This window comes from Scomber scombrus, chromosome 18 (genome assembly GCF_963691925.1).
Source record: "Scomber scombrus chromosome 18, fScoSco1.1, whole genome shotgun sequence".
Classification (NCBI taxonomy): domain Eukaryota; kingdom Metazoa; phylum Chordata; class Actinopteri; order Scombriformes; family Scombridae; genus Scomber; species Scomber scombrus.
This window is the reverse complement of record NC_084987.1, coordinates 2095822-2228651: the sequence shown is the minus strand read 5'-3', so window position 1 is coordinate 2228651 and position 132830 is coordinate 2095822. Positions and strand designations below refer to the sequence as shown.

Sequence of the window (132830 nt, the reverse complement as noted above, 5' to 3'; positions counted from 1 at the left end):
GCCAGAAGAGCCAAGCTGAGAGGAGAGAGAAGAGAGGGAAGAGAGAGAGAGAGAGAAGAGAGAGAGAGAGATGAGAGGAGAGGAGAGAGAGAGGAGAGAGAGAGAGAAGAGAGGAAGAGAGAGAGAAAAAAGAGAGAGAGAAGAGAGAGAGAAGAGAGAGAGAGGAGAGAGAGAGAAGAGAGAGAAGAGAGAGAGAAAAAAGAGAGAGAGAAGAGAGAGAGAAGAGAGGAGAGAGAGAGAAGAGAGAAAGAGAAGAGAGAGAGAAGAGAGAGAGAGGAGAGAGAGAGAAGAGAGAGAAGAGAGAGAAGAGAGAGAGAAAAAGAGAGAGAGAAGAGAGAGAGAGAGGAGAGAGAGAGAGAGGAGAGAGAGAAGAGAAGAGAGGAGAGAGAAGAGAGAGAGAGAGAGAGAAGAGAGAGAGAGAGAGAGAAGAGAGGAGAGAGAGAAGAGAGAGAGAAGAGAGGAGAGAGAGAGAAGAGAGGAGAGAGAGAAGAGAGAGAGAAGAGAGAAGAGAGAGAGAAGAGAGGAGAGAGAGAGAAGAGGAGAGGAGAGAAGAGGAGAGAGAGAGAGAAGAGGAGAGAGAGAGAAGAGAGAGAAGAGAGGAGGGAGAGGGAGACGTTAAAAACACACACTGAGAAACACACACACACACATTCCTGTTTTTACTACCTCGTGGGGACCCCTGACTGGGTTCCAGCCTTTTAAAGGGTCTAGAGACGTAATTTTAACTCCTAAATTCATCACAATTCTGTTTGAACAAAAAATGACTTGAAATATCAATAACTCACATACATTGAAACCTGAATTTTGCCCCCCTCGTTGGGACCCGTAATGCTAACGCCTGTTAGCAAACAATTGACATCACTGTTAGCCACAGTACAATTCATATTCCCTGACCCTAACCATTAAACACTGCATCTAATAATCCAGTTAGCCAGGGGGCTAATCGCTAAGCTAATATGCTAATACAAGGCTAATATGCTAATATACACACTTAGTCAGGAAAAGGTGCCCACAGGGGAAATTCGTACACTGCAGTACCGTGTGTGACCTCTGGGGTTCACACAGGAGAACCAACCCTGTGGGTAAAACTGCACCAGCCAATCAGGAGGCTGTTTGCTATTGATTCCAATGCTCGGTCCCCACGGGTTAATAATAGGTCAGGTTGCGGTCCCCGCCAGGATAGAACAACGCGCGCGACACACACACACACACACACACACACACACACACACACACACACACACAACACACACACACACACACACACACACACACACACACACACACACACACACACACACACACTCATATAGTTCAGTGTGGAGTTTGTTTACATTCTACAGCCTTTAAATCTGTTTATAATACTGATGAATCTATCTATCTATCTATCTATAGATAGATAGATAGATAGATAGATAGATAGATGGATAGATAGATAGATAGATAGATAGATGGATAGATAGATAGATAGATAGATAGATAGATAGGGCTCAATGTGTTTTAGTTTAAATTTAAAAGGTTAAAATGTGAAAATAAAAGTATGAATAACTTTTTGTGGACCAGAATCAAATTTCTGCTTTTCATGTTCTTCATGTTCCTCACCTGTTCTCCGCGGCTTGTTTCTTACAGTACTGAATGTATATAATAAAACATAACTCTGTGTGCTGAGGACGTGCGGAGCGTCTCACCTGCAGGTTCCTGGATGTGATGCATCAGGTAAAGCAGACAGAAGAACAGCTCGTTCCCCGCACACATGACGAACAGAACCGGCTGCAGGAGACAAAACACGTCAACACAGAACCTTTAAAGTGACATCATGATATTAGCATCAGGTCACGATGACGTCACACGAAGTTAAGACCCTAAAAAAACCAAACAGAGAAAACTTTCATCTGTTAAAACCTTAAAACCTTAAAATGAGCTTCAGGCTTTTCTGGCTCTAGTTTAAGAAGCTGAACACTTTAACCCTCCTGTTGTCCTCGAGTCAAGGAAGGAATGAAGGAAAGGAGGGAGGAAGGAAGAAGGAAGAAGGAAGGAAAGGAGGGAGGAAGGAATGATGGAAGGGAGGGAGGAAGGAAGGGAGGGAAGGAAGAAGGAATGATGGAAGGGAGGAAGGAGGGAAGGAAAGGAGGGGAGGAAGGAAGAAGGAAGGAAAGGAGGGAGGAAGGAAGGGAGGAAGGAAGAAGGGAAGGGAGGGAGGAAGGAAGGAAAGGAGGGAGGAGGGAAGGGAGGAAGGAGGGAGGAAGGAAGAAGGAAGGAAAGGAGGGAGGAAGGAAGGGAGGAAGGAAGAAGGGAAGGGAGGGAGGAAGGAAGGAAAGGAGGGAGGAAGAAAGGAATGATGGAAGGGAGGAAAGAGGGAAGGAAAGGAGGGAGGAAGGAAGAAAGAAGGAAAGGAGGGAGGAAGGAAGGGAGAAGGAAGGATGGAAGGGAGGAAGAAGGAAGGAAAGGAGGGAGGAAGGAAGATAGGAAGAAGGAAGGAAAGGAGGGAGGAAGGAAGGGATGAAGGAAGAAGGGAAGGAGGAAGTGAAGGAAGGAAGGGAGGGAGGGAGGAAGGAAGAAGGAAGGATGGAAGGGAGGAAGGAAGGACGAAAGGAAAGAAGGACAGGAAAGAAGGACAGGAAAGAAGGAAGATAGGGGGGGAAGGAAAGAAAGAGAAGGAGGGAGGAAGGAAGGACAGAAGGAAGGATAGAAGGAAGGGAAGAAACACCTGACCTTTGAGGTGTAGTAGAGTCGGAGGATCGGGTTTCCGGAGAGGTCGATGGTCTTGTGACTGGCCGATCCTTTAATGGTGGAGCTGAGAGAAAGAAAAGAAAAGAAAAGAAAAGAAAAGAAAAGAAATGAAGCAGCAGATAAACATCATTCATCAGTTAGTCAGTAAATCAGGATGCTGCATTTTTAACTTTTTATCATTCAGAGTTCAGCGGCTTCACTCCTTTAACCTCCGTGTCGTCCTCCCGGGTCAAATTGACCCCGTCTGTTTTGACTGTTCCTCCCTTCCTTCCTTCTTTCCTACCTTCCGTCTGTCCTTCCTTCCTACCTCCATCTCTCTTTCTTTCCTTCCTCTCTCTTTCCTCCCTTCCTTCTTTCCTTCCTCCCTCCTTCTTTCCTTCCTCTTTCCCCCCCTTCCTTCTTTCCTCTGTCCTCCTTTCCTTCCTTCCTCCCTCCCTCCCTCCTACCTTCCTTCCTTCTTTTCCTTCCTCCATCTCCTTTCTTCCTTCCGTCTTTCCTTCCTTCCTTCTCTCTCTTTCTTTCCTCATCCCTATCTTCTCCCCTTCCTTCTTTCCTTCCTTCCTCTTTTCCTTTCTTCCTTCCTTCCTTCCTTCCTCCCTCCTACCATCCTTCTTTCCTCAGTCTTTCCTCCCTTTCCTTACCTTCCTTCCTTGCCTCCTTCCTCCCTCCTTTTCTTTCTTCTTCCTCCCTTCCGTCTGTCCTTTCCTTCCTACCTCCTTCTCTCGTTCTTTCCTTCCTCTCTCTTCCTCCCTTCCTTCTTTCCTTCCTCTTTCCCTCCTTCCTTCTTTCCCCCCTTCCTTCTTTCCTTCCTTCCTCCCTCCCTCCTACCTTCCTTCTTTCCTTCCTCCATCTCCCTTTCTTCCTTCCTTCCTTTCTTCCTTCCTTCTCTCTTTCTTTCCTCATCCCTATCTTCTCCCCTTCCTTCTTTCCTTCCTTCTCTTTTCCTTTCTTCTTTCCTCCCTTTCCTTACCTTCCTTCCTTGCCTCCTTCCTCCCTCCTTTTCTTTCTTCTTCCTCCCTTCCGTCTGTCCTTCCTTCCTACCTCCTTCTCTCTTTCTTTCCTTCCTCTCTCTTTCCTCCCTTCCTTCTTTCCTTCCTCCCTTCCTTCCTCTTTCCCCCTTCCTTCTTTCCTCTGTCCTTCTTTCCTTCCTTCCTCCCTCCCTCCTACCTTCCTTCTTTCCTTCCTCCATCTCCCTTTCTTCCTTCCTTCTTTCCTTCCTTCCTTCCTTCTCTCTTTCTTTCCTCATCCCTATCTTCTCCCCTTCCTTCTTTCCTTCCTTCCTCTTTTCCTTTCTTCCTTCCTTCTTTCCTTCCTTCCTTCCTCCCTCCCTCCTACCATCCTTCTTTCCTCAGTCTTTCCTCCCTTTCCTTACCTTCCTTCCTTGCCTCCTTCCTCCCTCCTTTTCTTTCTTCTTCCTCCCTTCCGTCTGTCCTTCCTTCCTACCTCCTTCTCTCTTTCTTTCCTTCCTCTCTCTTTCCTCCGTTCCTTCTTTCCTTCCTCCCTTCCTTCCTCTTTCCCCCCTTCCTTCTTTCCTCTGTCCTTCTTTCCTTCCTTCCTCCCTCCCTCCTACCTTCCTTCTTTCCTTCCTCCATCTCCCTTTCTTCCTTCCTTCTTTCCTTCCTTCCTTCCTTCTCTCTTTCATTTCTCATCCCTATCTTCTCCCCTTCCTTCTTTCCTTCCTCTTTTCCTTTCTCCCTCCTTCCTTCCTTCCTTCCTTCCTCCCTCCCTCCCTCCCTCCCTCCCTCCCTCCCTCCCTCCCTCCCTCCTACCTTCCTTCTTTCCTCAGTCTTTCCTCCCTTTCCTTTCCTTCCTTCCTTCCTTTCCTCCATCCTTTTCTTCCTTCTTCCTCCCTTCCCTCCTCCTTTCCATCCTTTCCTTCCTTCTTCCTCCCTTCCTTCCTTGACTAGAGGACAACAGGAGGGTTAATACAGATGTTGACTCACCTGTGCAGGTGCAGCCAGTGGCTGGCGATGTCCACACACATGCTGATCTGGAACAGGAAGGTGTATGAAGGGTAGAGCAGCGACAGGTTGACCAGCAGACACATGGTGGCGCAGCGGTCCGTCAGCATGTCCATCATCGCTCCGAATTTAGTGGCTTCAAGAGAAAAGGAGAGTCAGAGTCCGTCTTTATCAGCAGGAAGTAACGCTGAACTGAAGGTTATTGTTCTATCTCTGATCATCATGTTAATATGTTGTATAATAAAATATATCAAAGTGTTGTCAACAGGTCGACTGTAACCTGGTTAATTAACACAGAGAAACTCTTTAACCTTCCTGTCGGCCTCCAGGGTCAAATTGACCCCGTCTGTTTGACTGTTCCTTCTTTCCTCCCTTCCTTCCTTCAGTTTGTCCTTCCTTCCATCGTCTTTCCTCCCTCCTTCTCTCTTTCTTTCCTTCCTCTGTCTTTCTTCCTTCCTTCTGTCCTTCCTTCCTTCCTTATTTCCTTTCCTTCCTCCTTTCCTTATTTCCTTTCCTTCCTCCATTCCTCCTTCTTTCCTTCCCTCCTTCCTTCCCTTCCTCCCTCCCTCTTTCTCTTTCTTTCCTCCCCATCCCTTCCTTCCTCCATCCTTCCTTCCTCCCTTCCTTCTTTCCTTTCCTCCCTCCCTCCCTCCTTTCCTTCATCCCTCCCTCCCTCCCTCCTTCCTCCTTTCCTTCTTCCTTCCTTCATCCTTCCTTCCTCCCTCCCTTCCTCCCTCCTTTCCTCCCTGCCTCCCTCCCTCCCTCCCTCCCTCCTTTCCTCCCTCCTTTCCTCCCTTCCTCCCTCCCTTCCTCCCTCCCTTCCTCCCTCCTTTCCTCCCTGCCTCCCTGCCTCCCTCCCTCCCTCCCTCCCTCCTTTCCTCCCTCCTTTCCTCCCTCCTTTCCTCCCTTCCTCCCTCCCTCGAGGACAACAGGAGGGTTATCTTTAGTTCAGACGTACACTGGTTGAGCGCTCGGGCAGCGTGACCGTCGAAGGCGTCGAGCAGAGCGCTGAGCAGGTAGCAGAAGACGGCCGGCCACGGACAGCAAGGCATCAGGTAGAAGGAGAGCAGCGCTAACACCACCCGGGCGTAACCTGTAAAACACGGAGAAGCTCTGTCACACCAGCTGCTGTCAATAAAGTTTATTCTCATTATCAATTCATCTTGTTTAAAGAGTTCAGTCTAGACGCAGCTCTGCTCACTATATATATATATATATATATATATATATATATATATATATACTATATCTCAGAGGGAAATATTGTACTTTACTAGAGTACAGTTTGAGGTACTTGTACTTTACTGTAGTACAGTTTGAGGTACTTGTACTTTACTGTAGTACAGTTTGAGGTACTTGTAATTTACTGTAGTATTTCCATGTGATGCTACTTTCTACATCTCAGAGGGAAATATTGTACTTTCTACTCCACTACATTTATTTAACAGCTTTAGTTACTTTTCAGATGCAGATTTGACACAATGGATAATATAACAAGCTTTATAAATACAACACATTGTTAAAGATGAAACCAGACAGCAGTGTGTAGTCGGCTCACATTTCAGATGTCTATGAGTTGTTAACAGCTCCACCAAATACTGATTTTTCCCTCTAAACTTCTCACATGCTTTCATTTCAATAAATGTTCAAATGATCCAATATTTCAGCAAAAATCAAAGATTAGAGAAAAAGTCCAAAAACTGAAAACACATTTGCGTATCAGAACTTAGTTTTTTCTTCTTTCCTCTCCCATTAATCATCTCACCACCCCTCACATTTATCTGCTGACCCTTTGGAGGGGCCCCACCCCTAGGTTGGGAACCACTGGACTAAACTAGCTAACTGTATATAAAGTAGTGTAAACTAGCTCCACCTCCAGCAGCTACAACAGTAACATGCTGCTCTAACACTGATGCTTCACTATTAATAATCTAATGATGTCATAATAATAATATATCAGTCAGAGGACCAAACCACTACTTTACTGTAATACTGCATACTACATCACTATAATACTGCAGTACTTTTACTGTAATACTGCATACTACATCACTATAATACTGCAGTACTTTACTGTAATACTGCATACTACATCACTATAATACTGCAGTACTTTTACTGTAATACTGCATACTACATCACTCATAATACTGCAGTACTTTTACTGTAATACTGCATACTACATCACTATAATACTGCAGTACTTTACTGTAATACTGCATACTACATCACTATAATACTGCAGTACTTTTACTGTAATACTGCATACTACATCACTCATAATACTGCAGTACTTTTACTGTAATACTGCATACTACATCACTCATAATACTGCAGTACTTTTACTGTAATACTGCATACTACATCACTCATAATACTGCAGTACTTTTACTGTAATACTGCATACTACATCACTCATAATACTGCAGTACTTTACTGTAATACTGCATACTACATCACTATAATACTGCAGTACTTTTACTGTAATACTGCATACTACATCACTATAATACTGCAGTACTTTTACTGTAATACTGCATACTACATCACTATAATACTGCAGTACTTTTACTGTAATACTGCATACTACATCACTATAATACTGCAGTACTTTTACTGTAATACTGTAAATAAACACTTTGATGATAAAAAGTTGATCAGATTTTAAACTCAAACAGTAGATGACAGATTCATGATGACGTCACATTCGATTTATTGACGGTTTTTTAAGAACACCGTCTGTATGTCATCTCTCGCTCAGCTGGCTTCCGGTCGTTTCAGGCGGTAAAAACTCACCAATTAAATTAGGCACGAAGTAGAAGATGTTTTCCTCCTCCATCTCTGCTGTTTGTCGCGTTTTAACGTCTTTATTTTTACTGTTTTTGTGTTTAGTTCCCGCTCAGAGAGCAGCAGGGTTCAACCAGGAAGCTACAGCCACTAGTGAGGTTCAGCGCAGCGGTCACTTCCTGTCAGCGGCTGGTCGTCAAGCAATTGGTTTTACTTTGAAAACACACGGAGATAACTTCCGGTGGGGGAATTTTTCAGAATAAATGCGTCATATGACTTATTTAGAATTTTCATCGAATAAACAAAATAAAATAAAAATGGTTTAAAAAACAAATCAACACAATAAAATGATTTAAAAATGCCAAATAACAACATATTAACAAAATAAAATTATTATTATATTATATTATTATTAAAATATAGCTTAACATAACAAAACATAACATAACATGGTAGAATATAAAATAATATAAAATATTATAATATAAAATAACATAACAAAACATAACATAATATAATATAATATAATATAATATAATATAATATAATATAAAATATTATAATATAACATAACAAAACATAACATGATATAATATAATATAAAATATTATAACATAACATAATATAATATAATATAATATAAAATATTATAACATAACATAACATAACATAATATAATATAATATAATATAATATAACATAATATGTTGTATGTTTTTTCACACATACAGTGCCTTTTAAATATTTACTACATTACGCGTCATTCTGCTTTTATTCTTGAAACACAGTCCTATTTCCGTTTTTTTGTTTCCTGTATTTTGTCGAGCTTGACCTATAAAATTGAGCCGTGACGTAATGTGACGTAGCCCTCCGCGCCTCCCCTTTAATTCTTCCCCCAGAAACAGATTGAAAAGTTATTTTTAGTATTTTTTTAATTAATTAAAGTCCTCTGAGAAAAGAGAAATATCACAAGTATGTTAAAGTTATGACCCACAGCAGCAGCAGCACGTCTCTGTGGAGGTTTCTTATTTTAAGTGATGTACTTTAAACATAACAGTGTTTTATTATTATTTATTATGTAATAATAACATGAACATATGTTCATTAGTGCAACTTTTGGCTATTTTTATGTTGCTGTCTTAACTGAGAAAGAAACCAAAGATCAATAAAGTAGTAATTAAATATAAATAACAACAAACTACTAATATTTTTAAACATATAAACACAAATATAATATAATATAATATAATAGTCTTTATTGTCATTATACAATGTATAACTAAATGTATGAAGGCATCTCTACAGTACGTTTGGTTAAAAAGGAAAAAATATATAATAATAAAAAGCCTATAAAATAATAAAGAGTAAATAAATAAATAGCAACAATTCAATAGAAAAAACAACTTTACACTTTTATCTGATTTCTTATTATTTGAAATCATTTTTGAATGAATTTCTGTCAAATTACCTAAAAAATTCAGTTTAATATCTGATTAAATTACCAAAAAATTATTAAAATAAATAAAAAGTTATTAAAACAATAAATAAATAAATAAAAGCAAATGATGAAAAAATCTGTGAATGTGACAATGGATGGAAGGATGATAAATGGATATGTGGATGGATGGATGGATGGATGATAGATAGATGGATGGATGGATGATAGATGGATATGTGGATGGATGGATGATAGATGGATGGATGGATGATAGATGGATGATAGATGGATGGATAGATGGATGGATAATTGGATGGATGGATGGAACGAGGGATGGATGGATTTATTTGTACTTTTCATTCTTTTATTGAATCAAAGACACAAAGACGACGACTCCCAATTTTTTTTTTTGTTCGTTTATTTCTCCAAAATTATTTCGTTACTTACGTTTCTGTACATCTTATTTTTCATTTTTAACGACACTTCTTCTTCTCCTCCTCCTCCCGCCACTTTTTGCATTGAACCTGAACATTTAAGCCCCGCCCCCCCCAAACCAAACCATCCACGTCTCCATGGTGACAGACACACATCCATCCTGCTCTACACACAATCATCTTCATCATCTTCATCATCACAGCTGCTCCTCAGTTTATTGACCTGTTTGTAACACTGAAACATTTCCATCTGAACCTTTTGGACCCAAAAAAAAAACAGGAAGTAAGGAATCTCTTCTTCTTGTTCTTTTTATAACCGAGCTGAAACGATTGATCGACCCATTTATTGATCAGCTGATCGACAGAAACATGATCAACAACATTTTACTGCTTCCAGATTCTTTCACAAGTGAATATTTTGTTTTTCTGTGACAGTAAAATTAATTTTAAGTCTCATGTTGCCCTCGAGTCAAGGAAGGAAGGGAGGAAGAAGGAAGGAGGGGAAGGGAAGAAGGAAGGAAGGAAAAAAGGAGGGAGGAAAGGAAAGAAGGAAGGAAAGGAGGGAGGAAAGTAAAGAAGGAAGGGAGGAAGGAAAGAGGGAAGAAAGGACAAAGGAAAGGACAGAAGAAAGAGAGGAGGGGGGAGGAAGGAAGGAAGGAAGGGGGATGTAGGAAGGGAAGAAGGAAGGAAAGGAGGGAGGAAGGAAGGAAAGAAGGAAGGGAGGAAGAAGGAAGGAAAGGAGGGAGGAAGGAAGGAAAGAAGGAAGGGAGGAAAGGAAGGAAGGAAAGAAGGAGGGGGAGGGAAGAAGGAAGGAAGGAAAGAAAGGAGGGAGGAAAGGAAAGAAGGAAGGAAAGGACGGAGGAAAGAAGGAAGGAGGGAGGAAAGTAAAGAAGGAAGGGAGGAAGGAAGGAAGGAAGGGAAGAAAGAGAGGAGGGAGGAAGGACAGACGGAAAGGAAGGAAAGAAGGAACAGTGGAAAAGTTGTCCCTAACAGACAATTAGGATCAATTTTGTTCATTATCAGTAAATTCTCACTAAATATGATGAAAATAAATCAATAATTAAATTGATAATTAATATAAATCATTAGTTGCAGCTGTTGTTGATGTTTGGGCTTTTTTTTGTCTTCTTTAATTAATTGAATTTAATACGATTGTTGATAAAGTTTCTGTCTCCTGATTGGTCGATTCATCGTTTCACTTTTAACAAGAAAAAAAAAAAAAAAGTCTAATAATCAAAAATATGACATGAAAATAAAAATAAAGAAACTTAGCACAGATTGACCCTGATTGAGCGCTCGGGGCCGTAAACAGTTTACAGTACGATCTCGACTACGTGACATCACCGTGGCGTTACCGTGACGACCTGCAGATGTCACGTTTCTCTCTCAAACTCCAGTTTTTTTATGTGTTTTTTTTTGTTTTTTAAAGAAATCTTTACATGTGCAACACAAAAAAAACCTGGAAACTTCTCCCGACGTCATCGACCCTCCAAACAACCACTTCTCTTCTTCTTCTCTTTTCTTCTTCTATTCTTTCTTTTTTTGGCCAAAACGTGGACGAAGACTCTTCATCCTCTTCCTCCTTCTCTGCTCGCTTTTTACACTCAAGACTTAAAATCTTAAACCCAGTGCAGCTTTTTTTCTTTTTTTTTTTTATAATAATAATAATAATTAAAATTGGCAGAAATTAAAACACAATGAATTAAAAAGAAGGGAATGGTCGGCACTGAATGAAAAAACAAAACATAATAAAAAGAAAGTTGGCAATAAGAAATCTCACTGTTCAGATATATATAATCATTGAGGGATGTTTGAGGATAATCAGGAGAAAAAAACTGCAGATTATTCCTCGTAACAGAAAAATATAAAATAAAAACATTTTAAAAAGTCCAGCATGACGTCGTCCTTTACTGTAGTGCTCATCCCTCTCTTCTTCTTCTTCTTCTTCTTCTTCTTTCATCTCTCTATTTCAGCATTTGCACAAACATTTATTTTTTATTTTCTACTCTAAAGTCTTGCGCTCTTTTTTTCTTTTTTTTTTTCTTCTCCCACCTGAAAACATTCTTTCACTATCAGTGCAAATGAGGTAGCCATGACAACCAAACAGCAACAGCATCGGATCACAACGAGGTCGACTCAACGACCAGATGATTGTTAGGTTTTGTGTTTCTACCTATTCGGACTGTGTTAAATCAAATGATGAGGTGTTTAGAAAAAGAGGATTCTGGGAGTTTGATTTAATACTTATGTTTAGGTTCATTTAAAAAGAGGTAATTTTAAAGAGAAAAAGGTGAAATTTTAAAGAATTATGAAGAAAAGTAGAAAGAAAAGTGTTTAATTGGTTTGTTTCTGTGTTACATTTGATTTAATTTGCAAAAGATTATTAATTTATTTATTTTTTTGGGACAGAAAGTTTTTTTTTTTGTGTAAAATTACTTAAAAATTCACTGTTAACTACCTGAAAGGAGTTTTAAACTAAATTATAAAGAAAAGCAGGAATAAAAGGGTTAAATTGGTTTAGTTATTTTTTATATTTGACTCAATTTACAATGTTTTTTTTAACTAATTCGACTTTTTCTGTAGTTTTATGTCAAAATGATTTTTCACTAATAAACTAGAAGAAGCTGCTTTTTTATTCTCACTTTTATCTGATTTATTTTATTATTTTAACTTTTTTTTTGGACTATTTTTGGATTATATGATAAAAAAATTGCAGCTTAAATTATCAAAACAATAAAAAGCTTTAAAATAAAGTAGAACATTTGGTTTTAGTTGGTTATAATATTTGAGACTGACAGAAAATAAGTTGTTTTATGTGTCAAATATGTAGTTTGACACAATTAATTACATTTAAACTCAATTATAACAACCAACTATCTGATTTTGTATTAATATTTGAACCAAAAACTTTCTTAAATGTGACATAAAATAATAATAATAAAATAATAAAATGATGAATAATAAACTAAAGTAGCTGCTGTTCATTCTCAGCATATTTATGATGTAATATTTTCATTATTTTGTTTTTTAACACATAAAAACCAATTAAACACTTTTATCAAATCTTTCTTATTATTCGAACGACTTTCTCTGTAAAATCACCTTTAAAAATTCACCTTTTAAACGACTGTGTGAATTATTTAAAAACAAAAAAGGAGAGAAATAAAAGAAATAAAATGAAAACATGGCACCGAATGTAAGGAAAGAACGTGGGAATGCGACGCTTCACGTTTTAATACTGGCTCAAAAATAATAATGATGATAATTAAAAAGTAATAATAATAAAACTTAAAAAGTACAACGCAGCCCTGCCCAGTAGACTCTTCTCCCCCTGAGACCTTGCAAGGAATGCTGGGAAATGTAGTCCTTTTAATTTGTCCTCCTTAGTAACATTTATATTGTTTTGTTGTAGTTGGTTTTTTTGTAGTTTTTTTTCTTTAATAGCTCTATCACAGTAACATTGCGCGTATTCCCCACCTAGTGGTCAAAATTGGCAATTACATAAAAAAAAAAAAAAAAACCTTAAAAATTTAGCATTACAACATAAATATTACAACTGCAGTAGTAGTAATAATAATGATAGCATCTATTTGTCTATTACAAATTGGCGTATGACTCACGTGACAAAATAAAATCATTATTATTACTCTAACACAGTCTTAAAAGTTAGTGCTTATATTTACACTCGTAAGTACAATGCAAGTCAAAAGTGTTTCAACAGTGAACAATCTTCAACGATAAACCTGCTAAACGCTCACACAGGTATCTTTACATTTATATGCATTTATATAAATAGGTAGTGTGCATGTTTTTAAATCCATACAAATGCCGTCTGTACACAAGGGTTGTTTCCATGCACTGAATTGTACTAATCTTGTAAATGCACACACACGTACATCTTTATCAACAGATGCAGACAAGGGGAAGAAAAAAAATAAAAATAATAAGGTGGGGAAGAAGAGGAGGAGGAAGAGGAGGAGGTAAGCTGTCAGCACACACACACACACACACACACACACACACACACACACACACACACACACACACACACACACACACACACACACACACACACACACACACACACACACACACACACACACACACACACACACACACACACACACACACACACACACACACACACACACACACACACACACACACATATCCTCACTTTTTCAGCAACGTTTGAACGCAGGTTTTGTGTGTTTGTTGTTTTTTTTAGTGCTCAAAAAAATAATTCTCTCTCTCTCTTTCAGGCAGCGTCGCTTTAAAAAAGGAGCAGCCGACAATTCAGACTTTTTTTTTTATTTAGTTGTTGTCGTTTTATTTTTAGTGTTTTAACAGAAATCAGAAGAGTTTATCATCGTCTGTGTGTTCAGTAATAATCAGAAGAAATAACGTCCAAAAATATCTATTCAAGCTTCTTAAATGTGAATGTTTTCTTTCTTTTTTCTTTAGTTGCTTTATGACAGTAAACTGAGTATTATGAAGACAGTCGATGACATCATGTTGGACTTTAATGACCAAACAACTAATCAATTAAAACCTATTAAAACAATCGTTAGTTGTGTCTTTAAAAAAACAGATTCAAGTTTTCATCCTGGATAAACTCTGTTGATCATTTTCAGTTAAATTCTGAATAAATGAGGAAAATAAAACCTGTAATTAAATCAATAATTAATATAAAATCAATAGTTGGAGCTGAGATTAAACTGAGAGACTCAAACAGGAAGATATTGATCAATCTGTTGATTGTTTCTCTAATAAATTGATTATTTCTTCTGAAAAATGTCAGAAATATTAAATCTGATGTTTGGTGTTTTTGCTTCAATGATTAATTAAAAGCAGAAATGTTGATTAGAGTTTTATCTGATTAGTAATCTAACGAGGAAATGCCCCAAAATATATTCTGTTGCTTTACTTTAACCCTCCTGTTGTCCTCGAGTCAAGGGAGGAAGGGAGGAAGAAAGAAGGAAATGAGGGAGGGAGGGAGGGAGTAAGGAGGGAGGAAAGGAAGGGAGGAAGGGAAAGAAGGAAGGAAAGGAAGTAGGGAAGGACAGAGGAAAGAAGGAAGGTAGGGGGGAGAAAAGAAAGAAAGAGAGAAGGAGGGAGGGAGGAAGGAAGGGATGAAGGAAAGAAAGAAAGAGGGAAGGACAGAAAGAAAGAAAGAGGGAAGGACAGAAGGATGGAAGAAAGGGGGATGGAGGAAGGAAAGAAGGAAGGGAGGAAAGAGAGAGGAAGGAGAGAAAGAGAGAAGGAGGGAGTAAGGAGGAAGGAGGAAGGAAGGAAAGGAGGGAGGAAGGAAAGGAACTAGGGAAGGACAGAGGAAAGAAGGAAGGTAGGGGGGAGAAAAGAAAGAAAGAGAGAAGGAGGGAGGGAGGAAAGAAGGAAGGAAGGGTTGAAGGAAAGGAAGGAAGGAAAGAAAGAAAGAAAGAGGGAAGGACAGAAGGATGGAAGAAAGGGGGATGGAGGAAGGAAAGAAGGAAGGGAGGAAAGAGAGAGGAAGGAGAGAAAGAGAGAAGGATGGAGTAAGGAGGAATGAAGAAGGAAGGAAAGGAGGGAGGAAGGAAATGAAGTAGGGAAGGACAGAGGAAAGAAGGAACGAAGGAAAGAAAGAAAGAGAGAAGGACAGAAGGATGGAAGAAAAGGGGGATGGAGGAAGGAAAGAAGGAAGGGAGGAAAGAGAGAGGAAGGAAAGAAAGAGAGGAGGGAGGGAGGACAGACGGAAGGAAGGAAGGAAGGAAGGAAGGAAGGAAGGAAGGAAGGAAGGAAGGAAGGAAGGAAGGAAGGAACATAAAACAGACGGGGTAAATTTGACTGAATGTTTTTAAATGAATTCTGATTTGTTTTGTACTGAACACTCAGAGTTAATAAACTGGTTTCTCTCTTCTGGTTCCAGTTAAACCAGTTAAACCATCCAGCGTGTTTCTCTAGCAGGACTTTAAAGGGCAGTGTGGTAGATTTGTCTCGGGTCAGATGGCAGTGATTTTTGGGTGTTTTTTGTATTTTTTTGTACTTATAATAAACAGAATCACTACAAATAAAAGAAAATGTGTTTTTTTTGTTGTTTTTTTAAAAAGAAATCTTCCCTTGGTCGACTCCTCCCCCCTCCCCCCGCCTCCCCCCCCCCTCCCTCCCCTCCCTCGCTGAATGTATGAAACACATAGAAATCAAAAAACTGGGTTTACAGCTGACTGTTATTTACATTAGTTACAGTGGTTTTTGTTGTTTTTTTTAAAGCACCGCCAGCCAAGTGGAAGCTCCACAACTTTCCTCTCGCTTCAGAAAACCTGCAAAAAGATCCAAACTGGAAACCATTAAAAACGCATAAAACCCTACAGACTGGTTTTATCAGCACTGTGCGACAGATCACCAACTAATGGGATTATTTTGTTGGATTTCACGTAAAATTCAACTTTGTTCATTTTGCGGCTCGTTTTTATTCACATGTGGACGTGAATCAGATTTTAGCCGCTTTTATTCTTTTCTTTTACCCCCCTCCCCCCCCCCCCATCGCTGTGAGGAAGAGGTCGACTCTTCATCACACAGGCTCCTAAAACTGATTCTGTAGTGACTCAAAAAGCACAAAAAAAAAGACAAATAAAAAGGTTTACTCTCTTTCTTTTTTGGAGAAAGGAGATGTTCAAATTTAAATCTCTAAAAATTAAAATAAAAAAGGAGCTTGTTGTTGTTTTGTTTTAAATGATCGATTCGCTCTGCTTCAGATCTGTGAAGCCTCTTAAAAAAAACCTCCTCTTGCTCTCAGATGAGCGTCGACCTGCTGCTGTCGTCATAGCAACAGCAGGTCCGTTCGGAGAGACGGCGGCGAGCTCACGAGTACGACAGGTGAGAGCCGTTAGAAATGTGAGAAGTGACCGACGTGCTGCGGCTGAGGCCCCCGTCGCTCCCGCCGGCCCCCGGGCCCCCCGAGGCCGTCCTACGTAGAGGCTGGGGGCTGTTCCTGAGCGCCATCAGGGTGGGGCCCCTGACGGCGAGGCCCCCGCCTCCGTAGCCTCCTTGAGACGACGAGGAAGAGGAGGCGGAGGAAGGAGGAGAGGAGGAGGAGAGGGAGATGGGGGGAGGCGGAGGAGGGGGAGGAAGGAGAGCCAGGGACTGGGAGGAGGCGTGGGTGGAGAGGTGGTGGTGGTGGTGATGGTGGTGGTGGCCCTGGGAGTGATGGGAGTAGTGGCCCCCTCCTCCCACCCACTCCCGGGCCCGCTCGCGCTCCCTGCCGTCGTGGCGCTCGTGGCTCTCTCGGTAGAGGTGCGGAGTGCTCTGGTGGTGTTGGTAGTGCTGAGGGAGGTAGTGCTGCTGCTGGTGGTGGGAGGAAGAGGAGGAGGAGGAGGAAGAGGAGGGGTGGTGGCCCCGGCCGCTCTTGTGCAGCTCGCTGTCCCTGCCGAGGCCGTGGGAGGAAGTGACGGACTCGGCCCGGCTGAAGCCTCCGCCGCCGTGGTTCTGACTGCGCCAGGACGGAGTCGCCACCGAGTTCTGCACGCTGTGGCTCCAGTGGCTCCCCGAGCGAGGGACGGGCCGCGAGGGCCAGCCGCCGGAGCCCGAGGACGGGCTGGGGGTCGGGTAGCCCTGGTTGAAGGCCTCGGCCGGGATGCCCGTCAGCGCCATGTTGCTGAAGCCCAGACGCATGCTCTCCGAGTCGAAGGCCTCGATCTCGTGAGCCTGACGCTCGAGCAACGTCCGGATCCGCTCCGAGCGCTCGTTCTGCAGAGAGAGCATCTCCTCCTCGATCTGACAGGAAACACACGGTCACATGATCAGACACGCGGTCACATGATCAGACACGCGGTCACATGATCAGACTGTCTGAGTGTCTGTTTTAATGTGAAACTATAGAATATGACATAAAAATAAATAAAATAATAAATGAATATAATATAACAAAAAATAATAAAAATTAATACAAATAAAACAAATAAATATAATATGAAAATAATTAAATTAATAAAATAAAAGTAAAACAGAGAATTATTATATAAAAAATAAAAAACAAATAAAAACAATAAAACAGAAATAAATATACAAAAATAAATGAGATAAAATGTAATAATATATATATAAAATAAGAAATAAATACAATATAACAATAAATACAATAAAAAATAAAATATAAATAAAATAAGAAATAAATATAATATATAAGAATATATTAAACATAAAAATAACTACATTAATAAAAGTCAAAGAGACTTAAAAATTAAAATAAAAATAAAACTGAAATAAATTTAATACCAAAAAAAATTAGATAAAATAAAAAATAATAATAAAAAATAAATAAATAAATAAATATATAAAATAAATAAATAAAAACTAGAACAGTGAGGTGTTGTTACCCGTTGCTCCAGCAGCGCTCGGCGGATGGAGACCCTCTGCTCCAGGTCCTTCACCTCTCTCTCGTGCTGCGTGTCCGTGTGGATCTTGATCTTACTCTGATACGCGTTGAGCAGCTCGAGCTCCTGCTGCAGCTGCATCCTCAGCACCTGGTACTCCGCCTCCTGCGTCTCATCCAGCCGCAGCTGCAAGAACAAGAACACAACCTCCGTATCAGTAGAGCAACAGCTGCTGCAGGAGAGCTGCAGGACGGCGAGTAAACAACTTTAGAGTCTGAGAGAGGGTGGTGTGAAAGGAGCTGATGTGGTGTCGGGTGGTGTGAAAGGAGCTGATGTGGTGTCGGGTGGTGTAAAAGGAGCTGATGTGGTGTCGGGTGGTGTAAAAGGAGCTGATGTGGTGTTGGGTGGTGTAAAAGGAGCTGATGTGGTGTGAAAGGAGCTGATGTGGTGTGAAAGGAGCTGATGTGGTGTGAAAGGAGCTGATGTGGTGTCAGGTGGTGTAAAAGGAGCTGATGTGGTGTCGGGTGGTGTAAAAGGAGCTGATGTGGTGTAAAAGGAGCTGATGTGGTGTGAAAGGAGCTGATGTGGTGTGAAAGGAGCTGATGTGGTGTTGGGTGGTGTAAAAGGAGCTGATGTGGTGTCGGGTGGTGTTAAAGGAGCTGATGTGGTGTCGGGTGGTGTAAAAGGAGCTGATGTGGTGTTGGGTGGTGTAAAAGGAGCTGATGTGGTGTCAGGTGGTGTAAAAGGAGCTGATGTGGTGTCGGGTGGTGTAAAAGGAGCTGATGTGGTGTAAAAGGAGCTGATGTGGTGTGAAAGGAGCTGATGTGGTGTGAAAGGAGCTGATGTGGTGTTGGGTGGTGTAAAAGGAGCTGATGTGGTGTCGGGTGGTGTTAAAGGAGCTGATGTGGTGTCGGGTGGTGTAAAAGGAGCTGATGTGGTGTTGGGTGGTGTAAAAGGAGCTGATGTGGTGTGAAAGGAGCTGATGTGGTGTTGGGTGGTGTAAAAGGAGCTGATGTGGTGTGAAAGGAGCTGATGTGGTTTCAGGTGGTGTGAAAGGAGCTGATGTGGTGTGAAAGGAGCTGATGTGGTTTCAGGTGGTGTGAAAGGAGCTGATGTGGTGTGAAAGGAGCTGATGTGGTGTCGGGTGGGTTCGGGTGGTGTCGGGCGGTGTAGGCGGTGCGCGGGGTTCCTTGCCTTACTCACAGCCTGTGTGGACAGCATGTCGTTGATGGAGTGGTCGTACTGCTCGGCCAGGATGGCCAGCTTACGTGTTTGCTCATCTTTGAGGCGTTTGAGGACGGCCTTGTGGTCGGATTTTGGAGTGCTCTCCAGCAGGTGGTTACGCAGAGCTTTGTACTGACGGGTTTGGATCTTACAGGTTTCCTGGAACTGACGCTTGATCTGCAGCTCTTTGGACTGAACGGAGGGAGACACATTATCAGAAAACAGCATAATTTAGGTGCAGAATAATAACTTTCCAGGACATTTTTATCACTGCGTACCTTCAGGCTCTTGGGCTGCTGCCGGACCTCCATGGTGTGTTTCTGCCGCAGCTCCTGCTCCCGCCGCTTGTTGTACTCCATCTGATTGGTCAGCTCGGTCTGGTGCTGCGTCCGGATCAGGTCGGCCCGGGTTCGCTGCACCGAGCCCAGCTGCCTGAACTCAAGCTCCTGGGTCGACTCGTGGTGCCGCAGCAGCATGGCGCACTCCAGATCCTTCTGGGTCTGCTTCTTGTTCAAGTCCTGGAGGAGGGAGGAGGAGAGAGGAGGAGGAGAGAGGAGGAGGAGCGAGGAGGACAGAGGAGGACAGAGGAGGAGGAGGTGGAAGAGGGAAGAGGAGGACAGAGGAGGAGGAGGTGGAAGAAGGAAGAGGAGGACAGAGGATGAGGGAGGAGGAGGAGGACAGAGGAGGAGGAGGGAGGAGTAGGGAGGAGGGGGACAGAGGAGGAGGAGGACAGAGGAGGAGGAGGGGGGAGGGAGGAGGAGGACAGAGGAGAAGGAGGGAGGAGTAGGGAGGAGAAGGACAGAGGAGGTGGAGGACAGAGGAGGAGGAGGACAGAGGAGGGAGGAGGAGGACAGAGGAGAAGGAGGGAGGAGGACAGAGGAGGAGGAGGGAGGAGGACAGATGAGGAGGATGGAGGAGGACAAAGGAGGAGGACAGAGGAGGAGGAGGAGGAGGAAGGAGAGGAAGGAGGAGGACAGAGGAGGAGGACGGAGGAGGACGAGTTGTTAATTTCCTAAAACAGCTTATCATTTGTCTGGGACTATTTTCAGCAGCGGATGAATCCACAGTTGTTGCTCTGGCGGCAGCAGGACGGTTTGTGTTTTGATTTGTGGATGAAAAATCTAAATGAATCTCATAAATAAAAGCTTCTCCTTCAGTATTTACCTCTCTGAGCAGATCCTGCTCCAGGTTGTGACGAGCCAGCAGCATCTTCCTCTTGTATTGGCGACACTGCAGCTCGTAGTACTGCCGCTGCCTCCGCAGCAGACTGGCCTCCTCCTCCGCCTGCATCTGCTGCAAACACTCCTTCTGACGGATCAGCCACTCCTGCTTCTCACGCTTCGGGGTCGACTGGTTCTCGTTCAGCTCCTACACACACACACACACACACACACACACACACACACACACACACACACACACACACACACACACACACACACACACACACACACACACACACACACACACACACACACACAGACACACACACACACACACAAAAGATAGTTAAGAGTTAAAGAAGAATTAAAACATTAGAAACTCTTTGTGTTAAAGTCTGTAGTCGTTGTTTTTATCACTGCGGAGGTTAAACTATATTCTGCTTCATTGATTGAATATTAAACAACATGAAATCTGAAGGCCGTCATTTTGCAGTGGGGTGATCAGTATCAGTGGTTCTGTTGTGTGTCCTAACCCTCCTGGAGCTGACCCAGGATCAGTATCAGTGGTTCTGTTGTGTGTCCTAACCCTTCTGGAGCTGACCCAGGATCAGTATCAGTGGTTCTGTTGTGTGTCCTAACCCTCCTGGAGCTGACCCAGGATCAGTATCAGTGGTTTCTGGTTGTGTGTGGGTTTGTGTTCGTGCCTCTTTCAGCTGATCCATGCGCTGGCGATACTGGCGTTTCTGTGACTCCAGTAAACTGGTCAGCTCTTTCTTCTGCTGGCCCAGTATGTGCTGCTGGAACTTCTTCTCTTCTGCCAGAGCCGCCTTCGTCTGCAGGAGAGGACACAAAGAGGTTCATTATTATCATTATTATTATAATTATTATTATAATTATTATTAGCTTTTACGCCGATCTGATTGGCCGATCAGTGCCGTCATTGTTGTGTTGAAACTTTTTGCAGATGCTCCCGTTGCATAGATTGCAGATGGCTTGTGTTTTATCTGTCTCATTTACTCCGAAGCAGTTCTACACCACCGACATGTTTGTTTGAATCCGACAGCTGTCATGATGTGACGGACATAACGTTTTTTGGTTGTCTGTCCGGGGGCGGGGGCAGGGGGATGTGATCGGTCTAATCAGCGGCAACACAGAGTTATAGTGACGCTTTGCTCTCACACACGCGCTGCATTTAGACACACACACACACAGACACAGACACAGACACAGACAGACACAGACAGACAGACACACACAGACAGACAGACAGACACACAGACACATAGACACACACACCACACAGACACAGACAGACACACACAGACAGACACATAGACACACACACACACACAGACACACACAGACACACACAGACACACACAGACAGACACACACAGACAGACACAGACACTGAGCGCTCTTGCTCGTTCACCCCAGATTCCAGGAGATTACGTCTCATTTGCGGTTGTCATGGAGATGCTATCAATCTGCGGGAGACTCCCCGAACTTCCAAGAGAGTTGGGATGTCTGCACAGTGTAAGTTGACCGGCTAATGTGTATGTTATTATTACTCATTGTTGAACGTAACGGCTGTGAAACTATCAGAAAATAACGTGTAATTGATCTGATTCACCGGCTTCTTACTGTCAGCGCTCCCCTCCCTCTTCATCCTCTCTACCTCACTCCACCACAGTTAACACAACATCGTCTTATAGCCGCTCTCTGACGGAGCAACTCTGTCCTCCATTCAGTGTTTTGAACTTTTATAAATAACAGGAAGGTGGAATAAAGTAGTAGTATTCCCGCATTGAACAGACTGTCTGAGAGCAGAGGAGAGGCTCACCGTCACACACACACAGTGAGTGAGCTGCTCCGCTCCTCCCTATCAGCACGTGGGTTAGGGTTAGCTGGTTTAACAGTAAATTAACAAGTTATTTAAATACACATATTGCTCCCTCACGTGATCGGATCGGTGATCGGTTTATTTAAACTCACTAATCGGTGATCGGTCCCAAAAAGCCTGATCGTGTAAAGCCTAATTATTATTAATAAACTGTCTCAAAGTATTATAACAGTAGTAGTAATATTAGTAATAGCAGTAGCAGTAAAAGTAATATTAGTAGTATTATGGCCTCGTACCTCTTTCTCCAGGATGGCCTGGTGCTTCTTGCCCAGCTTGTCGGCCTCGGTGGGAGAAGCTGTTCCTCTGGTTCTCCAGCTCCTTGTCCAGTTTCAGCTGGTGCTCGTCCATCTCCGCCTTCAGCTTGTTCTCCAGCCCCATCAGCTGCTTCTGGTGCTGCCGCCTCATGCGCTTGTATCCCGACATCTGCTCCCGCAGCGCCGAGCCCTGCTCGTGCTCCTGGATCTGACGGGTCACCTGCAGGAGGACACGCGCATGTTTCAGGGTGTAAGAACACACTGAATGACTTAACCTCTTTAACCCTCCTGTTGTCCTCGAGTCAAGGAAGGAAGGGAGGGAGGGAGGAAGGAAAGGAGGGAAGGAGGAAAGAAGAAGGAAGGAAAGGAGGGAAGGAGGAAGGAAGGAAGGAGGAAGGAAACAAGGAAGGAAGGAAACAAGGAAGGAAGGAAAGGAGGAAGGAAGGAGGGAGGAAGGAGGAGGAAAGAAGGAAGAAGGGAAGGAAAGAAGGAAGGAAGGAGGGAGGGAGGAAGGAAAGGAGGGAAGAGGAAAGAAGAAGGAAGGAAAGGAGGGAAGGAAGGAAGGAGGAAGGAAACAAGGAAGGAAGGAAACAAGGAAGGAAGGAAACAAAGAAGAAGGGAAGGAAAGGAGGAAGGAAGGAGGGAGGGAAGGAGGGAGGAAAGGAGGAAGGAAGGAAAGGAGGGAGGGAGGAAGGAAGAAAGGAAGGAAGGAGGAAGGAAGGAGGGAGGAAGGAAAGGAGGGAAGGAGGAAGGAAGAAGGAAGGGAGGAAGGAAGGAGGAAGGAAAGGAAGGAGGAAGGAAAGGAGGGAGGAAGGAGGGAAGGAAGGAAAGGAAGGAAAGGACGGAGGAAGGAAGGGAGAAAAGGAAAGGAAGGAAGGAATGAGGGAGGGAGAGAGGAAAGAAGGAAGGGAGGAAAGAAGGAACAGTCAAAACAGACGGGGTCAATTTGACCCGGGAGGACGACACAAAGGTTAAAGAAAAAATAAAACCATTGCTGAAACATAATAATGTAAAAGCAGGATTTAACTGTTGTTGTGGGTTAAATGGAGCTCATTTATAGAAGACTGTAACTAATGATTAGTTTCATTATAGATCCAACTGCTTATTATTTTTAACTTTAATTAATACGCTGTTTGGTTGGTTTATGTACAAATATTAGACAATAATGATAAATAACATAAACTGAACAAATACGCTCAAATCAAATTTAACACCTTAACTCCGACAATTCCAGACATTTTAAGACAATTTTAGACCTTGAATATCAAAAACTAAATTTAAAGACATTTTCAGGTGTGAGTGATGAACGAACGCACCAGAGAGGCGGTCCGGATGGTGGCGAAGTGGTCCCGGTTCCGGTAGTAGGCTCGACGGCGGCCGGCAGACGGAGCCTGAGGCTGATCCATCTCCGGCTGGTAAGGATCATCGTAGATGTTGTCCTGACCCTGAAGAGGAGGATGAGGAAGAGGAGGAGGAAGAGGAGGAGAGACTTTAAATCATAGAAAAACAAAGTGAGCTCCACTGACTCCTCAGAACAGTTTGAACTGCGTCAGATCGAAACGTTCAAACCCTTTTGTTCTTTTTTAGTCGCTCTGTAACATTTCATCAGGAAATAAACATAAAACAGACTTTTATTAAACTGAAAGTTACAGCGAAGTTTACTGAGAGCCAAGAAAGAAAGAAAGAAAGAAAGAAAGAAAGGAAGAAAGAAAGAAAGAAAGAAAGGAAGGAATAAACCATATTGGCCTCAGATTTAGGTCTGGTTTAACTATGTGTGTGTGTGTGTCTGTCTCTGTGTGAGTGTGTGTGTGTGTACCGTGGGTCCGTGGATGATGGAGCTCTGTGTGTGTGTGTGTGTGTGTGTGTGTGTGTGTGTGTGTGTCTCTCTCTGTGTGTGTGTGTGTGTGTGTGTGTGTGTGTGTGTACCGTGGGTCTGTGTATGATGGAGCTGTGTGTGTGTGTGTGTGTGTGTGTGTGTGTGTGTGTGTGTGTGTACCAGAGCTGGGGACTCGGACTCGCGACTCGGACTCGAGTTGCACTTAAGTCTCACTAAACTGTGACTTCAGACTCGACTTGGACTCGACCTCAAAAGACTTCAGACTTGACTTCGACTCGAGGCTCGAGACTCGCGAACAACCTTTATTTCGTGTTATTATTATTATTCTCATTATTTATCTGTCATTCATCTTTTTGTATGATCTCTGGCTTTGAGCTAGATGTAAACACCAACGTCATGCCACGCGCATGCGCCATGTGTGAAGCGCGCATCTTCAGTATCAGACATTGACAATGGCGAGTGCGACAAGTTCAGCAGGAGTGCCTCAGATCATTACGTTTGGATACAATGCCTTCACACTCCCGTTTTTCCCTGGTTCTCCCATATTTCGAAACCATCTCCCGCCGCCCTCCCGTCATTTCTCCCGTAATTGACAAGCCCCAAATTTGTTTGTTAATAATAATAAGAAGCGCACAATAGCAAAAGTTTTATTTTGAAAGCTCAGACAGGAAACCACCGCAACTCTTATCATGCTTAGTGCCACTACTAATTATTAACACAACGTTGCGTTAACTATGGTCATTTTATTTATTTATATTTATATATCCCCACACATTCCCTGCTGTGTGTTGTGTTAAGCAGCAGATAAAAGGCAGCTTGGAGAAAAAAATAATGAACATGTGTTTGTACCACAGTGTTAAACTGCAGTGCAGTGTTTCTGTGATGTTCATGTTTTGTTCATTTTGTTGTATTTTACAACATTGTTAAAATAATTATTTTTTTGTTGAAGAAAATACAGTTATGGAATTGAAATAATTCTTAGTGTATGTTTCTTCACATCACATTGCAGTAGATTCTCTATAGTGAACCTACAATTGATACATTTTCATACTGTCCTATATCAAGGTCTAGGTCAAGGTAATAGCTGAAGGTAAATTTGGTAACAGTTTCAGGAAAGGACATCTCAACATACAAACAGATACTTACATACAAACTTCAGTGACAGCACACCACAAAAACAGACATGGGCAGGTGCTCGCAAGGCTAACTGATCAGGATGAAGGATTGTACAGCTCTAAGGTCAGAATTTGATTTTGATTTAGTGTTGGAGAGAGACTTGAGACTTGACTCGGACTCTTGACCAGAGACTTGAGACTTGACTTGGACTTGACCCTCAAAGACTTGAGACTTGACTTGGACTTGTAAAAAATGACTTGTGAACAGCTCTGGTGTGTACCGTGGGTCTGTGTATGATGGAGCTGTGTATGATGGAGCTGTGTGTGTGTGTGTGTGTGTGTGTGTGTGTGTGTGTGTGTGTGTGTGTACCGTGGGTCTGTGTATGATGGAGCTGTGTGTGTGTGTGTGTGTGTACCGTGGGTCTGTGTATGATGGAGCTGTTGGACGTCACCGTGTGCTCTCCCTCCTGCATCATGGCCATCTCACTGCTGCTGTCGTCGGAGGCGTCGGCCAGACTGTTCACTGAGCTGCTCTGAGAGCTCGCTGAGATCGACATACTGGGAACAGACTGGGAGCTCTCCATGCTGTTCACTGTGCCCGTCCTCAGCAGGTACTGTTCCACCTCCTGAGACACACACACACACACACAGAGAGACACACAAACAAACACACACACAGAGAGAGAGAGAGAGACACACACACACAGAGAGAGAGACAGACACAAACACACACACACACACAGAGAGAGAGACACACACACACACACACAGAGAGACACACAAACAAACACACACACAGAGAGAGAGAGAGACACACACACAGACACAGAGAGAGACACACACACACACACAAACAAACACACACACAGAGAGAGAGAGAGACACACACACACAGACACAGAGAGAGACACACACACACACACAGAGACACACAAACAAACACACACACACAGAGAGAGAGAGACAGACACAAACACACAGAGACACACACACCGACACACACAGAGTTATTATAATTTTTTACATATATTTTTGCTTTCTTAGAACAATACTGGGTATTTTTGTAACCATGAGTTTTTTTTGCCTGTGGACAGTCACACACACACACACACACACAGAGACGCAAACACACACACACACACACACACACACACACACACACACACACCGCCTCCTCCTCCTCACCTCCTCGTCCTCTCCTCCCTCAGACACAGGCCCGTTCTGCTGCGTCTCCTGGAAGAGGATCTTCTTCATCTTGCGGTACTGCAGGTTGTCCAGCTCTCTCACTGCATCCTTGGTCCGTGCGATCAGATCCATGACGACCGTCAGCGGGCGCTCACGGCACAGGAAGCGATGCTGGGGGGGGGGGGCGGGGTCAGAGGGAGGACGGGTGAGTGTGACCATGAGACGAGTTAATGATGATTTAATGTGTGTGTGTGTGTGTGTGTCTCTGTGTGTGTGTGTGTGTGTGTGTCTCTGTGTGTGTGTGTGTGTTTGTGTCTCTGTGTGTGTGTGTGTCTGTCTGTGTGTGTGTGTGTGTGTCTCTGTGTGTGTGTGTGTGTGTGTGTGTGTTTGTGTCTCTGTGTGTGTGTTTGTGTCTCTGTGTGTGTGTGTGTTTGTGTGTGTGTCTCTGTGTGTGTGTGTGTCTCTCTGTGTGTGTGTGTGTGTGTCTGTGTGTGTGTGTGTGTCTCTGTGTGTGTGTCTCTGTGTGTGTGTGTGTGTCTGTGTCTGTCTGTGTGTTTGTGTGTGTGTGTGTCTCTGTGTGTGTGTGTGTGTGTGTGTCTGTGTGTGTGTGTATGTGTTTGCGTCTGTCTCTGTGTGTGTGTGTGTGTGTGTGTGTCTGTCTCTGTGTGTGTGTGTGTGTGTGTGTCTCTGTGTGTGTGTGTGTTTGCGTCTCTGTGTGTGTGTGTCTGTCTCTGTGTGTGTGTGTGTTTGTGTGTGTGTCTCTGTGTGTGTGTTTTTGTGTGTGTGTGTGTGTGTGTGTGTGTTTGTGTGTGTGTTTGTGTGTGTGTTTTTGTATGTGTGTGTGTGTGTATTTGTGTGTGTGTTTTCTCACATTCAGCAGCACGTCCGAGGTAGGCCGGTCCTGGGGAATCTTCTGTAGGCAAGAGTCAACAAAGTTGCGGAAGGAATCAGACCTGAAGAGAAATAAAAGGTTTATATTATGTTAGTGTTGGGAAGATGATGAATTCATAAATCAGTTAAACTAGATTTAAAAGCAGCATCAGGTTTGTTAAAATGTACATTTAGTATTTTTGTTGGTTTTATATCATTAGAAATGACATTTGCACCATTTTTTTACCAAAAGTAAGACTGAATGCTCCTGAAAATGTCAAATGGTGTAACCACAAAAGAATGATACATATTACATATTTTATCCAACGTGAGAGAAAGAAAGAGAGGAGGAAGATGAGACAGAAAGAGGAGAAAGAAAGAGGAGGAAGAGGAGAAAGAAAAAGAGGAGAAAGAAAGAGGAGGAAGAGGAGAAAGAAAGAGAAGAGGAAGAGGAGACAGAAAGAGAGGAGGAAGAGGAGAAAGAAAGAGAGGAGGAAGAGGAGAAAGAAAGAGAAGAGGAAGATGAGACAGAAAGAGAGGAGGAAGAGGACAAAGAAAGAGAAGAGGAAGAGGAGAAAGAAAGAGGAGGAAGAGGAGAAAGAAAAAGAGGAGAAAGAAAGAGGAGGAAGAGGAGACAGAAAGAGAAGAGGAAGAGGAGAAAGAAAGAGAAGAGGAAGAGGAGACAGAAAGAGAGGAGGAAGAGGAGAAAGAAAGAGAGGAGGAAGAGGAGAAAGAAAGAAAGAGAGGAGGAAGAGGAGAAAGAAAGAGAGGAGGAAGAGGAGAAAGAAAGAGAAGAGGAAGAGGAGAAAGAAAGAGAAGAGGAAGAGGAGAAAGAAAGAGAAGAAGAAGAGGAAAAAGAAAGAGAAGAGGAAGAGGAGAAAGAAAGAGAAGAGGATTAGGAGAAACAAAGAGAAGAGGAAGAGGAGAAAGAAAGAGAAGAGGAAGAGGAGAAAGAAAGAGAAGAGGAAGAGGAGAAAGAAAGAGAAGAGGAAGAGGAGGAAGAGGAGAAAGAAAGAGAAGAGGAAAAGGAGAAAGAAAGAGAAGAGGAAGAGGAGGAAGAGGAGAAAGAAAGAGAAGAGGAAAAGGAGAAAGAAAGAGAAGAGGAAGAGGAGGAAGATGAGAAATAAAGAGAAGAAGAAGAGGAAAAAGAAAGAGAAGAGGAAGAGGAGAAAGAAAGAGAAGAGGAAGAGGAGGAAGAGGAGAAAGAAAGAGAAGAGGAAAAGGAGAAAGAAAGAGAAGAGGAAAAAGAAAAAGAGGAAGGGGAGAAAGAAAGAGGAGAGGAGACAGAAAGAGGAGGAAGAAAAAGAGGAGAAAGAAAGATTAACGGAGAAAGAAAGAAAGAAGTAAAGCAGTCAGGTCCTGATCTCCATGGTTACCAGGTTAAATGTAATATTTAGAACAATTGTATTCCATTACCTTTATTTAATATAAAGTTATAATGTAAGATCATGCCAAACTAGTTGATATGGTGTTTTATTGACTATTTACTGTTTTTAAGCAAGTTGAATTATTTGGTACAAAGTTTTTATGGTTACACCACTTAGACATTTTTGCCATAATCCTCTAATATATTCTCTCTACATGGATTAAAAGCAGAGGAAGGAAGAGGAGAGGGAGGGAGGAAGGAAGGAAGGAAGGAAGGAAGGAAGGAAGGAAGGAAGGAAGGAAGGAAGGAAGAAAGGAAAAAGGAAGGAAGGAAAGAAGGAAAGAAAGAAGGAAGGGAGGGAGGGAGATAGGAAGGAAGGAAGGAAGGAAGGAAGGAAGGGAGGGAGGAAGGGATTACAAATGAAAGGAAGGAAGGAAGGAAGGAAGGGAGGGAGATAGGGAGGAAGGAAGGAAGGAAGGAAGAAAGGAAAAAGGAAGGAAGGAAAGAAGGAAAGAAAGAAGGAAGGGAGGGAGATAGGAAGGAAGGAAGGAAGGAAGGAAGGATGGGAGGAAGGGATTACAAATGAAAGGAAGGGAGGGAGATAGGGAGGGAGGAAGGAAGGAAGAAAGGAAAAGGGAAGGAAGGAAGGAAAGAAGGAAGGAAGGAAGTAAGGGGTTACAAATGAAAGGAAGGAAGGAAGGAAGGAAGGAAGGAAGGAAGGAAGGAAGGAAGGGATTACAAATGAAAGGAAGGGAGGGAGATAGGGAGGGAGGGAGGAAGGAAGGAAGGAAGAAAGGAAAAGGGAAGGAAGGAAGGAAAGAAGGAAGGGGAGAAAGAAGGAAGGAAGGAAGGGATTACAAATGAAAGGAAGTAAGGAAGGGAGGGATTCAAAATGGAAGGAAGGAAGGAAGGAAGGAAGGAAGGAAGGAAGGAAGGAAGGAAGGGATTACAAATGAAAGGAAGGAAGGAAGGAAGAAAGGAATGAAAATAGGAAGGAAGGAAGGAAGGAAGAAAAGTTTTTATGGTTACACCACTTAGACATTTTTGCCATAATCCTCTAATATATTCTCTCTAAATGGATTAAAAGCAGAAATTTGATGCTGGGTCCACAAAAGAAGAATGTGTGCAAGTTATTCATACGTTTATTTTCTACATTTTAACTCTTTTAAATTGAAACTAAAGCACATGGAGATAAGAGATGAACATATGTAGAATATCTAGATGTTCTCACCAGTGGTTGGACTGAAGGATGGGGCTTTCATTCTGCGCAATGTGGTATAAGGCACTCATAGCATTCATATTGAAGAGTGGAGGCTTCCTCTCCGCTGTGGGAAGAAAAGATGAAGACATAAACATAACATAAAGACTTGTATTATGTTCCTCCTTCATTCAGTGAGTCAGACTGCAGCTCTCACCCAGCTCTATGGAGGTGATGCCCAGCGACCAGACGTCCACTTTGCCGTCATACTGGCCTTCGTCCATAGCCAGGATCACCTCCGGAGCCATCCTAGGAAAAAAAAAAAGAGAAGAAAATCACAATCACAGTCGTACATAGTTATAAAGATATGAGATTTAGGTCACGTCACCAGTGATGCCACTGACCACTTTTTTCAGTAACGAGTATTTTTGTCTTTTTCTTTAGTAAAAAAAATATAGTTTTGTTTTCTTCTTGCGTCTCGGGGAGTGACATCACGTATGCGACAAGTCACGTTTTCAGCATGAGGACAACTCACGTGTAAAACCACGCAGCGATACAAACAACAATGGAGGGAGGACAGAGATGCTTGTTTTCTAGCTGGAAATACAGTCTCTATTTTAAGTTTGTGTCAGCTGAAGATGACAATATTAAGGTTTGTTGTACATTCTGTGTGCTGGCGACAACGTATTATCTAGCTTCAAAAACACTACGTCAAATTTGAAGAAACATTTGCAGTCGCAGCACAGCACAGTCAAGCGTAGTCAGAGCGAGTCCCACCAGGTTGGTGTTAAGCAGAGAGCTGCGAGCAAAGCCACGGCCTCGACTTCTGCAGGAGGTCCAAACAGCAAAAGCTGGACCTCGGTGCAAAACCAGTAAGTGGGGGAAGAGTTGAAGCGGTATGTTGTAGAGGAAATGCTGCTTTAACCCTCCTGTTGTCCTCGAGTCAAGGAAGGAAAGGAGGATGGAAGGGAGGGAGGAAGGAAAGGACGAAGGAAGGGAGGAAGAAGGAAGGAGGAAAAAAGGAAGGGAGGAAGGAAAGGAAGGAAGGACGGACGGACGGAGGAAAGAAGGAAGGAAGGAAGGAAGGTAGGAGGGAGGGAAGAAAGAAGGGAGGAAAGGAGGAAGGGAGGAAGGAGAGGGGAAGGAATGAAGGGAGGAAGGAAAGGAGGGAGGAAGGAAGGAGGGAACGAAGGTAAGAAGGAAAGGAGGAAGGGAAGGAAAGGAAGGGAGGATGGAAGGGAGGAAGGAGGAAAGAAGGAAGGGGAGAAAGAAGGAAGGAAAAGAGGAAGGAAGGAGGAAGGAAAGGAGGGAGGAAGGAAAGGAGGAAGGGAAGGAAAGGAAGGTAGGAGGGAGGGAGGAAAGAAGGAAGGATGGAAGGGAGGAAGAAAGGAAAGGAGGAAGGAAGGGAGGAAGAAGGAAGGAGGAAAGAAGGAAGGGGAGGAGGGAGGAAGGAAGGAGGGAACGAAAGAAAGAAGGAAAGGAGGAAGGGAAGGAAAGGAAGGAAAGGAGGAAGGGAAGGAAGGAAGGTAGGAGGGGGGGAGGGAGGAAAGAAGGAAGGAGGGACGAAGGGGGGGGGGTTGTTAGCAGCTGCTGAATGTAACTAATAAAGTAACTTGTAATCTAACTTAGTTACTTCTTAAAGGAGTAATCAGATTACTTTTTCAAGGTAATTGTGGCAACACTGCACGTCACACAGCTCCAGTGAGAATATCTTGTTATCTGGATGGTTTTAAGAGTTTGGTTTTATTTTTACTGGTTTGATCACTCACCAGTACGGAGTCCCCACAAAGGAGTTGGCCGGAGCCACGATGGAGGCCGAGCCAAAGTCCCCCAGTTTGACCTGACCGGGCTCCGTCAGCAGGATGTTTCCTGCTTTCACATCCCTGCAGAAAACACACGAGCACAGAGATCCATTACAAACACACACAAATACACACAAATACACATAAATACACACAAATACACACAAATAAAGAGGAAGGAAGGGGAGGGAGGAAGAAGAAGAAGGAAGGAATAGAGGAAGGAAGGGAGGAAGAAGGAAGGAAATAAGGAAGGAAGGGAGGAATGAAAGGGAGGAAGGAAGGACGGAGGTAAGAAGGAAGGAAGGAAAGAAGGGAGGAAAGGAAAGATGGAAGGGAGGTCAAATTGATCCCATCTGTCTTGACTGTTCCTTCTTTCCTCCCTCCCTCCTTACTTCCTTCTTTCCTCTGTCCTTTCTCCCTTCCTTCTTTCCTTTCCTTCCTGTCCTCCCTCCCTTCTTTCCTCCTTTCCTTCCTCCCTCTTTCCTTCCTTCCTCCCTCCCTCCCTCTTTCCTTCCTTTTTCCTTCCTCCCTTCCCTCCTTCTTCCCTCCCTCCCTCCCTCCCTCCTTTCCTTCTTCCTCCCTCCCTCCCTTCCTTTCCTCGAAAACAACAGGAGGGTTAATGACTTCTAAACGTTAAAATGAAACAAACATTTGATATATAACATAATAAAAGCTATTATAATATAGATATTAGAGATATTAGAGACGTTGGATGAGAGGAGCTCAAGTGAAACATACGGTTGATTTGAAGAGTTTTTACCTGTGAATCATGTTGTGGGAGTGAAGATATGCTAATCCCTGCAGTGCTCCGTGGGTTATAGCAGCTATTTCGATTTCCTGGAGCGGCTTTTTGTGAACTGCAAAAAAAAAAAAAAAAAACATTAAAGAAGATTCACACAAAAAATATAAAGAACAAAAAGACAAAACACACAAGAAACTGAAGATTAAAAGTATTAATGGGAGGTAACGAACCTTCGAGGAGGTCCGAGGCCGAGCCGAGGCAGTACTCCATCACCAGCTGCAAATGTAAACAAAGACTCTTAATGTCACATTTAATACTATTTATATACTTTTTATTCCTTTAATGGTTTCATTACTGTCGTCCTCCCGGTCAAAGTGACCTCATCTCTTTTAAATGTTCCTTCTTTCTTTCCTTCCTTCCTCCCTCCCTTCCTCCTCTCCATACTTCCTTCCTACCCCTCCTTCCTTCCTCCCTCCTTACTCCTTTCCTCCCTTCTTTCTTTCCTCCCTTCCTTTCTTCCAACCTCCTTTCCTTCCTTCCTCCCTCCTTTCATTTCCTTCCTTCGAACCTCCTTTCCTTCGTCCCTCCCTCCTTACTTCAATTTTTCTTTCCTCCCTCCCTCCTTCCTTCCTTCTTTTCTTTCCTCCCTCCCTCCCTCCTTACTTCCTTTCCTTCCTCCCCACCTCCTGTCCTTCCTTGACCTGAGGACAACAGGAGGGTTAATCAAAGATTGACTGAAAATGATTAATGATCAATTATTACTATTTATTATTATTATTATTATTATTATTATATGTGTGAATTTATTGACATTTATATCACATTTCTGTCAGGATGGGACGTTTTAAGCTTTAAAGGAAACTGAACTCAGTGATTTTTACAAACCCTGAAGAGAGAGAAAAGAAAGCAGAGAAGCATCTATTGTTCTATTTCATCTAATCTGTGTTTTTATCGTGTTTAAGACGTTATGTAACAAACAGGACACTCACCCAAGCCGTGTGCTCCTTCAGGTAACATCCTCGATACTCGATGGTGTTCGGGTGGCGAAGTTTCTGCAGGAACTTCACCTCTTTGATGATGTCCTGCCATTTCTGCTCAAAAAAGAGAAGAAAATCACAAGTTATAGACGATTTGTGTGCATCTGCTGACCAGCAGAGGGCGAATTGACCCCGTCTGTTTTGACTGTTCTTCCTTCCGCCATCCTTCCTTCCTCCCTCCCTCCCTTCTTTCCTCCTTCCTCCCTCCCTCCCTTCTTTCCTTCCTCCATCCCTCTTTCCTTCCTCCTTACTTCTTTCCTCCCTCTTTCTTTCCTTCCCTCCTCCCTCCCTCCCTCTTACCATCCTTCCTTCCTCCCTCCCCTCCTCCTTCTGTCTTTCTCTCCTTCCTTCCTCTTTTCCTTTCTCCTCCAACTCCTACCTTCTTTCCTCCATCCTTCCTTCCTTCCTCCTCCCTTCTTTCCTCCTTCCTCCCTCCCTTCTTTCCTTCCTCCATCCTTCCTTCCTCCCTCTTTCTTTCCTTCCCTCCTTCCTCCGTCCCTCCCTCCCTCCCACCGTCCTTCCTTCCTTCTTTCCTCCTCCTCCTTCTGTCTTTCTTTCCTTCCTTCCTCTTTTCCTTTCTCCCTCCTACTCCTCCCTTCTTTCCTCCCTTCTTTCCTTCCTTCTTCCTCCCCTCCTTTCCTTCCTTCCTTCCTTCTCCCTTCCATCTTCCTCCCTTCCTTCCTTGACTCAAGGGCAACAGGAGGGTTAAAAAAGACAACTTAAAACTTGTATACTCTTATCTTATGATGTTTATATTAGATCTTTTTTTAAATCTGTCTTTTATATTGATGCTTTTACTTTGTAGCACTTTGAGATTTGCTTAACATATAAAGTGCCTTATTAAATATATAATGTTATCTGTCAGTTTCTCCAATTAAATCCACACTAACACCTTTCAACCAGTGACAGTTATTAAGTTATTCATTGTTAAAGGAAGGTGTTATTATATTACATAAAATAAAACGCAGGCAGCAGCATGTATGTGTTTTATTTAGCTTGTAAAATCTCTTAAAGTGAAAATAAAGAAAGGAAATAAAAATGTTTATTAGAAGAAGTGAAAGAATCCCATCTTACTTCTCCTTAATGATGATTCTCAGCTGCTTATAAGTGAGGAACAACACTAACTGTTGCTGATCAGCTTCACAGCTGTCAAAAAGCTTCTGGTGCAAAGATGGCTACCACCTAAGGCTGCTCAATTAATCGAAATTTGATCGTGATTACGATTTTGGGGCCAAATGATATCAAAACTAATAAAATCGGGGGGGAACGTTTTTTTTGTCATTTTCTTGCAAAAAGCCGTGCATGTGTATTTCCGTCCCTGCTCCACATCATGCAGCACTGTACAGCTGCAAACACTCCCGTTTCCCGGGTTTCTCCTGTTGTGTCTTTTCTCCCGTAATTTACAGCCCCAACTTTGTTTGTTAATGATAGTAAGAAGCGCACAATAACAAAGGTTTTATTTTGAAAGCTCAGACAGGAAGCTGCTGCGGCTCCGTTAGTTTGACAGAAGCTGAAACACACGGCGAAATGTTTTAACTGTAAATAAAAGTGCAGAGTTTCCAGCCTGCGTCAGACGATGCTGAGTTTACTGATTATTATAAACCAGGAAGTGATGTGTGAACTATCATCAGCACTAACATCTCTGCTCATGTTCTGCTGTGTGTTGCGTTAAGCGGCAGATAAAAAGATGTTGGGAGAGAAAATGAATTAAGCCGAATGGACAATAAATACAGCATGTTTCTAAAGTTTAAAAAAAATCATTTTAATAATCATGATTATGATTTTTTCCATAATCGAGCAGCCCTACTATCACCTCATGATCTCAGCACCAGGAAATGGTTAAATTACTTTCATGACATAGTGCTACTTGAGTTTTCTACTGCACGGATTAATATTGATTAAAAACTGTAAGGATTCAACTGTATATCTCTCCTGCAGTGGTTCAATAAAAAAGTTGATTTTGTAAATATTGTGAGAAAGCACCGATAGTCGTCTCTATAGACTTCCTTCCTTCCCTATTTCCTCCTTCCTTCTTCCCTCCCATCCTCCCTTCTTTCCGCTGTCCTCCTTCCTTCCTTCCTTCCTTTCTCCCTCCCTCCTTCTTTCTTCTTTTTTTCCTCCCTCCATTCCTCCTTTCCTCCTTCCTCCCTCCATTCCTTCCTTCTTCCTCCCTTCTTTCCTCCTTTTCCTTCCTTCCCTCCTTTTCATCCTTCCTCCCTCCCTTCTTTCCGCTGTCCTCCTTCCTCCCTCCCTTCCTGTGTCCTTCTTTCTTTCCTTCCACCCTACCTCTTTTCTTTTCTCCCTCCCTCCCTCCTTCCTTTCTTCTTCCCCTCCTTCTTTCCTGCCTCCTTTCCTTCCTTCTTCCTCCCTTCCTTCCTTCCTCCCTCCCTCCTTTTCGTCCTTCCTCCCTCCCTTATTTCCTGTCCTTCTTTCCTTCCTTCCACCCTTCCTCTTTTCCTTTCTCCCTCCCTCCCTCCCTCCTTTCCTTCCTTCGTCTCTACAGCATTATGATAAAATATCAATATTGAGGTATTTGGTTCTTCCCATATCGCCCAGCTGCAGACTTCACACACGTTGGGAGAAGCGTGACTCTGAGGGACAAACGGTAAACATTGGAGGAAGTGTGGGGTCGGTTACCTCGTTGGTCTGCTTGCCGCTGTACGACATCTTCTTGATCGCCACCACCTCGTTGTTGCGCACGTCTCGGGCCTGTCGGACAACACAAACACCGTCAGCGTGTTCACATTCACTGCTCAGCACTCACTCAGAGTATCTGGACAAGTTTAATGGACTTTTAACCCTTTACATGCTGTTCAGGGTGAAATTTGAGAGCTGTAAAAACATCATATACACATTTATTTTATTAAGTCTTGTCCTAATGTGACCCACAGTATTAAAAAAAACATTTGTGCAGCTGATACACATTTATATATATGCTAATGTGGAAGTTTGACCTGTGCTTATAAAAAAAAAAAAAAAAAAAAAAAATCAGCATTAAAACATTTGTATTCTTCATATTCTATTAAATGTTCTCCTGGATCATAAAATAGTGATTGTAAATGTATTTTAATCCAAAAAAAAGTTTTGACTGTTCCTTCTCTCTTTCCGCCCTTCCTTCTTTCCCTCCATCCCCCTTTCTTCCTTCCTTCATTCTTCCCTCCTTTTTTCCTCCCTCCGTCCTGCCTTCCTTCCCTATTTCCTCCTTCCTTCCTCCCTTCTTTCCTGTCCTCCTTCCTTCCTCTTTTCCTTTCTCCCTCCCTCCCTCCCTCCCTCCCTCCTTGTTTCCTCCCTCCATCCTTTCCTTCCCTCCTCACTCCCTCCTTTCCTTCTTTCCTCCCTCCATTCCTCCTTTCCTTCCTCCCTCCTTTCCTTCCATCTTCCTCCCTCCCTCCTTCCTTCTTTCCTCCCTCCATCCTTTCCTTCCCTCCTCACTCCCTCCTTTCCTTCCTTCTTTCCCTCCATCCCCCTTTCTTCCTTCCTTCATTCTTCCCTCATTTTTTCCTCCCTCCGTCCTGCCTTCCTTCCCTATTTCCTCCTTCCTTCCTCCCTTCTTTCCTGTCCTCCTTCCTTCCTTCCTCTTTTCCTTTCTCCCTCCCTCCCTCCCATCCCTCCTTCCTTCTTTCCTCCCTCCATCCATTCCTTCCCTCCTCACTCCCTCCCTCCTTTCCTTCTTTCCTCCCTCCATTCCTTCCATCTTCCTCCCTCCCTCCTTTCCTTCCTTCCTTCCCTCTGTCCTCCTTCCTTCCTCCCTTCTTTCCTCTGTCTTTCTTTCCTTCCTTCCTCCCTACCTCTTTCCCTTTCTCCTTTTCCTCCCTCCCTCCTTTCCTTCCTTCTCCCCCCCTTCCTTCCTCCCTTCTTTCCTGTCCTCCTTCCTTCCTTCCTCTTTTCCTTTCTCCCTCCCTCCCTCCTTCTTTCCTCCCTCCTTCTTTCCTCCCTCCATCCTTCCCTCCCCTCCTCACTCCCTCCCTCCTTTCCTTCTTTCCTCCCTCCATTCCTCCTTTCCTTCCTCCCTCCTTTCCTTCCATCTCCTTCCCTCCCTCTTTCCTCCCTCCCTCCCTCCTTTCCTTCCCTCCTTTCCTTCCTTCCTCCCTCCCTCCTTTCCCTCCTTTCCTTCCTTCTTCCTCCCTTCCTTCTTCCTCCCTCCCCTCCTTTCCTCCCTCCCTCCTTTTCCTCCCTCTTTCCTCCCTCCCTCCTTTCCTCCTTCCCTCCCTTGACTCGAGGACAACAGGAGGGTTAACCTTTGTGTTTGCCTCATAAATGAACCTTTCCTTCATTAAACAGCTCTTTGTGTGAATCTGACCCCAAATGAACCAAATGAAGAAGTATTCAGATCCTTTATTTATAGGAGTTAAAGGTCACTTTAGTTCTGACACTTTAATGTCGGATCCATTTCTAACACGGCCTCAGTTTTTCATTATTTTGCTGATTTTAGCAGCAAAGATTCAGATCTGGGCCAACGTGTTTCTACAGTCCTACTTTCTGTTTCTCGGGGCCTCGGCTGACTGACAGACGGGATTTATAGTTTATTTCAGTTTCACGTTGGCACCGATTTATAGAACGAAACCACAATCTGTCCGACAGAAGAAAAAAAAGGAAAGAAAAAACAACCCTGCCGACACTGATGGATTAAATGTTTGTATTAAACCACTTTTAAATGTTCAGTTTATATCTGATCCTTGAGTTTTATAGAGCGATCTACATCATCAGTGTTAAAACCTGATGTATAAAATCAGATACATGTAGTACACAGATTAACCACCAGGGGGCTTTTATTTCAACGTTGTCAATCAGTGAGACCTGGATGTTTCTGTCTTTATTTGCAGTATTTTTTCTTTCTTTGCAGCATTTTTTAATTTTTGTTTGCAGTATTTTGTCCTTTTTGTAGTATTTTTGTCTTTCTTGCAGTATTTGTCTTTATTTGCAGTATTTTGTATCTTCCATTGTAGTATTTTTGTCTTTCTTGCAATATTTCTTTCCTTTCTTTGTAGTATTTTGTCCTTTTTGTAGTATTTTTGTCTTTCTTGCAGTATTTGTCTTTATTTGCAGTATTTTGTATCTTCCATTGTAGTATTTTTGTCTTTCTTGCAATATTTTTTTCCTTTCTTTGTAGTATTTTGTCCTTTTTGCAGTATTTGTTGTCCTTCTAGTAGTATTTTTATCTTTCTTTATATTTCTTTGCAATATGAAAGAAAAGATAGATAGATAGATAGTGTATATTTAAGATTATTGGGGTTTTAATGATCCTAAATCCTAAAGACAATTACTCTTGAAAAGAATCAGTTTGAATCAGACAGTAGAAAGCCTTAAAAACTGTATTTTAATAAGAAATAATAACCTTTAAAATCTGCTGTATAGATAGTAGTATTAATATGCAAAGAGACACGCTCGTTAAATCGATGCAAATTGATGCACATCCATCTATTTTTTGCAGCGTGTCTCTGACGGCCTCTCAGACTGATGAGTGTCGGTGAGAAATCTGTGGAGGTGTCAGTCTACCACACGGCCCCCACACAGAAGCACAGATAATACACACACACCTTATTTTAACACTGTTTTCTTAATTAGATGGGTTTTAATTGTCATTGTTAACGACATAATGCTAATGTTTTTACGAAGTACGAAGGATATTTGCTCAGATTGATGTTCAGAAAATCTGATTAAGATCTTGAATCGATACTTGAACAATAGCAGGAACGTCACAAACACATGACAGTTGTTCTTAATGTTTTCTTTTCTTTACGTGATGTTGTTTAGTGTGTTGTTGTGTTGCTGTAAATGTTTCTCTCCAACCTTTGTTAATGAGGACGCCTCCACAATGGTCTTTCCAGGTAAAATAAAGGTTAATAATAATAATAATAATAATCAGCTTCAATCAACCTCAGGACAGTCTCCCCATAACAGTAAAAGATGTGCTCAGACTGAATACAGACTTTTGCTTGTAGAAGCCATTTTGTTCTGAAAATGTTGTTTTATTAAATTGTGCGTACATATTTCCTGTATTTTCTGTTTGTATCTTAATAAAGAGACTGAAAAATAGATATAGATGCTCATTAAAACTCTGCTAAAACAAAGTTAGTGTCTTCTCCAATCAGGCCCACAACTTTGCAAAGTATAAAAATTGCAGAAAATTAAGTCTAATTTTTCCCGCTTTATTTTTAATTAAATTAAAGTAAGAATAAATATGTGTTCTGAGTTTGACATACCACAGTAAAGTGTGTTGTTAACCACCCTGCAAAATTTGAATGATTAAAAAAAAATCGCCAAATATTTGAAATTAGGCTTCAAAGTTGTGTAAAAGTCTGCCTCTTTCTCTGCTCCCAAACGCTGAAGCCCCGCCCCCTACCAAGTGTCACCTGTCAATCAAAGTCACCACCTCTACCAGAAACATGGACGCTAGGTCTGAGAGCTTTCTGCTGCTAACTCAGCTGCTAGCTCGGCGGCTAACTCGGTTACACCTTTAACACCTTTTTCAGAAATACATTAATGACCTATTTAATGTGTTTAGAAGAAAATCTTTCAACATGTTTTTCTTCCCCAGGCGAGTAAAAAAAAAAAAAATCAACCCTCCTGCCGTTCTCGTCTATACTCACAAAATAAACGGCTCCGAAGCTGCCATGGCCGATCTCCCGGAGGTCAGCGAACAGCTTCTCGGGATCATCTTTGCAGAAGAGATCTGCCACATCGGGGTCCTTCAGATTGCCCGCCCGTGCACTCGAGGGCATGGCCAGGGCCTGGAGAAAAGGGGGGGGGGGGGGGGGGGGGGGGGCAGGTTAGTACATGGGACGCTGTTGTTTGTTGTGTCAGTATATAATTACATCCTGTGGTTCTGTGGTTATACGTCATGTTTAAAACACTTCACCTCCACATATTCACTTTCCTCTGATTTTACCTTTTAAGTTTCTACTTTTATTGAAGTAAAATACGTCTTTTGACTTTTCCTTCTTTCCTCCCTCGTTCTTTAATTTTTCCTTCGTTCTCCCCCTCCTTCCCTCTTTCTTTGCTCCCTCCTCCTTTCCTTCCACCCTTCCTCTTTTCCTCCCTCCCTACTTACTCCTTTCCTTCCTTCCTCCTTCCTCTTTTCCTCCCTCCCTACTTACTCCTTTCCTTCCTCCCTTCTCCCTCTTTTCCTCATCCCTCCTTACTCCTTTCCTTCCTTCCTCTTTTCCTCCCTCCCTCCTTACTCCTTTCCTTCCTTCCTCTTTTCCTCCCTCCCTCCTTACTCCTTTCCTTCCTTCCTCTTTTCCTCCCTCCCTATTTACTCCTTTCCTTCCTTCCCCCTTCCTCTTTTCCTCCATCCCTCCTTACTCCTTTCCTTCCTCCTTCCTATCCTTCCTCTTTTCCTCCATCCCTCCTTACTCCTTTCCTTCCTCCTTCCTATCCTTCCTCCCTTCCTCCTTCCTATCCTTCCTCCATCCCTCCTTACTCCTTTCCTTCCCTACTTCTTTTTAAGATAAACCCACTCTGCACGTTTTATTTTACTATTTTTCTCTGACTTTTATTTTACAAACATGAAAATAAACCAATAAACCATTTTTAATTATACCCGGCTCTTAGTCATAACTAATATTTACTGCTAGAACAAGGGCCCGACTGATACTGGATTATAGGGCCCGACTGATACTGGATTATAGGGCCCGACTGATACTGATACCGATATCAAAGAGCAAAAAAAACATGAATGAGTATTTGCAGACAGAATAACTCTAAATAGTAATAATAGCTCCTGTTAGTGCATTAAAATATAGTAATAAATAAGTTATGATATTATAAATACCTAAAATAAAAAACACCCAATCAGCAATCGTGCTATCGGCACATACCGGACAACATATTCACCAATACCGATATATCTGTGATCAATATCAGCTGACTGATCTATCGGTTTGAACTGAGGTTATAGACATAATGTAGGATTTCTCTTTATAAAACACGTATTTGGAGTTTTTACAGACGTGAATAAAGTGATAAAAGCAACAGAAAACATCCACAGCTGACCATCACCGTGTTCCAGTTCTCCTGGAGGGATTTCCCTTTATGTTTTATATTTGGATCACGACGGGCCGAGTTCCCGTTTAGTGAAGCGTCTGTTTTCCACTTCAGTCGGGCAGAAAAATAATTAATGTGTTAAACACGCTGGAAAATGCATCACTGTTGTAAAGTAACACTGGACTGAATCAGCTTCCCTGATATTCCCAAACCATGTTCCACCTCAAATATTCCGTAATGTTGCAGGAATTTCACGTCTGCCTCAGCTGACCCGAGGTATTTGAGACTTTAACTGGTAGCTGGAACCCGAAAACTGGTTCCAAACTAGAACCGAATCCTAAATACCAAGAACCCAGAAGCGTTAGTTACTTTTCAGATGAAGATTTGACACAATGGATAATATAACAAGCTTTATAAATACAACACATTGTTAAAGATGAAACCAGACAGCAGTGTGTAGTCGGCTCACATTTCAGATGTCTATGAGTTGTTAACAGCTCCACCAAATACTGATTTTTCCCTCTAAACTTCTCACATGCTTTCATTTCAATAAATGTTCAAATGATCCAATATTTCAGCAAAAATCAAAGATTAGAGAAAAAGTCCAAAAACTGAAAACACATTTGTGAATCAGAACTTAGTTTGTTCTTCTTTCCTCTCCCATTAATCATCTCACCCCCCCTCACATTTATCTGCTGACCCTTTGGAGGGGCCCCACCCCTAGGTTGGGAACCACTGGACTAAACTAGCTAACTGTATATAAAGTAGTGTAAACTAGCTCCACCTCCAGCAGCTACAACAGTAACATGCTGCTCTAACACTGATGCTTCACTATTAATAATCTAATGATGTCATAATAATAATATATCAGTCAGAGGACCAAACCACTACTTTACTGTAATACTGCATACTACATCACTATAATACTGCAGTACTTTTACTGTAATACTGCATACTACATCGCTCATAATACTGCAGTACTTTTACTGTAATACTGCATACTACATCACTCATAATACTGCAGTACTTTACTGTAATACTGCATACTACATCACTCATAATACTGCAGTACTTTTACTGTAATACTGCATACTACATCACTCATAATACTGCAGTACTTTTACTGTAATACTGCATACTACATCACTCATAATACTGCAGTACTTTTACTGTAATACTGCATACTACATCGCTCATAATACTGCAGTATTTTTACTGTAATACTGCATACTACATCACTATAATACTGCAGTACTTTACTGTAATACTGCATACTACATCACTATAATACTGCAGTACTTTTACTGTAATACTGCATACTACATCACTCACAATACTGCAGTACTTTTACTGTAATACTGCATACTACATCACTATAATACTGCAGTACTTTTACTGTAATACTGCATACTACATCACTCATAATACTGCAGTACTTTTACTGTAATACTGCATACTACATCACTCATAATACTGCAGTACTTTTACTGTAGGAGGATTTTTCATGGTGTACTTTACACCGTACAATAATGTTTCTTTCTGTCTCTTTAACTTGACATTTAAAAAGATCAAACCAGTAAATCATTCACTATTTATGAAATAAGGAAAAAGCCCTACAGCAGCTATTTTTGTCATTTTCCAAGAAACAACTTTGCTTCTTCTCACACAACTTATAGCTTTTTGTCCGCTGGGGAAACAACTTTTCCTTAACTTCCTACTTGGAAAAAAAAAAAACACAAGTTCAGTCGAGTTCAACATGAAGTGCGACGCGAGACGCTAAAAACAGAAGGAAAAAAAGAAGGGGGGAAACAGACTCCAGACAGTTTCTTTTTTTAAAACAGTGACATGAAATTTGGTGTGTCAGAGGAGCCTAATGACCAGGATCACATGTCTGACCTCAGCTCTGACTTGGAAACAGCTTTTCACAGCAGAGCCTCTTTGTAGTTGTAAAGTTTAACATCAGAACAAACTGAGTATAAAAAGAAACCTCCAACAATTAAACCAAACTTGTTCCTCTTTTTTAAAATGAAACATGTGGTCGATTCATCCTTTAATTATAATGAGTGTAACTATTCATTAATGTAAAAACTTAACCACCAACTGCATCTGTATTTGTAATGAATAAATCTAAACCACTCAATAATAGTAATAGTAAGTGTGTTCGTCCCAAACTGTTCATTACATGTTTATAAATTCTTAATTATAAACTCTTCTTACTCCATAATATGATAACACGCTCCATTATTTAACTCCCTGGCTCTTCTCAGTGACTCTCTGCTTTTCACCTTTGAGTGAAACATATAAACACATTTGACTCCTTAAAACTAGTGTTAACCCTCCTGTTGTCCTCGAGTCAAGGAAGGAAGGGAGGAAGGAAAGGATGGAGGGAGGAAGGAGGGAAGGGCGGGAGGAAGGAGGGAGGAAAGAAGGAATAGGAAGGAAGGAAGGAAGGAAGGAAGGAAGGAAAGATGAAAGGAAGGAAAGATGGAAGGAAGGAAGGACACATGGGAGGAAGGAAGGAAAGATGGAAGGAAGGAGGGAGGGAGGGAGAAAGGAAAAGAGGAAGGGACGAAGGTAGGGGGGAGGAAAGAAAGAGAAAAAGGAGGGAGGGAGGAAATAAGAAAGGGGGAAGGAAGGAAGGACGGAAGGAAGGAGGGAGGAAGGAAGGACAGAAGGAAGAAAGGGGATGGAAGAAGGAAGGGAGGAAAGAAGGAAGGACGGAAGGAAGGAGGGAGGGAGGACAGAAGGAAGGAAGAAAGGGGGATGGAAGAAGGGAAGGAGGAAGGGAGGAAAGAGAGAGGAAGGAAACAAAGAGAGAAGGAGGGAGGGAGGAAGGAACAGTCAAAACAGACGGGGTCAATTTGACCCGGGAGGACGACACAAAGGTTAAAGTTAATTTTTCAGACATTTCCTGGAGGAGCTGTGTGTATTGGGGATGTGCATCAGCCCATTTTATCACAAAGCTAAAAATATAACAGCGTGGACCCATCCTAAACAACGCTGAGCACATCCTTTACACCTGACAACATTATCCTTTACTTTCTTAAAGTAAAGTGTGAAAAAGCCTCTATTAGAAATTATTAGAAATTGACACCCCCCTTGTTTTGTTGTTGTTGTTTTTCTACTCTCAGAAATTAGGTTCGGTTTAAGTTGTTGTAATTTCTTTTTTATGACAGTAGGTGTCACTGTGCTACCAGGTTCAGTAATGGCGCTTTACCACTATACAGTTCTAGCTCTACTCGGCTCGACTCGACACCAAATCGCTGTAACGCTGTTGTTGGTATTTAACAATGCCGGGTTTGATTCTTGTGTGGGACGGCTCATGACTCTTCCAGTGACTCTCTGACCAATCAGCGGCCGGCAGTCTGTTGACGTCACATTTAGTATCGGCTCGGCTCGCTTGGAACCTCGGCAGAGCAGATACTAATAAAGCACCAGGTACCAGGTACTATCCCTGATGGAGACGCAGAAAAAACCGAGTCGAGTCGAGCTGGAACTGTGTAGTGGAAAAGCGCCATAAGAAACATCCAACTCAAGTCCATGTTAGTCACGTCAGAGACAATAAAATGGAGCTTGAGTTGGTCACACAGATAAACTCATGTGTTCCTTACTGCTCTACAGGTACGTAAAATGTGGTGTAAAACTACTTAATGTGGGTCAACATGCTGCCTACATGTTAGAGAAGCATTCAGCTAGATTTCGAGGAGCTGTTCCGAAAGTTGACGTACTAGTTTGGTGATTAGCGTCAGGTCCGTCTCCCTCAGTAACCGTCACAGCAGACTCCGATAGCTCGACTCTGCTCCTCATATTTCACACCAGACAACATTATCCTTTAATTTCTGGAAGGTTTTTAAACCACGTTGGACTTTTGTGTGTCTTCGTCTGCATGATGATCCCTCCAGCTAGCTAGCTAGCAGGATAACTTACTACCGAGTCAAAGTAGCCGAGGGCAGCAGTAAAAATTCCCTCTGTGTTTCAGGTTCTACTTCAACACAAGAAGCTTAGAGCTCCTCCTAGTGGCTGAAAGTTAAAATCGATCTCCAGTAGCTGTTAATGAACCTAAATACTGGACTACAGCTCAACTCTTAATTAAAGTTTTTAAATTTAAAAATAAAAAAAGACCACAGCGAACGATTATTCGGCTATTTGGTTTTAATGACACATCGATGGGTCAGCATTAAACTCCTTTCACACAGGCACTGCAACCCTGAACTTTTCCAGACATTCTCTAAATCAGTCGGACCGAACTTTAAACTGCAAAGTGTGTGAAATATTTCGACTGAGCTACGATGTAAGTACGAGAAAATTCATAAAAACAGGAAATAAATAGCCAGTCATTTCCTCTCATCCAAAGCTGTTATAGTTTGTTTGAGAGAGAGAGAGAGAGAGATGGAGAGAGAGAGAGAGAGAGCGAGATGGAGAGAGATGGAGAGAGAGAGAGAGAGAGCGAGATGGAGAGAGAGAGAGAGAGAGATGGAGAGAGAGAGAGAGAGCGAGATGGAGAGAGAGAGAGAGCGAGAGAGAGAGAGAGAGAGAAAGAGAGAGAGCGAGATGGAGAGAGAGAGAGAGAGAAAGAGAGAGACAGAGACAGAGAGACTTCCTGCGATTTCTTATAAAGTAAGAGTTTAGCTCTCGTTTAAAGTGTGACGATAATAGTTACAGCCAATTAGACACAGTTCAGTGTTCAGTATTAATGTAGTTTTCTACCTTTCTTTCCCCCCTCTGCTGTACTGATGCAGCACTGAAACATAACCTTTTGTGTTACACTCATTCAAAGTAAAAGTTGAAAGCCAAATCTTAAATGACAGGTATCATATTTTAAATTGTTAGACATCAATCCTAAATTACCTGAAAAGAAATTAAAGAGGATCCGTCCATTTTAACACTGATTATCAGGGAGCAGGTCACAGTGGCATCAGACTGTGAGGAAACCCAGACATCCTTCACCCCAGCATCGCCCTGCAGCTCCTCCTGGGAGATCTAAGGCGTGTTCTGGGTCTGATGGGGGGCGTCCCAGAGGGTCCTACCCACCTCAGCTGGCTCCTTTCACTGTGAAGGAGCAGAATAGCCGAGCTGCCCACCCGACCGAAACTGTCTTTAGTGACTTGTAAGGAACATGTGTAGCTGTGATTTCAACTTTACAAAAACATGAACATCAACTCCTTCCCTAGAGCAGAAACCTCACGTCTAGAAAGGGTGGAGACGCGTCTCCATAATTATATACAGTCAATGCTTTATATACAGTTAGCTACATAAGTGTTATGAGTGATGTAGTATGCAGTATTACAGTAAAAGTACTGCAGTATTATAGCGATGTAGTATGCAGTATTACAGTAAAAGTACTGCAGTATTATGAGTGATGTAGTATGCAGTATTACAGTAAAAGTACTGCAGTATTATAGCGATGTAGTATGCAGTATTACAGTAAAAGTACTGCAGTATTATGAGCGATGTAGTATGCAGTATTACAGTAAAAGTACTGCAGTATTATAGTGATGTAGTATGCAGTATTACAGTAAAAGTAGTGGTTTGGTCCTCTGACTGATATATTATTATTATGACATCATTAGATTATTAATAGTGAAGCATCAATGTTAGAGCAGCATGTTACTGTTGTAGCTGCTGGAGGTGGAGCTAGTTTACACTACTTTATATACAGTTAGCTAGTTTAGTCCAGTGGTTCCCAACCTAGGGGTGGGGCCCCTCCAAAGGGTCAGCAGATAAATGTGAGGGGTGGTGAGATGATTAATGGGAGAGGAAAGAAGAAAAAACTAAGTTCTGATTCACAAATGTGTTTTCAGTTTTTGGACTTTCTCTCTAATCTTTCTTCTAACCCTAACCCCTTTCTATTTTTGCTGAAATATTGGATCATTTGAACATTTATTGAAATGAAAGCATGTGAGAAGTTTAGAGGGAAAAATCACTATTTGGTGGAGCTGTTAACAACTCATAGACATCTGAAATGTGAGCCGACTACACACTGCTTTCTGGTTTCATCTTTAACAATGTGTTGTATTTATAAAGCTTGTTATATTATCCATTGTGTCAAATCTGCATCTGAAAAGTAACTAAAGCTGTTAAATAAATGTAGTGGAGTAGAAAGTACAATATTTCCCTCTGAGATGTAGAAAGTAGCATCACATGAAAATACTACAGTAAAGTACAAGTACCTCAAACTGTACTACAGTAAAGTACAAGTACCTCAAATTGTTCTTAACTAAACCTAACCATTAGTATTTAGCTTTGGCTTGTTTACATTATTTCACATTGTACTAAAAAGGCCAAATCTGAGACCACAGGGCGGCCCCCGGACCACAGTTTTGACCCCCCTCCCTCTCCCTTTCTCCCCTCCTCTCTCTCTCTTTCTCCCCTCCCTCCCTGTGTGTGTATGAAACAGCTAACTAGCCCAGTTAGCTCTATGCTCCATGTAGCCGCTAGGCTAGTTAGCTCGATGCTACATGCTACATGTCTTACCGCGGCTTATTGATGGTTTCCTCTCCGGACCGAAAACAACCGTTAGCAGCAGCCGAGCCTCAATCCCGCATAGCCCGGTGTGTGTGTCCCTCTCACGGCAGACAGTCAACACGACGTGGGCTCCATTTCCACGACCGTTTCTCCTGATGTGTTTCACTGGTTATAAATCGGTTAACGGCAGCTCTAACGGTTCCTAGCCGCCGGAGCTAACGGAGCTAGCGTTGCTCTCCCCGGTAACGGAGGCTGTTCTGCGGGGTGTGGCTGCTATCTCTGCACGGTGACACACATACAAGCATACTGCACCCCCTCCTTCCTTTTTTAAATTACACACCAGGCTTATTAATCTGCGTCCCGGTCCCTCCGCTGCTGCTGGACTCGTTTCTGACACCGTGTTTTTTTGTTCTTTTGCTAAAACACAAGATGGCTCAGAGCGGGGCGGGACCAGAGCTGACCGGACACTGGCTCGGTCTGCTTCCTGTGCTTCACAAAATAAAAGTCCTGTCATAACAAAACAAACACTCAGGAGCACAAATCAGGGTTGTTATAGTTAACTAAAACTAAGACTAGCAGTGAAAAAATAATTTAGTTAACTGAAATTTAAAAAGTTTTTTTTTTAACGAAAAGTAAATACAAACTACAAGTGTGACTTAAACCAACAGTCAGGAGCCCAAAAAGTCAGAATATAAATGAATATAATAGGCTATAAATGGATTGTGGCACTCCTCTTTGTTCTGGAGATATTCATGTTTTTCAAGTGTGTCTTAAACCAACAATCAGGAGCCTAAATGAACATTAAAGCAGTTTATCTGTCTGTAATGATTCCTCCTGTTCATACTGACCATTAGAAGATCTCTTCATAATGTTTACAATGGAAGTGATGGAGGACTAAACCCACAGTCCTCCTTCTGTGGAAACATGGATTTAAACGTTGATCTGAAGCTAATATGAAGCTTCAGTTGTCTGAATGAGTCAAATCTTCATCTTCTATGTTTCAACGTTACAGTGTTTTTAGTAGCAAAGTCTTTTTGTTACTATACTTCCACCACAGCTCAACAGGGAAACACTAAGAGGGAATCTGATGCTAAAAAGACTGTAAATGTGTCAGATATCACTTGATATGACTAACTCCCACTGCTGGGTTTTGTCCTCCATCACTGACATTTGAAGGAGATCTTTTAATAGTCAGTATGAACAGGAGGAATGATTACAGAGAGGAAAACCTGGCTGCTGCTTTAAGTCTCCTGTTTTTAGTGTAACATGATGTACAGACAACAATCACTGGATTAAAAATATGATGATTCTCAGGCAAGTTGTGCTATGATAGAGAACATCTTTATTCTATGATTACTAAAAAGATTTAAGGAGGTGTATCAGAGTCTGAATCTACAAATATGTGTATCATATCTGTGCTCAGATTTAGCGGAGTCATCACTCATGGAAAACCTCTGCAAAAAAACCCTTAATAGTTATTCCGTGTGTTTTACTCACCACTGCTGAGAGTTCACATTACATTTAACAAAGGATAGAAAATATTATAGTAAGTAAACTGGATCTTTGTATAAGTAAATCTGCAATGTATAAATGTGCAATATGCAGAAGTTCCTGAGATAATAAACATGTGAATGTCTCTGAGATTTACATACAGAATATACCTTCATACAGATGAAAATAAAATAAAATAAATAAATGTGCAATGAGTAGAAAATCTAAGATATATACATGTTTAATGTTCCTGTGCAGTATATTGCTTTTCTTCATTTATTCCTTGTCATTTATCTGTTTTTTGTCCCTGATTCTTTCTTAAGATAAACTTTAAGGTACTTAATTATTCAGATCCCCAGTAAACAAAATATTAGTTGATGAAAGGAACATTTTTAAAACCTAAAAATCAGTTTCTCCTTTAAAAACAATGAGTCAGATAGTTATGAAACTCCTGAACTGTGAAAAGTCAGAACTACTCTTGAGTGAAAGTGCGACATCTAAAGGTGATTCTGTGTACTGCAGGATGTACTTTCTTTGCAGTACATTCACTACCATATGGACATGTTTGTAATAGAGCACATGCCTTCTTATTATGTCTTCATTATCAGTTACCAGTAATATGTTTTATTATTTCATTTAAGTTAATTCAACCATGGAGGTTCTGAGGATATTTATAATGCATTGTCAACTAAACTGAAGCCATAAACACCAAGAATATGAAACCAAACGTCATGAAGATTTATATATAAATCATATTTATTGCAAAGTCCAGCAATGCAAAAATGAAAAACACTTGACAACAAAGTTTAACCTTTACATCAGTGGCAGAACAATAGCAGCAGAAAAAAAATATACAAGTTTTGATTTTTATATTTGACATTAAAAAAAAAGTTTATACATAAAATCTGTGAATAACAAAATAGACACAAACCTTCTGTAAATCCCAATTATTATAATTATACCAAATTACATTTAATACTGTCTCCTTAAACAAGAGAAGCATTAAAACCATGGAGCTGTACTAATTGAACAGTCCCCACAGATACAGTATTTGTCAGTGTTATAAATCTATTTTATTCTTAAATTGATTTAAAGAAATAAATAAAACATAGGCCTGCATTCCCACTGCACCGTTTAAGGACATTAAACTCACAAAGACAAAAAGTATAAAATAAACTCAGTGATCATAGAGTCCATATTAAAGGCGACTTTAGTCCACTTCCTCGATGGTGGGCCCCTGGGAGCCGGCTCGTGCCTGCTCTCCACAGCTGCCTGCAGGCATCCCTCCCTGATACAACTTGCTGATGATGGGGTTACACACTTTCTCCAGCTCTTTCTGATGGTGTTGGTACTCCTCTTTATCAGCCAGCTGGTTGTTCTCCAGCCAGCTGATGGTCTCGTCGCATTTCTCCGTCACCTTCTTCTTGTCCTCCTCGCTGATTTTGCCCTTCATGTTCTCGTCCTGCAAGCTGCTCTTCATGTTGAAGGTGTAGGACTCCAGCGAGTTTTTGGCAGCGATTTTGTCCCTCTGAAGCTCATCCTCCTCTTTGTATTTGTCGGCGTCCTGCACCATCCTCTCGATCTCTTCTTTGCTCAGTCGGCCCTTGTCGTTGGTGATGGTGATCTTGTTCTCTTTGCCGGTGCTTTTGTCCACCGCCGACACGTTCAAAATGCCGTTGGCGTCGATGTCGAAGGTGACCTCGATCTGCGGGACCCCTCGTGGGGCAGGTGGGAGTCCTGTCAGCTCAAACTTGCCCAGCAGATTGTTGTCCTTGGTCATGGCTCGCTCCCCTTCGTAGACCTGGATGAGGACTCCGGGCTGGTTGTCAGAGTAGGTGGTGAAGGTCTGGGTTTGTTTGGTGGGGATGGTGGTGTTGCGTTTAATCAGAGACGTCATGACTCCTCCGGCTGTCTCGATACCCAGAGACAGAGGCGCCACGTCCAGCAGCAGCAGGTCCTGAACGTTGCCCGAAGTGTCGCCTGTGAGAATGGCGGCCTGGACGGCGGCACCGTAAGCCACCGCCTCGTCTGGGTTGATGCTCTTGTTCAGCTCTCTGCCATTAAAGAAGTCCTGCAGGAGTTTCTGGATTTTGGGGATTCGGGTGGAGCCCCCGACCAGGACCACGTCGTGGATCTGTCCCTTGTCCATTTTGGCGTCCCTCAGAGATTTCTCCACCGGCTCCAATGTTCCCCTGAACAGGTCGGAGCAGAGCTCCTCAAAGCGAGCCCTGGTGATGGAGGTGTAGAAGTCGATGCCCTCAAACAGAGAATCAATCTCAATGCTGGCCTGGGAGCTGGAGGACAGGGTCCTCTTGGCCCTCTCACAAGCTGTGCGCAGCCTCCTCAAGGCTCTCTTGTTCTGGCTGATGTCCTTCTTGTGTTTCCTCTTGAACTCCTCCACAAAGTGGTTGACCATGCGGTTATCAAAGTCTTCTCCGCCCAGGTGAGTGTCTCCAGCTGTGGCTTTGACCTCAAAGATACCGTCATCGATTGTCAGGATGGACACGTCAAAGGTGCCTCCGCCCAGGTCAAAGATCAGGACGTTACGTTCTGCTGACTTGCCTCTGTCCAGACCGTACGCGATGGCGGCTGCCGTGGGCTCATTGATGATCCTCAGGACGTTCAGTCCTGCGATGACGCCTGCGTCTTTAGTGGCCTGGCGCTGTGAGTCGTTGAAGTAAGCCGGGACTGTGATGACTGCCTTAGACACCTTGTTGCCGAGGTAGGCCTCAGCAATCTCCTTCATCTTCACCAGGACCATGGAGGAGATCTCCTCAGGGGAGAAGGTTTTGTCTTCTCCTTTGTATTCCACTTGAATTTTGGGCTTCCCTCCATCACTGACCACCTTGAAGGGCCAGTGCTTCATGTCCGCCTGCACCACTGGCTCATCAAACTTTCTTCCAATCAGTCTCTTGGCATCAAACACAGTGTTGCTGGGGTTCAAAGCCACCTGGTTCTTGGCCGAATCCCCGATCAGCCTCTCTGTGTCAGTGAACGCCACATAGCTGGGGGTTGTCCTGTTGCCCTGGTCGTTGGCGATGATTTCTACTTTTCCGTGCTGGAAAACCCCCACACAGGAGTAGGTGGTGCCCAGGTCAATGCCGATAGCTACACCTTTAGCTGCAGACATCTTGGTTCTTTTGAATATTTGTCCTAAAGATGCAGAGACAGAAATTAGAGGGAACATTAGAAATATAAACATCATACATCAGTGTAGAGCAAGCAGCTGAACTGGAGAGTGAGTTCATGAAGTTTTGAATGAATCAATAATGTGTTGCTAATTACTAAATATCATACATCAAAATACTGAATCAGTTAATGATGTGGTATTATGGGCTAGTTTTTGACAAATACTCTATTTAAAAACATATCTGTAACATTTTATAATTCAAAAGCTGTTTAGATTTCTCTACATCTAACTTTCCTTACAGCCCATATTCCCCTCTGTCCTGTAGCATCCTGTTTCTGGTATATATACATAAAATGGGCGTTAATAATGAATTTTTGGCATCTTATACTTTATTGGTCATTATTATTACAGCTCCTTTTTAAAGTGGATTTCAGCAGTGTCGAAATTTCAAAATTTAAATCAAAGGTGGTAATTCTTAAAATTAGTTTGAAAGAATTGTCCATTAATCTGATGACCAAAGCAGCCTAAAATGTAACGTTATTCAAATGAAGTTTGGTCGAAAAACCCTTTCATACGAGTCCATCGTTTTCTGTTTAATTCAATGTGAAAAACGTACCGTTATTCTTAAATCTTCAACTAATCTGAGGAGTTGCCCCGTCAGTAAACTGCTACAGAGGTAGTTACAGAGCCGGTGTTTCAGTTTCATTGGTGACCGTGTTAAACGGTGACTTTCTCTTAAATGCCTTTAGTAGTTTAATCCTTTTTAATACATACTCATCTGTGTTTAATATATGAGTTACGCTAAAGTTAAATTGTGTTCAAAAGACTCATTCACCTCTCCTAATGTACCTTGTGATGTGAGAAAGTCACCAGTTAATATGGTCACCAGTTAAACCGAAACACCGGATCGATTGCCGCTGTTGTGTTAGCTGTGGTCGCAGCAGCTTTATACTGCTTTAGTTGGTTCAGTTTTTTAAAAAAGTCTTAATGAGAGATCTTCTTTATTTCCATCCGTACAATAAATCAACTCTGATCCTGATCCACTTCTAAGACATCTGGAATTATTTTATTGATAAGCAAAGACAGTTTATCCTGATCCCAGCCCTAATTAATCACACAGCCGTTATGTAAAACTACCTTTCATCTAGATGCCGTAACCATAGTAACGTACTGGCAACCGGCAGCGTATTAACATCATTCTTCAACATTATCTCGCTTTTTAAGTGTGTGACAGCGACGCCTATGAACTTAGCTGCATTTTAACATTGACAGGTAGATTTTAAAGCTCTAGAAACTACAGTAGGGTACTTACAGTCGATGAAAAAAGGAGGTTAGCAGAAGATAGAAGGTGTTTCTGTCCTTTAGTGTGGAGCTTCTTGCCGCTGTTGCCGTTGTTTCTACTGTAATGCTGCTGCTACTAACCGTCACTTCTTATTTATACTGCTCTCGTTCCCTTCCAGTTGCTTCTCGAGCGTTCCAGAGAGCTTTTCTCGTCCAATCACAGAGCTCAGCGTCGGTTGCTCAACGCGATGACGCAACCAGGTGGGCGTGGCCTCAGAAGTTTCTACCAGCTTCTGGAGAGACTGAGAGGGAGAGAACAATCTGGACGCGTTAAAAAAGCAACAACAAACACATAAAAATCTAAATAAATCAGAATAAGTAATGACAGATTAAACAGAGAAAACGGTAAAGTCTCTTAAGTTAACTAAACAAACATGCGGCAAACTGATTAGTACACAAATCACAGTTAAAAAATCAGTACTGCTCAATTTGACTGAATAATCCATAATTTAATGGTTTACTGGTTGACTTTACTGCAATAAACTACATCAAGCTCACAATACTTATGTCCTTAATGTAGTTAAAGTATTACAGTAAAACTACACAAATATTATGAGTGATGTAGTATGCAGTATTACAGTAAAAGTACTGCAGTATTATGAGTGATGTAGTATGCAGTATTACAGTAAAAGTACTGCAGTATTATGAGTGATGTAGTATGCAGTATTACAGTAAAAGTACTGCAGTATTATAGTGATGTAGTATGCAGTATTACAGTAAAAGTACTGCAGTATTATAGTGATGTAGTATGCAGTATTACAGTAAAAGTACTGCAGTATTATAGTGATGTAGTATGCAGTATTACAGTAAAAGTACTGCAGTATTATGAGTGATGTAGTATGCAGTATTACAGTAAAAGTACTGCAGTATTATGAGTGATGTAGTATGCAGTATTACAGTAAAAGTACTGCAGTATTATAGTGATGTAGTATGCAGTATTACAGTAAAGTACTGCAGTATTATGAGTGATGTAGTATGCAGTATTACAGTAAAAGTACTGCAGTATTATAGTGATGTAGTATGCAGTATTACAGTAAAGTACTGGTTTGGTCCTCTGACTGATATATTATTATTATGACATCATTAGATTATTAATAGTGAAGCATCAGTGTTAGAGCAGCATGTTACTGTTGTAGCTGCTGGAGGTGGAGCTAGTTTACACTACTTTATATACAGTTAGCTAGTTTAGTCCAGTGGTTCCCAACCTAGGGGTGGGGCCCCTCCAAAGGGTCAGCAGATAAATGTGAGGGGTGGTGAGATGATTAATGGGAGAGGAAAGAAGAAAAAACTAAGTTCTGATACACTAATGTGTTTTCAGTTTTTGGACTTTTTCTCTAATGTTTCATTTTTGCTGAAATATTGGATCATTTGAACATTTATTGAAATGAAAGCATGTGAGAAGTTTAGAGGGAAAAATCACTATTTGGTGGAGCTGTTAACAACTCATAGACATCTGAAACCTGTGGAGTAAAAGTATAAAGTATCACCAAATGGGGGAAAAATGCATATAGAGTGGTTCGTGGTTACTTTCCAACATGAGCTCTATTTGGTTATGTTTGTATAGAAGCATGACAGCAGCACACCTGACAGGTGACTTCAGCAGAGTCACGCCTTCCTGCTCAGAAAACCAGTTGAACACTGGTGTGAAGTCACAGTTTGAAGAATCTCACCATGAAGCTGCTTGTTTGTCTCGTCGTGCTGTCGGCTGTACTGATTACAGGTGAGTGCTGATAAATATGTGTTCAAATAGAATAACCTGATTGATTTTGTGTTTTGTAACAACTTGAGTGAAAATTAATCTGTAGTCTACTTTAAATTTCTACTTTATTTCCATTATTGATTCATGTTTACGTCTGAAAACGGTGAAAAATGTCAAATGACATGATGTCTTTAAATGTCTTTTTTTGTCTGATCGAGAGTCTAAAACTCCAAAACATGAAGTTTCCTATTATGTAAGACCAAAAAAAACATTGATTTTTTGGCATTTTTGCTTAAAAAATGATTGAAAGAGGTGATCAATATCAAAATAGTTGGATAGATAACTTAATTAATCATATTAAAGCAGGTTTAATGTTCAGCTTTTGTTGAAATCTTTGTTTAAAAGGTGTTATTTCAACTTTAAGGTAATTCTTGTTCTGCTGTTGAAGTGGAAAACATCCCTCATTATAAAACTGAACTATACAGCCTCTAGAATAACTTAAATTGATTGAACTGATCCGTCTGTAAAAATGGACTCAATACATCGTAATGTTGATGAAGGTACGAGGCAGAGTTTTAACACTGGTGACAGCAGAAGAATCAGGTGTTAGTAGTTTTTATAACTTCATTAACCTTTTATCTGAGCAATAAACTATTAGTTATACACACAAATCAAGATTTTAATTATCTTCCAGTATGCATTTACCTTTACATTTAGTCATTTAGTCATTTAGCAGACGTGTTTATCCAAAGTGACTTACAAGGGAGAACTGGTACACTGGTATGCAAACCACTTTAAAAAAAGAGTCAAAACAAGAAGAAACCTGGAGAACAGTTACGATGTTATTGATGAGATAAAACTGGTTTACATGATGCAGATTAGAGAGATATTTCCTGTTTTGTCAATGGTTCAGGGTAAGATATGTTTTCTATCATGGCACAACATGAAATACCTGAACATCCAGTTTGACGCTCCCGACTGTGTTGAAACTTGGCTTTGGCCAGTGTGTTTAAAGCCACTGAAACAATCTTCACTGAGGGACATTGTAGTTCAACCTGCACCCTCGCCCCGACAGTGATGTCTCCAATTATGTCATGAATTGTTTCTCATACAAAAGAAAAGTAATTATACCTGCATGTCAAAACCTTTTTTAAAATAAGTCAGGTGGAGTCTGAGTAATTAATCCTTCATGAAAAGATTTAAAAACAACAAAAACAAAGCCGACAGTTTCTTGTTCAGTAACTTAATTATTTCCTTTCTTTCAGGAGGCGACGCGCAGTCAGATGGTGAGTTTGATTCTTTTGTGTTTTAATAACAATAATAATAATAATAATCTTATTTTGTAAAGCACCTTTCACACAGGAAATGCAGCTCAAAGTCTTCTACAACTAAGTGCTTCTTATTAAAAAGGGACAAAAAAGAAAGAGGAAAGAAAAGGAAACATGAATGTAATATAAGTTATATAATATAGGAACATATTAGGAACACCATTCAATATAAAGCAACACTAATATACAACCATCACCCACTATGACCTCAGTAATAAACATAAAGTAGAATTATCTCCTTCCTGACAATGTCAACAAAAACTAAAAATGTATAAACTTAATAAATGTAGAATTTATAGCAGAGCTGGATTGACTTAGATAAAGAGGCCAGTGAGTGTATATAAGGATTAAATGTTCAAGGTATGATTATTCCTTATAATATAGGAGAAACATTACATCAGCACATCAACACATCTCTACATGTGTGCAGGTTTCAGTGATGTATTTGTGACGTTAGTTCAGATGAGACCTTCTAATGTTGGTTTGGTTTATCTCATGGTGTGAAAGGAATGAAGCTCTGACGCCTCCTTCACAAACACAAATATCTGAGTCACAGTTGGGTATTCATATGTCTTCAGGGATGTGTGTGTGTGTGTGTGTGTGTGTGTGTGTGTGTGTGTGTGTGTGTGTGTGTGTATGTTCTTATCAAGTCATTTATTCTATTAAAAACTGTATTTCTGTCAATAAAAACGTTGAAATAAAATTTTTAAAGAGTTTATTGACAGGTTTAAATAGTCAGGATTAAGACATTTTTAATAAACTTTTTTTTCTTAATGAATTTGTCAAATATTTTGCTCCAAAGTGAAAAACCTTCAAAATTTTCCATCCATTCAAAGTTCAAATGTTGACCTCATGGTGGCACTATAGAGGAAAAGTCCGAGGATCACCAAACTCAGTAGGATTCATCCTCTGGGCAACATGAATGACTTTTAATGCAATCCATGGAACAGTTGTTGAGATGTTTGACCTCCTGTGTGTCTCTGCAGTCTGCGGCATGGCACCGCTCAACACAAAGATCGTCGGGGGTGCAGATGCTGTTGCCGGGGCTTGGCCATGGCAGGCCAGTCTGCACAATAGTGTCGGCCATTTCTGTGGAGGATCTCTGATCAACAGCCAGTGGATCCTGACTGCTGCTCACTGTTTCCCCTCGTGAGTCCTGATAATGTCACATGATCACTCACTACTTACAAGTTATACTTTATATGTTTTATACATCTCAGAGGGAAATATTGTACTTTCTACTCCACTACATTTATTTGACAGCTTTAGTTACTTTTCAGATGCAGATTTGACACAATGGATAATATAACAAGCTTTATAAATACAACACATTGTTAAAGATGAAACCAGACAGCAGTGTGTAGTCGGCTCACATTTCAGATGTCTATGAGTTGTTAACAGCTCCACCAAATACTGATTTTTCCCTCTAAACTTCTCACATGCTTTCATTTCAATAAATGTTCAAATGATCCAATATTTCAGCAAAAATCAAAGATTAGAGAAAAAGTCCAAAAACTGAAAACACATTTGTGAATCAGAACTTTTCTTCTTTCCTCTTTTTACTGTAATACTGCATACTACATCACTCATAATACTGCAGTACTTTTACTGTAATACTGCATACTACATCACTCATAATACTGCAGTACTTTTACTGTAATACTGCATACTACATCACTCATAATACTGCAGTACTTTTACTGTAATACTGCATACTACATCACTCATAATACTTATCTTCTAACATGTCAATTGTCGTCTGTCTTTTCTTCAGAACCAGCACTCAAACAATCGTTTATCTCGGACGTGAGACACAACAAGGTGTGAATTCCAACGAAGTGTCCCGCTCAGTGTCCCAGATCATCAAACATCCCAACTACGACCCCAATACGAATGACAACGACATCGCCTTGTTGCAGCTCGCCTCTTCCGTTACCTTCACCGACTACATCAAACCTGTGTGTCTGGCGTCGTCGGGCAGCACCTATGCGGCCGGGACAAACACCTGGGTCACCGGATGGGGGGACATCAAGAGCGACGGTGAGACCTCACTTTTGTATTGTAACCTCCCCAAAGACTGAATAAAGCTCTTCAGCCCTTTGTGAACTGTTTCATTTAAAACTCTTATCTTATTAAAACTCGATATCAGGAATTTTAGTTTAGTAAGAAAGTAAGAACAAGTACTACAATGTAAAAATGCAAAACAGTGATTCTGATATATTATTATATATGACATCATTAGATGATTAATAGTGAAGCATCAGTGTCACTGCTGGAGGTGAAAAGTAACTAAAACTGTCAAATAAATGTAGTGGAGTAGAAAGTACAATATTTCCCTCTGAGATGTAGAAAGTAGCATCACATGAAATACTACAGTAATGTAAATGCTTGAGTAAATATATTTACATCTTACTTTTATTTTGTTTTCATTTGACCCCCAACATGATGAATACCTCTAATGTGAGCTCATGAGAAGCAGCGCTGTGTCCAGAGTGCAGTCTGTTCAGCTCAGTGAATAATAACCTTTTTTTTTGTCTTTCAGTGTCTCTTCCTTCCCCACAGACGCTGCAGGAGGTGAACGTTCCCATCGTGTCTAACACTGTGTGCAGCGAGTCCTACACTCTCACAAGCAACATGATCTGTGCCGGTCTGACAGCAGGAGGAAAGGACTCCTGTCAGGTGAGTCTGCAAAATACCTCATCAGTGTTTATCTTCATACCCATCAGTGAAGCGTGATTCAAGTCAGATGTATTTGTGTTTGCACATCAGTAACATCTGCCTTACACAGAACTACTCTCTAGAGATTGAAAACATGATCTCTGTTATTAGTTTTTGTTTCTGTTTCTAAGCAAACTCACATGACACAACTATTGTGTTTTAATAGTTTGTGGACAACGGAGGAATAAGATAAGAGTCAATGACGTGATGCAACCCAGTGTCAACTGGTATAACCAGTTTTTCATAAAAATCTGATTATAAGGGTCGGTGACATATCAGGGTTGGCAAGATGAGCAATTAAAAACACATCATTTGGAATGACATTTGCACCATTAATGGTTTTTTATTAGTATAAGTCAACTTAAATACACTGTAGGTGATAAAATATGTTATATTTATCTTTCTTTTGTGGTTACACCATTTTACATTTTCAGGAGCATTCAGTCTTACTTTTGGTAAAAATTTTGCCAACACTTATTTGTCACTGACCCGTAGCTTTGTTTAACACACAATACTTCTTAGTATATCAGTTCATTGTTGGTTTGGATCCAAACACAAAGAAAAATATAGAAAATAAGCATAAATATGCTTTACAATGGCTGTTATATGTTATATGTATAATACTTGTTGGTATTCAAATTGTCTGAATTATAATTGATTGGCTTGAATTTGATGACTTTTATTAATTAGATATTTAAAGTATCTGTGTTGGTATCATTGTGCAGGGGGATTCAGGCGGTCCGCTGGTGAGCCAAAATGGCACTCAATGGATCCAGGCCGGCGTGGTGAGTTTCGGACGCGGCTGCGCTGAGCCCAACTTCCCGGGAGTCTACGCCAGAGTGTCCGAGTATCAGTCCTGGATCAATGGCCAGATCAGCAGCGACCAGCCGGGCTTCGTCCAGTTCTCCGGCGCTGCACTGGTGTCCCTCTCAGTTCCTCTGCTGCTGTCTGTGTTACCCCTCCTCTTCTCTCTCTTTGTGCTCTCATAATGACGCCTGTCTGACTCAGAGCTGCTACAAACATCCTCCTTTTGAATTTGGGCTGATATTTATCCTAAAATCCTGCTTACTGTCCTGTTTACGCTAATTTACAGAAATGAGGCAACAACAGAAAATAAGAGACTATTACAAAAATGGAAAATTTATTACCACACATTTATGGGGGTCTTATAATCAATTAATAATTCATAAAACTCAATCAATCAATCAATCAATCAATCAATCAGTGTGTCTGTTTAAAAAAAAAAGAAGCTATTATGCAAAAAAATTTAAATGATGTATTATTAAACTCATTAAAGTAAATATCTGAATTAAATATTTGAATTTTGGTGACTACTAATCATATTTCCATTATTATGTCTTTAATTTAAAGCAACATTATGTAACTTCTGTCAAGCAGCAGCAACACGACGATAATTATGCTTTTGATATCTGAGCAGTGAGAATATAGATTAGTTAGTTTAACAAGTGATTAAGTAGGTTTAGTTTTTTAAGGCATTAGAAGGAAAGCTTTGACTTGTAGAAGCTTTAAAAGGATGAAAGAACCAAGTCATTGTTTATTAAAAGGTACCATATTGTGCAAAAGACATCTTATTATTTTATTATTTAACCATTAACGATGCGCATTAATTATCACCTGGAGCTAAACCAAAAGCACAACTTTAAATGTTCTGCATTAATGTTGTTGATTTAAAGACAAAGACTAAAAATGAATGAATGAAACATGAGTACAACTTTTTCTACATTCATTTGAAGGCAGAATAAATAAATAATGAATTGATTTGCATTGTTTAAATCAATTTTTTTATTAAGTCATAATAGCTTCTTTTTTATTTGGTGATTTGATTATAATTAAACATTTAACATTTATAATGCACTTTAGGGCACACTCCAGACTCCATACACAGAGTCTATTAATGAATCTTAATGTTGACTTTTAGCTGTTTTCCAATTAAAGTTATAATATTTAGTTTGGTTAAGATTGAATTGTGTTTTTTTTTGTTTAAATTTCACATACTGTATAAAGGTGAATGTTAGAAGTCGCACTTGATGATGATGTGAAGGAACTTCTCTTTAATCTCTACTGAAACAGTTACTGTCTGCAAATGATGCACTGAGCACCTGAAACTGTGACCGACTTTGTATACGCAGCATGCATGAAGTATGTGAGTCACTATACAAAACAATTATATATCTTTACATGATTATTTAATGTACTTTACTACAGAGCTGTTTAACCTGTCTGTTTGTACGGATAATAATATATATTTTTTATCACACTGTATAATATTTGTATAACTGACCACTTGATTGTATTGACTGCACACACAATTATCAGGTTGCATTGTGGGTAATGTAGGCACCGGGTTAAGAATAAAGCCTCTCCACATCTCCGGTTCTGCTGCATCGATTTTGATCCTTTTGAAAACAAAAAACTAAACAAAAAAGTTTGTCCATCAGGTTAAAGGAGTGCAATGATAGATTGAAGGGTCCAAACACCATCATTTATATCAATCAATCAATCAAACTTTATTATATAGCACCTTTCATACAGGCTGGTGTAGTTCAAAGTGCTTCCCAATGAGTTGATTGACAAGCTGAGAAAATAATCCCCAACCAGCATGACTATGTGGGCCCCTCATGGGTTAAATGTGGGCTACGTCGGTACTGAGTGGGCTTGAACTGGGCAAATTTTGCAGGTTCCACATGGTTTCACATGGAGGGGCGGCTGTGGCTTAGGAGGTAGAGCGGTCGTCCACCAAGTGGAAGATTGGCGGTTTGAAACTCGGCTCCTCCAGTACACGTCGATTTGTCATTGGGCAAGACACTTACCCCAAATTGCTCCTGTTGCTGTGACAACGGTGTGTGAATGTGTATGATTGGTTAGTTTCCTCCTGATGAGCAGGTCGGTAGCCTGCGTGGTAGCTCCTGTCATCAGTGTATGAATGTGTGTGATTGGGTGAATGTGAAATGTAGTGTTAAAGTGCTTTGAGTGGTCATAACGGCTAGAAAAGCGCTATATAAGTACAGTCCATTTACCATTTAGCATTTCAGTAACATGGGTCCCACATGTGAAGCCCACCTTGGCCGGCTGTATGAGCCCCATAAGGGATGTAAGTGGGCATAAACAGGGCAAATTGTATGGGCTCCATATTATTTCAGAAACATGGGCCCCACATGTGTAACTCACCCAGCTGGGCCCCACCTGAAACCCAGTCAGAACCCACTTGAAGCCCATATGGGCAAACACAGGTGGGGTCACCATGGAAACTGTGGACAAACCCATGTGGGACCCATATTGCAGCCCAAATTTAACCCCACATGGACATGCTGGCTGGGAAAGGATGATAAAATGTTTAGAACATTTAAATAAAATAAATAAAAATAGATAATTGAATAAATAAATACAATAAGAGAGAAAAGGTTTATTAAAAGTCAGATTAAAAAAACTTGGTTGAAATAGATAAAATCAATAAGATATAGTTATTAGTTATTAGTTTAACACTGCATTGTATTATCCCATAGAGATAAATACAGCTAAATGGCGCCATCTGGTGGAATAAAAAACAAACTACAATTTTGAAGCCAGGTCTCCTAAATCCATGAACACAGAAATGCATGAAAAAGTCATATTTTGGCAGTTTTAATGGGTTTTAATTGGGATATGTTTTTTCCTAAGAGTCTTGGTGTGAAACTTTATTTCTACACAGTGTATTATAGATCTGTTATAAGTGATTTGGTTTAAATAAATAAAAAAATCATTGGAGAAATAAATGCTGTATGCATGAGAACAGCCTAAATTTATCAAGTTTAATGAGGCACAAACGTTAATGATATTGATATGTTAGTGTTTGATTTATAAAAAAAAAAACCCTGTAATTTTAAGATAAGATAAATGTATCTATTGATCCTCATTGGGAGAAATTCAAACTGACACAGCAGTACAGTGGGGAAAAAGTAGCAGCATGATGGGGGAAAGTGTACAAAAAATAAAATCACACAGTAAATAAGACAAAATAGGATGAAATAAATAAATAAATAAAATACTATATACAGTAAACTGGATTTTGTGTGTAAATAAATCTGCAATATATAAGCTAGTTTTTTGCTTTGTATTCCTAAGCCTAAAAAACTAGTGTCTCAAATTAAAAAATCTAATGTTTTGACACAAGGAACATTTATATATATATATATATATATATATATATATATATATATATATATATATATATATATATATATATATATATATATATATATATAGGAAGTTAATTGGAGTGAAGAAAAGAGCTCGTAGTTCCCATGTTCCCTGAACGCAGCACAGGTATGTGGTGGCTTCTGATTGGATGTTTTACAGGAAGCGATCAAGGCACTCCATGCTTTGCTTTGGTGTCAGGTGGACTGCAGCGTTTCCCTCACAGCTGATATAAATCCAGATGTTTGAGAGTTTTGAATGGAAACTAACTCAGCTCAGTTTATTTTAAAGTGTCTCATCGTCTTCCTGACGGCTGAGCTGCTGTTAGCGGACGGAGGCTGGTGAGTTCAATGTTACTGAGATTACTGTAAATACCAGAGTTTACTGTAAAAGTACTGCAGTATTATGAGTGCTGTAGTATGCAGTATTACAGTAAAAGTACTGCAGTATTATAGTGATGTAGTATGCAGTATTACAGTAAAAGTACTGCAGTATTATAGTGATGTAGTATGCAGTATTACAGTAAAAGTACTGCAGTATTATAGTGATGTAGTATGCAGTATTACAGTAAAAGTACTGCAGTATTATAGTGATGTAGTATGCAGTATTACAGTAAAAGTACTGCAGTATTATGAGTGATGTAGTATGCAGTATTACAGTAAAAGTACTGCAGTATTATGAGTGATGTAGTATGCAGTATTACAGTAAAAGTACTGCAGTATTATAGTGATGTAGTATGCAGTATTACAGTAAAAGTACTGCAGTATTATAGTGATGTAGTATGCAGTATTACAGTAAAAGTACTGCAGTATTATAGTGATGTAGTATGCAGTATTACAGTAAAAGTACTGCAGTATTATAGTGATGTAGTATGCAGTATTACAGTAAAGTACTGCAGTATTATGAGTGATGTAGTATGCAGTATTACAGTAAAAGTACTGCAGTATTATAGTGATGTAGTATGCAGTATTACAGTAAAGTACTGCAGTATTATGAGTGATGTAGTATGCAGTATTACAGTAAAAGTACTGCAGTATTATAGTGATGTAGTATGCAGTATTACAGTAAAGTAGTGGTTTGGTCCTCTGACTGATATATTATTATTATGACATCATTAGATTATTAATAGTGAAGCATCAGTGTTAGAGCAGCATGTTACTGTTGTAGCTGCTGGAGGTGGAGCTAGTTTACACTACTTTATATACAGTTAGCTAGTTTAGTCCAGTGGTTCCCAACCTAGGGGTGGGGCCCCTCCAAAGGGTCAGCAGATAAATGTGAGTGTAGTAAAAGAAACGCTCTATTATAAGTCAGAGAAACTAAAAGATAAAAGAGCTTCAGAATCATCAGCAGAAACTTTATAACTCATGAAAAAGGTTAAAGTGAGTTATTATTTCAGTATTTCATGATCAGATTATAAAATGATGAAGTGAGTTGTGTGTTGTGATGTAATCTGAGCGTTTCTGTGTTCAGGTTTCTAAACTCAGATTACAGATTAAAGGATGAAGGTCTCTGTAACATCGACGTGTTGGACAGCTCGTCGCTCTCACATCAGCAGTTCATTGAAAGGTGAGCATGACGAATATCAGTCAACCAAACTTTACTTAGACTTGATTAACAAACATAAATGACACAGAACCAGATGTTTGTGTCATCGTTGTTAATAGAGGATAAACATGAAATGAAGATCAGTGTGCAAAGGTTTAATCTCACATTTAGATAAATTAAAACATGAAATGAATAAAGTTATAGTCATTTGTTTGTCTGGATTTTTGTCATTTAATCTGTTTTCCAAATGTTTATCAAAGTCACGTTTGCTAATAAAATAATTATTTCTGTCCTTAGATATGCGTACAGCCGGCCGGTCATCCTCAGAGGTCTGACTGATAACACAGTACGTATTTAAATCACTGATCATTGATTCCTGCTGAAGTCTTATAGTTGAGTTTATCCTGTAAATTCAGATGTCTATGAGTTGTTAACAGCTCCACCAAATAGTGATTTTTCCCTCTAAACTTCTCACATGCTTTCATTTCAATAAATGTTCAAATGATCCAATATTTCAGCAAAAATCAAAGATTAGAGAAAAAGTCCAAAAACTGAAAACACATTTGTGTATCAGAACTTAGTTTGTTCTTCTTTCCTCTCCCATTAATCATCTCACCACCCCTCACATTTATCTGCTGACCCTTTGGAGGGGCCCCACCCCTAGGTTGGGAACCACTGGACTAAACTAGCTAACTGTATATAAAGTAGTGTAAACTAGCTCCACCTCCAGCAGCTACAACAGTAACATGCTGCTCTAACACTGATGCTTCACTATTAATAATCTAATGATGTCATAATAATAATATATCAGTCAGAGGACCAAACCACTACTTTACTGTAATACTGCATACTACATCACTATAATACTGCAGTACTTTTACTGTAATACTGCATACTACATCACTATAATACTGCAGTACTTTTACTGTAATACTGCATACTACATCGCTCATAATACTGCAGTACTTTTACTGTAATACTGCATACTACAGCACTCATAATACTGCAGTACTTTTACTGTAATACTGCATACTACATCACTATAATACTGCAGTACTTTTACTGTAATACTGCATACTACATCACTCATAATACTGCAGTACTTTTACTGTAATACTGCATACTACATCACTCATAATACTGCAGTACTTTTACTGTAATACTGCATACTACATCACTATAATACTGCAGTACTTTTACTGTAATACTGCATACTACATCACTCATAATACTGCAGTACTTTTACTGTAATACTGCATACTACATCACTCATAATACTGCAGTACTTTTACTGTAATACTGCATACTACATCACTATAATACTGCAGTACTTTTACTGTAATACTGCATACTACATCACTATAATACTGCAGTGCTTTTACTGTAATACTGCATACTACATCACTCATAATACTGCAATACTTTTACTGTAATACTGCATACTACATCACTCATATTACTGCAGTACTTTTACTGTAATACTGCATACTACATCACTCATAATACTGCAGTACTTTTACTGTAATACTGCATACTACATCCCTCATAATACTGCAGTACTGTTACTGTAATACTGCATACTACATCACTATAATACTGCAGTACTTTTACTGTAATACTGCATACTACATCACTCAATACTGCAGTACTTTTACTGTAATACTGCATACTACATCACTCATAATACTGCAGTACTTTTACTGTAATACTGCATACTACATCACTATAATACTGCAGTACTTTTACTGTAATACTGCATACTACATCACTATAATACTGCAGTACTTTTACTGTAATACTGCATACTACATCACTCATAATACTGCAATACTTTTACTGTAATACTGCATACTACATCACTATAATACTGCAGTACTTTTACTGTAATACTGCATACTACATCACTATAATACTGCAGTACTTTTACTGTAATACTGCATACTACATCACTCATAATACTGCAATACTTTTACTGTAATACTGCATACTACATCACTCATATTACTGCAGTACTTTTACTGTAATACTGCATACTACATCACTATAATACTGCAGTACTTTTACTGTAATACTGCATACTACATCACTCATAATACTGCAGTACTTTTACTGCAGTAAATAATCTGAGTGCTTCTTCCTGTTTCAGAAATTCAGGTCTTTGTGCTCCAAGTCGAGCTTACTGGAAGAATATGGCGACCGGAAAGTGCGTCTCAGTACAGCGAACACTTACTCCTACAAGAAAGGTACAACACTCATCATCCTTCTGTTTCTGTGTTTATCAGCTGATCAACCCGTTAACCCACCACATACAGTCATACCTGGTGTTTTGACTCTTTAACGCTCTGCTTGACTCTTTTTAAATCAACGTATTACAGTGGACGTCCCTTTCAAAGAGTATGTGGAGATGTTACTGAGGCCTCAGTCTGCGGACTCTCTCGGCAGCGGTAGGTAAAACACTCAGGGTCTTTTTGGCAGAAGTTTTCCATGAGCTATAACTCAGTTAAATCTGAGCACAGATATGATACACATATTTGTAGATTCAGACTCAGATACACCTCCTTAAAGCAGCAGCCAGGTTTTCCTCTCTGTAATCATTCCTCCTGTTCATACTGACTGTAGCGGCCCTTGGTTCCCCAAGAAAGGAGGCGGAGAGTTCCTTACGGGTGCATGAGTTTATTTCTTTGGTGTAGCACCGTGAAAACTATGAGGGAATATACAAAAAAACAATAAGAAAAAGTTTAACACATTTGCACTTCACATACAACTTCCCCAACACAGATTCAAAAAGCACCCAATTTATTACTATAAAAAAAGCAAACAAACAAAACTACATTTTATCACCCCATTACAAAATTACTAAAACCTTATTTAAGGAATAAAAATATATTGTGAATGGCATCACCCCAAAACAAAAAATAAAACAAAACATCAAAAATAAAGTACTGGCCCAAACTTAAGATACACACCTTGTTCCACAAACCAAGGGGCTAATAGGAGGATGGAAGGTGCCGTCTATACTGTGTGTCACTGTCTCCTGATAACAGAACAAAACCAAACTATAAGGGAACCTGCACCAACACAAAAATTACAAATAATTAAACAAAGAAAACTCACTCAACGAGCCACGGAAATGCTTCAAACAAAGCCAGCAGCACAAACACTGAGCCAGCCAGGGGAGAACAAAGGGAGGATGGTGGTGACGCGCACAGGTGAGCGCACACACCCACAGGAAGAGCTTACAGGTAACAGTGGCCTCCTCCCTTTTATACCCCAGAAAACTGACCACTAGATGGCAGTAATACACTGACCTTTACAGGCACTTGAGTGAGAAAATAAAAAGGGGAATCAGCAGACAAGACACATGAAGGCTGAGATGGCAGCTCAAAACAATTACTATCATTTACACTCCCACCAATCATGTTATGATAAATATGTCCTCAATGAATCATACATGATTTTTTCTTTTTAACAAGTAATACATTTCCCTTGGGTTCAGGTTCATAACCTTTGCCATCACTGTATTGAACCACAAATGTTAACAGATTGGCATAACACTAGCAAACACCAAGTTGCTCATTCTCTAACAAGAGCACCAACTTCTGACTGGGTCTTTCGACAATTGTGAGTTTCCCTGATGATTTCCGATCTCCCACTTGCACTTTGACCTTACGCACTAGGTCATCACTCCCTTGAATGGGTTCAACCACTCGTCCCAACTGCCACTGATTTCTGGGAAGAAAATTATCCTTGATGATGACAACATCATTAACTCTAAGGTTACGCCGAGGCACATGCCACTTTTGCCTTGTAGAAATATTCAAAAGGTATTCCTTCCTCCAGCGACTCCAAAACTGTTCAATCAGATATTGCACTCGTCGCCACCGTTTCGCTGCATACATGTCTTCCTTCACAAATTTCCCTGGGGGTGGGAGAGCGACTTTGGGCTTCATCAGGATTAGATGATTAGGTGTCAAGGGCTCTAGTGATGTGGGATCATTGATGCCATCTGTATTCAGCGGGCGACTGTTAACAACGGCCATAGCTTCATAGAACAGAGTTCGAAGTGAAGCATCATCAAGTCTGCCAGGACAGAGAGAAAGAGTGGCGTTCAACACATTCTTCACAGTCCGGATTTGGCGCTCCCAAACACCACCAGCATGACTTGCCGCGGGGGCATTGAAAATGAACTCACATTGTTTATCCGCCAGTTGAGCCTCAAGTTGAGTGACATCACACTGCTTTAGTGCTTCTCTGAGCTCGTTCCTGGCTCCCACAAAGTTTGTGCCATGATCACAATGGAGTTGGCGCACAGCTCCTCTGAGGCTAATGAAACACCTTAAGGCATTCATAAATGTGTCTGTCGACAGATCTTCCAACATTTCAATGTGAACAGCTCGGGAAGAGAGGCAGGTAAAGATGAGTCCATATCTCTTATGTTCCTTGCGGGCCCTTTTGATAATGAACGGTCCAAACACATCCATACCACTATATGTGAAGGGGGCTGACACCTCGACTCGTTCGCTTGGAAGCTCAGCCATACGTTGCTCCTCTACTGGGCGTCGAAGCTTCCTACACTTCACACAATTGTATATCAGCCTGGCAACAGATTTACTCCCACCAATAAGCCAAAATCCGTTGGCTCTAAGCTCCATTTGAGTTTGACATCGGCCTTGATGGCAAATCCTATCATGGTAATGTGACAAAATGAGCTGAGTAACATGAGAGCCCTTTGGAAGGATGATTGGATGTTTTAGTTCTTGACTGAGGGATGATTGCTTTAGCCTCCCACCCACCCGAAAGAGGCCCTTATCCACAATAGGATCAAGGCGGAAAAGAGGACTGGAACTAGGGAGACTACCTCCTCTTTCAAGTGTTTTCATCTCCTGGGAAAATGCTCGCTGCTGAGCAAGCTTAATAACCACATCAGCTGCTCTCTCTTGTTCTTCCACAGTCACATGATTACCATGTCTTCGCTTGGATGCCAGCCTTTTAATTCTTGCAACAACCTTGAGAAGTTTTAACCAAGATGAAAATCGGCTCAAAGCATTGAGCATACTGTTGGAGTCACTGGTGTTAGTAGTGGCTACATTCACTTGAACTGCTCTAACTTCAGGGTCACCGACCAGAAGTTCAGTGGAGTAGTTTGGTCTAGGTTTCACCTCTTGCTCCCACAGGAATTTGGGTCCTGACATCCAGCTTGTTGAGGAGATATTGGAGACATGTAGGCCTCTAGATGCATGGTCAGCTGGATTCTCTGATGTCTCAACGTAATGCCACTGACCAGGGTCTGTTTTTTCCTTAATCACTTGCAGGCGATTTGCGACAAACACATGAAATCTTCTAGCATCATTATTGATGTATGCCAGCACAACTTGAGAGTCTGTCCAAAAGAACTCCTCATCAATTTTCATTTCAAGTTCAGTTTTCAACATGACGCTCATTCTGGCAGAGATTACAGCAGCTGAAAGCTCCAGCCTCGGAATGCTCAAGATTTTTATGGGTGCCACTCTTGCTTTGGCCATCACAAGGCTGCAGTGTATTTCATTTCTGTCATTAATGTACCGTACATAGGAACATGCACCATAACCCACATTACTAGCGTCCGAGAAGTAGTGCAGTTCTGTCCTTACAATGTTGCCAAAGTTGTTTGGGTAATAGCATCTGGATATCTTTACTTCTTTCAGGTTTTGGAGGCCACCTTTCCACTCCTCCCACCGTGAATGTACACCCTCAGAAAGGGGCTCATCCCATCCCTTGCCCGTGCGACACAATTCCTGCAAAATGCACTTCCCAAGCAAGGCAAAGGGGGCGACAAAGCCTAGAGGGTCGTACAAAGAGGCGATAACTGAGAGAATACCCCGGCGAGTAGCAGGTTGGTCCCTTAAGTTGATATTAAAACTGAAGGTGTCATCTTCTATTGACCACTGAATGCCAAGTGCACATCCGACTGATGTCACATCCAAGCCAAAATCATGGGATTTAGCAGTTGTCACCCTTTCTGAGGGATCAACACAGCTGAGAACCTCTTGCCTATTTGAGTTGAACTTATGTAGGCGCAAACCTCCTCTTTTGCACAACCTTTGTGCTTCAACAATCAAGTCTTTAGCTTCCTTGATTGAACAAACACTGGTTAGGCCGTCATCCACATAAAAGTTCTTCTCGATAAAGGCTGAGGCTGAAGGATGAACAGATCTGTATTGCTGTGCTAAATACTTAAGGCCGAAGTTGGCACAACCAGGGGATGAGGCAGCACCAAAAAGATGGACGGCCATCTGGTATTCTTGGGGTTCTGTTTCCAAATCTCCATGCTCCCACCACAAAAACCTCAGATAGTTTCGAACTCTAGATGGAACAAAAAACTGATGAAACATCCTTTCAATATCACATACAACAGCCACAGCTTCCTTCCGGAAGCGACAGAGGACTCCCACCAGTGAATTAATTAAGTCTGGACCGGTCAGGAGAGTATCATTGAGGGAGACTCCACGGAACTTTGCTGAGCAATCAAAAACCACCCTTAACTTGTCTGGTTTTTGTGGGTGGTATACACCGTGATGCGGTATGTACCACACAGTATCTCTCTCAGCAGGGGGGGGGACTGGTTCAGCGTCTCCTCTGCTGATGGTTTCTTCCATAAAGGTTTTATAATGATCATGATACTGTTTATTGTTCTTCAATTTCCTCCTCAAAGATTGCAGACGGACAAGGGCCAGTCTTTTGTTATTTGGTAGTGATGGTGGAATACTGCTCTTAAAGGGGAGGGGGAGCTCATAATGTGTGTCTTCTCTCTGCTTTATGTTGTCGCTTAGGAGTTGGATGAAGCGGACATCATCTTGTGACACATACCTGTCTTCATATCCCTTCTCATTAAAGTCAGACTCAAGAATTTTAAGAACATCAGTGACTGATGGAGTTGGTATTTCCTTCGCTGCAATTCTGTGCACGAAGCTCTGGTTTCCCAGTCTGTCGAGATGGGGATTAGATGAGCCTGTTATACTCCACCCAAGCTCGGTTCTCTGTGCAAAGGGTTCGTTTCCATTACCTCTGATGACCTCCAGAGGGGCCAGTGCTAATGGACAATCATACCCAATTAGTAACCCCACTTCACAGTCTTGCAGTGGTGGAAGTTTGTCAGCTAGGTGTCTCAGGTGTGGCCACTGCAGAGCTGTCTTGGCAGTTGGAATATGAGATCTGTCCACTGGGATAAAATCCCTGGAGTAAGCCTTATGTAGCTGAATGTGGGTTTCAGAATGAATTCCTCTAATTTGCAGCCCATGGGAAATCTTGCTTGATATGATAGTGTCGACCGCTGTCATTGTGCTTAGCTTCAGTTGAACGGATGACGCGTTCACATTAAGTTCCTTGAGACAATCCTCCAAAATAAAGGTCGAGTCGCTCTGAGTGTCAAGTAAAGCATAAGTGAGCAGTTCTCTGTTTGGTTCTTTCACTGATGACAAAAATACAGGTACAATATTAGAGGTGGAGGAAGAACTTTGAGTCACGACATGGGACAATACATTGTGGATTTCCTGACTTCTGCTGTCCTCTGTGGAAGTAGAATTTTGCTCCAAAGCTGCCACAGATGCAGTTCCCCTTTCTTCATGCAGGCAAGTAGGATGACGCCGGCCGCATGTACTACATGTGTGTCGCCTTTTGCAGTCCTTTATGACATGTCCCTTCCACAGACAGCCAAAACAAAGTTGGTTTTCTCGAATGAATGTCCTTTTATCTTCCATGGATTTCTCTGCGAAGGTAGGACACCTAGCTATTCCATGCATTTCGTCCTCACACACTGGGCAAGGTGGTTTTGACTTAAAATAAGTTGGTTTGTGGGTCACAGCAGGGGGGTTATTAGACTGGGCGCTTGTATTTAGAGTACTTGCTCTTTTGGGTAGTCTGTCGTCCATAGCCTTGGAGTTCATCAGGAATGGGGATGCAATGGGGTTGCATGCTATTCGGGCTTCCTTTTGTATAAAATCTGTAAAACGAGAAAAGCTTGGATAATCACCAGATGCATCCAACTCATCCACAAGGATTCTACTCCATCTGTGCACAATCCAATCTGGTAACTTCTTAAGTAGTTTATGATTTTCCTCACAGTCATTTAAGATGTCTAGCCCCTTAACATGGGGCATGGCCTCAGCACAGCCCTTTAAGAAGTCTGCAAATTCTCTAAGGGCTGGAGGGTCGCTTCCACTAATTTTGGGCCATTTCAAAAGTCTATCGCGGAAGGCCTTTTGGACGATAAAGGGATTTCCATATCTTTCCTGCAACAATGCCAAGGCGCTATAATAAGCATCTTCAGAATTCCGGTAAAAGAATCCCTCCACAGCCTTGCGTGCTTCTCCTGAGAGATAATGTTTAAGATAGAGCATTTTTTCACAGGCTGGGAGGGGCTTCTGGTCAATAAGGGCCATGAAGGAGATCTTCCAGTCAATAAATTTTAAGGGGTCACCAGTGAATGTTATCAATTCAGGGGGAGACAGCCTGCTTACACTTAAAGAGCTTGCAATGGCTTGGGCTAAACTGACTGTGTCTTGACTTGTTATTTCAGGAGAGATCTGAGAATGAAATGGAGCAGCCCGTGGGTTTAGCGAATAGCTGGACTCCACCCTTTGATGCATAGAGTGAATCTCAGCAGGCCTGCTCTCTTCTTCCTGATTCTTCACACTGCCTTCAAGATTTTTATAGGCTCTTACCCGGGCTGCTGCTACTTCCACCTCGTTTTCAGCTTCCAGCTGTCTTAACTTTAACTTTTCCTCTTCTCGTTTAAAAAGCATTTCAGCCTCCTTCTGCTTTATTTCTGCCAGCATTTTTGCTTCACTCTGCTTCCATTCATTTTCCATTTGACACAATTTTACTTGTTGAACTTGTATTTTTTGCATTGCCTTTGACTTCTCCAGTTTTACTAAAAGCTCTGCTTCAGCTTCGGCTCGTTTGCTGGAAACCATAGAGAGGGAGGAGTGGACCGAAGGTGTCTTTGTTTTCTGCATTTCCTTCGCATATCCAGATTTTACTGAGGGTTCTGCTTCAGCTTCAGTTTGTTTACTGGAGGACGCCTTTGAGATTACTGTTTCTGTGTCGGTGTATCCAAAAATGGAGCCATGTTCATTTTTATTTAATATCTCCCTTACCCTCTCCTTCTCCAGTTCATCATTAAACATGTTTTCAATAGTTCCTTTTCTTTTACAAACGAGATCACAGATCTCCATTGTGAGGGAGATGCAGGCGTCCATTTTCTTGGTAATTTCTGGGGTGGAGGTGCAGTTGCGTCTGATAGGCTCATAGAATTCACACACTGTCTCATGTTCAGTTTTTATGTTTTGTTGAATATTGTCAAGGTCGTCCAATGCGCAGAATCCCTTCAGTTTTATTCTGGAGTCTCTTGCTATTTGTTTCCAAGAGCTGTATGCTTTTATGAAGTCTTTCTCATGTTGTTTAGCCCTCTCTTCTCGCAGCTCCCGACCCCTATCTGTTAAAGTTCTTTCACGGGAGCTGGACGATTGACCATTAATGTTGTCCATCTTTTGTGATTTGAGTGACATTTTATGAGGCTTGTTGTATTAAAGGTTTGTGTTCAAATAACTGGGCTGTGGTTCATTTAGTTCACAAGGTGATGCCTTCACACATTATTTAACAATAAAATATCATAACTTATAGCCAAATGAACACGCAACAGCTATGAGCATAAAAACTTATATTGCTCTTTACCCTTTCAACATTTTCATGTAAAGAGACATTGTAAGTGTATCATTCACGGATAAAATACATGGGCTACTGTGGCCTTTACCGTGTATTTAACTCTTAAACCCTTGAAACATTTAATTTCTACTTCATGTTTATTCTTGACATTTAACTCAAAAACAACATTCAGTGCGTTGCTCCATTTTCTTTCTTTCTCCCGTTTCTTTATTATTTCAGTCCATTGTCTCTTACTGCATTTGGCTGTACCTTTAGAAGATGGGTTACTGTTCATTTACTGCGTGTGTGCCAAAGTGCAGGCTGCGTGGGCTGTGTCGGCTGCTGACAAAGGACGACGAGGATGGCTCGGACGTGATGGTCAAGTTTTCACTGTAGCGGCCCTTGGTTCCCCAAGAAAGGAGGCGGAGAGTTCCTTACGGGTGCATGAGTTTATTTCTTTTGTGTAGCACCGTGAAAACTATGAGGGAATATACAAAAAAACAATAAGAAAAAGTTTAACACATTTGCACTTCACATACAACTTCCCCAACACAGATTCAAAAAGCACCCAATTTATTACTATAAAAAAAGCAAACAAACAAAACTACATTTTATCACCCCATTACAAAATTACTAAAACCTTATTTAAGGAATAAAAATATATTGTGAACGGCATCACCCCAAAACAAAAAATAAAACAAAACATCAAAAATAAAGTACTGGCCCAAACTTAAGATACACACCTTGTTCCACAAACCAAGGGGCTAATAGGAGGATGGAAGGTGCCGTCTATACTGTGTGTCACTGTCTCCTGATAACAGAACAAAACCAAACTATAAGGGAACCTGCACCAACACAAAAATTACAAATAATTAAACAAAGAAAACTCACTCAACGAGCCACGGAAATGCTTCAAACAAAGCCAGCAGCACAAACACTGAGCCAGCCAGGGGAGAACAAAGGGAGGATGGTGGTGACGCGCACAGGTGAGCGCACACACCCACAGGAAGAGCTTACAGGTAACAGTGGCCTCCTCCCTTTTATACCCCAGAAAACTGACCACTAGATGGCAGTAATACACTGACCTTTACAGGCACTTGAGTGAGAAAATAAAAAGGGGAATCAGCAGACAAGACACATGAAGGCTGAGATGGCAGCTCAAAACAATTACTATCATTTACACTGACTATTAAAAGATCTCCTTCAAATGTCAGTGATGGAGGACTGTATCACAGTGTTTCCACAGTCATTTAACCCTCCTGTTGTCCTTGAGTCAAGGAAGGAAGGAGGGAGGAAGGATGGAAGGAAGGAAGGAAGGAAGGAAGGAAAAAGAAAGGAAGGAAAGGAGGGAGGAAGGAGGGAAGGAAAGGAAGGGAGGAAGAAGGAAGGAAAAAGGGGGGGAGGAAAGAATACTGCAGTACTTTTTTAGTAATTTTTTCCTCATCTTCCTCCTTCTTTCTTTCTTTCTTCCTTCCGTTCTTTTTTCGTCATTTTCCTCCTTTCTTTCTTTTTCTCTTTCTTTCTTTCTCTCTTTTGTCCTCTTTCTTTCTTTCTTTCCTCATCATCCTGCTCCTTGTTATTTCTTTCTTTCTTCCGTTCTTTTTTCATCATCTTCCTCCTTCTTTCTTTCTTTTTTTCTTTCTTTCGGACAACTGAAGCTTCATATTAGCTTCAGATCAACTTTTAAATCCATGTTTCCACAGAAGGAGGACTGTGGGTTTAGTCCTCCATCACTTCCATTGTAAACATTATGAAGGGATCTTCCAATGGTCAGTATGAACAGGAGGAATCATTACAGAGAGATAAACTTCTTTAATGTTCATTTAGACTCCTGATTGTTGGTTTAAGACACATTTGAAAAACATGAATATCCCCAGAACAAAGATGAGTGCCACAATCATTTATATTCAGACTTTTTCCCTTATTCTATTAATCCACATATATTTGACAGTTCTAGTAAACTCACCTTCATGTAATGTTTCATTATAATGTTTCCCTTTAAGCTGCTGGATTCTTTCCCGTCCTGATGTCTCTTCCTCTTCGTCCACAGACACGCTGTATTTCTTCGGCGACAACAACTTCACAGAGTGGCGACTTCTGTTCGAGCACTACGAGTCTCCGCCGTACGTGCTGCCTCACACCAGCGGAGCGTACAGCTTCGGGATCGCAGGTGACAGAGTTCAAGTACCTCGGGTCTTGTTAACGAGTGAGGGAAGGATGGAACGGGAGATCGACAGGCGGATCGGTGCGGCGTCTGCAGTAATGCGAATTCTGCACAGATCCGTCGTGGTGTAGAGGGAGCTGAGCCGAAAGGCAAAGCTCTCGATTTACCAGTCGATCTTCATTCCTACCCTCTCCTATGGTCATGAGCTTTGGGTAGTTACCAAAAGAACGAGATTGCGAGTACAGGCGGCCGAAATGAGCTTCCTCCGTAGGGTGGCTGGGCTCTCCCTTAGAGATAGGGTGAGAAGCTCGGTCATCCGGGAGGAGTTGGAGTAGACCCGCTGCTCCTCCACGTTAAGAGGAGCCAGATGAGGTGGCTCGGGTATCTAGTTAGGATGCCTCCCGGACGCCTCCCGGGTGAGGTGTTCAGAGCACGTCCCACCAGTAGGAGACCCCCGCCTCGGGATCCACCGGGAAGAGCTGGACGAAGTGGCTGGGGAGAGGGAAGTTTGGACTTCCCTGCTTAGGCTACTGCCCCCGCGACCCGACCCCGGATAAGCGGCAGAAGATGGATGGGTGGATGAAGAGCTTCTTTCATTGTGTTTTAATGTTGAATGAAAAGCTTCTTTCATTGTGTTTTAGTGTTAAATGAAGAGCTTCTTTCATTGTGTTTTAATGTGGAATGAAGAGCTTCTTTCATTGTGTTTTAATGTGGAATGAAAAGCTTCTTTCATTGTGTTTTAGTGTTAAATGAAGAGCTTCTTTCATTGTGTTTTAACGTTGAATGAAGAGCTTCTTTCATTGTGTTTTAACGTTGAATGAAGAGCTTCTTTCATTGTGTTTTAACGTTGAATGAAGAGCTTCTTTCATTGTGTTTTAACAGTCACAATAAAGATCTATCATCTGTCTAACCTGCAGATCTTGTTCCTCTCCAGGTGCTGGAACAGGAGTCCCTTTCCACTGGCACGGCCCCGGTTACTCTGAAGTCATCTATGGCAGGAAGGTAAAAACATTCAATTCATGTCCGAGTTCATCATGAAGCTTTCCAATAAACCTCAGAGTAACTTCATGTTCCTCACTCAGCGCTGGTTCCTCTACCCGCCCGATCAGGAGCCTCATTTCCACCCGAACTACACCACCCTGTCCTGGGTGACCGACACCTACCCCAACCTGCCTGAGAACGAGGCTCCTCTGGAGTGCACCATCAGACCTGGAGAGGTAACACCGCTTTCTTTCTTATGTTTCCTTTTTTCTTTTTTTAAACAGCTGAAGCTCATCAACGGGCTTGGTAACGAGTTAATAATTAGAATCAGGTGTGTTAGAGTGGAGAGAAACCTGAAACATGCAGGACTCTAGCTCTACAGGAGCAGGGTTGGAGATCACCGAGGAGGAGCGGCTCCTTTCCTTCCTTCCTTCCCTCCTCCCTTCCTCCTTTCCTTCCTTCTTCCTCCCTTCCTCCCTTGACTCGAGGACAACAGGAGGGTTAAAGGAAGACTCACATGCGTCCAGGGTTAACAGAGGAGGTTTCCTTTCTGTTTGTTTACAGGTGCTGTATTTCCCGGACCGCTGGTGGCACGCCACTCTGAACCTGGACACCAGCGTCTTTATCTCCACCTTCCTCGGCTGAGCTGAGACAAAACCTCACACTCAAATACTGACAAACTGAATCTGATGTTTCAGAGAGAAAGGTTGCGTTAATTAAGAGATGAGATGTATGTATGTCATTTTAATCTGGAGGGATGCAGCACAGTTACATTCCAAGTCTGAACTCATTCCTTATTTGTGCTTTATTATAATAATAATAATACTAATAATAATAGTAATAATAGTAATAATAGTGCTGTGTTTTGAAGACCAAAGCAAGAAAAGAGACAAACCAGACTCTTGATATCAGGGAAAATATGTTTAAATTATATGTAACTTTATAATAATTTATGAATGAGATTTGAATAAATGCTCTGTGCTGTCTGCATTGCGGAGGCCTGCTATTACATTTTTTAAAGAAACAACATAATTTTTGTGGTTCTTGTTTCATGTTTGGTTTCTTAACTTTTGAGTGACTTAACGTCAGTTTTATGTTTAACCTTCGTGTCGTCCTCCCGGGTCAAATTGACCGTGTCTGTTTTGACTGTTTCGTCTTTCCTTCCCTCCTTCCTTCCTTCCTTCCTCCCTCCCTCCCTCCTTCTCTCTTTCTTTCCTCCTCCCTACCTTCCTCCCTTCCTTCTTTCCTTCCTTCCTCTTTTCCTTTCTCCCTCCTTTCCTCCGTCCTTCCTTCCTTGCTTTCCTTCCTCCCTCCTACCTTCCTTATTTCCTCCATCCTTCCTTCCCTCCTTTCCTTCCTTTCCTCCTTCTTCTTCCCTCCTTTCCTTCCTTTCTTCCTCCCTTCCTTCCTTGACTGATGATTTTTTTTATGTATGCATTTGCTAAATAACAATAAAAGGGACAATAAATAGCTTCTTGTCTTTAATAACTGAACGATTTGATCATATTGTAACATGACGGGCATTTTAAATCCTCCGACAAACAGCTGTTAAAAGTGTGGAAAACCAAAAATTACAACAAAAAGCACAAAGAGTTCGCAAAAAAACAAACAAAAACAAAACAGAAAAACATTTTAAACACATGAAAATATAAAACAAGTTGTTCTTAATCCCACCGAAACAGTTTCTTTTTCTTCTTGTTTGCCAGCAAACATTAAATCCTCTTTTCACACTTGAATGAGCTGCTGGACGAAGCCGTGGCGTCGTTTCTTTGACATTTATACGATCCAATTTTTAAAAATGTTCTGATTGTAGTCGTCAGTTTGTTGATTCTTGGAGCCACAGCATGATTTACTACTACAGTAATGCTGTGCCTCAAACCTCTTCTTCTGTACTTGCACTTAATATTCTAAGGGTCTGATTTACTAAAGGTCTGCGTGTGTAGGAACGTGTGCAAACTTGACATCACCCGCAAAAAATGTGCAAGCTGATCTACTAACGCAGTGCACAGAGGTTTGCGTCTTTCAACTGTGGAAGATAATACGCGCTGTTCATTTATTACGTTTACCGTAATGAATGTAATATTAGTAGTTTACCGTAATGAATGAGGAGACAATGCAAACATGTTATTTAACACACGCATTGTGATTTACCAAACCTGAAGGTAATGTTGCTGACGGTAACTGCGTCTATAAATAATAAGTTTGATGGACAGGTATTAACCGGCTGTTACCATGGAGACGAGGAGACGGAGGCACAATGACACAATACACACAGGACGGACTTTTTCCACCCGTGTTAATATTTGTGGAGTGGAATATTTGTGGTTTTACTAACAGCATTGACTTTGTCACTAAAACTCTCCATTAAGACACAAAACCCTTATTTAAATACTGCTGTCTCCTCCCCGTTTCACCTGTTTTCATTTGCGCAGTTATTCTTAGTAGATCACCTGCAAAACGCACGCAAACGGCACACGCAATCTATTGCACCGTGCACGCAATTTAGTACCCACTATTTGGGATCTTAGTAAATCAGGCCCTAAGTGTATAAGTGCGTTCATACTGAGAGTGTGGTACTATGAACACTTCTCAGGTTTATTGGGTTAATTCAGCAGTCGGTAATGATTTGCTACAACAAACACAAACAATAACACGAATGCTAACACTAGCTTTCTATGACCACGTTTGATTTGAGACACTAACCTGTCTGAATTCGCACACTAAACAAGAACAGAGTGAACTAACAGAAGCTTTGTGGTTTGAGACACAGCATAACATATTTACAAAAAAGACACACAAGTTTAAATTTGACTCATTTTTCTGTGATTTGCATCTGAACAACGTAGAAACAGCTAAATCTCTTCTTCTTCTTCTTCTTTGTCCTTTTTCTCTGTCGACAAAACAACAAAAACTGCAACACTGCAAACAGTCCAGCATCATCCAACAAAAACAGCATAAATATAAAGTTAAACATTTAAAACCATCGATTATGGAGGACGGTTCCTCCTTTGTTCCTCTGTGCAACCAGCCTGCTTTATCTGCACGTTATTATCATTTAACAGATTGTTTTGTTGCTTTATTGGAAAATATTTCTGGTACTTTTTGCTTTTTATTTTGTGGCCTCTGACCGTCTGTTAATGGGTCAGTGTGACTTTACCTGTTGGTTTCATTGGTGCCATCTTTTCTGTTTGGAGCCAGGAGCTTCAAGATAAGAAGGGTGGACTGTTTCCTTTCATTCTCTAGAACTAACAGGGCAGGTATCTTAATCAATATTATATATAACTTATTGAAAGATTTAGACAATAGACAATACTCAATGTGAGCCACAGAGCCAACTGTCAATCACAGCTGTCAATCAACTCTCACACAGCCGACATCAAAGCTACTGTAAGTCCTCAAATCTTATTATTATAATAATAATAATTTCCACAATGACCACCAGCCCACTTATTACAGGGTCTGAATTTAAAGATTGAGACTATAATGACTATTTCCTAGAGAGAAGTTGAGGCTTTTTGAATGGAGCCAGCTAGCGGTCGTCAGCGGCACTTTAAGGTGCTTCGGCCTCAAGACGTGGAAGCTGCTGATTGGTCGTAACGCTATGATGGAGACAGAAAAAACATCATCAGCTCGTAATCCATCACACAAACTTCTTTCATGTTTCACCTCCATCATTTTGACTTTGGACTTTTTAAAAGAGTATTTATGCTTTCATCCCCTGACACTAATCAGATGTAACGCCCGCCAGTGTATTCTGATTCCTATCACGTAATATTCTGATTGATTGGTTTGTACTCGTGGCTCGTAGCAGCGGTCACATTGTGAGAATTTGGTCCTAAATTCTTCTCAGATCGTCCAAAGATTTCTCTCATGATTGTCAAACTTTTAACTCGGACAAGCGTGAAGGGAACTGAAGCGCATGTGACTGAAAACACTGATCTGTCTCGACTTTTCCTTCCTTCCTTCCTTCCTTCCTCTCTCCTCTGCTTTGTTCAGTAGTCTTCCACCCATCCGTTCTCCAAAATGAACGCATCAATGACTTCCTTCATGGCCAGGTTGGGGATGAGTTGGTCTTGGGTCAGCGGGCTGCGGGTCACTGGGTCAAAATGGCCAACTCGCTGCAACGGGAAGAACAAAACACTCAGCGCTACGTCGGATACATTTTCAATTGCTGTTGTACAAATATCCACACTTTGACTATCGCGTACACTTTTCTGAAGAGGGAAACAAAGTGACAATAAAGTCAGACTAAAATCACATTTAGTCGCCCCCACTCTGCTGTTTGTCTGAATCAATTTGAGGTTCGTGTCCAGTGTTGTGTGTCATGATCATAGACTGTATATATAATGGACGTAACATCCGTGACGTCACCCATTGGTTTGTGGACTGCTGCTCGGAGGCCAATAGTATCGGATCTGAGCAGCGCCATTTTGAAAATTTCAGGTGCATGCTGGGAAAAATAAAAACCTGGATTCTACTTATATGGGCATCAGGAGGAGCATGAGGCGCCCTCCTGAACCTGTGAACCAATCAACCTGTCAATCACGACGTAGCCACGCCCTAATGCATACCCTGCTTTATCGTCACATATAAAATCAGGGAGGCCAAAATGTCCCAAATGAACATCATACTGCATTGAAGAAGGCTTTAAACTAGCGATTGAGACCATAAACACATTTTGAAAACGTTTACTGAGGTTAGAAATCAAGTGAGAAGTTGGTGAATTCTCCATTGACTTGTATAGAGACGGAAGTCCTTTTGACACCAAAACGGTCGCCCCCTGGTGGCCTTTTGATAGAATGCAGTTTTAAGTTACTTCCGCATTGGCCTCATTTCAGAGGACCGGAACTCCCCGCTTGGTCAGGATGCAATCAGGCTCAGTGTGACCTTCTGCTTTACCAATGATGATTTGAGTTGCTGTATGTAAATAAGGACTCGAAAAGAAAATTATATAAATGTAGAACTAGGAGGCACCGTCATGCATGAAATTAAACAATTCATAAGATATATACACTCACTGGCCTCTTGATTAAGATCACCTGTGCAATCTAATTCAATCCAATACAACAGCTCTGATATAAAGTTTATACATTGTCAGGAAGGCGATACTTAGTGGTGTAGTACTGAGGTGCATTATATTGACTTGTGTTCCTAATATTTTGCCCCCCTAATGTATGTTAATGGAGTGGACAAAATATTAGGAACACCATTCAATATAATGCTCCCTAACACACCACCATCACCCACCATGACTTCAGTAATAAACATAAAGTTTATAGAGAAAACTATAATTACGTCTCTCATTGCTAACATGATTGTAAAGGAAATGCTCAGCGTTGTTTATGACGGGGAGAAAATAATCCATGCTGTTATATTTTTAGGGGTCTGTAAGCCTGTAAGATTTATTCTTTTAATCAAAGTGTTTCTGTGAAGAAATGAAGGCTGATTATCATTTAAATTAATACAAGTTTGTGCAGTTAAAGCTTGTTGAAAGTTATTTTTTGGCGTGTTATCTATTTAGCTCTTGTGAATGTCGGTGTAAGCGTTATCTTTTCCAATAAAAGATGCTCTTGTTTCTCAGTTTACATGCATCCATGTCCGACGCGCTCCGGCGCTGTCAAAGGGTTTTAAGTTTCCATGAAATCCAAACACTCTTCTCTGGTTCAATATATTTATTTCCAAAAACTTAGGTTGCTTACCGCAGCATGGAGTGACAGACAGATCAACTTAGTTCACTTCCTTCCTTTCCACTCGTTCAAACAAAAACAAAAAACAACACTTAGCAGCGGTCTAAAACTGTATGCATGCCTAAAACCGAGAAGCCAGCCGGCCCCAATAGCCACACTAATATACCCAGGTGCTGCAGTCACCTGTCTATAAAGAGCATAGTCATGCCGGCCTCAAAATAATCAGAATTAACAATAAATCACAATTTCATAATTGTTACCAATTCAACTAATAATTCAAACCATAATATTTCATGTTCATATCTCATAATTAATCAGATAAATAATAATAGTAGACCAGAAAAAATCAAATATTCATCGAAACATAAATCAAGCATTTGGCTCCAACAGTCGGCATGCAGCGAATATACGGTTATTCGCTGTTATACCAGCCGCTTAACTGACCATGAAAACACGAGCTCATGCACATCCCTAGTCTGGATGATCAAATGTTTTTATCATGTACTGAGTGGAGGCGAGTTTTTACCTGGAGATGCTCTTCAATGTCTTTCCGGTCGTAAGTGACACCACTGGGAGTGATGCACGGCTCTCTCATCAACTCAAAGCTGATCTTCCCACACAGGAAGTCTGGGATCTCACGCTTCTGTCAAACACAAACCAGACAGAATCTCATTCCCTTGAACTCATTTACAGTCATTTCGATTGTTTGTTTTTTGTAATCACATTAGAGTAAATGAGGACCGTTTTGGACTATATTTCTATACGGCCTCCAACACTAACCTTCCTCTTCTCGTCTACTTGAGAGAACAGCTCCTCCATGTCTGACAGGAACTTGTCCTGTGGAGAAACACTGTGTTAGATCACAAATAATCAGAATAAAATCAGGCTGGTTACAGCTGGGAAACAGAGTATATAACACTATAAAATGTAATATTTAAAAAAATTATATATAAAAAATCACTGGATTATGTTAGAAAGAAGAAAAGTAAAACCATAAACGTCCTTAAAGAGGTGAACATTTTGATATTCTAATGATTTCTATGATACAAGAAGAATAAATAAAGATTTTTCTTAAGTTAAAAACAGTGTGAAAATAAACCATGAAAACACAGAGAAAGATCATCATTGATAATAATGTGGAAAAACATATAATATGATGGAGAACGCTGTGACATATTAGAAACTCCCCCCCAAAAAAACCCCTACATGTTCAGTGTGGATTTCATTGAGATTGTGCTGAACTCTGCTGTCGTCAGTCTTGTCCTCTTGTTTCTGTCGGCAGCCCTCCAGTTCTCTGTAAATATCACACACACACACACACACACACACACACACACACACACACACACACACACATTTAATTAGTGAAAGTGTAACTAAAGATAATAATAATATTTGTCAGTGTAATGCTCTGAGTGAGTCGGCCCTGCCTCTTCTTCTCAGCCAGGATGAGGTTGGTGAGGTAAGCGTGCAGCTCGCTCTCCTGGTTGATCCTCCGCTCCTCCAGGCTGTTCCACCGCTTCTTCTTCGCTATCCGGAGAGCGCTGGGAATGTCGTCGCCGAAGTTCAGACGCTGCTCCTTTGCCAGGTTATACGCTGATAAAAAACAAAAAGTAAGGCCTTAAAGAGACAGGAGCTAAAACAGCCTGTTAATAGACAGAGGCTGAACTGAGCGGCTGCATAAAGGACCAGTATAAGATAAATAATAATAATAATAATAATGCATTTTATTTAAAGGTGCCTTTCAAAGCACTCAAGGACACCTTACAAGACACATAAAACACAACAACAGCACATAAAACAATATAAATCAGGTAACACTTAGTGCAGAGATAAAGAATAAATATGAATGTGACTATAAAGTGCATCAGTACAACAAATAAACAAGAACGTGATGCATAGTTAGTGTGAGACAGAGTATGAATACTGAATAGGTGCGTTTTCAGGCGGGATTTAAAGGTGGAAACAGAGTCAGAAGTGCAAATGTCTGGTGGGAGAGAGTTCCTGAGGCGGGGGGGCAGATCGGCTGAAAGCTTTGACCCCATGATGGTAGTTAAGTTGGCAGATGGGGCAAAGAGCTGGTTGGCGGAGGAGGATCGGAGAGTTCGGGAAGGTGTGTAGATGTGAATCAGTTCAGAGAGATATGATGGTGCCAGGTTGGGAAGGATCTTGTAAGTGAGGAGTAGAATCTTAAAGTCAATGCGGGATTTGATAGGGAGCCAATGAAGTTGCTAAGGAGTTTATAACTGTAGAGACTCAGAATATTAATATAGAGCTGGAGATGTGAAGAATATGTGTCTTTGAGGTCTTTGTTTAAGCAGTTTTCAAGCTCTACTGCACAAATGTTTGTTTACTTTAGATTTATTTATAAGATGTCGGTAAAAGTGTGTTTTTAAATCCTTGAGGGTTTGTTGAAATTGAAATCCAGTATTGTCTCAAACTGTCTTAAATTTACCTTTCAATCAGGTAACACAATAAGGTTTCAATAAGTATCTACAGCCTGAACATGAGGTGAGCAGCAAACAGCAGACAGACTTTGTTGTTGACTTATTTTGCTCCCTAAGTGGCCAAAAATGTAAACAATTTCAATATATAGCAGAATTACAGACTCCCTCTCACCTTTCTGCAGGTTGCCGATGGCTTCGTCATAGTTCTCCATCTCCAGGTGACACTGACCCATGAAGAAGTGGGCTTTCACTGACTGGCTGTCGAGCTCTAGAGCGTGTCTGCAGTCTGCCAGAGCTTTGTCGTACTGCTGCAGCTTCACGAAGCACAGAGCTCTGTTGGTGTAGTACGCTGGGACGGGACTGTGGCTCTGACCCGGAAACACAAAACATCTCAACTTACTGCAAAACACACCAGAACTGCACGTTTAAACTAGATTTAATCATTAGAGCTCTAGATTTACTTATTAGTGCTCTAGATTTAATCATTAGAGCTCTAGATTTACTTATTAGTGCTCTAGATTTAATCATTAGAGCTCTAGATTTACTTATTAGTGCTCTAGATTTAATAATTAGTGCTCTAGATTTACTCATTAGAGCTCTAGATTTAATAATTAGTGCTCTAGATTTAATAATTAGTGCTCTAGATTTACTCATTAGAGCTCTAGATTTAATAATTAGTGCTCTAGATTTAATAATTAGTGCTCTAGATTTAATCATTAGAGCTCTAGATTTAATCATTAGAGCTCTAGATTTACTTATTAGTGCTCTAGATTTAATCATTAGAGCTCTAGATTTAATAATAAGTGCTCTAGATTTAATCATTAGTGCTCTAGATTTAATCATTAGAGCTCTAGATTTACTTATTAGTGCTCTAGATTTAATCATTAGAGCTCTAGATTTACTTATTAGTGCTCTAGATTTAATCATTAGAGCTCTAGGTTTACTTATTAGTGCTCTAGATTTAATCATTAGAGCTCTAGATTTAATAATTAGTGCTCTAGATTTAATCATTAAAGCTCTAGATTTAATAATTAGTGCTCTAGATTTAATCATTAGAGCTCTAGATTTAATCATTAGAGCTCTAGATTTACTTATTAGTGCTCTAGATTTAATCATTAGAGCTCTAGATTTACTTATTAGTGCTCTAGATTTAATCATTAGAGCTCTAGATTTACTTATTAGTGCTCTAGATTTAATCATTAGAGCTCTAGATTTAATAATTAGTGCTCTAGATTTACTCATTAGAGCTCTAGATTTAATCATTAGAGCTCTAGATTTAATAATTAGTGCTCTAGATTTAATCATTAGTGCTCTAGATTTAATCATTAGAGCTCTAGATTTAATAATTAGTGCTCTAGATTTAATCATTAGTGCTCTAGATTTAATCATTAGTGCTCTAGATTTACTTATTAGTGCTCTAGATTTAATCATTAGAGCTCTAGATTTACTTATTAGTGCTCTAGATTTAATCATTAGAGCTCTAGATTTAATAATTAGTGCTCTAGATTTACTCATTAGAGCTCTAGATTTAATCATTAGAGCTCTAGATTTAATAATTAGTGCTCTAGATTTAATCATTAGTGCTCTAGATTTAATCATTAGAGCTCTAGATTTAATAATTAGTGCTCTAGATTTAATCATTAGTGCTCTAGATTTAATCATTAGTGCTCTAGATTTACTTATTAGTGCTCTAGATTTAATCATTAGAGCTCTAGATTTACTTATTAGTGCTCTAGATTTAATCATTAGTGCTCTAGATTTAATCATTAGAGCTCTAGATTTAATCATTAGTTCTCTAGATTTAATCATTAGTGCTCTAGATTTAATCATTAGTGCTCTTTTTTAGACTTTATTCTAGACTATATTCTTTGCTTTTTCTCAAGTGAATTACTGCATTTAAACACCTCAGACATCTAAAAATACTTATTTTATTAATTATATCCGTCTTCGGTTGAAATGGTAACAACTCACAAGTAGACACTGCTTCATTGTTGGGAGTCAAAAGTCAAAGAAGTCGGAAATTTCTGCGTAAAAATACATTTTTAGCAAATATATTATTTTTCTCATAGATGAAAATATTAAAATTGTGATGAACAGATTTCTTGTAAAACGTTTGGATCATCAGCAGCTCTTATTTCTTTCCATGTTCGGTTATCACTGCTCTGATTTTGACAATAAAAAACCTTAAAGTGCAATAATTAGTACATAAACGTGTTTCAGACCCTCGGCTTGACGAACATGATCGCTGAGTCTCTTTTATTCTATGTGAAGTTGAACGTGCTGTAAAGTCCTTACGATAGCTTTGCTGTAGCAGGCAGCGGCCTCCAGGTACTTGCGGCTGAGAAAGAGGCGGTTGCCCTGCTCCTTCAGCTCCTGAGCAGACACCGAGGCGCTCTTCTCGGGGCTCTCAGACATTTTGTCGACCAGGCTCGCTGCGCCACCGGCAGCTGCCTCTCCGCTTTGCTTCCCTATCCTGGAGCTCAGATCAGACAGGCAGCGGAAACTGAGACAAACACGTCAAAAACAGATGAAGATTAGATAGAGTCAACGGCAACATCTTGAAAAATGAAGCTAAATATTAAATAACACTGTAAAACAAATATAACACTACATTATAGATAATAAAATATTGTAATTTTGGTTAATGTTGTTGTTGAAATGTGTCTTAAACCAACAGTCAGGAGCCCAAATGAACATTAAAGCAGTTTATCTGTCTGTAATGATTCCTCCTGTTCATACTGACCATTAGAAGATCCTTCATAATGTTTACTATGGAAGTGATGGAGGACTAAACCCACAGTCCTCCTTCTGTGGAAACATGGATTTAAAAGTTGATCTGAAGCTAATATGAAGCTTCAGTCGTCTGAATGAGTCAAATCTTCATCTTCTATGTTTCAACGTTACAGTGTTTTTAGTAGCAAAGTCTTTGTGTTACTATACTTCCACCACAGCTCAACAGGGAAACACTAAGAGGGAATCTGATGCTAAAAAGACTGTAAATGTGTCAGATATCACTTGATATGACTAACTCAGACTGCTGAAGCTCAATAGAAGCTGATCAGATACTTTATAATGACTGGAGATCTTTTAATAGTCAGTATGAACAGGAGGAATTATTACAGAGAGGAAAATCAGTATTTGGTGGAGCTGTTAACAACTCATAGACATCTGAAATGTGAGCCGACTACACACTGCTTTCTGGTTTCATCTTTAACAATGTGTTGTATTTATAAAGCTTGTTATATTATCCATTGTGTCAAATCTGCATCTGAAAAGTAACTAAAGCTGTCAAATAAATGTAGTGGAGTAGAAAGTACAATATTTCCCTCTGAGATGTAGAAAGTAGCATCACATGGAAATACTACAGTAAAGTACAAGTACCTCAAACTGTACTACAGTAAAGTACAAGTACCTCAAACTGTACTGCAGTAAAGTAATAGTACCTCAAACTGTACTTCAGTAAAGTACAAGTACCTCAAACTGTACTACAGTAAAGTACAAGTACCTCAAACTGTACTACAGTAAAGTACAAGTACCTCAAACTGTACTGCAGTATAGTACAAGTACCTCAAACTGTACTACAGTAAAGTACAAGTACCTCAAACTGTACTGCAGTAAAGTACAAATACCTCAAACTGTACTACAGTAAAGTACAAGTACCTCAAACTGTACTGCAGTATAGTACAAGTACCACAAACTGTACTACAGTAAAGTACAAGTACCTCAAACTGTACTACAGTAAAGTACAAGTACCTCAAACTGTACTGCAGTATAGTACAAGTACCTCAAACTGTACTACAGTAAAGTACAAGTACCTCAAACTGTACTACAGTGAAGTACAAGTACCTCAAACTGTACTACAGTAAAGTACAAGTACTTCAAACTGTACTACAGTAAAGTACAAGTACCTCAAACTGTACTACAGTAAAGTACAAGTACCTCTTAATTGTACTTAATTACAGTAGTTGATGTACTTCCTGTCTGCTGTCCTTTGGGAGTCATGCTAATATGTAGCTAACATTATAAACATCTTTTCTTCCCACACACTGCAGCAGCCATTAGGAAGCTAACATCTACTGACGTTAACTACGACACAACACGTACCTTTACGTTCATCATTCAGCGTTAGAGGATCTTACCTGTGCGGCGGCTGTGTGTGTGAACAGGTGAGGGTTTATTTGAAGCTGTCGCGGTGTGACATGTAGCTGTTATTGTTATTATATTGGTGATAGGTGGCTAACTGTGCAGCCAGGAGCCAACAGATGTTTGGGTTAGATGTGTGACGTCAGCGCGTCATCGAAGGCCACGCCCACCTCCCAGCGTAAAAATGAATAAAATATGATTTAAAAATACAAAATAAACATTAAAAAAGAGAGAATATAATAAAATAAATTACTCAAAAAGGCGGAATAAGTGAAGTCTAAAATAAAGCAAATAATGTAATGTGTAATAAAAGTAACAATACTAAAATATGTAATAATAAAATAATAGAAATATTTTAAAAATGCTTAAATTCATTGTTATTATTATTATAATAATTATTATTATTATAAGTAGTAGTAGCAGTAGTATTAATAGTAGTAGTAGTTAATATAATAGTACTAGTAGTATTAATAGTAGTAGTAGTATTAATAGTAGTAGTAGTTATAATAATAGTAGTAGTAATAGTAGTAGCAGTAGTAGTATTGGTAGTATTAATAGTAGTAGCAGTAGTAGTATTGGTAGTATTAATAGTAGTAGCAGTAGTAGTATTGGTAGTATTAATAGTAGTAGCAGTAGTAGTATTGGTAGTATTAATAGTAGTAGCAGTAGTAGTATTGGTAGTATTAATAGTAGTAGTAATTATAATAATAATAGTCAAAGTCAAAGTCAACTAAATTAAAAGTGCTGCTCTGTTAGGTGCCATGAATAGCAGATTCACAACTCAATCTCAAATCATACATAAATAAATAAATAATAGTAGTAGTAGTAATATAAGTATTATTTTGTAGTGTTATGTATTTTTTGGAGCTGTTGTTTTTTAAGTATTCTTTTACATTGATGTTATTTTATTATTAAATTTTTATTACAATGATTTGTGTGTTTCGCTGCCTTGTGAAGGACTTTGTTACTTGAATTTTGAAAAGTCCTCTATAAATAAAGTGAATTATTATTATTGTTGTTGTTGTTGTTATAAACAACAGAAAAGTGAAGTGTAAAAAATAAAGCAAAACATAATACATAACACAAATTAAATAATAATTAAATTAAATAATGAAAAATAGGAAAACATGATTTGAAAAAATATACACTAAAAAAAGAAATGTAATAATAAAATAATAAATAATAAAAGTGTTATAATAATAATATAGAAATATTTTTAAAACTCAACAGTTAAGCCTAAAAACACAGCAAAATAATACTAATATTAATACTACTACTAACAATAATAATAATAATCATGATCCACTAAAATAATCATAAACAATAACAATTATACAAATAAAAATGAAGAGATAAATATAATATGCATTACTGGATCAATTACAACCACACATGATCCTCAAACCTTTTGAACCCAAACATTCATTTTACAACAAATTCTCTCATAAAACTTAATTATAAATACAAAAGTCTCACCACAGACATAAGATTTTTAGCCCAAATGAGCCACTTAAGTATATTTTTTGTAACATCCAACCAACAATAAATCATAACCATAAACATCCTAAAGTTCAGACATTAGTAAAAACTACAATCAGTAAATCAAACTTTAATTGCAGGTAATTCAAAGTGTCTGAATGAACGAATGAAAATTTTAAAAATACATTCAAAATAAAACAAAATACAAGTACAGGACAGAATATATGAGAGAGAGGTAAAAGTTTCTGTTGGTATTTTACTGGGTTTTTCCTCCATTTTCAGGTTGATTCGAGAGAGTTCTGGTAAAATCTGCATCAAGGGCTCAAAGTTAGTACAGAATGTAAATTTCACAATAAGACGACTGTGTGTTAATTCAGGTTCACTACAGCTTGTATCCACAAGGGGGCGTTTTATTCTGAAGTCAGTAACCGGATGTTCTATCTTGCATTGATGCAGACTTGACGGAATTTGTGTCTGAAAGGTCTGGAAGCAGCCAGACTTCTTTCAGTTTCCAGATATATAAGAGACAGAGACAAACCAGACTGCAGCAGAAGATCCACAGAGGAAGCAAACAGATCAACCATCTTCATAATAATTCAAAAGACTCAACACTAAACTGTAAGTTCACTTTGTTTCTGATGAGAAAAGTAGTTTGATGACGCTACTATTTGATGTTTATACTCAGTTATTGTATAGAGACGTTACAGTAGGCTTTATACGTGGAGCAATGTTTATTTCATGTTTATTACAGCTTTGATAATATGAGAAATAATTTATAAAATACAAAATTTGGAAATATCATTGTATTCTTATTATTGCTACTATCCTAAGAGATGCAGTATTTTGAAGTATTTTTTTCCCCCACTTCATCCTGAACAATATTGATAATGACAAATATTTAAGTAAGGCTGAAAAAGAATAATAATTAATGACCAAACTTGAAATGCGAAACTCATCTTCAGTATTTAGACTTATCGCTAACATTTTCTCAAAATTTCGGCATTAGAGTAAGAGATTAAAGAGACTCTGTGATAATTATGGGTGATAATTTATAGGATGTGATGCAGTATTTAGAAAAATGACTCTTTATTCATTAGACCTAATCAGAAGATTACATACCAGCAGTAGCAGAGATCTTGGGATGAACAAAACTTTATAGACTGATTATTTCAGAACTTATTGAATTCACTCAAAATGAGTTAAAAAAAAGCCCATAATACCAGATTATTAACTGATTCAGTATTTTGATGTATGATATTTAGGAATGAGCAACACATTATTGATTAATTCAAAACTTAATGAACTCACTCTCCAGTTCAGCTGTTTGCTCTACACTGATGTATGATGTGTTTATATTTCTAATGTTCCCTCTAATTTCTGTCTCTGCATCTTTAGGACAAATATTCAAAAGAACCAAGATGTCTGCAGCTAAAGGTGTAGCTATCGGCATTGACCTGGGCACCACCTACTCCTGTGTGGGGGTTTTCCAGCACGGAAAAGTAGAAATCATCGCCAACGACCAGGGCAACAGGACAACCCCCAGCTATGTGGCGTTCACTGACACAGAGAGGCTGATCGGGGACTCAGCCAAGAACCAGGTGGCTTTGAACCCCAGCAACACTGTGTTTGATGCCAAGAGACTGATTGGAAGAAAGTTTGATGAGCCAGTGGTGCAGGCGGACATGAAGCACTGGCCCTTCAAGGTGGTCAGTGATGGAGGGAAGCCCAAAATTCAAGTGGAATACAAAGGGGAAGACAAAACCTTTTCCCCTGAGGAGATCTCCTCCATGGTCCTGGTGAAGATGAAGGAGATTGCTGAGGCCTACCTCGGCAACAAGGTGTCTAACGCAGTCATCACAGTCCCGGCTTACTTCAACGACTCACAGCGTCAGGCCACTAAAGACGCAGGCGTCATCGCAGGACTGAACGTCCTGAGGATCATCAATGAGCCCACGGCAGCCGCCATCGCGTACGGTCTGGACAGAGGCAAGTCAGCAGAACGTAACGTCCTGATCTTTGACCTGGGCGGAGGCACCTTTGACGTGTCCATCCTGACAATCGATGACGGTATCTTTGAGGTCAAAGCCACAGCTGGAGACACTCACCTGGGCGGAGAAGACTTTGATAACCGCATGGTCAACCACTTTGTGGAGGAGTTCAAGAGGAAACACAAGAAGGACATCAGCCAGAACAAGAGAGCCTTGAGGAGGCTGCGCACAGCTTGTGAGAGGGCCAAGAGGACCCTGTCCTCCAGCTCCCAGGCCAGCATTGAGATTGATTCTCTGTTTGAGGGCATCGACTTCTACACCTCCATCACCAGGGCTCGCTTTGAGGAGCTGTGCTCCGACCTGTTCAGGGGAACATTAGAGCCGGTGGAGAAATCTCTGAGGGACGCCAAAATGGACAAGGGACAGATCCACGACGTGGTCCTGGTAGGGGGCTCCACCCGAATCCCCAAAATCCAGAAACTCCTGCAGGACTTCTTTAATGGCAGGGAGCTGAACAAGAGCATCAACCCAGATGAGGCGGTGGCTTACGGTGCCGCCGTCCAGGCCGCCATTCTCACAGGCGACACCTCGGGCAACGTTCAGGACCTGCTGCTGCTGGACGTGGCGCCTCTGTCTCTGGGTATTGAGACAGCCGGAGGAGTCATGACGTCTCTGATTAAACGTAACACCACCATCCCCACCAAACAAACCCAGGCCTTCACCACCTACTCTGACAACCAGCCCGGAGTCCTCATCCAGGTCTACGAAGGGGAGCGAGCCATGACCAAGGACAACAATCTGCTGGGCAAGTTTGAGCTGACAGGACTCCCACCTGCCCCACGAGGGGTCCCGCAGATCGAGGTCACCTTCGACATCGACGCCAACGGCATTTTGAACGTGTCGGCGGTGGACAAAAGCACCGGCAAAGAGAACAAGATCACCATCACCAACGACAAGGGCCGACTGAGCAAAGAAGAGATCGAGAGGATGGTGCAGGACGCCGACAAATACAAAGAGGAGGACGAGCTTCAGAGGGACAAAATCGCTGCCAAAAACTCGCTGGAGTCCTTCGCTTTCAACATGAAGAGCAGCTTGCAGGACGAGAACATGAAGGGCAAAATCAGCGAGGAGGACAAGAAGAAGGTGACGGAGAAATGTGACGAGACCATCAGCTGGCTGGAGAACAACCAGCTGGCTGATAAAGAGGAGTACCAACACCAACAGAAAGAGCTGGAGAAAGTGTGTAACCCCATCATCAGCAAGTTGTATCAGGGAGGGATGCCTGCAGGCAGCTGTGGAGAGCAGGCACGAGCCGGCTCCCAGGGGCCCACCATCGAGGAAGTGGACTAAACTGGCTTTTAATATGGACTCTATGATCACTGGAACCGCTGAAATCACTACTGTAACTGTATGGTTTATGTTAACAACTTTGGTCATTATTTTTTATGTGATATAAGATGCTTAAAGTTGACATATTTTCAATGTAAGTATATAAATGAAATCTCTGCATTATGAAACAATACAACAGGACTTTTATACTGAAATGTTTTTTATCAATGTCATATTTGTGATGTTGTAAATGTTGTAAAATTGTAAATATATTTTCTCCTGGATGTTGCAATAACAATATAAACTAAACAGTTTTATCTTAGTGTTTTTTAACTTTTCTAATACTTGCAATTACAGTTTTTTCCAATTGCTAACACACTAAAATGACATGCATAGCACAATTATTTAAACTGACACACAGAGAGCAAAACCTCTTCTCAAGTCTCCAAAAGTCTAAACACATTTTCTGCTTTACAAACATTTTGCATTTCAAAATGGCACTTTTTAAATGCACTGAACACGGTTCTCTGCATAAGACACAACAATCTGACATAACGTCACATGTTTGCCATTTCAAAACACTGCCATTCAAAATGACACTACATGAGCTAATTGGCCAATATATGTGCCACCTGCCAAACACCTCAATGGTTAATTGTTACCACTTCAATCAGGAAGTAAGCACCATGAAAAGACCACAGGTGAGCACCTTTTTTTTACAACAGCAATTGAAAACATTGCAGAGAGAGGAAGAGGGAGGGTGAGAATGAGAATGAGAGGGGGGGGGGAGAGTGATGGACGAGGCATTGTGGCCAGACCCAGCTGTGCGGCAAGATGCTGCCTAATTATTTTTCTTGCCTCTTTTTTTCCCTATATATTCTTTCTGCACATTTTTTCTGCAGTTTTCTTTTTCAGTTTACTGTTTTTTGTGAGCATATTTTTGTTCACTCCAATGTAAATATATCTGCTGTGCATATGTTGCACTGACTTGTTTGGTGAAAAAATTAAATAAAAATGTTTCAACAGCATGTGTGTGTATCTGCAAATATTTCTGTGCAACAATCTGAAGAATTTTCTACAATTTGAACTATTTTAGTATTATGGCAAAGCATACTAAAGATGAGAGAGCTTTTCATTATGCCCAACAGTGTTTAGTTGGTTAGACAAAAATCTGGTGATATGAATGAAATGGTGCCAGTTGGTGCAAAAGTTTGATAATGTTATATGTAGTTTTGGTTGCACTGCTTCATTTTGCATGATATATGAGGTATTTTGCAGTTTGGGTGTGTGGTTCTGTGAATTGTGTTACAGTATTTTGATAAAACCAGACTAGTTTGCAAAATTGTGTTTTAGCAATTGGAAAAAACTGTAATCATTAATTTAAACTATGTATCCGTCCTGTAGTTAACCTCAATATAAAATATTTCTGATGACCTGAAGTTCAGGAACATTGCATTATCATGAATATGAGTAAGAAGTTGAAATATTTCCATAGTACAAAGTTAAAAGTATTTAAGATGTTTTTACAGCTCTCAAAAGTAAAAATGGGTCAAGTTTGACCCTGAACAACACGTAAGAGTTAAACAGCAGTGCTCAACGTGTATGTGCGTGTGTGCGTGTGCGTGCGTGCGCGCGCGCGCATTTCCGCTTATGTTATGAATGGTGTTGTGTTTTTGAGTCAGATATTGACGCCTTGATAACAGAGATTAAACGCAGTTGTGAGCTGTTTGGGTAGATGGGGCGGTACACAGACTCGCGTATGAGAACGTGCTTGCAGCGGGGAATTCCGAATTTACCCAGCAATAAGAAATACTATTTTCTGATTGGCTGGTAGGTCGCTATGTCGGGACAGCTTTGAACTCAGCAGAGAAATACGTCTACGCCTCGTCGGTTAGTTTCTGTATATTATATATTAATTTCTGTGCGGTGGGCTTTACCACCTCTCAGTGAGAGAATTGAGAGCTCTGTAAATACATAGGTGACAGGTAAGGGAGATGAGTAGCAAGCAGACAGGTAGGGAGTAAAGGTGAACGTCAGTACAGACTTTCACAGTCAGCAGAGCAGAACGAGGAAAACAAGTCTGAGGCAGGTGAGTGTTAATATCAGGACTGTAAATAATGATTACTGTCATTATTGATCAATCTGATGATTATTTTTAAGTTTAATTGTTTAGTTGATTAAACTGTCAGAAAAATATGAAATCACACAGTTTGACGTCTTCAAAAGTAGTTTCCTGTTGTTCTTTTCCTGGTTTGTGCGTCCTCACAGTGATGTAACGTGACTCACTGCTGCCTCTAAATAGAGAGAAGTCACAGTTAAGAAGCACACACATGTTTATCTGAAGTCTGTTTGATGGATTTAAACCAGAGTCAAAGTTTCTCTTTGTGATGACTAGAAAACACACATGGTTGTGATTCAATCAGGAAAGACCAGAGAATTACGTAAAAAGAATATATTATACGGATGATATTAATGATTGGGTATAGTCAAAGTCATTGGCGCTTGGACTCTGCAGGGAGAATTTTTTTAATCGAAGGACATCAGTCCTGAGCAGCAGTGAGATAGATCCCCCCCAATGGAGTCTAAACACTGGTGGTGGTGGTGGCTGATGACGAGGATGATGACAGGCACCTCAGGCAGAACCGGGCTCTTTGTGGGCGGCCAGCTGGCTCGACTGGTTGGGATGACATGAAAAATCAACTTCAGTCTGACTCCTGCTGAAACTGATCGGGTTGATGAGGTTGATGAAGCGATGCATTGATGAATGTGTAGACTGGGTGTTGATGGGGAGGTGGTGGGTCGCACAAAACAGCGTCAAGAAAGCACCTGAACAGAGAAGGAGAACATTTAAAAAAGACAGCTGCAATATGATAGGCTGAAAAAGAAATTCTGTCACCATTCTATTGGTAAGATGTGACCAGGTGATGTGAACAGCTGATATCTTAATTAATGCCCCAGAAATGATGGCAAGGAAATTATGAGCTTTGAGAGAGAACAGTACGAGCAGTGAGAAGGATAAGAAATAAACTATAGACATGAGCATGCAAAAAGATGGTGTTCCTGTCTGAACTTTCGCTAAGCTTCATTTAAAGTCGTGTAAACTAATAAGAAGCTACTAAGTTGAGACGCAGGACTGGGTTTATTTATTATGAAGGTGTGTGTGTCTGCAGTGTTACTGGTTTACCTTTCCGACTCCAGAAGATGAAGGAAGAGGAGGAAGAGGATGACGGAGTCTCCAGCTGTGTGTCTATGAAGAGTGACCGGTCCATTGAGCGTCCTCCACTCTTCAGTAATGAACCTGGACCCTCAGACACAAAGTAAGAGACTGTTTCTACTGTAAACTACAAACATCACTGACTGACAACACACACTCTACTACAACCATCTCCATCATTTATTAGTGAGAGGCTGAAGATCTTCTGCAGCAGTTTCAGTCATCTAAGTATAAAGTGTCAGCTGATGTGTTTATCAAAGCCGAGCAGCTCATAGAAATGTGTGTAAATGATACAGTCAGACTACATGCATGCATCAGACTCTGCAAACACACTGTGAGTTTACAGGAGATTAATTCAGATTATACATGAAGAAGTTCAAATCTCTTTACTCTCACATCTGTTCAGATCACATCAGCTGTATACAAATAAAAATGAACTAAATAGTGCTAATATGAAATGTTACATGTGTTTATATCTGCTCTTTACAAGAAGTAATGATGTATGTATCATATCTGTTGTTTCCAGACATCAGAACCACAGACAGAGAGCAGAGTCTGTAATATCCAGCTGTGTGTCTATGAAGAGTGACCGGTCCATTGAGCATCCTCTAGTCTTCAGTAATGAACCTGGACCCTCAGACACAAAGTAAGAGACTGTTTCTACTGTAAACTGACCTGAAGATGATTCAGTAAGATGCTTTCATGAAGGTTGTAGTTTAGATATGAAGGAAAGAAATAATGAAGTAGCTTCCATTCAGCTGTAATCTACAACAGATCTTCATGTTCATGTGAACCAGAGACAGAGACAGGGCTGGTATTGCTGTTTGATTTTCCAGTCAATAAATGTAAAGTAGCAGCAGGTAACCCAGGTTGATATTTACTAAGGATTTACTAACAAGTCAAACTGTGTCTGTCCTTTTTTACTAAAGGACTGCAGCAGCAGGTACAATGTTTGGTCTCATGTAATACAGACTGTGTCTTGACGTGTTCCTGTTCAAAGACACTAAATATGGGAGGAGGTCATGTAAATGTATAGAAACAGCCTAGCTTGCAGTTTCTTCTTCTTCTCTGCCTTTGCTGGTGTATTGTTGTGTCTGTTTAATTACTTTTGAGCTCTTCTCATTTATGTATATAGTATTTTATTTCAAATTGAATTTGCTGAATCTCAGAGCCTGAAGAACAAGAACAGTCTAAATACTGACAGTCTGGACTATTTATGTGGGGAAAGAGCTGCATGCAGCTTGTGAGCTGTCGGTTGGCCTCCACTAATGTCATGTGTCATAAAGAATGTGTTCATGTCCACAGAGAGAGGAAGAGGAGGGCTGTTTCTGTGGAGGAGCAGCTGTCCTGCTGTTCTTTGTGTCAGGGCGTCCTGAAGGATCCAGTCTCTACCAGCTGTGGACACTGGTTCTGCAGACAGTGCATCACCTCATACTGGGACCAGTCTGCTTCATCAGGAGACTCCTCCTGTCCCCAGTGTGGAAAAAGATCCAGAACCAGATCTGGGCTGCAGACAGACAGTCAGACCAGCACTGTACAAAGTAAGACTGAAGATCTGTCTGCTGATGTCATAATCTCTTAAAAAAGGACAGGAATCTACCTCCTCTATCCTACTGAACATTAACACTCTACATTCTACCTTTTTTCTTCTCTTTCAGTAGAGAGTGGTCTGCTGGAGCTTTTAGATGAACATCAGATCAGTCTGAGCAGCACATGTGAATGTGTGACTCAAGGAACTGATGAAGCAGGAAATGAAATTCGCCTCAAACGCATCTACACTGAAGTCCACATCATACAGGGACTCAGTGAAGAGGTTAATACCCAACATGAGGTGTGGCAGCTGGAAACAGCTTCCAAGATGGAGACCCTCCATGACGCTTCAATCAAGTGTCAGGACATCTTTAAAGTCTTACCGGACCAACAGAAACACATCAGAGTGGTTCTGATGAACGGCGTCGCTGGCGTTGGAAAAACCTTCTCAGTGCTGAAGTTCACTCTGGACTGGGCACAGCGCTCCAACAACCAAGATATCAGTCTGCTGATTCTGTTCTCGTTCAGGGCGCTGAACTTGATCAAAGATGAGCAGTACAGTCTGCTCATGCTGATCCATGTTTTCTATCCAACATTACAGAAGCTCACAGCAGAGAAGCTCGCTGTCTGTAAAGTTCTGTTCATCTTTGACGGCCTGGATGAAAGCAGACTTTCACTGGATTTCAACACCAGAGAAGTTGTGACTGATGTCACACAGAAGACATCAGTCAGCGTGCTGTTGACTAACCTCATCAAGGGGAATCTGCTTCCCTTGGCTCTCATCTGGATAACTTCCCGACCTGCAGCAGCCAATCAGATCCCTCCTTCATGTGTTAGCAGGGTAACAGAAGTACAAGGCTTCACTGATGCCCAGAAGGAGGAGTACTTCAGGAGGAGATTCAGTGATGAAGAGCAGTCCAGCAGAATCATCTCACACATCAAGACATCCAGGAGCCTCCACATCATGTGTTACATCCCAGTCTTCTGCTGGATCACTGCTACAGTTCTGGACCACATGTTGACTACAGACCAGAGAGGAGAGCTGCCCAAGAGCCTGACTGACATGTACTCATACTTCCTGCTGGTTCAGATAAAGAGGAAGAAGAACAAGTATGATGAGGGACATGAGACGAGTCAACAGGAGCTGACAGAGGCTGACAGGAAACTTCTTCTGAAGCTGGGGAAGCTGGCGTTTGAACAGCTGGAGAAAGGAAACATCCTGTTCTACCAAAAAGACCTGGAGCAGTGTGGTCTTGATGTCACAGAGGCTGCAGTGTTATCAGGATTTTGTACAGAGATCCTCAAAAGAGAGAAACTCCAGAAGAAAGCAGTCTACAGCTTTGTCCATCTGAGCGTTCAGGAGTTTCTGGCTGCAGTCTACATGTACCACTGTTACACCAGCAGGAATACAGAGGTAGTAAAGGACTTCCTGGGAGAAGACTACAGTGACTCACCGCTGGATGACTTCCTGATGGGAGCCATGGCGAAATCTCTCCAAAGTAAAAATGGCCACCTGGACCTGTTTGTCCGCTTCCTTCATGGCCTCTCTCTAGAGTCCAACCAGAGTGTCTTAGGAAACCTGCTGGGTCAGACAGACAACAGTCCAGAAACCATCCAGAGAGCCATCAACAACCTTAAGGAGATGAACACTGGGGATATCTCTCCTGACAGAAGCATCAACATCTTCCACTGTCTGATGGAGATGAACGACTACTCAGTACATCAGGAGATCCAAGAGTTCCTGAAGTCAGAGAACAGATCAGAGAAGGAAATCTCTGAGATCCACTGCTCAGCTCTGGCCTACGTGCTGCAGATGTCAGAGGAGGTTCTGGATGAGTTGGACCTGGAGAAGTACAACACAGCAAAAGAGGGACGACGGAGACTGATCCCAGCTGTGAGGAACTGCAGAAAGGCTCGGTAAATCCAGATGTGATTAACATTATAGATCAGTGTAGATTAGTAGTTTAGTTCTTTTTCTGTCACTTGCTCTCCTGTTTTAAAGTAGTTTGAGCCGATGTCCCTTTCCCAGTTAAAGGAAATGATTGGTCATATAAAATCCTCTACTTGTCCCACAGATGTTGTTTCCTCTCGCTTTTTTAAAGAGATCTGTGAGACAATAGCCCTGTTTCCACTGCAGGAACTTCGGGGTCATTTTACGGGGAAGTTGGTGCTTGCCTCCATAGCAGGAACCTGCCCCGAAACTTTTACGATGATTGGGTATACTCAAAGCAGAATGTGGCGTCAACAGAAAGCACTCATATAAGCAATTTTTAAAACCCAGCAGAAGAAGAACAGTAGTAGAAAGCGTCCACTGCCATGTACACAAACACACAAGCCAGAAACGGGGCAACCACCTCAGGTCCCTCAATGTATACTTCCTTGTTGTCGTTTTCTTTGTTATGATTTCGGTGCGTCGACTCGGTGACATCACTGTCAGAATCCAGTGGGTCCTATCCGGGTCCTACTCTGCTATGGAGACACAACAGCTGAGAGGACCGAGTGAGAGGACGTTCCTGTAAAGGTCCTGCCTCCTAAATTTTACCAGGAACTTCCTCAGTGGAAACGGGGCTTATTGGACCTAACATCCAAACTATTTTAAACAGCAGTCCGGCTTCAGGTGTTGTACCAGCTACTTTTAAGCATGTAGTTGTGCAACCACTAATCAAAAAACATAATCTGGACACTTCAGTCCTTTCAAATCCTATACCGATTTCAAAACTTCCCTTTCTTTCAAAAATTCTGGAAAAATTTGTACTCATTCAATTGCAGTCCTTCTTAAATGTACATGGTATTGTTGAGATGTTCCAGTCTGGTTTTAAAGCCTTTCACAGCACTGAATCTGCACTTTTAAAAGTTTTTAATGATCTTTTATTAGCCACTGACTCTGGGGATTCTGCCGTTCTTATGCTATTAGACATATCAGCTGCTCTCGATACAGTGGATCACAGTATCCTTACGTCTTGGCTAGAGTATTATGTAGGTATTAAAGGAACCGCTCTGGAGTGGTTCAGGTCTTACTTGTCTGACAGAAGTTATTCTGTCAGCCTTGGTGATTGTGTGTCCTCAGCGCCTTTACCTTGTGGAGTGCCTCATGGGTCCATTCTTGGGCCTATCCTATTTTCTCTTTATATGCTCCCCCTGGGTTCTTAGAAAACATGGCATTGCATTCCACTTTTATGCAAATGACACACACATTTGTTTGCTCTTGAAACAAAATGGCAACCTACAGCCACTGTTGGATGGTATTAAGGACATTAAAGCTTGGATGGCCTTAAACTTTTTAAGTTTTAATGAAAATGAAACAGAGATTCTGTTATTCGGACCCTGTAGTGCCTGTGTTGGCCCCCATATGGACCTGAGCTCTGTAAATCCATACATAAAATCCACTGTTAAAAATCTGGGTGTGATTATGGACAGTGATTTTAAATTGGACAATCACATAAATTCAGTTGTGAAGTTTACCTTTTTCCAACTGAGGCTTTTATCAAAGGTCAAGTCCTGCCTGTCTTTCAATTATTACAGTTGGTCCAAAATGCAGCAGCTCGTATTTTTAATAGGAACAGGCAAGCGAGAGCACAATTCCCCCAGTAGGCCTCCCTGTACATTTTAGGATTGATTTTAAAATTTAAAATTTTGTTTACAAATCATTACATGGGCTAACTCCAATTTATCTGTCTGATCTTTTTGATGAGTCACACTAACTTAATACAAGTGGGCATTACTTGAACTATATCTTAGTATAGTCAACTTCAATAAAGTTGACAGAACTCAATTAGAATAAGTCACATGAGCTAAGACAATTTGTACATAACAGTAAAGTTAGCTTCACATGTTTACACTTTTTACTTGATACTCTTCATACAATAAAAACCCTGAATCTGGTTAAGACACTTTGAGTTAATTTAGATTGTCCAGACAGAGATCACCAAGGGTCGTTTAGCAATTTTTTATCACAGTTTATCTTTATCAAAACATATAAAAAAACAAAAAGATGTAAATAAGATATAAATAATAACATAAAATATCTATATAATAATATATCTATATATAAATAATAAATACATATATATAAATACACATATATATATTTATATGTAAAAAAATAAAATAAGATATAATGCATTCAGGGAAATACATGCATAAAATATTTAATAATATTGTTAATAGGGCACATATATACAAGTTAATCTGGGAAGCTGAGATTTGGCTAAAACTTTGCATGCATACATGGAAGTGTAAAACTGAGAACAGAAGCTGAGGTCTTATGTTGAAATAAAATTCACATGTCCAATGGACATGATGTAATGATGTGATTATGAATTGCTGTGCTTACTGTGCAGCTAAGAAAAAACTCACTGGAAAAATCTCCAAGATACAGGGTCAGTCACTGTAGGACAGCAGTATGTGTTGTGGTGATGTCTTAGGTCTAATGGAAAAGACAAAAGACAATAAACAGAAAGCTTAACTATTGGAAATAATATATATATATTAAGTTACAACACTGAACTTTAAGTTCAGGAGTAGAAGTAGTAGTTATTATACAATGTTGTAGTAACAGCTGTAGGCCTAGCTGAAGCAAGCAATCACACTAATATAAGGTGGTAATAATGACAGTTAGGTGTGTATTGATTATCTGGAGGAGGCGATCAAGTGACTGACCAACAACTCCTTCTTTGAATTTGAAGATGTCAATGAGACGAGTAGTGGGTGGTCCAGAGCTTTGTAGAAGTATTTCCTGAGGTTCTAACTAGCAACTCTGTAGAACACCAAAGAACCAAAAAACACATTCACAAAATTGTTTCGTCCATTAGCGTATTCATTTAATGCCAATACTTCATTTGCATGTTAAATACATCTCTAGTGCAAAACTTCCCTGGCTGCTGCAACCACCTTCCAGCTGACACCTAAAAAAATAGAGAATAACCAGTTAGACAATAACGGACAGTGACAACAAACAGTAACAACACATTCAACAACCATTTCTGGTGTGTTTGTCATCAGTCAGTAAATGTAGCTGCTTATGGATGTGAACCTGACAGCAGCAGGTAGCAAAGAGAGATGATCTTTATCAACTGGAACTGTTCACTGAGCTGAACTGAGTCTAAATATCCTGCAGTCACATTAAACATAGTGGACAGTAAAAGTGGTTTTCTAGTGAAGATGTCCTCATGTTAACTTTGTGGAGACAGACATGGGATCAGATCACACAGACACACTGTGCACATTATGGAAGCCTCAATGTAACTCCATGTTCTCTCCTTCATCTGCAAGATTAAAGCAAAACAAAGATTAAAAGTCTGCAGGTCTGAGAGAGAGTGATGAGAATGATTGTTTCATTTAAACACACTGAGATACAATTAGCTGAACTGGGAGTGTTCTGGTAGCTTACTGGTTAAGACACATATCTTATAACTACAATGTCAGTGGTTCAGTTCCAGCAGTGGAGCTTGGCTGCATGTTATTCTCTGTCTCTCTCTTCTTGTTTCCTGTTTATCTCTCAGCTGCTTTTCCTTAAAGGATTCATTAACGTCAAGCTGTTTCATCATCAAATGCAATATAGTAAATATAAAGTGTCCTCTTTCATGATAACATATCTTGTAATATATGTGTCATTACAGACTTTCTCACTGTCATCTCAGAAAGACTCATTGTGGAATTGTGGCCTCAGCTCTGAAGACCAACCCTCATCTGACAGATCTGGACCTGAGTTACAACAACCTGGATAATTCAGACATGAAGGTTCTGTGTGCTGGACTGGAGAGTCCAAACTGTAAACTGGAGACTCTGAGGTCAGTTTACTGACTGTAACTTTGCTAGATTTGTTTCTATATATTCAATTAAAATCCTTCACTGAAGTTTCAGATGTTTGGTTAATAGATTTTCAGGATTTGCTTTTAGTTCAAATCTGTAGAATTACATTTTTTCAGCAATTTAAAATACACAGTCTTGTTCTGTGTAAAAATGACTTCCAGAGTTTAAACTAATATGAGGCATCAAGTATGGTTGTGTTTCTTCAGTGTTTCCTTGCTGAGCTGCAGTGGAGGGATCCAAACTAAAAGAGCGCATTTTTTACTAAATATTTTGAAACGTTGAGTCAGATAAATCAAGTGTGAGTCTACCAGACTGTCAAAGCCTCATATTAGCTTCAGCTGAACTTATGAAGTCATTTCCTACAGTGTAGCGGTGTTAGGAAGAGGAATGATTACTGCCCCCAATAACATGTTTTAATTACACACACCTACTAAACTATCAAATACAGGAAGAAGAGCTGATTTAATAGATTCAGATTAAAACCTGAACACATGATTTTAATCTACATTATTTATTCTTTATTCAGATTGTATCACTGCAGTTTGAAAAAGATCAGCTGTGATTCTCTGGCCTCAGCTCTGAAGTCAAACCCCTCCCATCTGAGAGAGCTGGATCTGAGTAACAACAACCTGCAGGATTCAGACGTGAAGCTGCTGTCTGATCTTAAGGAGAGTCCAGACTGTAGTCTGGAGACTCTGCAGTAAGTTCACTGACTGTCTGTTACTATTGTTGATCTTAATGTTTAACAACTGATCCTAATTTATGTACATAAATAATTACATCCATGAAGTTAGTTTCCTTTTTTCTATATTTAGTATTTTTTTACTGTACAGTTTAGTCTGTAGTTATAAACAGTGTCTCTGTCTTTCAGAAGGGGCTCACAGACTAATTTTACACATGATCCATGATAACAAGAATCCTGAAAAATAGAAATTCTCAGCAAAAATAGCGTAGTGTCAGTATTTTAGCCCCTGGCTCCCCTGTAGTTCACAACTTGGTTATAAAAGATGACTGATTCTTAAATAAACTTCTGTATACAGGAGAACATCTCAACTAATATCTCTCTATCAAGATTACTTGATGAAGGAGAAATATTTCTTTATTATATCTTTTAATGTTTAATGTTTTTTAATATGTTTTTTTCATATGTCTTCTCATTGATGTTGATCCTTCAGAACACACAACACACACACATACACACACACACACACACACACATATCAATGCTGGTGTTTAAAGTATTTGTATGACTCAGTGTTGACATGCATATGTGTCTGAACGTTGTGGTGACATTTAGATTATGTCGGTAGAAGGCTGACATTATGATGATCCACAATAACACAATGACAAAGTCACTCTGCTCATTTTAGAAAAAAGCTCATTGATGAGGACATAGTAATGTTGAACTACACATTTAAAACCTGAACACATCTGATTGAATTATAAATGGATTTTAATCTACATCATTTATTCTTTATTCAGATTGGAGGACTGCAGTTTGTCAGAGACGGGCTGTGCTTCTCTGGCCTCAGCTCTGAAGTCCAACCCCTCCCATCTGAGAGATCTGGATCTGAGTAACAACAAGCTGCAGGATTCAGACGTGGAGCTGCTGTCTGATCTTCTGAAGAGTCCAGACTGTAAACTGGAGACTCTTAGGTCAGTTAACTGACTGTCTTTTACTATTGTTGATCTTAATGTTTAACAGCTGAAACTAATTTATGTACATACATAATTTACATCCATGAGGTTATTTTTCTACATTATTAGTATTTCACTGAACAGTTTAGTCTGTAGTTATAAAAGATGACTTAAAGAAAGAAATATTTCCTTATTATAATCTTTAATCTGTATTAATGAATGATGTCTGATCATTGATATTGATCCTTCTGAACACACACCCACCCACACACAAAATGAAAAAATACACAAAGCACTGCTGTGTTGAAGATTAAATGATAATAATTGTCTAATAAGGAGACAGCATACACACAGAGTGACATCAGCTCATCTCACTGAACAAGGAACAAACCTAATCTATTAGAGTTTCTGAAGGAATAAAGAAATTATCTGTGATTGGTCAAACATACCAGTCTATATGACTGCAGCCAATGACAAATAACCATAAGACATACATTTACATACACATGATGTCACACAAGGGTCACACATCCCCAGGACAGGAAATTGGGGCCTTAAGCCATAAATTATTTTCTGGCACTTCACCACATCCTGCCCTTTCCAAGACCCCAAGTCTTTACCTTACCTGGACACAAGTCAGGAACCTAGTGACCATCAGAACCCCTTTCACACTGTATACAGCGGACTTCAAATACAACTCTGAGTCCTGCCACATCCAGAAATACTTGGACGACACTGCTATTGTGGCATGTATCAGGAATGGACAGGAATCTGAATATAGGGATCTGATAAAAGCCTTAAGTTACTGGAGTCACAAGAACTATCTCCTACTGAACACCTCAAAGACTAAGGAAATGATCAGAGATTTCCGCAGGTTCAAGCCCCCTCTTCAGCCAGTAAATACTTGTGGGGTGGACATCGAGGTGGTGCCACGTTATAAGTATCTAGGTGTACACCTGGATAATAAGTTGGACTGGTCTGTAGTAAGTTGCTGCAGATGTTCTATCAGTCTGTGGTGACAAGTGTGTTGTTCTATGCTGCAGTCTGCTGGGGAGGCAGCATCAGGCACAGAGATGCAAGGCGGCTGGACAAACTAGTCAAAAGAGCTGGCTCTGTGATTGGAGCCAGGTTGGACACACTGGAGGAGGTGGTGGAGAGATGCACTGTGAAGATGTTTGAGGCCATCTTGAAATACCCGGATCATCCGCTACAGTAAACCTTTATGGACCAAAAAAAACAGCAGTGAACGGCTCCTCTCTCTCCGTTGCAGGACGGAGAGATTTAAAAGATCCTTGTAATCCGTGTAATTCTTCAACAATTTACAGAAGAAATTACTATTATTGAATTTCCCCTCGGGGATCAATAAAGTATTTTGAATTTTAATTTTTTAATTTTTTAATGTAGTCAATGAGAGCATCCCTCAGGACACACACAATTACAGGGTCAAAGCAGCGGTCATACATCCACACAACCCAAAACTTAGAACTTCTATCTTATCCCGAGATAGACCAAGGCGAGGAAGTAGCAGTAGACTTCTTAATAAATAACAAAGTGCAAATTCCACAAGACAGCACAACTACAAGGTAAAAACAGTGATCTTACTTCACAATCATCTATTAAAATGATAAACCAACCATTTGCTGCTTATTTACTTTTACAACATACACACACACACAGATCAATGCAGGTGTTTAGAGTATTTGTATGACTCAGTGTTGACATGAATGTGTCTGAACGTTGTGGTGACATTTGGATGATGTCTGTAGAAGGCTGACATTATGATGATCCACAATAACACAATGACAAAGTCACTCTGCTCATTTTAGAGAAAAGCTCATTGATGAGGACATTGTAATGTTGAACTACACATTTAAAACCTGAACACATCTGATTGGATTATAAATGGATTTTAATTTACATCATTTATTCTTTATTCAGATTGTATCACTGCAGTTTGTCAGAGACCAGCTGTACTTCTCTGGTCTCAGCTCTGAAGTCCAACCCCTCCCATCTGCGACATCTGGATCTGAGCTACAACAAACTGCAGGATTCAGACGTACAGCTGCTGTGTGAACTTCTGAAGAGTCCAGACTGTATACTGGAGAGTCTGAGGTCAGTTCACTGACTGTCTGTTACTATTGTTGATCTTATTGTTTAACAACTGAAGCTAATTTATGTAAATAACTTATATTGATTAAGTACATTTGTCTACATTTTCAGTATTTTACAGTTTAGTCTGTAGTTATAAAAGATGACTGATTCTTAGAGAAACTGTAGAAAATGTTCACTGTAAGTTGTTAAAGTAAATTAATGTTTATAATTTTTGGTAAAGAGTCACATCTGTATACAGAAGATCCTCTCAACTAATATCTGTTAGAAACTGATCAAGTTGACTTGATTGAGAAATATTTCTTTATTATATTCTTTAATGTATTTTTATGATTAATGTCTGATCATTGATATTGATCCTTCAACACACACACACACACACACACACACACACACACACACACACACACACACACACACACACACACACACACACACACACACACACACTCCCAGATCAATGCAGAAGGCTATTGCACAAAAGCAGAATTTAGAAATTCAGAATAACTGAAAAAGCGAGGCTTGACCTGGTCTCATCAGTTCATCCTGGCTTAATCTGTTGCACATTTGCTAGGATGAGGATATACGGCTGGAGCAAACCAGGTTTAAGTAATTCAGATAAATGTAGGTATGTCTCAATTCAGGGGCTGCATCGTTTGAAGGACGCATTTGAAGGCCAATTACGTCACAATGTCACGCGAAGGCTGTCCCAATTCGAAGGCTCCTTTGAATGCAACCTTCTTTTCCCTCTTTTTGGAGGATACATCGCTACTATCCTTCGCGGCCTCCCATATCCTAAGATCCTTTGCGCGCCGCTGCTCAATCCCAAAAAAAATCGGCAGCCGACGGAGCTGCTTCTCCTCTTCCTCCAGAAAAAATAAAATCAAAAATTGCTCTGGCTCAATCATTTTTTTAAACTTTCTTTCTACTCTTTCACTTCCTTTTGTTCTTTCTCTCTTACTTTCGTGGGCCTGGGCTTCAGAAATCATGACATAACGGTAAGGGCGGGAACATCTGGTGACGCAACCAGGAAATCCTCCGAAGGCTAGACCGTCCAATTTAATACGGTTGATGCTTCCTTCGGAGGTCCCTCAGAAGGAGCCGCCTTTTGAAGGCCGGGTCCTTCGAAGGATGCAGCCCTTGAATTGGGACACAGCTTGTGTGTTCACGCCTTGTTAAATAGACCATCCAATTGATCACAGATTTACTGATGCTGAAATAGAAAAAACATGCTACACACTTCTCATCAAGTGAACAACAGCTACTAATGGAAACTTATGAGGATATGAAACATATGTTAAAAGGGAAATACGTCTGCTGTGATTAAACAGAAAAAGTGTGGCAGACAATATCGGCCAACAAAATGTGTAAGTAGTCCAACTATAAACACTTACTAACCACTACACACTAAACCGTCATAATTACAATTCAAGGAGTTACTTTGTCATTTTCACAATGAACAGTTGTACACTTTGCCTTAAAAGTGAGCAGTGGAAATTAATGTTAATCATGAAATTTACCATAAAGACTAATTACAAAGACTCATCAACAATGCAAGAATATGTACTATAACCATAGGCACAAATCTCTCTCTCTCTCTCTCCCTCTGTGTATAAATTACTTAGAGGGCGTGGCCAGGGAAGATGTTGAAGATGTGCGCCAGTGATTTCAATATCAAATCTGATAGAGCTGCAAACAGTGCCTTTATTCAGATTTTCAGCATCTTTAACTGAATATAAGAACATGCTTCTTGTGAAGAAACGCAGAGAAAACAAATCATCTGTGGGAAGGTGAGGTCTCTGCGCTGCACAGTGCTGAACTCTGGGACCCAACAGTCTGCACAGAAAGCTCTTCTCAGTATTTGTGCTTCTTCATTGAATACGCAAACATCTAACATCCAAACAAGGGCACGCTGTTGTGAAGAAATAAACACGTGATGGGACTTCAAGTATTTCGCTCCATGACATCATTAAATCCACCTTTGCTTCATCAGCCGTTTCTAATCATCTCAATTACTGCTGTAATATATGTATTCATCAAACCTCTGACAGCAGCATGAACCGCAGTCCTCATACAGACGACATGACAGTAAGCCTAACTAATAATAACTGACATGTATGATTATAATAATTAGAATCTTTAGGTACAATTGAATTTACTGTATGACAATGTATCTGCGGTAATTTAATGCAGGCTAATAAAAAAAGAGTCAAAATACAAACAGAGAACCATGAAATAACCATAAAAGTCATCTATTTCCAATCGGAGTGACAGCTGACTGAACCATTAAAACACCAGGATTAACTAAGCATGGCTGTTAGCCTGGTCTGCAGCAGGCTAGCCATACAGAATAAATCTCCATGGTAATTTATGTGCCCATGCTTTCGTGCAACCGAGTCCCAGGTAAATTCAGCCAGGATAACGGGAAAATCACAGCTTAATCTGCTCTCTAGGTTTTGTGCAACAGCCCTCTGGTGTTTAAAATATAATTTTATGACTCAGTGTTGACATGAATATGGGTCTGAATGTTGTGGTGACATTTGGATGATGTCAGTTGAAAGCTGACATTATGATGATCCACAATAGCACAATGACAAAGTCACTCTGCTGATTTTACAGAAAAGCTCATTGATGAGGAAATAGTAATGTTGAACTACACATTTAAAACCTGAACACATCTGATTGGATTAAAAATGGAATTTAATCTACATCATTTATTCTTTACTCAGATTGTTTGGCTGCAGCTTGTCAGAGACCAGCTGTACTTCTCTGGTCTCAGCTCTGAAGTCCAACCCCTCCCATCTGAGATATCTGGATCTGGGTAAAAACAAGCTGCAGGATTCAGACGGGGAGCTGCTGTGTGATCTTCTGAAGAGTCCACACTGTAGACTGGGAACTCTTAGGTCAGTTCACTGACTGTCTGTTACTATTGTTTATCTTGATGCTTAACAACTGAACTTAATTTATGTACATACATAATTTATATAGATTAAGTTATTTTTCTACATTTTCAGTATTTTACTGAACAGTTTAGTCTGTAATTATAAAAGATGACTGATTCTTAAAGAAACTGTAGAAAATGTTCACTGTTAGTTGTTAAAGTAAATGAATGTTTATCATTTTTGGTAAAGAGTCACATCTGTATACAGAAGATCCTCTCAACTAATATCTGTTTGAAACTGATCAAGTTTACTTGTTGAAGGAGAAATATTTCTTTATTATATTCTTTAATGTGTTTTAATGAATAATATCTGATCATTGATATTGATCCTTCAGAAAAAAAGACCACACACACACACACACACAGATTGACTCAGTGTTGACATGAATATGTGTCTGAATGTTGTGGTGACATTTGGATGATGTCAGTTGAAAGCTGACATTATGATGTTCCACAATAACACAATGAAAAGTCACTCTGCTGATTTTACAGAAAAGCTCATTGATGAGGACATAGTAATGTTGAACTACACATTTAAAATCTGAACACATCTGATAAATATATAAATGGATTTTGATCTACATAATTTATTCTTTATTCAGATTGCTGGCCTGCAGTTTGTCAGAGACCAGCTGTGCTTCTCTGGTCTCAGCTTTGAAGTCAAACCCCTCCTATCTGAGATATCTGGGTCTGAGCTACAACAAGCTGCAGGATTCAGACGTGGAGCTACTGTGTGATCTTCTGAAGAATCCACGGTGTAGATTGGAGGATTTGAGGTCAGACACCATTTTTTTACTTCCGTGTTGACATTAATATAATGTGACAGTTGCTGTGACACTAACCTGCAGACATAAAGCTGATATTATGCTGATTAAGAGAGTAGATTTTATTATACTTTATTTTATTTTATATGTTTTCACCGATTCAAATACATTGCAATGAAATGAAGCCTACATTTCAGAATAGGCCTTCTGTGAGCAGCTAATGTAAAGCTAGCGGAGCTTAATGAAGAAGACAGTTTCTTACCTCGAGAGAAGGATCAAAGGGGAGAGCTGTATTTCTGTCTCCATATGTTAATGAGGTGGGCGGTTCTAACATCTTCAGTCTCTTGTCAGTCTTAATGTCCATGTGAGTATAAATAAATATGTGTTCTGAGTTTGACATACCACAGAAAAGTGGGTTGTTAACCACCCTGCCAAATGTGATTAAAAAATTGCTAAATATGTGAAATTAGGCTTCAAAGTTGTGTAAAATTCAGCCTCTATCTCTGCTCCCAATCGCTGTGGGCGTGCCCGCCAAGTTCGCTGAAGCCCTGCCCCCTACCGAGTATCACCTGTCAATCAAAGTCACCACCTCTACCCTAAACATGGACGCTATTGCTGAGAGCTAGCTTGGTTAACTGGCAAAACAGACAGAGACAGGAATTAGCCAATCACAAAAAAGTAGGTCAGTTTCTGCCAAGGACAGCAAAGGCTCTACGGTTGCTACGACAATGAGAATCTGCTTGGGAAAAATTCTCAAAATGCCCCAGAATTTGGCTTCTGACAAGGTCCCGAACAATTGCAAACTGTGAGAAAACCGAAACTCCTGTCCAAAAACCGAAAACACCGTGAGAGACACAGAAGCCGGCAGATTCTGACAGTGATTATATATTATTTATTCAGATATTCCTTAAAATGAGCGCGTAAGCTCAGTGCGAAGACAGAGTGAGATTCTTTTGAAAAAAAAAAGACGATTACATTAGGGTCAATGGGGAGCGAGGACAGGGGTGATGTGGTCGTGAGAACAGGTTGGAGTGAGGAGTCGGGCAGCAGAATCTTGGTAAAGTTGTTTTTCACTTGTAGGCCTAAAAATATACGTGTCATATTTTTTAAAATAATTTTTGCATTGTAACTTGTTTTTTGCTGCACAACATGAGTTTGTATAGATGGAGTCAGTGGAGCTGCAGAGTTTAAGAGGTGAAGTCACTACGTCTTTACTGAAGTAGCAGTATGTTGTCATTAATATTAATGAGAGCTCCTTTTCACTGTTTGTATCTGACAGTTTTTAACCTGCATCCTGTTCATGGAGTTTCCATTTTCTAAACTTCTTCAGCCCTGAACAGATTGTGAAACATGGAAACAACATGAATTAATGATTTTAAACATGAACTTTGTCTTTTAAATTGACATATTTCATTCTTTATTCAGATTGCGTGCCTGCAGTTTGTCGGAGACCAGCTGTGCTTCTTTGGCTGCAGCTCTGAAGTCCAACCCCTCCTATCTGAGAGATCTGGATCTGCGTTACAACAACCTGAAGGATTCAGACGTGAAGCTGCTGTCTGATCTTAAGAAGAGTCCACGCTGCAGACTGGAGTTTCTGAGGTCAGTAGAGAGTTGGAATCAGTCTGGTTTCAGCAGTTTTGTATTAAACAGTCAGTATGAAAGCAAAGATCCAGTATTTCCTGGTGAAGCTCCAACCTTCTCAGTGCTGCTTTCCTCAGTGAAGCTGTGAGAACAGAATGGTGACAGGCTTCAGGATTGGACAGAAAGATCATGTGTTTGAGTTGATGTGAAGACGACTGTTGTTGTTGTGTTGATGTCTGCAGGAAATAAAGCTGGATTACAGCTGACAGCCTTACAAGATGTATAGAGACAGTGGTCCTCATCATCAAACTGTCACACCATCAAATCTGATCTACATCACTTTCATATTGTTGAAACATAAAGATTCAACATGTTCTTGGTTTGTAGAAACAAACAATTGTGGCGACCAGGCTGCATGTGATGATTTAACAGCAGGAAACATCTTCATATCCCACAGAGACTCTGTAGCTTTAAACTTTGATAAGAGTTGACATGTATCAGCAGTAAATCCATCAGTAAACTGATGAGTGAATGTCTCTGTTTCTGCAGTAATGATGTGTTCATGACTCTCAGCACTTTATTTCCTCTGTGTACTTGAGTGAAATCTGCAGAGGAAACACACTTGATAGTAAAAGTGTGTGCAGGTGTGTGAGCTTGGAGCTCAGTTTGTTCAATCCAACACGTTAACATGAGAGCTGAAAGGAAGCAAGCTACGCTGCACAGCTGTTCCACTTCTGGTCTGAACAGGACTGAAGTCCCTGCTGCTCTTTATACTGGATGTGCTGCATCACTGACTGACAGCTGATGAAGTGAGTCTCACTAAACACTCATTTATCTCCTCTGTTCTTTCTTCTTCTCTCATCAGCTGGTGATGATCTCTGTCAGAGTGAGAGTGAACATCCAGGAGTGTTGAGAGAGGATCAGCTGGATCCTGATGATCCATCTGGAGTCTGGATCTGGATTTTGTTGTGTTCACCTAAGTCTCTTAACTGACTACAAACTGAGCAGTTATCTCTGGATTTAGCTGAAGTCAGCACTTTACAGATTTGTTCTACATGAGCTGTTTGATGTAGATAAAGATAAAAACAGGTGTTATAAGTCAGACTGTGAGTCTGGGCTCATATTACTCAAGCGTCTCAGAATCACACTGAGAGTTAACGAGGACTAAAACTAATGAATGAAGCAGAAGAGAATTGACTGTGACTTTCAGCAGGAGAAGGATTACTGCTGGGAGAGAGTGAGACGTCGCTGTTTTACCACAGTCAGAGCAGCAAAGTAGAATTAATGATGACGTGTGGTAGTTTTCACACAGTCTCAGCTGTAAATATTAAACAGTGGTAATTGGGTATATTATGTGTATATGTTTATTTGTCTCAAACTGGAGATGCTTCTCTCTCTATCTCCTAACTGTCATCGTCGTCTTTTTATCTACGTAAAACCAAGACACCTCTGATTCTACTTTAAAAATACTTTTTAACAATTGTAACTTCTTGTGAGTTGGAAACCACTGGTCTAATCTGTAACAGCATTTTTATAAAAATGCCAATAATTACATCCATGAGATAAATGGAGTAGAAGTACAATAAAAAGGAAATACTTAAAGTACCTTAAAGTGGTTATTAAGTCCAGTACTCCATTGTCTGTCACACAGTATGTAAGTAGAACAAATTTGCAATGAAAAGAAATATTTGTTCACCTCATCATGTTGAACCTCCACCTTCAAGACATTGAAGAGTCATACCTACTTTATTTATCTCAAATATTCTAACAAGACTTTCCTGACATTCATTTATGTGTTGTATGTAATGTTTTGATGATTCAGTTCATTTCCTAAGTTTCTCACAAAATTAATTTTCACAATTGTCTTTTAAAGTATTAGAGATTAAATGCTGTATTCCCCTCTCTCTCTCTCTCTCTCTCTCTCTCTCTCTCTCTCTCTCTCTCTCTCTCTCTCTCTCTCTCTCTCTCCATCTCACACTCACACTCACACTCATACTCACACACGTGACTTCCAGTAAAGAAGAAAAGAGGAAGTTAAAGTTAAAAGTATTCAGTACAGACGTCATTTCACAGTCAGCAGAGCAGAAGGAGGTCACAAGTCTGAGACAGGTGAGTGTTAATATCAGGACTGTAAATAATGATTACTGTCATTATTGATCAATCTGATGATTATTTTTAAGTTCAATTGTTTAGTTGATTAAACTGTCAGAAAAAATATAAAATCACACAGTTTGACGTCTTCAAAAGTAGTTTCATGTTGTTCTTTTCCTGGTTTCTGCGTCCTCACAGTGATGTAAAAACTCAGCAAACTCTTGGATAAAAGCACTGTTAGTGGAAATTAATAATGGATCTTCAGAGTGAACCATAAAACCAAGGTGTTGAAAAGAGGTCAGATTACTATGAAAAATGACTCTCCAGGTAAAATATTACACCAAACTCCCTTTAAGAAATATGATAAATTACATTTTCCTTACGTCTCCTCAAAAACACAAAACTCTAGAAACACAAGATAAAAGGCTTCATATGTCCAAAGTCTTCTTATCAATTCAGCATCAATATAATCCATAAAGATAAACTGTATCTGCCTCATTATGACCAGACTTTGTGGACAAGAAGGTGATAATTCTACTTTATGTTTATTATTGAGTGATGGTGGTGAATTATGGTGCATTATATTGACTGGTGTTCCTAATATTTTGTCCACTCCATTAACATACATGAGAAGGGCAAAATATTAGGAACACCAGTCAAGTAGAATTATCACTTTTTTGACAAACAAAAACTGAAAATGTAAAAAACCCCTATGTGAAGCATTTAAGGGGGAATTTTGAAAAATGAATTCCAGGCCCTGATTGTTAGTAGATTAAAATGAATAATGGATCTTTAGAGTGAACCATAAAACGTTGAGTTGAAAAGAGGTCAGATTACTATGAAAATGAGACTGCATTTAAAATGTTTTCAGTAAATAAGAGCAACTTGCTGACTTGTTTCCTATAACAGCTCAGTCCTGTGATTTTCAGCCTGATATCTCTAAATGTGTCCACTGCTGCCTCTGCAGTCAGGTCATGGAGTTAAAAATACAAACATCTGATGACTAAACACTTTAAACCAGATTAAAACTAAAACATTAAAGTGTGTCATAAAACTTTGGCTTCAAACTGAATAAAATGTTAATGTGTGACAGAGCTTCAGTCTGACAGAGACACGCTGACGCAGGCGCTGTACAACTATAAATAAACTGTTAGAGAAATATTTCTTTACTACAAACATGTAGATGATAAAAACTCTTCACCAAATATATCCAGTTTGTAGCTGTAGATAAGACACACACACACACACAGACTACAAACCTCAAACTGTTGTTTAGTGCCAAGTTGTTCAACTGTTGTAAAACTGTTTTTTCAAGGATTTTACTTAAAGACAGGAGGTTTGATATGGGCCTGTAATAGCTCATTAGTGAAGTGTCTGGATTGTTCTTTAATAGTGTCTCGATGATGGCAGTTTTCAGGGTCTGTGGAAAGACACCTGAGAGAAGAGATGTGTTGACAGTCTGTAGAAAATCTGAGGCTGTGTAGTTAGAAACAATTTAGAAAAAGCTTGCAGACAGGATATCAAGGCAGCAGCAGGAGGAGGGTCTCAGATGTTTTATAATGCCATCAGTGTATGAATGTGTGTGAATGGGTGAATGAAATGTAGTGTAAAGCGCTTTGAGTGGTCGTAAAGACTAGAAAGGCGCTATATAAGTACAGTCCATTTACCATTTACCATTTAATACAATCAGATATAATTAGGTTGTAAACCAAAGCATAGAAGGAAGACATTTAAAGGAAAAATGATCTTCTGAATCATATTTAATTTACTGTTGCTAATTGATGTTAACATCAAGTCACAGGACTGCAGGAAGGTGTTTGGCAAAGTGACGAAGAAAGGAGAAACTACAATTTGAACTATCGTGTTGGTTCAGTTCTACCGCATGTAGAAAGTGAGGTGAAAGTTTAAAAACTGTTGTCTGTTATCTGTTATCAGGGATTTGGCAGACTTGACAATTCAAAGTTGGAAAACTGAAATGCAAAATTGAAATCATTACATCAAATGATCAAACTCAAAAATGTATTGAAGGTTGTAGAACTTTGAGCAAAATACTTTAAATTAACATTTTATGTTGGTTTTAAAACTTCTGCTTGAGTCAATTTACAGTATACAATAGAACTCTGCTTCCAGTCATACTTTGTGTTGTTACTTTAAACAGGTTTTAGTGGGCGTGGACCAGGTGAACTGATACGGAAGTACTCAGAGGAAGACTCCAGTTATATCACAGAAGCAAACACGACGCAGATCACAGCAGCAGAGAACCGACTGTAAACTGTGAGTATCCTGGTGTTTTAGTACAGATGTACTGGTGATTTATTAGTGATGATGTATTACTGGTGTAATTTCTGTTCTCTAACAATTTGTAAACTAAACTAAATGTATTTTAGCCAATAGCCTAATCGATTATCAATAGTTGCAGATTAATTATCTGTGGATCGACTAATTAATTTAATCAACTAATTGGTTCAGCTCTACTCCACTCTCACACTTTGTCTCTTCTGTATTACAGTACACATTATAGAAAATGACACCAGTGTCTGTGCAAAGTACAGCAACAATATTATCAGTTTTAATCCAACTGAAGCTCCCTGCGCTCTCTGGGGAAAAATTACACCAAACTGTCTTTAAGAAATATAGAAATGTGATAAATTACATTTTCCTTACGTGTTCTCAAAAACACGAAACTCTAGAAACACAAGATAAAAGGCGTCATATGTCCAAAGTCTTCTTATCAATTCGGCATCAATATAATCCATAAAGATTCACTTTATTAAACCAGACTTTGTTTTCCATGAGGACAACTGGTCCCAACAACGTTAATGATTATACAAGAAACTGTCCCATAAAGTAATAAATACTCACATGTGACTCCAGTAAGGGAGACGGGTGGGAAGCAGACAGGTTGGGTGAACGTCAGTACAGACGTCATTTCACAGTCAGCAGAGCAGAAGGAGGAAAACAAGTCTGAGGCAGGTGAGTGTTAATATCAGGACTGTAAATAATGATTATTTTTAAGTTTCATTGTTAATTGACCTTGTGCCTCACTAAGGCATTTTTGGCTTTTAATTTTTTATTTTCTTGATCCTTTGAGCTGTGTTCATACTCATGGCATCAAATTCTCCAAGGATATTTTGTTTAATATATATTTTCTTTATTTTAATCATTCACTTATAATAGGTCTATAATACACTGTATAAAATTGTAACTCTAAGATCCTTAGGGGCAAAAATGTCCCCATTGAAACCCATTATAACTACATTATTGAAATCCCTACCAAAAAAATGATTCTTTCATACATTACTGTGTTCTGGGCAGGCGGGGAGTTCTGGTCCTCTGAAATGAGGCCAACGCGGAAGTAACTTAAAACTGCATTCTATCAAAAGGCCACCAGGGGGCGACCGTTTTGGTGTCAAAAGGACTTCCGTCTCTATACAAGTCAATGGAGAATTCCCCAACTTCTCACTTGATTTCTAACCTCAGTAAACGTTTTCAAAACGTGTTTATGGTCTATATCGCTAGTTTAAAGCCTTCTTCAATGCAGTATGATGTTCATTTGGGACATTTTGGCCTCCCTGATTTTATATGTGATGATAAAGCAGGGTATGCATTAGGGCGTGGCTACGTGGTGATTGACAGGTTGATTGGTTCACAGGTTCAGGAGGGCGCCTCATGCTCCTCCTGATGCCCATATAAGTAGAATCCGTGTTTTTATTTTTCCCAGCATGCACCTGAAATTTTCAAGATGGCGCTGCTCAGATCCGATACTATTGGCCTCCGAGCAGCAGTCCACAAACCAATGGGTGACGTCACGGATGTTACGTCCATTTCTTATATACAGTCTATGGTTCTGGGCTCATTTTAGAGCCAGGGCTTCAATATTTTAGTTTTTTAGTTTTAGTTTAACATCATTTATCTGTATTAAGCTCTATGTGAGAATACAATGCAGTGTTCCCCAGTCCTGCTCGTCCTTTAAAGACCTTGTAAAGTGAATTCAGACATTTTCTTCTAAACACATTAGTCATTAATGTATTTCTAAAAAAAGTGTAAAAAAGCATTTCAACCATTTAGATTTGAATTGTGGAGCTAGGCTTCACAAACTGTGTTTCAAGATTTCTGTGTCTGGATTTAATGGGCGGGTCTGAAAATCACCGCTGCGTTACCACCCCTGCTGCTGTAGAAGTATAAATACATTCAACACACACACTACTACTACAGTCTAGTAGTGATGGGCAAACCGGCTCTTTTCAAAGATTCGGCTCTTTTGGCTCGGCTCCCTTAGAAGAGCCAGTTCTTACGGCTCCCAAACGGCTGTTCATTTAGTATCACTCTGAGCGTTCTATTTTAGCCTGATTTAGCAATTATGAATGGTTTGTGTATTGGTAAGCAAGTTTTCATTCAGTGTTTTCATAAAACCCTTATTTGTATGCATTTTTTTCATTAAAAAAAAATAAAGTAACTTTTGTTTAACATTTTAATCAAACCTTTAAACACCTGAAAAACCTTGAACTGAACACAGAACAACTGAACACATTGACATGCTTGCACTCACATCCTCCTGTCTCTGTCTCTGCTGTGTGTATCTGGCCTGTACCACTACACTCACTGTCTTTGGAGCGTCTGCCCCCCTTCCTTCTTTACATAATGGTATGATCCTAGTCTGTCCTCGCATGTGATTGGCTGAATGGTGTGCCCAACAAAATAAACTCCCGCCCCTGCCTGCATGGATTCTCAGCCAAACGGACTGCTGAACAGGAGGCTGAAGATTCGGCTCTCTCCGACGTGCATCGGCTCTTCTCGTTCACTACAAAGCATCGGCTCTTAGAGCCGGCTCGTTCGCGAACGACACATCACTACAGTCTACAGTTAGCCAGTTAGCTTAGCTAGCCGCCGAGTTAGCCACCGAGCTAGCCGCCGAGTTAGCTGCCGGGGTAGCAGCTGAGTTAGCAGCAGAAAGCTCTCAGACCTAGCGTCCATGTTTCTGGTAGAGGTGGTGACTTTGATTGACAGGTGACACTTGGTAGGGGGCGGGGCTTCAGCGAACTCGGCGGGAACTCCCACAGCGTTTGCCCCACTCCTTTCTATGCCTGGTGGATCTCTCTAACATTTTAGAGTGCCATTACCTTATTAATAGCATTTTAACCTAAACAAAAAAATGTGTCAAAATGTAACAAAGGTAAGGTAGCTTTAAATTTGACCACTGCTGGCCTCGGCATTCAGGTCGTGTTGTTAAAAATCCAAACATCTGACGACTGAAAACTTTTTACCAGACAAAACTAAAACATAAAATATTAAGGAGAAAAGTCTGTTTGTTGGATTTAAACCAGAGTCAAAGTTTCTCTTTGTGATGACGACACACATGGTTGTAGTTAGAGTCATGTAAACTAATAAGAAGCTACTAAGCTGAGAGGCAGGACTGGGTTTATTATACTGTGTATGTGTGTGTGTGTCTCCAGTGTTACTGGTTTACCTCTCAGTCTCCAGAAGATGAAGAAAGAGGAGGAAGAGGATGACGGAGTCTCCAGCTGTGTGTCTATGAAGAGTTACCGGTCTAAAGATGATGTTCCAGAGTTCAGTAATGAACCTGGACCCTCAGACTCAAAGTAAGAGACTGTTTCTACTGTTAACTACACACATCACTGACTGACAACACACACTCTACTACAACCATCTCCATCATTTATTAGTGAGAGTCTGAAGATCTTCTGCAGCAGATTCAGTCTATCTAAATATAAAGTGTGTTTATCAAAGCCGTGCAGCTCATAGAAATGTCTATAAATGATACAGTCAGACTACATGCATGCATCAGACTCTATTCAGATTAATTCAGTTTATACATGAAGTTCAAATATTTTTAATCTCACATCTGTTTTCATCTGTATACAAATAAAAATAACTGAAATATAAACAATACTGCTAATATGAAATGTTACATGTGTTTATATCTGCTCTTTACAAGAAGTAATGATGTATGTATCATATCTGTTGTTTCCAGACATCTGAACCACAGACAGAGAGCAGAGTCTGTAATATCCAGCTGTGTGTCTATGAAGAGTGACCAGTCTAAAGAGCATCCTCTAGTCTTCAGTAATGAACCTGGACCCTCAGACACAAAGTAAGAGACTGTTTCTACTGTAAACTGACCTGAAGATGATTCAGTGAGATGCTTTCATGAAGGTTGTAGTTTAGATATGAAGGAAAGAAATAATGAAGTAGCTTCCATTCAGCTGTAATTTACAACAGATCTTCATGTTAACCAGAGACAGAGACGGGGCTGGTATTGTTGTTTGATTTTCCAGTCAATAAATGTAAAGTAGCAGCAGGTAACCCAGGGTGATATTTACTAAGGATTTACTAACAAGTCAAACTGTGTCTGTCCTTATTTACTAAAGGCCTGCAGAAGCAGGTTTGTGCAGGTAAAATGGAAGCCATTGTTTGTAGATTAAAATGAATAATGGATCTTCAGAGTGAACCATAAAACCAAGGTGTTGAAAAGATGTCAGATTACTATGAAAAATGAGACTGCATTTAAAATGTTTTCAGTAAATAAGAGCAACTTGCTGACTTGTTTCCTATAACAGCTCAGTCCTGTGATTGTCAGCCTGATATCTCTAAATGTGTCCACTGCTGCCTCTGCAGTCAGGTCATGGAGTTAAAAATACAAACATCTGATGACTAAACACTTTAAACCAGATTAAAAGTAAAACATAAAAGTGTGTCATAAAACTTTGGCTTCAAACTGAATAAAATGTGAATGTGTGACAGAGCTTCAGTCTGACAGAGACACGCTGACGCAGGCGCTGTACAACTATAAATAAACTGTTAGAGAAAAATATTTCTTTACTATTTGGCATTTTAACAGCCTGCATGTCAGACTTTGTGTTCAAACATGTAGAGGATGAAAACTCTTCACGCAAATAATGATTACTGTTATTATTGATCAATCTGATGATTATTTTTAAGTTTCATTGTTTAATTGATGAAACTGTCAGAAAAATATGAAATCACACAGTTTCACTTTTTCAAAAGTAGTTTCCTGTTGTTCTTTTCCTGGTTTGTGCGTCCTCACAGTGATGTAACGTGACTCACTGCTGCCTCTAAATAGAGAGAAGTCACAGTTAAGAAGCACACACATGTTTATCTGAAGTCTGTTTGTTGGATTTAAACCAGAGTCAAAGTTTCTCTTTGTGATGACTAGAAAACACACATGGTTGTAGTTAAAGTCATGTAAACTAATAAGAAGCTACTAGGTTGAGAGTCAGGACTGGGTTTATTATACTGTGTGTGTGTGTGTGTGTGTGTGTCTGCAGTGTTACTGGTTTACCTCTCAGACTCCAGAAGATGAAGGAAGAGGAGGAAGAGGAGGACGGAGTATCCAGCTGTGTGTCTATGAAGAGTTACCGGTCTAAAGATGATGTTCCAGACTTCAGTAATGAACCTGGACCCTCAGACACAAAGTAAGAGACTGTTTCTACTGTAAACTACAAACATCACTGACTGACAACACACACTCTACTACAACCATCTCCATCATTTATTAGTGAGTCTGAAGTTTATACATGAAGAAGTTCAAATCTCCATATGCTCACATCTGTTTTCAGCTGTATACAAATAAAAAATAACTGAAATATAAACAAAATGAGCTGTTGTGATGAACTAAATAGTGCTAATATGACATGTTACATGTGTTTATATCTGCTCTTTACAAGAATTAATGATGTATGTATCATATCTGTTGTTTCCAGACATCAGAACCACAGACAGAGAGCAGAGTCTGTAATATCCAGCTGTGTGTCTATGAAGAGTGACCGGTCCATTGAGCATCCTCTAGTCTTCAGTAATGAACCTGGACCCTCAGACACAAAGTAAGAGACTGTTTCTACTGTAAACTGACCTGAAGATGATTCAGTGAGATGCTTTCATGAAGGTTGTAGTGTAGATATGAAGGAAAGAAATAATGAAGTAGCTTCCATTCAGCTGTAATCTACAACAGATCTTCATGTTCATGTGAACCAGAGACAGAGACAGGGCTGGTATTGCTGTTTGATCTTCCAGTCAATAAATGTAAAGTAGCAGCAGGTAACCCAGGGTGATATTTACTAACAAGTCAAACTGTGTCTGTCCTTATTTACTAAAGGACTGCAGCAGCAGGTACAATGTTTGGTCTCATGTAATACAGACTGTGTCTTAACGTGTTCCTGTTCAAAGACACTAAATATGGGAGGAGGTCATGTAAATGTATAGAAACATCCTAGCTTGCAGCTTCTTCTCTGCCTTTGCTGGCATATTGTTGTGTCTGTTTAAGTACTTTTGAACTCTGGTAATTTATGTATATAATATTTTATTCAAATTGAATGTGTTGAATCTCAGAGCCTGAAGAGCAAGAACAGTCTAATTACTGACAGTCTGGACTGTTTATGTGGGGAAAAAGCTGCATGCAGCTTGTGAGCTGTCGGTTGGCCTCCACTAATGTCATGTGTCATAAAGAATGTGTTCATGTCCATAGAGAGAGGAAGGGGAGGGCTGTTTCTGTGGAGGAGCAGCTGTCCTGCTGTTCTTTGTGTCAGGACATCCTGAAGGATCCAGTCTCTACCAGCTGTGGACACTGGTTCTGCAGACAATGCATCGCCTCATACTGGGACCAGTCTGCTTCATCAGGAGACTCCTCATGTCTCCAGTGTGGAAAAAGATCCAGAACCAGATCTGGACTGCAGACAGACAGTCAGACCAGCACTGTACAAAGTAAGACTGATGATCTGTCTGCTGATGTCATCATCTCTGTAAACAGGACATGAATCTACCTCCTCTATCCTACTAAACATTAACAGTCAGACACATTTCTTTTTAATTCCACAATTTTTTCTTCTCTTTCAGCAGAAAGTGGTCTGCTGGAGCTTTTAGATGAACATCAGAACAGTCTGAGTACAAGATGTGAATGTGTGACTCAAGGAACTGATGAAGCAGGAAGTGAAATCCAACTCAACAGCATCTTCACTGAGCTTCACATCACAGAGGGACTGAGTGAAGAGGGTAATACCCAACATGAGATGAGGCAGCTTGAAACAGCTTCCAAGATGGAGACCCTCCATGACGCTCCAGTCAAGTGTCAGGACATCTTTAAAGTCTTACCTGACCAACAGAAACACATCAGAGCCGTTCTGACTAATGGCGTCGCTGGCGTTGGAAAAACCTTCTCAGTGCAGAAGTTCACTCTGGACTGGGCACAGCGCTCCGAAAACCAAGATATCAGTCTGCTGATTCTGTTCTCGTTCAGGGCACTGAACTTGATCAAAGATGAGCAGTACAGTCTGATCATGCTGATCCATGTTTTCTATCCAACTTTACAGAAGCTCACAGCAGAGAAGCTCGCTGTCTGTAAAGTTCTGTTCATCTTTGACGGCCTGGATGAAAGCAGACTTTCACTGGATTTCAACACCAGTGAAGTCGTGACTGATGTCACACAGAAGACATCAGTCAGCGTGCTGTTGACAAACCTCATCAAGGGGAATCTGCTTCCCTTGGCTCTCATCTGGATAACTTCCCGACCTGCAGCAGCCAATCAGATCCCTCCTTCATGTGTGGACAGGGTAACAGAAGTACGAGGCTTCACTGATGCCCAGAAGGAGGAGTACTTCAGGAGGAGATTCAGTGATGAAGAGCAGTCCAGCACAATCATCTCACACATCAAGACATCGAGGAGCCTCCACATCATGTGTCACATCCCAGTCTTCTGCTGGATCACTGCTACAGTTCTGGACCACATGTTGACTACAGACCAGAGAGGAGAGCTGCCCAAGACCCTGACTGACATGTACTCACACTTCCTGCTGGTTCAGACAAAGAGGAAGAAGAACAAGTATGATGGGGGACACGAGACGAGTCCACAGGAGCTGACAGAGGCTGACAGGAAACTTCTTCTGAAGCTGGGGAAGGTGGCTTTTGAACAACTGCAGGAAGGAAACATCATGTTCTACCAAGAAGACCTGAAGCAGTGTGGTCTTGATGTCACAGAGGCTGCAGTGTTATCAGGATTTTGTACACAGATCTTCAAAACAGAGAATGTGATCTTCCAGAAAACAGTCTACAGCTTTGTTCATCTGAGCGTTCAGGAGTTTCTGGCTGCAGTCTACATGTACCACTGTTACACCAGCAGAAACACAAAGGTACTGAAGGACTTCCTGGGAGAAGACTACATTTACTCATCTCTGGATGACTTCCTGAAGAGAGCTATGGAGAAATCTCTCCAAAATAAAAATGGCCACCTGGATCTGTTTGTCCGCTTCCTTCATGGCCTCTCTCTAGAGTCCAACCAGAGTGTCTTAGGAGGCCTGCTGGGTCAGACAGACAACAGTCCAAAAACCATCCAGAGAGTCACCAACAATCTGAAGGAGATGAACAGTGAGTTTATCTCTCCTGACAGAAGCATCAACAAATTTCACTGTCTGATGGAGATGAACGACCGCTCAGTGCATCAGGAGATCCAAGAGTTCCTGAAGTCAGAGAACAGATCAGAGAAGGAACTCTCTGTGATCCACTGCTCAGCTCTGGCCTACATGCTGCAGATGTCAGAGGAGGTTCTGGATGAGTTGGACCTGGAGAAGTACAACACATCAGTGGAGGGACGACAGAGACTGATCCCAGCTGTGAGGAACTGCAGAAAGGCTCGGTAAGTCCAGATGTGATTAACATTATAAATCAGTGTAGATTAGTAGTTTAGTTCTTCAAATATAAATAATATATTGGGTCATATATTGAGAATGTTGGATTTCTTTAAATTAAATTAAAGGGTACGGTCTAGACCTGCTCTATGTAAAAAGTGTATTGAGGTAACTTTGTAAACATTCTTATTATTGTTAAAATAGTGCTCTACTTGTTTGTAACTGAAATAGCTTAAGTTATATTTAGTCTCAGATGTTGCGAGTGCAAAAAAATTCAGATTTTTCAGTTGGTTGTTTATGGCTGTTAAGTTAATGAATACAGGTCTTCTATTTATTTCTAGTAATTATTGTATTTCACAGGGTTTTTTCCGTCTACTTCTCTCTCTATGGGTGTTGTAGGCATCATTCAAACCTGGTAGAACAAATGAAGGACTTTAGAGGTTGTTGTTGAGGTTTAATTACAGCAGCATTTTATCATAACATATATCAGTATTTTACAGTTATCAGTGAATAGGGCTGCAACTAACAAATATTTTGATAGTTGACTAGTCATCGATTATTGAAACAATAAATCGACTAATCCGATCAGTGGTGGTTGTAGCTTGTAAGGCGCCCCAGACGAACTCTCCTTCAGCCCCCCCATATATATAGATAGATAGATAGAAATAACAACCATAAATACCGAAATGATATACATATAAAGAAGCTTTATTGTCATTGCACACAAGATACAATGAAATTTCAATTACAATCATGAATACAAAAAATGGAATACAAGGAATCGAAACAATTCTTGTATATACATATAAGTGAGTTATTTTAATTATTACTAATTATAACTATATATTGTAATGTCTAATTCCTGAGTTTATAGTTTCCTGTTTTATTTTGGTCACATTTGTCTCTCATTTTAGATCTTCACTTCCTGCCCTTGTGTGTGATTACCTGCCCCACCCTGATTGTTGTCACCTGTGTTGCATTATCCCACCTTCCCTTGTGTGTTAAATCTGTGTGCTTCCCTTTTTCTCTGCCATTTCGTCTCATCAGTTCCTGTGAGCGTCCCAGTCCTATCTTGTCTTTGGCCCTGCTTTGTTTTTGACTTTGTGCTTTATTAAGCTACTTGGAATTTGGAACTGTGAGTCTTGCTCTTGAGTCCTACTGTCAGTCACTACACATATTGCTAATAAAAGTAAACTTCACAAATCCTATATCACACAAACTCTCCTCTTATGGGGATGCTATCTCAACCTAATTCAACAAAAACATGAATAGAGACTGTGGGGTAAGGGTTTTTTTAACATAAGGATTGCAGTCAAGTCCAGAATTATTGGATTATCTGATAAACAGACACACAGCTGCATTGGCATAACACTGGTATTGAACAAAATGATGTCATTTTAAAAAGTGATTTTCTTTCATTGTAGTCTTTAGCCACATAGGCTATATAAAAACTGCTCCAAACTCATTTTTTACAGGCCTAAAAAGTAGCTTAGCCTAGGCCTACTAGTTAAACAATTAATAGCCTAATAACGAAATCAGAATGCTGCCCGCTGACTCACTTTTCATGTTTGTGAGTGGTGGCTTCACATTTACAGTCCGTCCCTGCCCATATCTGATTTGTCTCTGACCAAATGAACAGCATAAGTCGCATTGAAACTGACATTTCCAAATCCGATTCAGGCCAATTTCAAATGTGGTACTGAATTGGATACATATTTGATTTTTTTGAATGTGACCGCAATCTAAACAGTCAGGTCGCATTTAATGCAACTTTGACGTTATTCTGGAGCAACACACAGCAACACACAGCTAATGCTCCGCAAAAGACATCATTAAAGTATTAATTTTCTTTCTCCTCTTCCTCCTTTTTAATATCACCCGCTCACAAATGTGCCGGCTGCCGCCACACACTGTTTTTAACATTAGACCATGAATGAGACTACCAGTAACTTCACCGTGCAGGTCACTTCAGGAGGCCACATTTAAAAGTGTAATATGAACAGCCAAACAAAAAATCGGATTTGAGCAATAAATCGGAATTGAGCATTAAGGCCTGGGGTTGAACATAGCCTGAGAGTCAAGACTCAACCTACTGCTGCTCCTCTCCTACTTCTGACTGAGATCTCAGCAGGTGAAAGCTGTTAGTTCATAAACTAGCACTGTAACAAGGTAAACTGATCCACATGGTGACATTATATCTCTTTCATGATATGTTGTAATATATGTATCATTACAGACTTCCTCGCTGTTATCTGACAAAGACTCACTATGGAGTTTTGGCCTCAGCTCTGAAGGCCAACCCCCATCTGACAGATCTGGACCTGAGCTACAACTACCTGAATGATTCAGACATGAAGCTTCTGTGTGCTGGACTGGAGAGTCCAAACTGTAAACTGGAGACTTTGAGGTCAGTTCACTGACTGCAACTTTGCTAGATTTGTTTCTATGTATTTAGTTAAAATCCATCACTGAAGTTTCAGATGTTTGGTTCATAGATTTTCAGGATTTGCTTTTAGCTCAAATTAAATTTTTTCGGGAATTTAAAATCCACAGTATTGTTCTGTGTAAAAATGACTTCCACAGTTTAACCCTTGTAGAGCCTTGCAGACCACATCTTCTCAAGCTGTATATGGCAACAGCAGGTGAACCTTAAAGCAGTAGAACATCTGTTCTATATCCGCAGCCACCACCACAGGTTCCTTACGGAAGCGAGTGAGCACCCTCTAGAGTGTGTTATTCAGGTCAGGGCCACTCAACAGAACGTCGTTAAGGGCTTGCACAAATGATAAACTCCAAAGATTGGTAAGTACCAGCACTCTTGTTCCCCTCTGAGTGTTGGGGCTGGTTCAGGATGACCTGTCTCGAAGATCTTCTGCATGAAGGCAACCACATGTTCTTTCATGTCTGGCTTTTTCTTAAGCATGTCTCCTAACGTTGAAAGACGCTTGACTGCTTGCGTTCTGTTGTTAGGAAGTCTGCCCCTTGGTTCCTTGAAGGGTAGTGGCGCCACCCAACTGTTTGAGTCATCCAGTAAGACCTCCCTGTCCATTATTTCCAGAAAGGCTTTGTCTTCCACAGACATGGCAGGCTTGTCATCATGTGGTGTTTGCTGGAAGACTCCTTCACCATGGCTATCTTTTTCATCAAACAGGTCTTTTGGTTCGTTAGCCATTGGAAAGTGATGGCGTTGAACTGGTGCATCAGGCTTCTCTTTGATGTGGAGTTAGTGCAAGGGCCAAACAGAGACGTACGTCCGTTACTCAGCACATGAGTTCGGTAGACATTGGCACAATCCGATTTGTGGGCTCTTCCAAGACAGACCTCTCCTACAATCACCCAGCCCAAGTTGAGGCGCTGGGCGTAGGGAGCGTTGTGGGGTCCATTGCATTGATCTCAAACCTTGTGTGCCCATGGTATGTCTCGGCCAAGCAAGATGAGGATGGATGCCGAGGGGTCTAGAGCTGGGATTCTGTCCACGACCTGCTGAAAGTGTTTGTAATGTCTGGTGATCTCAGGTGTGGGGATTTCCGACATGTCATCTGAGAGCATGTCACATTCAATTACAGTGGGGAGTGGAATGTGAGTTTAACCATTTAGTGACTCCATGATGAAATTATTAGCTTGCCGCCCCGTAGTTAGAATGACTCCCGCTGTGCCCTCTTTAATTCCAAAGAGTTCAAAGAACTCTGTTCTTGCCAGGGATTTTTGCTCTGCTCATCAAGAACAACATAAGCTTTGACCGCTCTCTCTCTCTGGCCTGCTGGATAAATTCTGACGAGGCAGATTTTGGAGCATGATCTCTGTAGTCCCACAGATTCATTTTGATGTGACAGTTTGAGGAGCTCCTTCCTCTTGCTTCCCGCCTTGATCCCTCGTGGTTGCAGAGGTCTCAGTTATCCAAGGAGCTGGCACTTGATGTGGTGCCGTAGCATGACCATTTGCTCTTGCATTCTCTGAACTGAACATTTTTCCCACAGTCTTTGGCTAGGTGACTTGTTGATGAGCAGCACCTATAGCAAATATTCTTCTCTCTAAGGTAGGCTTTCCTTCATCCAAAGGGACGGATCCTGACTGTTATTTGTGCCGATGGTTCAAACAGCAGCTCAGAGTATCCACCCTTCTTGGACTCCTTAGAAGGGGTGCTGGAGAGTGCTCCCTCAGGGGATTCCCTCGTTCTGTAACCGCCTGGTCTGCACCACAGGAATGTATGAAAGAGTTATTTTTAACAGGGGGGTCAAAAAATGTAGTAATAATAGGTTTCAATGGGGACATTTTTGTCCCTAAGGATCCCAGAGGAACACTTTTGTTTATACAGTGTATTATAGACCTATTATAAGTGATTGTTTAAAATAAAATAAAAATGTATATTAAAAAGAATATCCTTGAAGAATTTGATGCCATAAGCATGCGCACAGCCCAAATGATCAAGAAAATAAAAAATTAAAAGCCAAAAAATGTCCTTAGTGAGGCACATGGGTTAAACTAATATGAGGCTTCAGCAGTGTGAGTTACACATATCAAGTAAGTATGTTTGTGTTTCTTCAGTGTTTCCTTGCTGAGCTGCAGTGGAGGGATCCAAACTCAAAGAGGGAATTTTGTTCTAAATATTTGAGTCGGACAAATAAAGTGTGAATCTACCAGACTGTCAAAGCCTCATATTAGCTTCAGCTGAACTTATGAAGTCATTTCCTACAGTGTAGCTGTGTTAGGAAGAGACCACCAATAACATGCTTTAATTACACACACCTACTAAACTACCAAATACAGGATTTAATAGACATAGTGATGTTGAACTACTTATTTAAAACCTAAACACATCTGGTTGGATTATAAATGGATTTTAATCTACATAATTTATTCTTTATTCAGATTGTATCGCTGCAGTTTGTCAGAGACAAGCTGTGTTTCTCTGGCCTCAGCTCTGAAGTCCAACCCCTCCCATCTGAGAGAGCTGGATCTGAGTAACAACAAGCTAAAGGATTCAGATGTGAAGCTACTGTCTGATCTTAAGGAGAGTCAAGACTGTAGACTGGAGACTCTGAGGTCAGTTCACTGTCTGTCTGTTACTTTGACAGTCCTTCTTTGAGGGACAAGCTCCTCGCACTCTGCTGTGTCTGACATTTAATTAGATTAGAAATTTAATCTGGACCGACGTCTATCTGATGTACGCAGGCTTGTGATCAGACAGTGGTTTAAGAAGTGCTTCATTTGCTTTGCAGTGGAAACAATGCTTTGATGCGGAGTGCTCCATGGACAGAGGACGCATTTTCAATATCGCTCAATCACGTTAATTTGATTGTGGGAAG

General features: G+C 40.5%; 8 protein-coding genes across 15 annotated transcripts in view; 4 read left to right on the top strand and 4 right to left on the bottom strand.

The window, feature by feature from the left end:
* On the bottom strand, positions 1-7654 carry cdipt (CDP-diacylglycerol--inositol 3-phosphatidyltransferase (phosphatidylinositol synthase); the record flags this gene model as incomplete). Its single annotated transcript, XM_062438199.1, is given in 6 exon segments — positions 1-15; positions 1689-1770; positions 2713-2794; positions 4674-4827; positions 5650-5784; positions 7488-7654. Coding segments are annotated over 6 exon segments (511 nt in total), but the record flags the coding sequence as incomplete, so codon positions are not given.
* An 8301-nt stretch (positions 7655-15955) lies between these two features.
* Positions 15956-48215, bottom strand: taok2a (TAO kinase 2a). The gene is given in 22 exon segments (XM_062438204.1): positions 15956-17099; positions 17702-17884; positions 18902-19114; positions 19201-19440; positions 20087-20290; positions 20790-20918; positions 22225-22275; positions 22277-22462; positions 23559-23687; positions 25611-25820; positions 26380-26550; positions 27251-27332; positions 29847-29940; positions 30031-30122; positions 31583-31696; positions 32376-32472; positions 32588-32633; positions 33347-33448; positions 36032-36103; positions 39985-40125; positions 46229-46453; positions 47855-48215. Coding segments are annotated over 21 exon segments (3498 nt in total). The 5' UTR covers positions 46259-46453; positions 47855-48215; the 3' UTR covers positions 15956-16187.
* Positions 48216-50103: 1888 nt separating this feature from the next.
* Positions 50104-53881, bottom strand: LOC133999054 (heat shock 70 kDa protein 1-like). The gene is made up of 2 exons (XM_062438178.1): positions 53779-53881; positions 50104-52489 (listed from the first exon to the last, which is right to left on the bottom strand). Exon 2 carries the CDS (start codon positions 52464-52466, stop codon positions 50547-50549), a length of 1920 nt encoding a protein of 639 aa, XP_062294162.1. The 5' UTR covers positions 52467-52489; positions 53779-53881; the 3' UTR covers positions 50104-50546.
* Positions 53882-55478: 1597 nt separating this feature from the next.
* On the top strand, positions 55479-60541 carry LOC133999227 (prostasin-like). Its single transcript, XM_062438418.1, has 6 exons — positions 55479-55527; positions 56772-56792; positions 57821-57983; positions 58609-58874; positions 59377-59513; positions 60278-60541. The coding sequence occupies exons 1-6, from the start codon at positions 55479-55481 to the stop codon at positions 60539-60541; spliced, it is 900 nt and encodes a 299-aa protein (XP_062294402.1).
* Positions 60542-63926: 3385 nt separating this feature from the next.
* Positions 63927-79294, top strand: jmjd8 (jumonji domain containing 8). Its single transcript, XM_062438198.1, has 9 exons — positions 63927-64087; positions 65217-65312; positions 65589-65637; positions 67438-67534; positions 67667-67735; positions 77023-77142; positions 78071-78138; positions 78219-78353; positions 78682-79294. The coding sequence occupies exons 1-9, from the start codon at positions 64005-64007 to the stop codon at positions 78760-78762; spliced, it is 798 nt and encodes a 265-aa protein (XP_062294182.1). The 5' UTR covers positions 63927-64004; the 3' UTR covers positions 78763-79294.
* Positions 79295-79385: 91 nt separating this feature from the next.
* On the bottom strand, positions 79386-90520 carry LOC133999068 (E3 ubiquitin-protein ligase CHIP-like). 3 transcript variants are annotated; one of them, XM_062438194.1, is made up of 8 exons: positions 90391-90520; positions 88547-88754; positions 86424-86619; positions 85235-85400; positions 85011-85098; positions 84585-84641; positions 84331-84447; positions 79386-82235 (listed from the first exon to the last, which is right to left on the bottom strand). In XM_062438194.1, the coding sequence occupies exons 2-8, from the start codon at positions 88664-88666 to the stop codon at positions 82110-82112; spliced, it is 870 nt and encodes a 289-aa protein (XP_062294178.1). In that variant the 5' UTR covers positions 88667-88754; positions 90391-90520; the 3' UTR covers positions 79386-82109. The 3 variants fall into 3 exon arrangements, with proteins under 3 accessions (XP_062294178.1, XP_062294179.1, XP_062294180.1); XM_062438195.1 differs by lacking the exon at positions 90391-90520 and adding an exon at positions 88223-88275 and having other exon boundaries at positions 88547-88669; XM_062438196.1 differs by lacking the exons at positions 88547-88754; positions 90391-90520 and adding an exon at positions 88223-88520.
* Positions 90521-92471: 1951 nt separating this feature from the next.
* Positions 92472-95460, top strand: LOC133999055 (heat shock 70 kDa protein 1). Its single transcript, XM_062438179.1, has 2 exons — positions 92472-92491; positions 93269-95460. Exon 2 carries the CDS (start codon positions 93292-93294, stop codon positions 95209-95211), a length of 1920 nt encoding a protein of 639 aa, XP_062294163.1. The 5' UTR covers positions 92472-92491; positions 93269-93291; the 3' UTR covers positions 95212-95460.
* A 1659-nt stretch (positions 95461-97119) lies between these two features.
* LOC133999045 (NACHT, LRR and PYD domains-containing protein 12-like) overlaps positions 97120-132830 on the top strand; it is a 72971-nt gene continuing 37260 nt past the window's right edge. For 2 of the 6 annotated variants that reach the window (XM_062438158.1, XM_062438159.1), the window contains exons 1-11: positions 97120-97279; positions 98361-98507; positions 98931-99050; positions 122323-122469; positions 122862-122981; positions 124177-124323; positions 124612-124731; positions 125373-125608; positions 125741-127532; positions 129761-129931; positions 132394-132567. In XM_062438158.1, coding sequence (XP_062294142.1) covers positions 98392-98507; positions 98931-99050; positions 122323-122469; positions 122862-122981; positions 124177-124323; positions 124612-124731; positions 125373-125608; positions 125741-127532; positions 129761-129931; positions 132394-132567 — 3143 coding nt within the window. In that variant the 5' untranslated portion in view covers positions 97120-97279; positions 98361-98391. Of the gene's footprint in view, positions 97280-98360; positions 98508-98930; positions 99051-122322; positions 122470-122861; positions 122982-124176; positions 124324-124611; positions 124732-125372; positions 125609-125740; positions 127533-129760; positions 129932-132393; positions 132568-132743 lie in introns of all 6 variants that reach the window. The other 4 variants (XM_062438160.1, XM_062438161.1, XM_062438163.1 and 1 more) reach the window with 4 other exon arrangements.

Coding starts and splice junctions, on each gene's coding strand:
- LOC133999054 (XM_062438178.1), bottom strand. CDS start 52,466: ATGTCTGCAGCTAAAGGTGTAGCTATCGGCATTGACCTGGGCACCACC.
- LOC133999227 (XM_062438418.1), top strand. CDS start 55,479: ATGAAGCTGCTTGTTTGTCTCGTCGTGCTGTCGGCTGTACTGATTACA. Junction 56,793..57,820: donor AGGCGACGCGCAGTCAGATG/GTGAGTTTGATT, acceptor GTGTCTCTGCAG/TCTGCGGCATGGCACCGCTC. Junction 59,514..60,277: donor GAGGAAAGGACTCCTGTCAG/GTGAGTCTGCAA, acceptor ATCATTGTGCAG/GGGGATTCAGGCGGTCCGCT.
- LOC133999068 (XM_062438194.1), bottom strand. CDS start 88,666: ATGTCTGAGAGCCCCGAGAAGAGCGCCTCGGTGTCTGCTCAGGAGCTG. Junction 85,401..86,423: donor CATCGGCAACCTGCAGAAAG/GTGAGAGGGAGT, acceptor GTTTTTTATCAG/CGTATAACCTGGCAAAGGAG. Junction 82,236..84,330: donor ACATTGAAGAGCATCTCCAG/GTAAAAACTCGC, acceptor TTCCCGTTGCAG/CGAGTTGGCCATTTTGACCC.
- jmjd8 (XM_062438198.1), top strand. CDS start 64,005: ATGGAAACTAACTCAGCTCAGTTTATTTTAAAGTGTCTCATCGTCTTC. Junction 67,535..67,666: donor CACTTACTCCTACAAGAAAG/GTACAACACTCA, acceptor AACGTATTACAG/TGGACGTCCCTTTCAAAGAG. Junction 77,143..78,070: donor GTACAGCTTCGGGATCGCAG/GTGACAGAGTTC, acceptor GTTCCTCTCCAG/GTGCTGGAACAGGAGTCCCT.
- LOC133999055 (XM_062438179.1), top strand. CDS start 93,292: ATGTCTGCAGCTAAAGGTGTAGCTATCGGCATTGACCTGGGCACCACC.